The sequence below is a fragment of the Nelusetta ayraudi genome, unplaced genomic scaffold, assembly GCF_046127955.1.
Source record: "Nelusetta ayraudi isolate G7.1 ecotype Tasmania unplaced genomic scaffold, CSIRO-AGI_Nayr_v1 ptg000068l, whole genome shotgun sequence".
Classification (NCBI taxonomy): domain Eukaryota; kingdom Metazoa; phylum Chordata; class Actinopteri; order Tetraodontiformes; family Monacanthidae; genus Nelusetta; species Nelusetta ayraudi.
This window is the reverse complement of record NW_027466118.1, coordinates 1,174,926-1,303,045: the sequence shown is the minus strand read 5'-3', so window position 1 is coordinate 1,303,045 and position 128,120 is coordinate 1,174,926. Positions and strand designations below refer to the sequence as shown.

Sequence of the window (128,120 nt, the reverse complement as noted above, 5' to 3'; positions counted from 1 at the left end):
GACGCTACAATATGAAGTGGATCTTTGTGCCTTGTGGTACACATGTATACTTTCCGTGCTTTGATGCAACAATTGCACAACATTTGTAATACGTAATCATATTCAAATTATTCTTAGTAATCATGAAGATTGCCGCAAATACGTATGATTCTGAGATAGGCACTTCCTTACGCAATCCATCTTATTTATTATTCCTTTTTATATTCATGGAATAAACCAAGTTGGCCAAGGGATACATTTTTGGTTGTGTAACCCCTCCCTCTCCCCTATGTTTCCCTGTGTTATTTAAATAAATACTTTGTACTGGCATCAATCCGAAACCTTTATTTACCCTGAAACATCGGCAGCATGACCACCATTTACCCTAAACAAAGAGTGAAAGAGACAAAAAAGAGAGGCAAGACGGAGAGGAAGAAATAACTAACTCTTAGTGAGTTGGTTAGTTGAAGGCTAGAGGGTCACATTTGCATGACTGATTTGAGGTCAAGTGATGAACTTAATCTGAAACATCATTATTAGCCCTTGCTCTTAAGCAAATTATGATTTATCTAAAACTCAGTGTAAATTCGTAATTGATGACTTTCCCCGAACCCAAACATGCCTTTTCCTGCAGAACTAAGGAAACAAAGAACATCGACTGTGAGTGGAACCGAAGAAAAGCAAAGTCAGTGTGATCAGCATTACTGTCTTAACAAGAAATACTTCAATCTCAAATTGCCATGCCCCTTTGAATTGTCTGTTTTTATTGTTGAGACTTTAAGCCAGCAGGTGAGAGACGCACCGTCAGGAGCGATGGTGGTCCCTTGGCCTGCCAACCCTGTCTGAGTTCAACTGCCAATGAAAACACTTGTGGCCCTTTGTCTCGGAGACTCCGTCGACAGGAGACATCACTGCTGACATCTTATTCAGACAGTTTCACATTGATGCAAATTCGCAGCTGTTAATCACGCCAGTGGACGGCCGTGTCAAGATCAGTGGGGAAAGTGGGTCGTCCCAGATGGAGCGCCCCAGATAAAAAACGGTAAAACCTGAGGGATTTACCTTAAGATGATGTGTTTTTATTATAACTCCAAACACTGTGCGACTCGATATTTTGGAACTCCCCCTTGTCTGTTTCTTGGAACACTTAAGGTTGGAGTCACCTCCCTCACACCCACACCCACACACACCCACACACACACAAGCACAACACACGCACATACGCTCATTTTGTCATGACAATTGATGTTAGCCCCCCCCCACCCCCCCACCCTTGACCCCCACATTCATTTTTTCACGCTGTCCTTATTCCGTTAATTTGAAAAGTGGAGCCAGAAAACCTTGAGCTGTTAAACACTGCGTGAGTTCCGAGTACACCGGTTTATCTATGATTCAGAGATAACCAGTGCAGGTCTCATCAATAACATGTTACTGTCGCCACGGACCTTCCTCGCCTCGGGCGGCAGAATTATTGCTCAACAGAGTGAAACGATTAAAATCTATAAATCCTCAGCTCCACCTGCCGCCTGGCTCGTGGCTGTCTGCACACACCTGTCGGTGAAACGGAACGCAACCCCCTCGCCCCCGCCCCCCAACACACACACACACACACACACACACACACACACACACACACACACACACACACAGGCCTCGTTTGTGTGTGCAGGCATCTGCGCAGCAAAGGGCAACACATATTTTTGGTGTTTATAATATAAACTCAGACAAAGGACGATTCCATCAGAGCTGCTATGCATGACAGATTTGTGTTGGCTGGAGCTGTACTGATTATGGAGCCACGGGGGGCAGTGGGGAAAGATTTTTCACCTCAACTGCTCAGTTGATAAAGAGTTTGTCTCATCTGATACGAGCATTCAAATCCCTCCGAATTCCGTCTGGGGTGAGGATCGCGGCCTCGTGAGCGGAAAGCTTACGGTACCAGTACTGTACCAGGTCAACCCAAAACAGACGCACGCGCGCGCACACATGCACCCTCTATTTTTACTAAAACAGTCGGGTCCTGTCGAGGCTGTTTAGTAAACGGTAGCCGAGAACTTCAAGCCTGAAGACACGGCGTCACGCTCGCTGCTACAGCGCCCCATTACCAGCTTGCTGTTATGTGTAAACATCACACACACTTCAGACACACGCACACAGTTGATGACAAGAAGAAGTGCTTTGCCCTTAGTCTCAAAGTTATTGAACAGCTTTTTTTTTATTAGCATTATTTTGCCTCAGAGGTCAATGGAAAATTACAAGGCATTGTAAGAGCTCTGAGTTCTCCGTTCTTCACTTCTGATGAGTGATATTTTCTTGCTGTGGCATTTTTTTGCATCTCAATTTTGCTATTAAATGCAGTCACCCACAAAATGTAATCTTCATTGTCCGACTGCTAACTCTGCCTAAAAACCCAGAGAGCCCTCAGGCTGCAAACACCAAAGTCCACCAAGCCTTAATCCACAGAGGAAAGTCCACGTTTTCCCAAAATCACATCCAGATTTTCTGTTAAAAAAAAGGCAAAAATCACAAAGCTCCATGAGGCTCCATCGCCAGTGTGTGAGAGTCCAGAGAAAAGCACAGTGAGCGACGTCTCCTTCCTTAACAAGGTTTATATACACGATTTGGGGGAAAGTGTAGTTTAAAGACAAACAGTGAGTGCAGTGTGTGTGTATATATGAATCATTGCTATTTCACCCTAAAATATTTTCCGTGTCAACATACAGTAAACAAGGTGATATCAACAGGGCTTTGCCGCACGGGAGGGAGAAGAGGGAGGCAGGGGGAATTTATCTTCCCGGACATCTGATTTAAAAAAAAAAAAGATGAGGTAACTGGTCAAAGCTGACATATTTTGAAATGGTTCTCGCAGACTTATTAACGTATTGTTTACCTGAAAGGCTCAAACTGGGAATATTTGTTTTTCTACTTTGTGAAAACCTTGTGTTCGCCTGTTTTTGTACAATTTTGTATGTTTTCATTTCCCCTTTTGGTCACCCTCTGCTTGACAGTGACTAGTAACAAACACAGTTCTGCAACGACCTGGCACCTAAAAGTAACCAGTCAGCGTTGGGCTTAGCCTTTCAGTGTATTGTTGATTTTTGGCTTTTTGGTTTTCTTGTGAAGAAACAGACAACGGACGATGGACGATTAAAAATGTACAATCCAGGCAGGAAGGAATAGAAGAATATAGTATTCTTAACAGCCACAAGCAACCTGAAACGTAGAGAGGAAATCTTCAAAAACTTTCAATATTCCAACAGAAACATATAAATATTTTTTTTAAAAAATGTAAGAGATGTTATTAGGTTTTTTTGTGAAGCGTGGTAATAAAAGTCTCAGTGGAATAAGCAATAAAATGATCTTTATGGAGAGTTGTTCAGAGTCTCCCAGGCAGCAGGCAGTGTTAGATCCTCTTGATCCATTTAGAAGATGAATCGGTCAATAGAAATAAAACCCGAAAAGGAAAGTTAATAAAAAGGAATATTTCAGTGTTGCATCCACAGAAGAGCCCATTAACCCTCAGACGTGGACGCACTTGAACAGAGTTTGCCTCAAGCTGCAGCAGTGAAAGGAACTGCCATGATGTCGCACAGTTATTTCATTATCTATCTATCAGGATTGTCACTTTTCCTCACTGCAGTATAACTGCACACAATTATTGTTTAATTGAGTTCAATAATGAATAGGTGAATGAATGAATCATTCAACAATATGATGATATGAAAGTTCAATAAAAGTTTTAGCCTACTATCACCCAGCTTTTGTTGGTAAATGGTGAAACAGAAGCGAAGGCTACACCCAACAGCCAAACAGGCAGGGGCTTCTGCAGGAGTCATGCCAAGCATATTGTGTAATAACAGATACAAGCAACGGTGCTCCAACTGCAGCAGATGTAAAAGCCCTATAAAAGCAGGAGGGGAGGGGTGGGCGCTGTTCACTGGCTGCACTCTGAGGCCGATTTGGCTCTGTGTTTTCAAAAGCATGCTCATTTGCAAATACAAGAGATTGTATTCCCTGTGAATATCAGAGGGATTGAAGCAAATACTGTCAGGCTTGTACACATATTTCAGTAAGGGATAATATCTTCCTATGGAATACATTTCCCATAAACCCCCAAACCGACAGAACCTGTCTGCTATGACACACTGCCCCTGACTGACTCACTGCTATGACCTACACGACAAAAACAAATTAACCAGCTACAGTACATAAGGCTAGCTGGGAAATTCAAGCCAAGTCTCCATTGAAAAAACAAACAGACTTCTACATTTATTCTTCTCCCAAATTTCGTTTTTCTCAGTATTTGGTCGAGTTTTTACTGAATTTGAGGAACAGCTGCAGAAAATCTTCTAAAAACCGCAAAGTTCGATTTCTCATTGTGCCTCATGTAAGGAAATGCTGGAGCTTCAAGATGATTCAGCTGGAGAATAGATTTTAATATATGAGCGAAGATGTCAGTCTTTGTTCTAATGAATGCATTCTATGTAGTTTCTGATAATACAGTGCGATTTCTGTGAGGGTTTTTTATTTTTTTATTTTTTACTAACTCAGGAAGTGATTTTCAAAAAGAAAAAAAATCTACACCCACCTCGTTGCCCCGAATAACAGCAAAACAATGTTGTTTTAGCGCATTTACATGGAGGCGACAAGACACGTACATGCATAATTTTGCATGACTACGGTAGTGGTTCTATATATATGTTGGCCTCTGGCACAAGGGCCGTAAATATCCCTCCACATTAAAACAATACTATTTTACTGCATCACGGACCTGTTAATGAAGATACAAAAGCTGACAAGCGCTTTTTCTTTTTCATTAGTTGGCTGATCTTTGGGGGTCAAAGCGGAAATCAATGGCAAATTAATTCCTTGCTTTGTGCTGGAGAATTGGGCCCTTCACACATGGCTGGTCGAAATAGATTCGTAGTCATTTGAAAGACTCGCATGCACAGGAGTAGCTGCCCCGGCGGTTCTCCAAACACATCAGAATGTGCGTTGTTAAAGCCATCCATGAATCTTCCATGTTGTTCTCGGCGTCATGGGGGAATTAATGTTTCTGCTGCGGTTGTACGCGACTGTGCGGCTCTTGTCGAGTAATTGATCCCAACTTTGGCAACTGCACGTGTAGACTTTGCGGTTGAGCTGTGAGGCTGTTAATTAGTGGCGGAGGAGGGGGCGGGGGGGGGACTGGAAGATGCAGAGAGCTTTACAACTCCAGTAATTTGTATTGAAGAAAGCCGCTCAAGAGTGGCCGCGCTCAGAAATCACTAGGGACACATGAAGCTCGTTCAGCACGAATAAATGAATTTCAATCCCATCGCGGCAATCATTAGGGCTGAATATATTTTCCAAAGTCACAGGTCTTGACTTCACTGCACACCTAAGACATAACCATTCAGCATGGTGTTGAAGCAGCAAAAAAAAAAGATTGTTAACACAGACTTCACACAAATCACTTTTCAAGAACCTAAGAGTAAAACTTTCTGAACTGAGATTAAAATCAGTGGTTATTACAGTACAATGTAAGGTTTTTGTTTGTTTGTTCAGGTTATGGGCGATACAGTGGCGCAGTGGTTAGCGCTGCCGGCTCACAGCAAGAAGGTTGTGGGTTCGATTCCGGTTTCCAAGTTTGAATGTTCTCCCTGTGTCTGCGTTGGTTCTCTCCGGGTTCTCCGGCACACTCCGTAGGTGTGTATGTGAGTGCAAATGGTTGTTTGTCTCTGTGTGGCCCTGTGATGAACTGGCGACTCGTCCAGACTTGTCACCCTGCCTTCACCCTGGATAGGCTCCGTGACCCTGGGCTCGGGAATAACCGGGTATTGAAAATGGATGGATGGATGTTCAGGTTATTCCCACATTAACTCAACTGCCTCCAGATAGATGGACTGTTTTTCAAATCACAGTTTCAGTTGGAAGAAAGAATCACAATTCAAGGTAACCAGACATGCAATCAGAATTTTAAAAGGTCGAAATGGAATTAGCATGCAGCCGCGATGGCCTTTGAAAACGTGGCTAGTAAGAAGAAAAAAAAACAACATAGCTGCTCACAATCTTCATACATAGCAATACCTGCAGGAATTTACTTAGCGACCATTACGCAGACTTTAATTTGCTCGTATTTTCATTACTCTCCATTCACAAGACCTCTGGGAGTCCAAATGCACAGTCCTCTGTAATTAGCCATGTAGCTCCTCATCTGACATCCAGCAACGTCCCTAATTATCCCTCAGACTTGGTTTTCCCAACCTGCGTATTACCTCGCGGCGTTACTCCATTTGCTGAGCAAATCAACTGGTGCATGCTAATTGGTGTGACATTATCCCTGCAGTGAAAGTGGCAGCGGGGCTACATGTGTGCATTGATGAATATTTGTCTAAGTGCGCGCATGTGGGTGTGTGTGTAAAATAAGTCTAGCAGAAGAACGTGACTACTCCAATCAGCGCAGCGGACAGGCTGAGACACTTTGTCATCGTGCAAGCACACCAACCAACTCATTAAATATTCATATATGTTTTACTTTTTACTACTATAAGTAACATTTTCACGTCTGGTTTTGCGTTTTAAGTTCGCTTATCTGAGTCTCCCACATGCTGTGTTGTTTATGCGTTATTATAAACTGCCCGCCGTTTGCTTTTAATTCATAAATTCTGTGAAATACTTCATAATAAATCAATAACAATGCTAATGTTGAATACGCAATGCATGTTATATATATAGAGAAGGGGCAATTATGCAATCTTGGTTACAAATGGTCGTGGGCAATACAACATCTCGGCTTACTGATATTGATAACAGGATCAAATTATTGAATTGAAAAAAAATCTTTATGCATTCTGTTTACCCCCCCCCCCCCCCGCCCTGTCATTGGTCTTTTAAAATTGCCTGTCCACCCTGGCATTAATGGGATGCTGCACGAATCCAGATGATAACCATTCCTGACACGCCACTCATCTGAATTGCAACAAGGCAAAAGGGACAGGACTTGCTCCGGGGGGAGGGAGTAATCCAGGGACAACATGGTTCAGTGCGCTGATCTGGCAAAGGTAGCAAGTGCCATTTAAAAACACACAATCCTGTCAATACATTTTATATATGCATGAAGGTCAATATTTTGTCAGTGATTTTATCTATATTTTTTATCAGTGACTGTGTCCTAAAGCAGAGGGAATAATATTGCAATCTGATTAACCAGGGTTCTCCACTGTGTGTGTGTCCACAGCCAGCACCTGCCAGGGTTGACAATCCACAACCCACATCCCCTCTCCTCCTGCTGTTGCTCTCGCTCCCGTCACCTGCAGTTAATGGTTCCCAGTGGTGCCTTAACAGGTGAGTTTAGAAGCATTTTCCTGAAGCTAAAGACCTCGTTTTTTTTTTTCACTGTGAGCAGTCACGTCCCCAGTGGATTTCCTCCACATGGCCCATAAAATGAAAGATTTCGATATCTAATTAGTGTGCTAATGCCTCGGGTTCTGTCTTAGTATAAATATATAGTATAAGCATATTGATGTACCTCAAAACATGCAATGGGAATTTAGAGCTAGGAATTCTAACACGGCAAAAACTGGCTAAGATGGGCTAAGAGGAAGGAGTCGTTTTGATTACTGAGTCTGACAACCTCTACGCATTCTACCAGAAAATGTTACCATGATGTAGTTACACTTCCATTAAGTGAGCCCTGGCTCCATGAGTCTCGATCAACATTACCAATACTACCTCTGACTTTAATGAGTCAGTCAAACTTTGTGCTTTCATCTCCATTATTAGCATGTGTGTATTTTCCACATTTCTTTAAATAAATGTGTCAATAGACCATGTCAAATAAAATATAGAAAAAAAAACAAAACATATGAATTAGGGCTGTAAGCATTAACGCATTAATTGCGATGTGAATAAATTAAAGGCATAACACACATTTTTAAACTAAATTTCAATCACATGTCCCTTCCATTTAGCCATAATCAGATCCTCAAGCAGTGGCACTGAGTTTCAACATTGCATCCTGCCAGTTGGCAAGGCACCGCTTCACCAAAAGCACCATTTCGGAGTGTGGGAGTCACCGCAGACCTGTGGGTGGAAGTACATGAAATGAGCTAATTCAAGCAATGCTAAATAGGAGGCAGCTGAATGAATTAACTGTATGAATGTGCGAAAGGTCCCAAATTGGACCTCCTGTAAAATGCATATGCATATAGGAAAGAGATAATAATAGAGAAGATCAAAAAGGAAACCCTTTCTTTGTGTTCATTTGGGTCCCATTTGCTTTACATTACATTAATATGGGCATGAAAGCTGTCTTGAAATACAAAATAACAGAATATATATATATACATATATATGTGTGTGTGTGTGTGTGTGTGTGTGTGTGTGTGTGTGTGTGTGTGTGTGCGCATGTGTCAGCCTTTGGAACTAACTCTTAACTTACATCTTGCACAGATTGGAAAACACATCTCCTTCATAGCGGCAGCTCTGTTTCAAAGGTTTAATCGTGCAGTAAACATTTGAAACAACATTAACAATAGAGGTCCTTTATCATTTCCTCCTTTGTCTGTCCTGCTGTGTGTTTGCTGTGTGTTCCTGTGGACTATCAGTGCAGTTGCACCCCGCACCTAGTTGATATTATAATTTGTGTCCTATTGATCGGTTAGCCTAGTGCAACAATGATTTTTCACTTGTGGCACCGTGAAGATTATCTCATTACTTTTCTCCTATACCAATTTAATAGACACACACACACACACACACACACACACACACACACACACACACACACACACACACACACACACACACACACCACTCAGGTCAAGACCTGCTACTGTCGCTCATTTTAAAGATTTAAAGAGACAACTGCTTCATTGACTGACACGTACAGTCTGGTGACGAGAACACAAGGCCACTGCAAGCCTGTAAACTACGACACTGATCTGCACGTTTGCCACATTGGTGGCCATTTTTATTTCAATTGACGAAATTATGCAAATGTCTTTTTCACAGTAATATTGGAAAAACATGGGCAGATATTCTCTCGCAACTAATGTCTGAATTTAGAAAAAGCTAATTTAAACTTTGCATCTCTGCCAATTGGCGTTTATTTAATGAAAAACATAAATATTGTCCTGTCAAAATTCCCAAATAACATTTGAGGTTGCATAAAAATTGAAGTGTGATTTTTATTATTATTATTATTATTATTATTATTTTTTCCACTAGATCCCATTTAAAAGATAAGTAATTCTACCTAGCTTCTATGGATCATAGTTTGATCAAAGAGATGATTCCACAACTGGGAACAGGCACCAAAGGTTGGTTGCCGAAATTTCTTGTTGGCTCACTCAAGATGTCACAAGATGTGAAGAAGCAGCTCTTTTTAAGACTGAAGGACAGGAATGATTTCAAGGCTCGACAGGCTTTCAAACCAGCACTGTGCCACCACAGCAGATCTCTCTCTTCAGAGGCTCCCAGCACAACCTTCTCCTGTCACTTGTTTCACCTTTGGCTAGTTAACGTTCATGCAAATTTCAGCTGTTATGAGACAGTGAGTGCAGGAGATTAGTTCTCCCGCAGTCCAGTGTACAGACAGCAGAGACTGTTGGATACAGCCAAGGAGCGAAGAAAGAGGAGAAAGTGGAATGGGAATTTCAATGAGATATGAAAGTCGGAAACAATAATACTTGAGAAGGGTACAAAGCCTTTAATACTTTTGAGTGCAGTTCTTGAGTAGGTGTATTGAGCCGGAGTATGTCTTTCTCTTTTTATTTTTTTGACAACAGCCTGACGGGACCTAAGGGCAGATCAGCGGCATGGCCAGCAGAGGAGGAGGGATCACTCTGTCTTTCTCCTGCTAAGTACGCACTTGCCCAGAACAAACGCTGCAGGAGTCGGTGTCATAAACCGTCAAATAAATATCACTTTGATTAGGTGATCCTGTTATAACAACACAACATTTGCATTTATGAGAATGTGCAAGTTCATCCTTGAAAACAAAGGCATCATTGCTAGTTTTGTGCGCCATGAACAACAGCCCAACATTCCTAGTTAAAATTATGCAAATTCTCTCGGCTCCGTCAGCTATATTTCATTCATAGTGGTGGTTTTGTTCTGCAGTGAAAAGTGTCTAAATTACATATTGTTCTTTGTTTTATTGTTGCTGTTGTTTTGTTTAAACAGATAAACTGTGGAAAGTGTTGAAATAAATGAATCAGACTAAATCAAATTAATATATATATATATATATATATTTAAACATTTTGATATGGATGGTTTGATGCTTTAATAACCTCCCAGCCACTTCCAGCGATCCAAGAGACTGCAGACAGAACACAAGATGTTTAAATGGTGGGGGAGTAAGCTGCTTATTCCTCACTGGATTATTCTATTTTTCACCCCCTCTGGGCCGAGGCTTGAATCCAAAGTCCTTTGGGGAGAGTACAGCGACAGCTGCTTCTCCAAGGAACCGCTAAAAGACTTCAAAACAGGGCATTTACATGTTTTCCCTTCAGACGTAGGACAGGACTCAGGACTTCAGTCTGCATCCTGTGGGAGACAAGACTGCAGTAGGGACAAAGTATGTAGTTTGGTATCAAATTGACATTTAGATTTTTGTCTTCAAGAGCAAAATTTACTTTCTTTTAAACCAGAACATATTCTTTTCGTTGATGTGCCCAAACCCAAAACTAAACTACTGCCGGCAAATGTGTTAATAGATTGCTGGCACAAACCTATCCATTAAAGTTATATTGCAATTATCAAAGAGTCTTTCAAAAACAAGACATTGGTCACAAAACCATACAAGTCTTCCAAAGTGAATTTTGATAATCTGCAGCAGAAGACTGAAATAAAACTTTACCACTTTGTTTAATATTTTTGTATAGGGAGAGTGACAATTTGTTATCCCTCATGATTTTTAACCTTCACTAACTGAATCATGTTGAAAACTTTACCTTTACTCAAAGCTAAAGTTGCTCCTATATTTTGCTGCGTTGATTGGAATCCTCCGAGAGTTTCACAAGCGCCACGGACTGCAGTTGTGGTTCGTGGCCCTGGAGGCTGGTTCCCGCTCCCAGTCCCAAACAGATTGCTGTAGCATGCTCTATGAGCTTGCCTTTAAAATAATGATACTTATGTGACTATGCGGCTCTCCAGGGACCAGGCGGCAAATGTCATTTGTGGTGAGAAAAAAAAAAACAATGAAACTTTGAGGAAAACAAAATGAAAACAGAAGTGTTAGTTCATTTCTTTGTCTGAGAATTTATGATGCGAACTGTGTGAAGCGACATAAACAGTTGTGTTTGGTAGAAATGCAAGACCGCGGACAGAGAGAATAATCATTATGAATTATACAAAAATCAAAAAACTAGTTAAACACAGATGAAGTTTTTACGGCAACAAAAACGGAACAAGGAGCCTTTCCAGCGAACGAAGAGTTGAGCTCTATGTCTTATTTCAATTTCATGCCCGTTTCTGAGGGAAGTGTCCCACATCCAACACACGACCCGTCGGCTGTAGGCCCGCCACCCGCCGCTTCAGGTCCATGCCACATTAAATCCCACGTCATCCTCCAGGACATGGAAGCCGTCATTTCGAGGAGATTTATCTCCTTCGCTCACAGCCGGCACCCCGTGACATTTCCATTTGTCACCCAATCGCGCGAATCACCGGGGCCAATGTATCCCGTCAGCCGTCCGCCCATACTCCGGAGCCTTTGTGGATGCGAGAAGATTAACATTAGCTCAAACAACTTGTTATCCAATTCTGCTCGTGCACCGATGGGAGGCGTCGAGAGAGAAATACAAGCTGACTGGCTAATGGAAAGTGAGCATCAGGGCAGGGGCGCGGGGATTCAGAGAGAATGGTGTTACAACAGAGACTGATTGGAAAAGGAGCCAACGCGCTGCATTATGATTTAGAGGGTGGAGAGGAGTTGATATCATAGGATGCGAACAGCACATCTGTACGGAGCAAGTCTGTATAATGAATCAATTTTAGAGTAAATGAGTAAAATATGGAGAAAGTGACGGAGGAAAAGTAGAAGTGGGCTTGTGGAGGTTTTCTGGACGTTATTGGCTGCTGCCAGCCAGAATAGACAGAATGATTAAAATACAGTCAAGCAGAGGGAGGATCAGTTGCCTGTGTGAGGTGGCCCTAATTGAGAGGGAATTAGGGCTGTTGCTCCTTATTTGGTCGCGTTTGAGAGACATCGACCGCGCCGCAACATATGCACTCATCAAAATGCAGAATTGCCCGAACTAATGAGAATTTGGCTCGCAAAGTGTGTTGTGTGTTTTTTTGTTCTTGGTTTGTTAACTACCTCGTGTATAACCAACGATCTACTCTTGCACTGTAAAAAGTGAAGTATGACTTTAAAAAAAAAAAAGATCACAACACAGTCAATCAACGGTTTTAAAGGGGAAGCATTGTTTTATTTAAAAAAATATTTATTTAAAAGGGAGGGTGTAGTGAGGGAAATACTTTTGTGGTTCGTTAATCAAGGAGTGTAATTAGAGTATATTTATGGGCTCCTTTTAAATTAATGAGTTGCTGGTGTAACCAGCAGAGGAGCCATCGGCAGCCATGTGTTTTGTGGTTTGTTGTCTTTCCTTTTCAATTGCATATTATACTGCACATATTTCATAACTCCATCAATCATCAATAACTTGCTAGATACTGTCACCAACTCAATGCCAATGTCACCAAACCAGATGACATTTTGATTTACACAATGAGAAACACAGCAGTTTATGCTTTCCCCTCATTCGGTCACATGACGTGACTTACAATGCAGTATGTATAAAGCATGGTAAACATGGGTTGAAAACACAAAGCACGAATACAAAGCAGGAAACATCCACGAGTAGCCGTAAATATATATGTACACTGTATGTTCCCAACGTGACCACGAGTAACAACCAAGAGGTGCAGAATAGGCAGATAAGTTATCACAAGATTGCAGGGTGACAGACGCAGGGAAAAAAAGTGTAAAAATGTAGGTGGTCAATTACAAAGATAAGTGTAAGAAATATAACCAGTGCAACCCAGTGGAGAGATAAACTGGAAGGAAAAGGGATTCAATCCGGTGGACATGGCAGCCAGGTGGAGGCTGATCAGCACTGACTGGTCTGCCACTCCGACGTAGCACCTCAGCGACTCTCATTATTCATTATCCCCTCCAGCTCGCAGATCGAACATTTACATTCCGCCCCTCAGGTGCCTCATAGACATCTCCATTTGTCTCTTCCACTGTCGGTATAGTGCTTGACTGGTGCAATTCACGTGATCCCCGGCTATGTATGCAAATACCGTTGTCTCATGTTTATTTCACGCCGCTCGGGCGTCCTTAATTGAAAGAAGAGTGCTCATCCCCAAGAATGCCTGGAGTGAATAATGCTGCAGCTTCCCAGGTGGCACCAGAGTTGATTTAGTCACCTGTTAGTGACATACTTACGCATTAGTGGCCATTTACTTCAGTCGCCAAAGCGGGGAAAATGGAGGCTTTAGAGGAGCAATTGGCTGCAGCAGGCCAATTGCAACGGCTGGAATCTCATAAGGTGTTATTGGGTGGCTCGCCCCAGAGGACGTCTCGCTCCAGGTCTCTGGGAGCAGCCGCTGTAATTGAACTTGAAGCTGCGCTGTGAAGCAAACGGCTAATGGGGATTAATCCCAGTGTCGCCAGTGCAACAAAGATTGACCTTTTGGTGGCCCCTAGCACCCTCAAAAATGGCTTCAGTCTCTCGCTTGTGGTTGACAGCTGTCCATGATTTTGTGTATGAATAAATGGATTGCACAAAGAAGAACGGCGCTTTGCTGGCAAAAAATGTTTTTACCTTTTCATTTCAGTGCTGAGCAACGGGGACGGAGCTGGAGGGGCATCCTGACAGCGATGCTGATACAAGGAAGCACGGTCCAAGATGTTGGGGTGGGGCGAGGAAATGAGACAGAGCCCAGGAGGTGGTGTGATGTCAGGAAGCTGTGGGAGAGGAGGACGGAGATAAAGGGAGGCAGGAGAGATGGGGGGGAGGTAAAGAATAACTAGTGTGGAAGAACAAGAATGAGTAATAAACTGCTGTAATGGCAGAGTGGGTGCTTCGCCTCCGAGCGCACATGATGTGTGTGTGCGCGGGGTCCGTCGGGGGGAAGACGGCGGGAGGGAGGGTTGCAGGGTAAATGAGAGATTCAGTGGTGTAAACAGGGGGGGGAGAGAGAGAGAGAGAGTGGAGGGAAGGAGTGGGGGGTTGTTGGTGGTGGTGGTGGTGGTGGTGGTGGGGGTCGGGGGGGCACCGCAGCAGTGTGGGGGAGACAGATACAGCCGTGCGAGGAGAGACGGAGCGACAGTCACAAGCGGCAGCAGAAAAAAGGGAGGGAAAGAAAAAAAGAACCCAGAGAGCCATCAGGACGGAGACGGCGGAATATCGAGGACGGAGCCGCCGCTCAAACTCCCTGCGCCAGTGAGAGGAAGAGGCAAGAGGTGGGGTGGGAGGAGGGGGGGAGGCGTCGAGGAAAACAAAGGGGGAAAGTGGAGAGTGGAAGAGGAGAAGTGACCTGCGAGGAGGAAAAAAAACCTGTAAGAGGTAGGAGGCACTGCTGATGGAGGGGGTTGCATGGGGAAGGGGTCAGAGGAGGGAAACTGATATTTCTGCTGTTGAGAGATTTAAAAACAGAAGATAAAGTGTAAAGTCTTTTTTTTTTGTTTTGTTAGTGAAGAAATGCATCACTACCTGTGGCACCGCCAGCGTAAACATCACAGTGGCGCAAATTGCTTTGCAGTGGCGGCAGCAGCAGCAGCAGCAGCAGCAGCAGCAGCAGCAAACCACCCAGCCGGGAACAGCAGCTGACTGGCTGCAAACTAACACGGAGCGGCTGCTCTCTCTGCAGGGCTGCTGCTGGCCGCAATTAAGAGGCAGAGGCGCCGGTGTCCGGTAGTGATGGCAAGAAAATTTGTCTGTGTGATGGGGTTGTTTTGGGGGGTAAAAGTGATAACCGGGTGAAAACTGCTGGCGGACGGCGTGAAGGAGGTGCAGTGAATAAACCACGAGGCGTCGGCGGCTCCCAATAAATCAGCGGGTGACAGGGCAGCACACCTGCATATCAGCAACACAGAGGCTGGAGCAGCAGGGGAGAAGGCAATCAAGCCTTATCGTGGGGCGCAATCTCAATGGGTCCCTGTGCTCCTGAACGTGCGTGTTTGTGTGCGTGCATGTGCGCGTGCATGTGCCTTTGTGTAAGAGGGGGACAAATGGATGGCCGGTGATACATTCATGGCACTGGGAGGTTTGGGATCAATGCGAGCCGAGAGAAAAGCTCCACTTCTGAAACACCGATGGCTTTGAGAGGCTGCCGGTCTGCAGGTGCCCCCCCGCGCCCTCCAGCCCCTGGAGGAGAGGTTCCTGATCCCTCCTCCCAAGTCTCAATTAGATGCCAAGGTGTTGAGGTGTGTCGGTTGGTCGGTTGGTTGTCAATTAGAATTCATGCCATGTCTCAATTTCTCTCAGCCGCCCTTCTGATCCACGATGCCCGTCCAGCCAGGAACACTACTGCTGCTGCTGCTGCTGGGCTTCACGCCGGGGTGAGAACCTCCCCATCAACCGCCCCCCCCCCCCCATGGCCCCACCCCCTCCCGCCTGTCGCCAGCTGATATACATCGCTCCCTATTGATTGAAAAATATTTTCTCGCCACCAAAGCAACTTTTTACGGTCCTCATTGACGTCGTTAATCTGTATTCAGAGGCTGCATGCATCCCGGCCACCACTGGGGCGACTGGAACGACTCCCAGCTGCTGCCCACCATCCAGAAGCTGATGAAAGGATACAACCGCTACCTCAGACCCAATTTCAATGGTAGGGATGCGCTTGAGGTATACAGAGTCGGCTAAAAAAAAAAAATGTATACACACATCAGGAAAAGGAAAATTGTAATAAATTTGTCAGTACCAAATTTATTCACACATCAGGAGATTAATACAAGTTACCTTTGGCCTCCACAATTACAAGAGGTGCTAAGTACTGGCCATTGGCGCCCAGACATTTATGTGTACGGCGAACAGTGTTGTTGGGATTACTCCATAAAAGTAACCCAACCACTGATTACTCCTTTGAAAGTAATCTAATTACTTCTTTACTACTACTTGTTTCATAAGTAATCAATTACTAATAACTTTAGCTAAAAAAAAAAAAGATAAAGTAACAGCTGAGAACATCTTGTTTCCTGCACATAGCGTACAATGAACCACAATGATCTTTCATTTAGATGAGAAGATCTCAAAATAACGTTTGTATTTCCAGCTATCAAACGCAATTGCATGCACGGCTGCATCGTCAATCTGCAGCATCATTGTTTTCGGGTGTTTTTCTAAATTTCAGACATGTTGTGGATAATAAGACATTTTTAGCTTGTAAAACATCTCAGAAAAGTAATGGAATTGTTACTTGATAAAGTAATTATGATATAATTACCAGTTTTATCAGAGTAATCCCGTTACATTTATTGTGTTACTAAAAAAAGTAGTTTAATTACAGTAGTGGATTACTTAGTAATAGATGACTTGCCAACTACTGACGGCGAACTACTGCTTCGGTAGTGTTGGCCAAAGTGTCCAATGGGATTGCTGCAAATGTGTTTTCAATTTCAGGGTCACCAACGCAGTCGGTTTCACAGTGTTGTCGTAATTTGATCAAACTTCAAAAGAGACATCTTTATGTGTACAAATGAAATACTTAAGTTTTCCTTTTCTTGATGTGTGTATACATTACTTTTGGCTGACTCTGTAGATAAGCAGTGGTTTCTCCTTCCCCTTGGCCAATTGTGGTGTTTTCCAAATCCCTTTGTGTCCTTATTTTCCTAGAGGGCCCGGTGGAGATTGGAATGAGCCTCGACATCGCCAGCATCGACGCCATCTCTGAGATCAACATGGTATTAACCTTCTGTTCTCAATGTGTGCTTGGAACTGACCTCCTACTCCTACCGACTGGATGACTTCTAGCCTTCTTCACTTCCACACTTCAGGACTACACTGCCACCATCTTCCTCCGCCAGCGGTGGCGCGACTCCAGGCTGGTCTTCCCGGGGAACGAGAGCATCAGCGTGGACGGGCGCCTGGTGTCGCTGCTCTGGATCCCCGACACGTTCATCCCCGACTCCAAGCGCTCCTTCCTGCACGACGTGACGGTGGAGAACCGCCTGATACGCATCTTCAGCAACGGCACCGTTCTGTACGCCCTCCGGTAAGACCGCGGGCCGACCCGCACTGGTTCACCTATTGCAAGAGGTCACATCATCCTGAGGTTGATTTCAGGGAATTTAGCCCTTGGATAGGAGTTGAAGAAATAAAAAAGCACAAAAAACAAAACAAATTCCTCTTTTTAATGACTTGTGGTTATTAACAAAGAAATGGCCTCAGGGCAAAAAAGGAAGACTTTCTTAGTCTTACAACTGAAGGTAATGCCACTGCATTTCCCGATTCCTCGCACTCCACCAGGAGTTAGTTAAAGGCTGTTACGGATGAAGGCAGACAAAGATCCCCGCAGGCACTGAGAACATCTTCCCTGACCTTACATATATGTCATCACACTCATGCTGGCCTCTATTGTGACTGCTGTGCTCTATTTAAGACAGAAAGTCAGTGTAGTGAAGATAATTCTGGGAATTCCTTCAGGGAGACATGTTGACTCATGGCTGGTACTGCCGGCTGGTTCTTATAAAAGCTGGTGGAACATTAATATAACTAGCATTAACGTAGCTGATTGCACTCATCGTCTGTATGGTGCCTTGCTTCTCTGATGCAGAGAATTTTTGCTAAAGCCACATAAGTGATGTTACGGATGTTAATATTGGAAGTACTTCTAGCTTTGCTAATTATTCAGTCAAGAATTTCAGCATATATTATAGAGGAGGAGATTAACAACACCTTAAACAAAGTTCTACCTGTTTTGGATTTATCTTACTTATCCATCTGGTGAAGAGCCCATAGGAAGCATGTTAATAATAATTGGCATATTAGCTTATTACCTTGCTCTGTGGCTAGCTGATATTAAACTAAATGCAAACTAGGGTTTTGCCAAATCTCATCAGAATAAAAATGAAATATGTTGCCCATCCAGGAAAGTTTTTTTATTGTTCTTCTCATACTGTGACGGTGCCACCTAGTTCAAACCATACAGCCAGTGTTGCAGCATGACAAATCTCTCTTTAGCAATAGCTAAGCTAACAGCCACACCCTGCATTTCGTTCTGCTGCAGCAGTTAAATTCATGTTTGCTCAAAACCAAAATGTTACCTGATGCCAATTTACACTCTCGGTTCTTACGACTGCTGGTCAGGGGCTGCAGACTTTATTTCCACTTTCAGCATCAGTGCGGGTGTTTGCCTAATGTTCTCGCTGTAACCACGCTGCAGCATTACAGCAACAATCGCCTGCAACATGGACCTGACCAAATACCCCATGGACCGGCAGGTGTGCACGTTGCAGCTGGAGAGCTGTGAGTAGTACCAGTGAGCGCCAAAAACCATCCATCACCTGTGTTGACGGATATAAATCACCATTACCTCATCATCAACACAATCACTTTCCCATCTGTGCAGTGAGTGTTATCCTGGAGAACTGGCAGTGTGTTCCACAGATTAGACCTCTTAGAACTAAGTGTGTGTGTTCGTGTGTGTGTGTTTTCAGGGGGCTACAACCTGCAGGACGTGGTGTTCTACTGGACCAGGGGCAATGATTCAGTGAAGGGTCTGGACACACTGCGGCTTGCTCAGTACAGTGTGGAGAGCTACCACACCACAGTGTCCGAGGCTGTGTATGAGACAGGTGGGACAAATACCACCACAACCCTTACACAATAAAGTGCAGAAATGTCATTTTGTGGTTGCTGCACAAACCTGACCAGTCCGTGGCGTCTCCTTCCAGGCCAGTACCCCAAGCTGGTGCTGCACTTCGCCCTGCGCAGGAACGTGCTCTTCTTCATCTTGGAGACCTACGTTCCCTCCATTCTCCTCGTGGTCCTCTCGTGGGTCTCCTTTTGGATCAGCCAGTCCTCCGTCCCGGCGAGAACATGCATTGGTCAGAGCTGAAATCTCTTGGCGCTCTCACGGGGTGTTAGAGGATTAAGGCGGCTGCACGAAATCGGATAGAATCAGAATAAGGAGAACATGCGATAAACATTCATTCAACAGAGCGAGACAGTGTAGTGAATACTGTTCAACAAATTACCCATGACATTGTTCACATTATGAAAAAAAAAAAACTTAAAGTTTAACCTCAACTCATTCCAATGCAGAAGAATCCAAAGAACCTGATTGGTCAGAAGTGCAAAGATCTGCCATATACCGTCTACGTAGAATCCTAGAATTAGTAGAAACTTTTAATCGGCATTTCAACATTTAATAACTGTTGAAATAGTCGAAACAGAAAATTGCTATGTGTAAGAGTTGCCTGTTTTTTTCTTTAAAAAAATAAATATATATACATGTGTGAGTAATGCAGGGGTCACCACAGTCCTGACCATGACCACGCTGATGATGGGGGCTCGCACGTCCCTGCCGAACGCCAACTGCTTCATCAAGGCCATCGACGTCTACCTGGGGATCTGCTTCACCTTCATCTTCGGCGCGCTGCTGGAATACGCCTGCGCCCACTTCTACACCATGCAGCACCAGACGGCCGAGGACGTGCACAGGGTGAGCGAGGCCACAAGGTGCGCGCGTTTGACCGGTGAGCGCAGTCGATGAGGCCGTTTTTTTTTTTTTCTTGTTACCCGCCAGGAGCTGCTGAAGGAGCTCAACGGAGCCAACGGGAACGGCTCCCTGCCCGTGGTCTCCTCCAGCCAAGCCACCGAACGGGCGGTGGAGGTGGAGTCCAGCGCCGAGGAGCCGGCGAAGCAGCAGGCGGCCGAGAGCGACGCTGGGAACGGCGCCGGGCCGCAGGAGAAGGTGCCCAAGCCGGGCTGCGGACTGTCCTCGGTGAGGAGAGCCTCACGCAGGGCCGCGTCGTTATTCACCGTGGAGAACCCGCACAACATCGACTGCCACTCTCGCACCGCGTTCCCCATGGCCTTCCTGGTGGTCAATATCTTCTACTGGCTCTACTATCTGTTCCTCTGAGTGCTTCCCCTTGCTCACCCACTCTGATGCATCTCTACCTCCTCATTCAAGATCCAGCACCAGTTGCCACAGTCTGGACTCCAAAGGGGATCACATGAGCCTTTTGCTACCAGATTGACGGGAACCAGAAAAAGTTCTTCCTTTTACAGCTTTGTTTTTCTTTTTTTTTATGTTTGCCCCCTTCCACCAAAAAATAAAATAAAAGCGGTTGTGGGTTATAGCTCAACAGATTACTACGGGGATTTAATGTTACAAAGCTGTGCTTCAATAGTCTGCCTAACCTGTGCTACACTCGACTGAATTCATCATGATTAACTGGTGTACATGTGTTCTTATCGGTATTTTCTACATACGCTGCCTGTACGGAAACCACAACCATTGCCTCATTTTCATCTGAAAAGCGGAATAGAATAAATCTAACATGTCAAATCTCACTGGTGCTTTTTGAATTTGTAACGTTCAGTTAGTTTGACGGCAACAAATAACTGAATAGCAAGAGCTTCCGATGGTTTGGCACACATTTATTATTCCCATGTCCAGGTAGGAAAAGCAGTAAAGTGCAAAAGATAATCACTGGCTCTGCAGTTAAAGTGGGACGTTGCACAAGGCGGGGGGGAATCTTTCTTCTGGGTTTGCACTGTTAGTCACTCACATATCTCTAGCAATAGATTGTTTAACAGTCGTTTTTAATGAGATCCACAGATGGTCCGGGGAGGATTTGCTCCAAACTAATTATTCAGCAGGTGTTCGTGCTTCATAAGTGCAATGAAAACATGATGAGCAGCCAGCCAATCCCACGCAGTTTAGGCTCTGATAGGCAATTCTCAAGGTGAAAAAAAGTGGAATGATTTCTTGAACAGTAGGAAGTTTACAACATACAAAACAGTAGTCGTGGCTCACTGTACAGATAGAAAAAAAAAATATATAAGAACAGAAAAGTCACAATAAAAGGCCCCATCGTAGTTTAAACTGGCCCAGATCTTTCACGTCGAGTATACCGACTCTTTACTTTACTAAAAGTTTCACTTTCCACAAACTGTTACTGTTTTTTTTCTCTTTAAAACACTGCAGCCTCTGCACTCGCTGCACTTTAGTCCACTTTCACTGTGTCTTTTTGTTTTTTAATCCCACTCGGCTTTCAGTTCATCAAGTCCAGTCGACAAATTAGAATTAACAAGACACAGTAAAAAACAACAACAACAAAAAAAACTCAATAGTGACAGTAAGCAGTTCGTCTTAAAGGTTCCTCGGAGCGATCATTGTACGACGACGGAGAAGTAACAGTAATTGTGAGATGTACCTCCACCTAGTGGCCAGTTCCTTTAATCGCAGTCGTTTTCGTCCATGCTGAAGTCGGTGCTTTGGGACGCAGATCGGACACTCGGCGTCAAACAGATCCACCTTCTCATCTTTCCATAATTTTTTTCCTCTCCAACACCTCCTCAGTCCATGCTTAGGGCCCCTTCTTTGACTCCCATTCCTAGAAAATTAAATATGAGAGGAATTTCTGCACATTATTTCAGGTGATGAACGTGGGATTGAAAAGATATCAAGACAGAAAAGAAAAATATAGTTATTATTATCATTATGGTAATTTTGGTTTTCTACGCTGTATAAAAAAAATAGTGTGCAGATATTTTACATCACCCATGTTACAAAAGGCGTCTTGAGAATAATAGTGTCGATGCAAGGGAACATCAAGCTTTGCTGGCTCTACTCTCAGTCACTTGGAATGACTCTTTAATCAAGAATGTCTGCAGCAGACCGATGTGCAGCATACACGTGCAGCAGTCAGTGGCAATTTAAACAGAAAACCAGGAAGCCAACCGTGCAAACAGTTTATATAAACCCAGAATGAGACAATGAAGAGGAAGAAGAAGAGAAGAAACAATGTTGGATGCTGCAGTAGCTGCAGCGTTTTTTATCAGGATACCACTGACGGTTTTCCTCTCTGCAAAAACCTTTTCACGCAACTTCTGATACCTAACTTCTGATGATTTGTCAAAACGTTTGCTGAATAATATCTTAAGTACACAAGTCAGTAAGTACATATCACCCCATTAAAAGACATTAAACGTATTGCTTTATTGAGAGAAAGATTTCAAATATTTCCACCCAAATTGCAACAATACACACCGACAGCAAGTTAAAATTATAATGTGGAACTCAGTTGAACCAGGTGAAATTACCTTTGCCTTCTGCATGACGGTGCCCGTGCAGGCGTACACAGACGGGGGTCTCCTCCGCATCTCCGAGGCACAGTTCACCGGCAACGACTCGCTGTAAATATTCTTCTTCTTTCTGCTGGAAGCCTACACAGGAACCAAAAGAAAAATGGTGCAACAATTCAAACAAATGTGCATGAAAAAAGGGATCAATCTGTACTTTGGCGATCGACGTGCCTTGATGGGTGGCTTGGTCTCAACGGGAGCCCCGAGCGCACCGCCGGCCAGACTCTTCTTCAGGTTCTCCTGGACCTGAGTCAGCCGGAGCTCCAGGTCCACCCTCTCGGCCTCTTTGGCCCGGCAGGCCTCATCCAGCTGGTTCACACGCTTGTTCAGAGAGGACTTCCTGCTCTCTACGTCACAGAAACACACATACACACGCAAGTTACACTAACTATTATTTCAAGTGTCAAATTTAATAGCAACTTTCAAAAGAATGCTCGCAGCCTTATTAGATGGTCCCGCAGGAAATATACTTTGCATTCCGCGATTTTAGCATAATAAGAAGAAAACAAAGACTAATTTATTTCCATTAAAATGGAGTTCACACAGCCCTTCAATAATTGAGGTCAGAAAGCCAGGGACGCAGAATGTGCGCTTATTAAGCATTTTTCCTTTCGCACAGTCAATGGCAGCACGCGTGCAGCTTATTGCCACACTTCCTTTTCACAGAAGTGAAAGCGCCGCCGGCTGCGAGCTAACTAGGCGGTGTCATTGTCTCCTTCTCTGCGTCAGGTCCTACCTGGGGCCGCCTTCAGCTTCTCCCTCAGCTCCTTCTTCTCCTGCCGCACGGCCACCAGTGTCGTCCGTATCCCGTCCCTCTCTTTCTCCAGGTCCTGTTTGTCTTTCAGGTATCGCTTGGCGTCCTCTTCGGCCCGCGTTTTTCCATACCTCCCGTACTGGTTGTCGTCTGAGAGAGGGTGCCAGAAAGGAGATCAGAGGTCAAGGGTCAAATGTGCAGAGGTTGTGGGAAGGCCGCGACGGAGCGACGCGCTGCAATATTTCTGCCTGCCGCTCTGTCACGCGACCGGCGCAGAAACCAGAACCAACGCAAATCTTTTTTTCTCATTGAAAGAGAAACTGAGCAGAAATATCAATGATGGGAAACTGATGCTTTCTCTCTCACACACACACACACACACACACACACACACACACACACACACACACACACACACACACACACACACACACACACACACACACACACACACACACACACACACACACACACACCATAGCCATACTGCAGATCGGGAGGTCAGACGGTGCATCTAAAGAGGTATGACCAATAAATCTCTCAGCCCTGCGGAGCTCTCGCTCTTTGATGTGTCAGGATCCTGCTGTGAATAAGCGGTGTGCAGAGGGCGCGGCAGCCAGATCGCTTCCCTCCACTCCGTATGACATAATCGCAGAGGGGTGTGAAGAGGCAATAGCGCAACTGATGGATGGTGAGAAAGCAGGGCGGCCAATCGGTGAGTCACGGTTTTTGACTCACCGATTACATACATTTGACACATTTGACAATATGTCAAATGTATGTTCATTTGGTTTCCTAATATATTTAGTAATGTGTGTATGTGTCTTCCTTACAGAAGGTGTATTTCCTGCAAAAAAAGTGGTTGATTTTAAACTACCGGTACTTCAAACATTATTTTTATGTACCTGACACTTTGTTCTACATTCCTAAACAGGTCATTTATTTATTACGATTGATGAACATTACAACCGCAAAACACGTCTTACGCTTACTTGAGCCGCTGCGTCTCAGGCTGACTAAAGGCTTTGTTCTGTCCGAGTCGCTGCTGGAGAAACTTGAGCGCCGCTTGGCCTGAGTCCCGGACTGCTGCCTGCGGCTCTCCTCCGGCTGGCCGAAGGGAAGGATGCAAAAAAAAAAAAAAAAGAGAAAAAAGGATGTAGACAAAAAAGACAAAAAAAGAAGGGCAAAGCCGTTACGGAGGGTTAAAACTAAGACAGAGATTTATTGGCTGGAGACCACTGGGGCGTGTGTTTGTGGGAGGAAGTGGCGAAAGGTATGTGTTTAAGTGCGTGTCGGCCGGGTTAAGAACGAGGTTTACAGGCTGTGAAAAAAATGCCGCGACCTCCAGCCTTCCTGTCACCAGTTCTAGCGGCTTTTTTGCTCTTTTATTTATTTCCAGCGGCTCACAAACTACTACAACACGCAACGACGACGACCAGCCTTCTTAACAGCTGGATCACAGGATGCCGTCTGGGTGGATGACTGATAGAGGGGAGTCATGTTCAGAGCAGGACGGTGCAGCAACAGCTGCTCAAGCGCTCGAGTCTCGTCACATCAAAGTGAAGCGTTGCACAGTTTCTCGTTACCAAATTTGAACCGTCTGTCCGCTTCTGAGCCTCTAACCTGCGTGTCCTCGTTGGAGACCTCGTCGTACGTCCTGGGGTCCGCCGAGGTGTTGCCGGAGGAAGTGGCCCACCTGAGGTCAAAGGGAAACGAAAAAGGGACATGAAAGCAGCATGAGCTCGCAAGATCAGCAGCTTTGGTCTTCGGCTTCCGCACTAAATATTCCAACTCACAGGAAGGAATGGCGCACTGCGTCGCGGATGTTGCCGATGGTTTCCACGTCCACGTAGTCGTAGTACAGGGACTCGGGGTCGGCCGTGGAGCCCGTCTCGGCCAGCAGGACACCGAGCCACCGGCCGAGCTCCTCGGAGCTCCCAGCCTGTGTTGAGAAAAGCACATCAACACATTACAATGTATCTGAAAAATGATGATTATTTCATCAATATTGCTCTTTCCTCCAGAGTAAGTACATCTTCCAGACAGATACATCTTTAAGAATTTCTCTAAATTACAGAAGACGCAGAGCCATTTTGACATTAAATTTGGGCATCTCTGTCGGGACACAAAAGCCGCGTTCAGACTGACAGCCAAAATCTGATTTCTAGCCCATCCAGATTGAAACCAGATGCCTCTTTTGTAGTCTGAACAGTCACAAATCACATGAAATCTGATTTTTGCAAAACGGATTGAAACCACCTTCTGGAGGTGGTTTCACATCGCATTTGGACAGATGCGTCACAGTCTGAACAGCTCCAAAGACACTGATCGGTTTTGACTGTCTGACATCGTTGCTACAGCAAGCTGTCAGATGGGTCAATAATGTGGTACAGTCTGAACAGAGTCAGATCCCATTTGGAGACTTGCTAAAAACAGAGTGGACAGTCAGCCCCAAAAATCGGTTTTGGGAAGGAATCGGATTTTAGTCAGATTCACCTGCATTGAATGCAGCCAAATAAAAACTTTTTTTTATTGTATGTGTCCCAACTGTATACAAGCCAGTGAAAAATAAATTAAAGCATAACGCTAATAGACCCTAAATCGACAACATTTGTAAATCTCAGACCTTTTTATGCACTTTATTTCTATTATTTTTATTCTTGGTACTTTTGTGTATTGAAAAAGTCTATCTATCTATCTATCTATCTACCTACCTATCTATTTAATTGCCTCTCACCTCTAGAGCAGCCACCGCCGTGCTGTTTCGCAGTATTCTGAAGGCAAAGGGGTGTTTGGGCCCCAAGCCGGGCACCACCTCACAGCCGTGCAGGGGCAGTGAGGGCGAGGAGGTCCGAGCGTCTCCCTTCTCCTGATAGAAGTGCAGCGAGCCCTTGAACACACAGCACCACTGCTGCCGCCACACCTGGTTCACCAGCAGCGACAGGTAGCCTGCACGGTGAGACCAGGACTCCTCAGCAACACTTTTATTTTTTAAACAATGATCAAAATGTGATATGGTAAACATGTCTATTTGCATGAAGAGAAGAAAAGTGAGGAAAAATGTATTTTGTGTGAAAATAATAATAACGCTGACGTCGATGTGCCAAAGACCTGCTTTTGTAAAAACAGTGACATCTAGTGGCAAAACCGTGCAAGCCCCAACCGAACTGGTTTGGAAAGGAGGTCTGACCTTGGCGAGGATCGCTGCCAGTCATCCGCGGGTCTCCGGCCCGGGCGGACTTCTTTTTGGAGAAGCTGATGATGCGTGTGATTTTACGGCCTGCAGCGAAAGCCCCGCGTTTGACCTTCCCTGTGTCAGCAGAGACATAGCGGAGGAGTAACGCAGGAGGATGGATTTTAAAAACACAAAGATGTTTTTGTGCAAGCTAAATTGAAACAAAGAATCCAAAGAGGGCAAACATTTTAAAACAATTTTCCGCCTCATGCAGGGCACGTCAGCTGTAAAGCTCTGTCACTGCGACATTACTCTCAAATGAAAAAAAAAACAACAAAAAAAACATAAAGTTCATGGGGTATGGAATCATACAAATATGCTTGAGGGCAAAACAAATATTAATAGAAATATTCCAGAGCCAACCATCATATACAGTTAACCCATCGAGCGTACAGCTGAAATGGGCACTTATAAATAATAAAGAACAAACTAGAACTGCACAAACTGGAGCTATTTTGATTGACTTTTAAAAGTGCAGGGGAAATAAAAATAAGGAAAAACATAAAACAAACAGCTGACAATGACATGAGTGTAAAATGACTCAAACAACAGGTTGACCATATTTTGATGACTAAATACTCAAAGATTCCAATAAATATAACAATTCAATGCAACTATGCCTCCTCTGTATGGATAGAAAATAGCTATCATTTTCATTATTTTATCATTTTATGAAAAAAATATCCAGGACGTCTGCTCATCCTGTGAAATCAGGATTAAAAACATGTTATTGTAAAAAGCTGTCCGGACTGTGAACTCGAACTTTCTCACCGTTCTCGCGGCCGTTCTCGCCAGTGGGCACGCCCACGCTGTCTGAATCTGATGTGTTCCTCTCTGCAGACAATCTCTGAGTGGGGGGAAAAGAAAACACATCACATATAGAGGCTTCCAGCAACTGAGCTGGAGTCCAACCCCGACTAGACTAAACTAAACCAGTGAAAAGTATTTTAAGTCACACTCGAGTTACTCACATCTAAACTTCTGGATTAATTCACTGTCTGACCTGGAAGCTCATAATCACGAGTTAGATAATAACAGAAACAGACTCTGCCTTGTTCTCCTGCCAACTCCACCTCATCTTCAATGACAGGCTGTGTGTGTTTTTCCTTTTTTTTTTAATTCAAGTCAGGGAGGTTGTTAACCTCTGAGGTGGACGTGCCAGTTCAAACACAGACTCACCGCCAACCTCATCATTGCTGCCTTAACACCTGATTACACTACACCTCTCTCTTCTCTTTGCTCTCGGACTAAAACACAGTCATCCGGCTCACGTGGCTCGGCTGAGCAACTGTTCAGGGTGACATGGATGGTGACAGTTCGATTGGCGCTTGCCAGCGGTCGTTTTCACACCTCAGCCGTAAATTAACTACGTCTTTCGGGGGGGCGAGGGGGGGGGGGGGGGTGAGGGGTGGGGGAGGCAGCCGCGCTCACCTTGTCCAGCTCGGCTTTTCTCGGGATGACGGGCGACGCCGATTCCTCAGCAGCAACATTCTGACCGCTCACCTCTCTGACCACCTGTGGTGAGATTTGGAATGTGATTTCTGAACACCCTGTTTTCAGTAATTTCACCAAGAAGAACCCCTTTCAAGGCCTTACTCTGAGCCAGCGGTGTGCCTGCTCCTTGCTCTGCACGGCCAGCACCAGTGCGTCCCCGTTGGGCAGCGTGAAGCGGAGCTCGTGGTGCTTCCTCTTGCTGTCTTTGGGCGCGTACACCACCGTGCACTGGGGCAGCAGCAGGTCCACATAGGGGCACGAGTCCTTGGAACTCTTATAGCACTAAAAAAAAAAAAAGAAGCCAGTTAAAGGGATAATTTAACATTTTAGCAATTTCTTCTAACACGATGTGAGTAGGTACGATCAGTTTAATTATGAGCGCCTGTTATCATTAAGTCAAATATGTAATCCAATAAAGACCCTGAACCTCACTAATGAAGGCCAAAAACTGCGCTGCCTGAGGCGGCGCTCCGTCTCTCCGCCCTGTGATTTACTCCAGTAGTTTTGAGCAATCGCTTCATGCGTCGTAATGTTACATAATTATTATACATAATGATTTCTTGCCGTAGTGAATGTGCGGATCACAACTTGTCTGCTAGAAGTTGTTTGCATTGTGTATTTGATGAGTTTTAAAGGGCAGGACAGGGGCTGGTACCGTTCACCTCCATCTCATTGGCTGAGCAGGAGGCATCTCGGCCCCCCTCTGATCTCCAAACAACAGGCACTCTTAATTAAAGGGAATGCACCCACTAATGTGACTGTAGGGGATTATGGCAGTGCATTTAACTGTCCGCTTAAAGACCCAGAGAGGAACAGCCGAGGCCGCAGAATTCATTCCCTGATGCGCACTTGCCTGTAGTCGGTTCTCACGAATGACAGTGAGCTGCTTGGCCCACTGGCCGAAGCGTTTCTTGCGCAGCAGGAAGGCGCAGATGCGACAGTCCCTGGCCGGAGGCATGGAGCTCTCGTCCGACGGCCACTGGTGAGTGAGCTGGACGCCGGGACTCCGCTCTTCTTCGTCCTCTTCGTAGGACTCGTAGGAACTGCTCAGAGCATCTGAATCGTTGTCTGCCAGAGGTTAGGGGGCGACAATTATTGATGTTTTTTTTCCTTTCATCGCTGTTGTGCGACAAAGCAGTGTTTTATTTATTTATTTATTTATTTATTTTTATTGTGCAACGTTTGTGAGAAACACCTGCAGGGGGACACGACTCACATGAGTTCTTGCGGTGTGAGGCAATGCAGGTGGTTGGATAGTTGCTCTCAGCATCTTCATAGCCGTCCTCGATGGAGTTGGGAGGACTTGGCCTGGCTGATAAGAGAAATCCTGATTATACCTGGCGCCCCGGCTGGGACTTCACTTGGAAAGAAGCTCCTAACCTGAATACTAAGCAGCGAGTGAAGAAAAGCACATTTCTACCCGTAACAGTTGCAAAAAAAAATATATATTTTTTTTTTATTATTTGTTGATTTTATTTGGTTTTGTGGCCACTAGAGATGCAAATGATTGATTAATTCAATAATCGTTAGTTGATTGACCTTATCGATCGATTAATTGAGAAGCGGCTATTTTTTATGAGAACTTAAATTTCACAATGGAAAATGTGTAAGGAACACATTTTTTAACCCTTAAATAATGTTGAGGGTCCAATGTTTACAAAACAACCTAAACATTCATCCTCTGACTTTAAGTTGACTTCTAATGGGTGACATTTCAACTTTTCTTTTTTTTTTTTTAAAAGAGTTCTTTAAAGGTGACTTGTTCTAGGTATATTATGAGCATCACAGTATCTACAGGTGAATTGCTGTTTCCTTCCACTACAGTGTTCTAATGATATTAACTATCCGTGTAAAAAATGTTCAATTAATTGCGACTAATTTAATTTAATCGATTAAATTCTTAATCGACAATTAATCGATAATCGACTAATTGTTCACATCCCTAGTGGCCACGACTCTAAATCACGTTGCAAGAAGCCCAGGTGTCGCTGACCTCGTGTGATGATGTACTCGGGCAGCTTGCCAGGACTCAGGGGCACTGCCTCCTCGTAGTACTCCTCCGGAGGAGGAGTGGTGGGCAGCGGAGGAGGCGGGTCAGCCGAGTGTGGGGCTGATGAGTCAGCACAGTTCTGCTGAAGGAGGCAGACGACAAAAACAACTTTTTAATTTCCTCCGCAGTCAGGACTTTCCCCTTGAAAAAACACAACATCGACAAAGATAAAGAGTGTAACCTGCACACTTATCCATGAATCTGGGCCTCTGGAGCAAAGGGGTGAGGTGTGCACACAGTTTCAGTCTCTTTCTCCACTAGACATTTTATACTATACTACATACTGGGAGGGTAAGTGGAACATTAAATGCTTTGCTAAGCACTTTGGATTTATCTCACATATTCAATTTGATAAAGAACCCACAGAGGGCACTTAGGGCAAACCCTTTAAGACGATTGGAAGAGCCTCCTGTCCATCATCACGATCAAACAGACAGACAATATGACTGGTAGTTACGCAACAACAATGGACGCGTGTCAAACACCATGCTGGCTGATGGAACCGCTGCCAAAGTCAATCTGACGGACCTTATTTTTTTCATCTTCCTGTGTCTCTATAGCAGCAGCTTTTTGTTTATGACATGGAACAACTTTTGCTTCCTGGCTTTCTTCCTGGGTTTTTTTCCAGTTACCACTCAACCTTGTGCATCCTGCCTCTCTGTACGTCAAGGAAGCTGACCGGAAATCAGATCCAGTGGAATTTTTCAAGGCAGTTGACAGTGCTGTCTATCAGAGCTTGAACGGATGAATGGAGGCGAGTGAGGTGTCAATGCTGACTGGTACTGAATGACTCGTACCGCCCACTTGCCTGTTTTAAGTCGTCCTCTGGGTTTTTAGGGTCTTCTTTCAGATCGTCCGCCATGTCCTTTAGGCCTCCAAGCTCACAGTCTTATAGAAAATACAATAGCAATCAAAATATGCACAGAACTCACATGTTTACATTGATACCTAGATTTTAGGTCAAGCACTTGAGCCAATCTTTAAAATGCTAAGTAAGTGTTAGTATAGGGACTTGGAGGCACTTTGATGTTTCGCTTCGTATAGCACATTACATGTCTGATGTGATACTTTGATGGTATATCTTGTCTGATGTTTGAGTTATGGTTTTGTTTTATATGGTGTCATTTTGTGGCAATTTGCTTTGTGGGGATTTCCTGTAAGTTTAAGAAACGGGTGTCTCGGATGCAAGACAAGCTTCAGGAGGAATCAATCAATCAATACATACAAACTAAAGGCATCATCACCATTTCTTTTGGACACATATCTAACAGTATTGTGCTGTAAATAACACTCACCAAACTTCTCAAAGAGGGACTCCACGAAGCTGGTGCCATTTCTACACACTGAAGAGTTCATGTAAATGTAGTCTTTTCCTGGCGTAAGAAGTGAAGGAAGAAAAAGTGAACATAAAAGTTAATATAGCAGAGCTGCATGGTTTAGAATTGTGGTTTATTATTGAAAATAAGCCTTTCCAAGTTTATTAAATGCTGAGAAAATAAATGAATGGCTTATTTTCGAGCCAAAAAATAAAATAAAATATAATAGAAAATTTAGGAAATCTTACATGAAAACGCAAGAATTAAAGTAGTACAGCCTGATAATAGCTGCTGGACCCAATAGGTTAAAATAAAAGAACCTTGGAGAACCTACTGGTCCTGTCTTCAGTCACCCAGACATCCTCACCTGGTGGCTGTATCTGCTGCACGAGGCTCCACACGGACGTCTTCTTCTCCTCTGTGGAGGAGCTGAGGCTCTCCTGGTCCAGCATCTTCAGCAGGACGCTCACTTCACTCACCAGCTGCTCCATCGCTGCAAAGGCGGAAGGGAGAGGGCGAAGGTCAGGAGGGCAGCGGTTAGTCATATCAGCAGAGGGGCCAAAGGTCCTGCTGAGGAGTTTAAACAAGCCCTGAGGTAGAAGTGACGGAGCCTCGCTCCGTGTTTAGCTTTCCCCACGTCTTTCTTTCGTTTTCCGTCATCGCGTGTCTCAGTTTGTCGATAACAACCCATCGCCTCATCACACGGCCTCCTGGAGGCCCTTCTTCCTCCCCCCTCCAGCCAGACTAAACAAGGACAAGAGACTAAATAGACAGGAAGCAAGCTAATTGCTCATTAAAGCAGAACCAGAAGAGTGTAACCAAAGCTACCAAAATAAAAGCTAATCTCAACACAAAAAAAACTCAAAAGAGAGACAAAGAAAACCAGCAATGTTGGGAAGGGAAATTGACATAAAACAGCCCAGTTGTTGGCAGAAACTTGAGATTCTGACAACAGTAACCGAGGTACCACTTCCCAGAGTCCAGAGCTGACCAGCACCCTGGAACCTGATCTTCATCTACACACCAAGGACGGCTTGTTCAGCCGCTGGGAATCTCTGCTGGGCTGATGATCGGAGAGATGGAACGGTTCCACTGCCTGTTTTCAGAACATTAGCTGAATAAACCATCTCGCTTTCCCACGGACGAGAACAGGTCCACAACCTGCCGCACCGTTAGGATTCTTCCACCCCGTTGTATCATCCTTGCTTCTTTGTGTCTGCGTTGACTAACAGCGGTGGACATTTTTTGCTTCTACCCCTGTAATCCCTAAATCTTCGTCTGAAGCTGACAGCTGGCTGAGTTACCGCTGGCACACTCGTCTGCCTTCCCCGCACACTGCAAACACTCCCTGCGCTCTCCCACCCTCTCCCAGTCATCCCCCCCTTCTCTTTTTTTTTTCACAGTCCGGTAACATCAGATCTGCTGAACTTTGCATCCAGTTCGGGGGTCAACCACGGGACAGCCGCTGAGCCAGAAAAGTCTTTGTTTGGTGCTCGGTCAAACCTGTTACACGAAACTAACGCACACATGTGAGAAAACGATGTTAAAACACACAGGAAGTCCTCTGAGATGTGTGCTTAGTGGGCTGCGGGGGAAAAAATGAAGCACTTTGGGGTGTATTATAAGGCTCTCTTCTCTGTCATGGGTGTGTGCGGGGTGGTGTGAGACAACATGAGACACTATGATGCATCACTGTCGTGGCAATCTTGCACACGCCCTCTCCACTGACAGGCAGAAAGCCTTGAGAAACTAGAAGATGCAGCATCTGCTTTCCGATGGCGTGCATGTTTTATGGTTCAAAACGATCCCGGTTGAGACATACTTTCCTGAGGTGGGTCTTCCTATGGGCTTAACAATGCACCGCCGAGGTTACGCTCAAGCGAGAGCCGCGCAAGGTGTGTGTGTTAATGCGTGCGTGTGTGTTTGCCTGCGTCTGTTTAAGCGCTGTCATCTTTTACTAGTGCGGTTTCCTTCCATTGTAATAAAAGCGCAGGACAGCGCTCCGAGAACAGCGCCCGAGGAACGGAATCACGCAGGCACCTGGAATGTCTCCTCATTAGGGCTTGATGCACTCAGAGGAGTAACGAGGACACAAAGAGGAAAAGAAAGTCATGGTGGTGGTGGTGTGTGTGTGGGGGGGATGCATGTCTCCACTTTGCAAGCGCTGCCAGAGGTTCCAGCTGTTCAGATGTTCCAGCGCACCACTGGGATCCCCTTTCAATGCAACCGTGACTCATTCAGGCCGTAAAAGAGATACAAGAAATCTTTTTGAATCAGTCGGCGATAAATCCAACTCAAGGACTTTAAACGGCGTAAGCAGTCAGCAGGTTGCAACACCCGTGAAATTCTTACACTGTTTGATTTGGACCGGGGAGTGAAGGCTAAAGAGCTGAGCATCCAGCAAGACCTGTTAGCTCACTGGTGCCAAAACAAATAAAGAGGACCTACAGTGTAGTAAGGGGCACGTGAAGCATGCAGGCAAGACCACCTTTAAGAAGCCAGACGTCACACGGCACACATAGAATAGCCGAGCAGGTTATGATTCCTTAAATCTACAGGCATCGGCCACTTTATTAGGGACGGCCTTCGATTCCTTGCTCATGCCAATAGCTTGTCAGTCAATCACCTCAGTGCATTTAGATACATCAGGAAGACTAAAGTGACTTTGAACCTGGCAAACATAGTTCAGACTGCAGGTCTGAGTTCTGTTATGTTCATTATGTCTTCATTTTTCATGGTTTTGTTTTTTTTCTGTCAAGACAAGGGTGTTTTTGTTTGTCTTACCTTGTTGACATGTTGCAGTCGAAACATGTCAAGAGGGTAAGACAAACAGAAAAACCCTTGTCTTGACAGAAGAACCAAACTATGCAGGTCTGAGTGTTTCGCCAACTTGCTCTACTGAGAATTTCACAACATCTCAACCACCTCAAGGTTTTACTGAGAACGGTCCGAAGAAGAGAAAATACCAAGTGAGCGACACAGCGGTGTGGAGGGGGAAAAAATGCCTTGTTGTTGATGCCAGGGGTCAGAGGTCAGAGTAGGCAGACTGGTTGGAGACCATAGAATGGCAACAGTAAGTCAAATAAACACACGTTACAACTGAGGTCTTGCAGGATTGCGTCTTTGAACGCACAATGCCAAGCAGGTAACTAGCAAGGCGTGCCTAATAAAGTTGAGTGCAAGTCGTAAACGTTGACCTGTGTAAGTGTCGTGCGTGTCTGTTTTTTTTTTTTCTTTTTTAAAGGTGTTTGGGCTTGAGAGCGACGAAACATACAGTGAAAGACTTTTCAATTGAACCCTGTCACAAGTCTTGCGGAGGTGCGACTGTTCAAGACGCACTGTAAAACATTTGCATCCTCGCACTCGTCTGACAATTGCAGTCGGTAAACGCAAAACGCGCTGAGGGTCGTGTGCCAAACGGTGCAGGCTCAGACTTTGCAGGTTAGGAGCAGAGGATGCAGGAGAGGGAGAGAAGACTGCGAGCTCGCTGAGCACCTGTGCCAACATGTCAAACAAAAGCCCGATATGAAGAAAGATCTAATCAGTGCTACTTCCTTTTCATGCCTGCTTGCGCTGCCGTCGGGCATCAGAAACCTCAAAACGACAGCAGCCTGGTTTCAATGGAATGGATGTATGGTCGAAGACACTAGAAACAGCAACTGCTCAGAGTCCGAAGTGAAGTGCCACTTTTTCAAACAATCCACTTGCCATTTAAGGCCTGATAATGAAACAACCATCAGCTTCTCTACTCGTCGCCAATCCTTGTGTTTACGGTTTCCATGAGCACGCGCTCCCTTACCTTCAACAGTCGTGGATGAGAGTCCCACCATTGTCCACCAAGCGACTGAGCTCAGATGAGATTGGGATATTCCGGGAAAAAAAAAAAAATATCAAAGCCTCCCTCCGTGTGCCATCCTGTGAAGTCCCAACAGAGGAATGGAGCCGAAAAATCTCCCAACTGCTGAATTCACACTTCCCTTACCGCTCCCTTCCTCCCTCTGATCTGTTATCTCTCCATACCCCACTCCCACCGGTCTCCCTCCCTCCCTCTTGACTTCTGAGAGAGGTGGAGGGGTGGTTAGGGAGGTGTTTGTGTGTGTGTGCGGCCCTATTCAATCCCCCCGCCGCTGTAATCCCAGGGATCGTATAGCACCTGGGAAAGGCTTGCTGTGTAAACACACACACGCATGCCTGCTAATAGCTAACCCACATTCCTTATTCTTCCACATTCTTTGCCTGTGAGCATTATTAACCTTTACCAAGCAGCACACAAAAAGGCTGCCAGCCAGGAGATGCCAGCGAACCCCCCCACAGTCACATACACCCCACACGCACACTCTGGTACAGTAAAGTGTTTCAATTGAGTACGTTCACCTCACCAAGAAAATAAAGATTTTGCTAGCTTAGCACTGACAGCATTTCTGAACAACAACTTTGATAGGAGCTGTAAATCAAGGAGAGACGTTCACGTCCCACACATTCGACGGAAGGCTTGAGGAGGCCGAGGCAAGTTGAGACTCTTCAGGAGTTACACGTGGATGACTTGTTGCCTCGAGGCAGAATCATGTGCCCCGACACGATGTGACACGTTGCCTTCCATCAGCACAAAACCCAAGAGTCTGCTGAGACAAATGCTCCGCTGGATGCGCAACAACTCAGGGATTCATACACAGACAAAACACACACACACGCACGCACGCACGCACGCACGCACGCACGCACGCACACACGCACACACACCTCCTGAGAGCTGGCTTTCCGTCGTATCAGACAGAGGATTCCACAGTAAGCTTGGTAAATATGTATCTAAATGAATGGATGATAACTTGCTCTGAATCCTGAGGCTTAATCTGGGTTTTAATTCATGGAACTATATGCTTGCAGTATTTTCTTGCAAAGAATTAGGTGAGCAATGCAGCCAGTCTATGAATCTTACTTCCACCATCTTTAGTGTCTATTACACAGAGCTGATTTGACCAGCATTCTCTAAAGTCAATGAGAAATTAGAAAAGCCCATCCTTCACTCGGTGCTCCACCTTTCAGAAATGATGTCCAACAATAAACATTTTGGAAATCAGCCTTTTGTGATGTTGCAGAAGGCAGTGATACCCACTGAAGGTTGTTGTCTTTTAAACAGAGACTGCCTCTCTGCCTCATATTAACATGTGGCACAACACAGCATCCTAGTTTTCCAGGTAACAGAAACCAAGCATTTTTGCAGGGACTTGGTGTTTCTCGGACATCCTGGAGTTTATTGTTTTTTCTAAGAAATGTCTGTATCAGCTTGCAGCAAAGGAGTCCTGACCGATGAATAGAGCAAAGGCCTGTCGATGCTGTTACAGTGTTTGATTACTGGATCCACTGACACAATAGTGACACAGAACAAGAGGAGATATCCTCGAAGACTTGGATTCCTCATGTTTCACAACTTTTCCCAGAAGCCTTGCTTGCGACACCCTCACATACTTGCGGTTATGGTCTGACAAATCTCTCGAGCCGTGGAGGTGACCTGTGCCCTTTGCGGTAGAGCCGTGAACTCGCACAGGCCCACGGATGAACAACGAGAGGGCGAGAAAGCGCACCGTGCTGTAAAACCCACACGCGACTTCGCGATCCAGCATGACTTAATGTAAAGCATCTCTCAGGTATGAGGTGATATTAGCACTGAAAAATTGACTCTAATGTAATCATATCTAGGTCAGAGACGTGATTCCCAGACAAGAACTAAGAGATTATCCTGCACCCTTGACGGCTGTAAGAAGCTCAAATGACAGTACCATCTGTGACTCCACAAGAGATCAGAATCTAAAAGAAACGTTCCTGGAAGTTCCCACTGCTTTATTGTGCTTGGATCCGATGGGTATGAGACCATTTCCAAAACTCATCTCGCCTGAAAGATTGCTGCAGGTTAAAGACTTTGAGGTGTCCAGGGACAACAGGAAGGAAAATAAAAAGCTTACCCTCGCGCACAAAGCAACGTCTTATCTCATCTCGGGGTAGGCACTCGTGAGGCGTCTCAGTTTGGAGATGGGTGACTGATTGGTTTCATCGAGCCACGTGAGGGTCATCCAAATACCAGCATCTTACTCTGTCGTCAAAGGTCGGGAATCCACGAGGAATGAAAACCAAATGAGAAGACAGAAGACCATCACTGGGGTTTGTGTAGCTGATGTGCACAAACAATCAGTGCATTTGCATGTGTTTTATTGCCTTTAAAGCACACGCAAACATCTTAATGCACGTAGAAACAGTGTTCTTAAAATCAAAGAAAGAGATCCATATTATTCTCTCATACTCTGATTTCTCCTGCCTTGTAAAGTGAGATGTCCAATGGGAATCGCAAAGCAGTGTTGTCCTGCCAATCAACATTGTGGTTTCAAGAACTGGCGGAACACAATTTTGGACCAACAAAGAAATATGTCAATGAAATGCTCCAACAGCTCCAGAGGTTTAGTAATGTGAAGTCCATTGATGGTAGAAGGACGAGGAATGGTGGCTTCTTGAAAAGAGCGGCGAAAAAGTGTTGTTATGCCCACTAGTTGAAATCTACACAGCGCCACCTAATGTCGAGGAGGAAGAAATACTTTAGCCGAAAACCAGAATATCTCTTTGGCATGAAAACTAGGGGTAAGGACAGTTGTCCGACCCGATCCAACATCAGAGAAATGCAGCTATCTGAATAAGCTGTGCAAGCATGGGCAGTCAGTGTTGAGGTAAACCAGACGACATGGAACTTTTGTATGGGGAGCAGCGCAAACATCACCTCTCACCACCTGCTGACCCCATCGTGATAAAATCCCCACCCAGGTTTCCCTGCCTCCGAGCAATGCCAAAGCCTGACAGCTCGCATCTCCCTGGCACGCAAACGTGTTTGGGCATAAACGAAACTGATCCTGTGGCAGGTAAACAGCCGGAGGCAGGGTTTGCTCACTGCCATAATGATACAAATCGAAACAGTGACTGCAACTCTGACCTCAGCGAGAGCCGTGTGTGATAATCGCTTGGTGGTTGGATTTGAGTTATGACAACCCACTTAATACGTTTGAGTACATACTTAAGATAGAGGTAAGTGATAGTGTGTGAACCTGTACTTCACGTAGTCGTCTGCTTTTCCTTTGCAGGCCGTTTATTCATCTTTCAGCCCGTCATGACACATCGACATTTGACATCTCATCATGTAGTAATGACGGTCAGGTCGAAGTCGATATGCAGTGATGACGCCACCCCCTCTACACCAGGATTAGACAAAGCTCAATGGACAATTATGTACTTTGTCTGGATTTGCTGCGTGAAATAACACCAAAACAGTGATACTGAAGAGAGGCTTACAGGAAAACAAACACTTGACCGTGCAGTCTCTGAAGAAGACTCCTTGAGTTTTAGATATGTCTCACCTAATCGTATCTTCCAAAGGAGCAGATATGATAAGATCTATATATTTTTTTCCATGAAGTACACCCACAGCATGTTCCTCTTTATCAAGATTAACTCAAGATTCTCAGCTCATTGCTGACTTGTTCACAGCCCCAGGGAATTTGTGAAAAGGAAACACAGAAGTGCCCCTGAATATCTGGCTTCTTTCAGTTATCAAGGTGACAAAAACACAGCTCCAATCAATCTTGAATCATTTTTATAGTTTTCTAAGCAAATGTTGCAACTGGTATTCATTTCTCCTATTAATATGAAAGTCACTGATAATAGAAATGCTCTGTATGGAAGCCCGCAGACGGCATTATGGCTTGAACACAAGATGAGAAATAAGTCTAACCCCTGTTTTACACCAGAAGCGTCTGCAGAGCGTGAGCAGAGCGACCGTGTTGACGCTCTGCTCACGCTCCAGCACCCTCGCACACAGGACGCGTTTTACGAGCAGAGCGTCTCGCGCAGCGGCTCGATCGGTTCACGCGAGGATTGCAAGATTGCGTAACATCGATACTTCGAGACACTGTCTCAACAGTGTCTCGAAGTATCGATGTGTGTAAAAAAGAAAAATAATAATAAACCGAACTGCTGGCATCATACAAAATGCAGGTATTTAAAGTATAGATGCATTTTGTTCATCATAGTTTGAGATTCAAAGTGAAATCTGTTGAAAAAATGTTTTTCTTTGACGGCCGACCTGAACAGCGTTGAAGCCGATGCGTCACGTTGATGTTTCACAGTAAAGTACAGCACATATAAATACAAAATCCAGCGCATTGTGTGTTATGATGAAAATCAACCGGATCCACCGTGTTTTTACACCATTGACTTCCTGTCTGAACGATCCCACCTGCTACGATTGACGCAGGAGGGACGCGGCAAGCGTCAAAGAATAAATTCTGCCGTTCTTTTCCACGTGGTCGCGTTTTACTGCTTCTGGGACGCTTCTGTGACGCGGACGCTCTGCGCCTGGTGTGAACCTGCTCATTGACTTTAGTGGCCGCGTTTCACTGCGTCGACGCGGACGCTCTGCTGACGCTCTGCAAACGCTGCTGGTGTAAAACAGGGGTAAGAAACATCAGGGCAGATGTTTATAGATCATCTTTGCAGTACTAAGAAAAAAAACCCTTGTGAGTGATTTTCAACTTGTTCCACGCACACAACTCTTTTCCTGTCCGGCATTAGTTAGCTGGCCAACCAAAACTGTATGGGGACACCCCCCGCACTCCCTTTGGAGATGGACTTCCTCCTTCTGCTTGATGACATCACGTATCACCTCCGGCCTTCTGTTTCCTCGTCCTGTCAGCTGACCCACTCCCAGCTCTGCTCCACTGTCTCTGGTGACCCCATTTTCATTATGATGTGTAGATCCGGCGCTTGATAGAATTGAATAGGCTGTGAGCGTATTTCAGATGAATGGCAGCATAATGGTGCTCTAAAACATGCCCTCATTCTAATCTTTTTTTAGCCGACACAGGTAGCTCCCCCTGGGGTGGAGACATTCTTTATAATGGCCTTGGCATGTGCATCTGGCCAGTGTAGGTAAACTTTTGAAACATGCACACCGGTGAAAGAAAGATGTACTGTACGTCAGACGGAGAGCAGGAAACATGCCGGGCAGCAGGAGAAGGCAACATTTGATTTGGAGGGATTGTATGAACTCAGGAAGGCTAGGAAATAAGGCCAGCTCCTCTGTTCCCATATCAACAACAAATCACATGAGCAATATATGAAACTGTCAACAGCTATTACAAAGATACTTTTGAAAAGATGCAATAAACCATAAAAGATGGAAGTAGGACATTGAAAAGTAAATATGTTTGCAAGTAAATTACCAGTAGGTACATTCCCAACATCTGGAGAACACATTTTACAGCAAACATTGTTTCTAGCCAAACAGCAGAGATTACATCTGATCTAAGCAGTGCAGATTTCAGGCCGGTTCCCTCGATTAATGAAAATAATATAGGGTAAAATCAAAATTAGGTTTGTGTCTCTTTTTGCTATTGTCTTTCGTTTTATAAACATCTCCTTTGAGGGACAGTTCAAAGGTCAACTCAAGAGAGAACCTCTTAAATCAGCCAACAGACCTGCACATGCACTGAGAGAAACACAAGCCTTAACATCTATGTTTGCTCAATGTGAAGCACAGCCTCCAGGCCAGCCTCAACCCTTTGCTCTCTGGCCTTGTTTGCCATTCTTGTTAACTTCCCTCTTTGAGAACCTGATTCTGTTCAAACAGACCAATTAGAAGTCAACTCCTGACACACATAAAAACCACAAGAAAGGAGAATTATGGCTAAAAGGAAAGACAAGCAGCACGGCAGCACGGATTACTTATTAAGGATGGCCCTTGATACACAAGGGGATTGTGTAACATTTGAAGGGTGTCCGAGAACTTTTTCCATGACTGTACCTTAAGTGTAAGCGTGTTCAATTTGTGTAAGGACACAAATTGAAAACAGAAAGCACAGAAAGCTCGAACATGCAAACGTAAGCTGACAGGCAATACAAATGCGTGTGCTCTAAAGTACTGATAAATAGGATGAGGATATTTGATTTAGCCTGCAAGTCATCAGCACTTGAGATCTGAAAACTAGGACTAACGGAGCCCAACAACTGCTGACACTGGAAGTTCTTGTAGGTTGCAACTCTCCCCCTTTCCTACACCCACCAACGTGCACTTCTTTACGAAACGTATGCAATCAGCCCATGATTATGATGAGGATGATGATATTGCTTTCACGTAAAGATAGAGTCATTTAAACCAAAAGAGGCATTCATTTTAGGATGCCTCCTGAACACACACGCCCACACGCAGACACACACACACACACTGCAGCCACTGCAGCCACTGCCACACATTGGAGGTTTCAAACGCAAAGAAAAATGCAGCAGAAGAAAAATCCAAATGAGCAGGCAGGGCTAAAACAAATAAAAGATTGTGAAAAAGTGACCATTTTTAATGTTTATATTCATTTTCACATGAGGGTCTTCTGACGGTGATGACAGATCAAATCTTCAGTGTGTTGCTGTCTAATAAAACTGGAAACTATGGGATCCTCCCAGTTTTCCCAAAGGCATCATGGGATAGGTTTACCTACCCAGAGACAAAGAATGGAAAGAAGAATAGAATAGAAAAGGCTTTAGGAGGTGGACAGATGTCTAGAATGATCCCATTCTGGAAAACTGGAACCATCAACATCCTGTTTTGACTGTTTTTCTTCTGATGATCAATGTGTAAAAAGGAGGAGGAGTCGATCAGTTTGCCTGATTCATCATTCATGCTTTTTTTCCAGACATGGAAAATAATTCATTGGAATTCTGCAAATGTGACAATAGACGCACAAATGAAGAACCACGTCTACATCTGGGCTTCGCTGCCATGTGGATTTAGGTCAAACATCAAAAGGTCACAGCAGTGGACAACGGTGTCTGTCTGTCAAACCCTCAGCCCTTCCGTCTCATTTTTCATCCGCCGCTCGCTGCAGATCTATTCAGGTCTGGGGCGGCGGAGAGGGCTTGACTCAGCCTGCTGCCAGACAAAGGCTCTACAGTGCCGTCAGTATTATTCAGATCCAGTATCTGCCCCGCAGTCCTATGAGATCACCGCAATGCAATGTCTCCCTCACATAAAAAGTATTCACGGTCTGAGGAAGATGCTGTTCTGCGAGTGGAAGGGGCTGCTCGGCTGATGTTGCACAGACAGGGGTAACATACACAGATTAGCAGGCACACATACTCAGCGGATGGGATAAGGAGGCTTCTTTGTCTCCTTTTGGGATTTTTTTTTCCCACCGTTCTTAATGGAGCCTTTGACTGGAGCAGAGCACCATCTTCATTTTTTTCTTTTTCAATAATAGACTAAAGGGCACATTGTAGGTGTCTCCACTCTGCTTACTGCAGCTCATCGGAAATCATGCACGAGTTTATAATTCATAAATGATAGTCTGCTTCTTTTTTGCTTCTGATTAAAGAGGTGCAACCTGGTTACAATTCCTAGAATTCCTTCATCAGTCCCTCTAGTGAAAAATAAATGGTGCAACCAGTTTATTCATGGATAAGAATGGTCAATCAAGAGCACAGGTGCAACTTTAAGACCCAGTGGGTAAGAATTAGCAGCATCTACAGGAGGGCAAGGTGCTAATAATTTTGGGATTTTCTGGGATTAACATTTTTCGTGATAGCATCAACTGTCTTCTACCCGTGCATGTTGCGGGCAAATGTAATTACAGTAAATGGGGTTTCAACATTGTGGAGAGTTAACCTTTAAAACGGGGGGGGGGGGGGCGGAACGGCGGACTAGAAACAACGGCTTGTTGACGCACGCCTGTTCTGGAGTTTCTATGAGGGAGGGGGAAAAAAATGAACACGGCTCACATTTGATATTTTTCCCAGGAATTCTTTTCAACTCTTGCGCCTGCAAACCAGAAGCACCACCTGTCAGCACCATCTGTAGCGCTACGCAGTTTCAAATGCAAACCCCATGGCAAAAAAATTAAATAAATAAATACAACCATGGACTTTTGTATGGCCATTGACCTTTTTTCAGAGCTGAATTACTGAATACTACATGTTACCTCTTTTTGACGGAGGTTCTAATAAAAGTCCTTAATCAATCTGCAAAAAGCAAGCTTTGTTACATGCATGCACAAGCCCGCAGGCTAAGTATTTCTCCCCCTCGGTGGAAAAAAAAGAAAGAAGTCATATTAAACACTGTCGTCTCCATCTGCAGCAGAGCTCCATGGAAACCCTATATAAACAGCTGCGTCGAGAGTCACCGTTGACTGGACACAATGGACGTGTGCCCGCCCACACATGAACACCCTCCACACATCTCTGTCATATAGAATCACTCTGAGCTCCTCCACTTGCCTGGGTTAAAGAGGGGGAATTCCGCTTCACACAGGGCCGGTCCACCGTCGACTGGGATTTATAGCATCACGCACAATGGGGTGTATATACTGTATGGGTATAACATACAGTATGAAACGTATGGCACTGTATCTGTGACAATGAGCGTGTCGTGCTGGTTTCAAAAGTCACCGCAAGGTCACAAAGAGCAAGAAAAAAAAAGGAAAAAAAAACATTGTTTTCAAGATGCGTCAACACACGCTGCTTTCTTTCCAAATAACAATGCAAGCTACATCATGCATAATATGCACACTTACAGTCCGCCGGCTTGATGACGGCAGCGAGCTGCATTTTAATTGTGCACTCTTGCCCCACTAACCCCTTCACGCTGCACTGTGTCTGAACTTAATTCCTCACAATTTGAGTCCTTGTTCTCGTTTTTGAATGTACCAGGCAGGTCAGGAACGTCCTTGTCAGCAAACACACAGGGCCTTTTTAGACATTTTTCAGTAGAATTGTGACATGTGTGCTGCTACATCCATCTTATTGGCTAAGAGGAATGCACGCCTAAACCAATTCATGCTTTTGGAGCAGATTCTGCTTGCAGGAGCAGGATGTCAGACTGACGCAGCGGGCCTCCACAGCGGCTCATTGTTTTTGGACCACGTATGTTTCAAAAACATCCCAACAATAGCCAGAATTGATGATATCTGCTGGGCTGCATCAGCGACAATCCCACCAGTGCGATGCATCTCCGAGGGGACTGCCTCTCCCCTCTCACGCCCACCTCATTGCTCTCTGCCTCAAAGTCGCGCTCGGGGAAATGAAACCTTTGTTGCAATAGCGCTCCAGCTGGCTTGGATAATAGTGCAAAAATAAAACAAATGTTCCAACCAATCAAAATCGTACCTGCCTGTTTGCAGCCTCATGAAAACATGAATGTCCACAAAGCTAACTTTGCTAGGTAGAAAAAAAAAAAAAAGCGAGACGTGAACTGATCATGGTGCATCAAATTAACAACTTATATCCTTTGGTTGCAGTTATAAAAAGTTCTGCAACTGCCCGGTAGGTCAGCTGTCCAGCTGCAACTAGTGGTTGGCAAAATGAGCAAGTGGCTAAAGTAAAGTGCAGCTTTAGTCAGCAAAATCCCACAAGTGGGTGGAGAGACAAACAATCTAAACCTAACCTAAAGAAATTTGACATGTATCGTATAAAAAGAGAACTAGTCTTGAAAAAAAAAAAAAAAAAACTTATTTGAAATTCAATGTGTGACTGATGTAATGTTTCATACTCATTGATGGAGTAATCATAAAAGGTTAAAGGGATACTGTAATATTATATAATGAAAGGAGTTGAAAATTGAAAATGAAGTTCACCTGTAAAGGCTTTGGTGCGTTTTAGGTGAATTTTTAATTTCATCCAAAAGCCTAACTTCCCCTCCTTACTGTGAGCGGTGCATCTTTAAACATTATCACTCAGTCCATGTGACACAAATATCCCTCTTGTATTCTGAATATGACAGTATTCCTCAATTAATACTGTTCATGTAAACAACATGTCCCGATTGGATATTCCAAATTCTGTATTTTTCCAGAAATTTGCATTTTCTGCTCGAGCTATAAAGAGGTTATGGGAGCACTCTTGAAGCATGTGAATGGTGCATTCAGGAAACTGTGGTTCTCTGGCACTCACTGAACTCTTTCAGAAGCAGCTCTCTCCCACCCGTCCCACCCGCACATCCGCACCCATAATCTCAATGTGGTTCGTGACGGCAACAGCGGGGGCTTTGCTTCTAATGTGACACCGCAGAACGAACAGCTTGAGGAAGATGATTGTGCGACTGTTGGAGGAGGCTGAACAATGGGAGCAGCCTGACAAGCGAGTTTTGCAGAGGGCCAAGAGGGGTGGAGGCAACGCATATTAATTTACATCAGCATCGAAGTGACACCCTCGGAATACTGTGTGCATGTAAATATGGGAAGGGTGTGTTTCTGTCATCATTCCATGGCATTAATATACAAAAAAACTGCATCTGTTTACAGGGGGAGTAATTATCAGCAGCTAATCAGGGGACTCTGCCGGGTCTGTGTAAACAGTGTGGGCAGTGAAGGATGTCCAGCTGTCAGTGTGACTTCCCCTGTGGTGCTGTTTACACAAACACAAAGCTCAGATACTGTGGATAGAGGAGCACTTTAGCTAATGTTCCCTGCGCTTCTGTGGGCCTGGGTACTGTAAATGATAAAAGTGAAAATCAAGGGTTTGTTTACAGGGGGAAAGAGACACTTCCTCCTCAAGTATCCAACCCTTAAACACGCAATGGAACATCACTCATGTCTGTCACTGAAAAAGTGGTGTTCCCATTTCAAATGAGAAAATACCACCTACTTTTATGAAGCATCTCAACATATGTAGTGTATGTAGCCAACTGCTGCAACCAAGGGGACTCCTATGGTTACACAACACGAAGACTGACTCAAAGACTCTCTAGATTGGAGCCTGCTGGGATGGTATGTGGTGTGTAGTCTCTCAACTATTCCATTCATTCTGAAGCAAATGAAAAAATGCAAACTTTTCCACAAACGATTTTTTTGTCTACAAGAGTAAAATGAAAATACTTTTTTCAGTACAGCAGGTGATACTCTCAGTGAGGTCAAGTGGGTTTGGACAGCAACAGTGTGACCTCTAAGATCTGAGACGGCTCCTGGCTCGACAGTCTTACGCAGCAGCATCGGCTGTCGGAGATCAAACAGCCTTGAATCCCTGCTTTCCCTGGAAACGCTGCTCCTCACGGTCAAACTCCACATGGGATTCAGTCGGCTTTGTTTTCTATTACAAAGTGAGCGAATGTTTGGCCATGCAGGGGGGCTGACTGTCCGCGCCCCTCCCAGTGAAAACATGTGGGGTTAGAAAACACGTACGTTTCATATTTTCAGCAGATTTCAACACAACACAGAGGAAAGGAATTCACTGCTGGACAGGGCCACCTCCGAAACAAGGTTGGGTCTTATCTCTGATAGCTCATCTCCACGTCCCGCCATTTGGCTCGAGACGGGATGAGTCAGATTCACTTTCTACGACAATAAGCAGTCACACTCACGACAGCGAGTCTGTCTGCCACTAAAGAGGGAGGCCAGTGTGATATCAGATGTGCTTTTGTTGCATCTTTGTCTCCAATACAACAGAAGAACGAGGAGACAATCCAAGATAAAATAAGAGGAAACGGAACTCTACTGACAGTTATTAAGAGGCAAACACAAGTGCGCTCACAAATCAAATTGAAGTGACACTTTTTTGTGTTAAAACAGTGGAACTAGTGTGATACAAGGCAATTATGCAGTGGGTGAGGCTGACAAACGTTTGACAGTTGATAACAACTAAAACCAGTCAACATGCCACCAATCAATGCCCACCCTCTCACACCCCCACACATCATCATCAACATTATGAGGTCGCCAGAATACACTTACATTTGGTGCCTCTCGTGTCCATCCCGCCGGTGACGCTGTGCAACTCTAGCGCGAGCCCATGAATGACTGAGGGTGTGAAGGTGTGTGTGAGATAGAGAGAGAGAGGGGGGAAAGAAGGAACGTGCGTGTATGTGTGTGCACTGTGCAGCAGCCACAACGCCGCTGACAGATCGAGCGCAACCTTACAGATCTGCTGGCCGGGAGCCGGGGTAAACTGCTGTTTGCTGGGTCCTAGCGCCTTCCGCTACAAAATTGTCATGTTTGGCTGATAAAAGTAGTTCCCATAGACTGGATGGATGGCGCGCATATCGACCGATTACATTTGAGTCATTTAACAATAAACTAAACTTGAAAAGCTTTTAACAGTTCGTTTGATTTGTTTCTTATTGAAACAACACTGATTAGATCAGTTAAATGAGATGAGATTGCATTGGCGGTCGCGTTAGGTTTTTTGTTTACCTTTAGTTCCGGGTTGACTTCCGGTCAAACTAAACCATTCACAGGTGAAGGACATTGATGTATAATTAAACAAAACTGAGTTAAAGATTGTGGAAAGTCCACCAGTGAAACTTTACTTTTAGGCAGAGGAATTTAGTTGCTTTTATGAACTTTCACCTAGATTTGTCAAACTATAATTAGGTCATCAAAGACTGCCTTGTGAAGTGATGTTATCCAAATGAAACCTGCCTGGTATTTTAATTAACTGGGAGCTGGCAACTTATAAAGTTACTAAATACAACTGCTCCGCCATTCATTTGAGAAGAAATGAGACCGTAAATTCAAAAAGCACAAGTGTAAAAAAAGAAAAAAAGAAAAAGAAAAAGAAAAGAAAAGAAAAGAAAAGAAAAGAAAAGAAAGAAGGACAAGAATGAATTTTCTTCAAGTTTATTTTTTTGTGACAAAACCAAAAAATAATCCTGGATCTCTGTCAATGTGTTAAATACCTTGTAGAGCATTTCATCGTGAGACAATATAATCTCTGTAGCTACAAAATTACTGGATTATCATCCTAAAATAATATAAATAAGAAGTGAATGTAAATATGCCGACAGTCCAAGTTCCAAAACATTTAGTCACGGTTCTATTGCAATGAGCTGAAAACCACGGACCATAAGGACTGAACTGGTGCTTCTTCTTCTTCTTTTACTTTTTAATCTACTAAATTTAACATTGGTGGATTGCACATTTGTTAAGATTGCCGCACAGATGCACTGTGACTCTGTATCTACTGGGTGGCCTTTGGCACACACTATTAAAAACCCAAACATGAAACGGAAGCCAAACTCCTAATTTGTCTATTTTCACCCTCACTTTGGTTTTGATCTGCAGCACGATCTCAGTGGAACTTGCCCAAACATCGAGTCCGCCGCGGACTCTTATTCTTCTTTTCATTAATGAATTGGTGTAAACAAGAAGAACGCAGTATCTTGTGTGAGGGAGCAGAAACAGGTAAATTAAAGAAGCAAACAAAGCAAAGTGACACTCGCTCGCTCACCATCTGCCCGTGTATCTAGTCATTCACCCTGATAAAGTGTCGGAAACAATATACTGTATCTACATTCTAATCATTCAGATTGCTGGTGCTGCACACTCATAACTAAGAGAGCATAACAAATAAGGCAAAGCCAAAATTCCCGTCTTAATGTTTTCTTCCTCTTTTTTTTTTTTAGTACAGTGGCCGGTCACAGACATCCCCCACACACGAGGTCTTACAGTGGGGAGTGGGGGTGGCGGGGGGTGCACAGTCCTGCCTTCCTCCGTCCGTCAGGCTTCAGAAAAGCACAACACAACTGCACTACAGTTTCTATTGCTTACACACCACTCCAGCACGCAGCCACAGTTGCACCAGCAACCATCCTAACAGTTTATTTCAGCCTATCTGTGCATAAAGTCTCAGCGGCCTCTGCCCCTCGCCGTCATCGCCGTGCTCGCCACGGGTCCACGCTGGTGTGACCGCGATTTGGTTTTGTCATTCTCCAGGAGCTCTGGAACAGGGTCTCAGCCATGGCAGTGAAACTGAGTAGAAGTCGTCCTCTCTCTCTCTCTCTCTCTCTCTCTCTTTCTCCAGTTAGTCGGTCAGTCAAGTCTTTCCACGCTCGTTATGGCAGGTTTTTTTTTCTTCTATTTTTCTTTCTTTCCTCCTCAGACGTGTAGTTTGTTATTAAAACAGCCGGGCCTGTTTCTTCAGCTCGTTTCTTTTCCACAGAGCCAGCCGGTCAAAGTCCTCCACCGTCATGCCGAAGACTTGGACAAATTCCTCTGGGGACAGGTGGCGCTGTGAACCCAAGGGGGCAGGGAAAAGACATAGGGAATACATTTGCTAGTCAGGAAAATCTATCGATGACTAATATTGATAAAGATGGTTAAAAACCTGACAGACTGAAAAAAATGCACGCTTCTTCTGGTAATATAAAACAAATTGAATTGCTTTTACAAAAATGTGACTTGATGAAAAATATTTGAAAAGGTGAAAACAGTTTCACAAAATCAGGTTACTTCATTTAACATTTATCAGGCTGTGACGTCCTGTGCACTAACAATTTAAAGCTGGAACAGAAAAAAAAACTAACTAACCTAACTTTTTGATGGCACTTATCTCAACTTACCTCCAGCCTGGCTCTGTCTACATCTTTGGGGAGCCTGTTGCGACCTCTAGTGGTCACAATAAGTGCTTCGTAGGGGTACACCTGCAGAGCGTCAGACAGCACGCTGCATTAACCACCCTAATTTACGTCATATCACATTGGGGTCTTTCACAGGATAAACTGTTACAGTGATTGTATCGAAAGCTTACCTTGTATTCGGCTGAGTGAGAGGAAGAGAGAATAGAGTCAGTCTATAGAAACAAGGCATTTTATGTGTCGATCAGATCAGGGAGGCGTTCTATTTGTGTAACAGTACCTTTGCTTCCCCAGTTGACTTCACTGCCACTGTCATACTGGTACTGGTAGCAATCTGCACTCTGAGGCTGCAAACGACCAAAGAACAGCGCAGTGCAATTATCAGCGATGGAATGTCGACATTACAGACATTGACACTGTTGAGTCTCTGGCACAAATGTGAAATTAGTCCATTCATTTCAGCCATTTTTACATGGATCTCTGGAAAACAACATATTTAGCCCTCTGTTTATAGTCTCCAGGAATGACAATTTAACTTGACAAAACCCATGCTTCGTTGGACCTTCCATGTGTTTGAAGACATTAAAAAGCCAAGGATGAAGGCAAAAGTCACTTCATTGCGTAATGCATGTTGTGTAATTTCACAAGTACATCATTTAATCTTTTAGAATCAAGTTTAATGTCAGGTGTGCCCTGTAAAACGTATATAAATTATATAAATGAATACTTGTTCGCATTGTTTTTTATGGATAGTGTTATTACTTAAAATCAAACCCTGCCTACAGTCAGTGGAAAACATTCTACTGTGCTGTTATGTTGCCTCACCCTTTGGATGCCGTTGCGTCCATATCCAGGAAGTGAGGCAGACTTGTTGACAAAATCTGAAATGTAAAGATTTGAGCGGTAACGTGCATCAGTAACAGAAATGCAGAGAAGGGGACAACACGATCAATAGCAGGTCGCTGCCAGAAGAGGGCACTCTTGACTAACCCAAGCATCCCCGTGTTCCAGATGTGCACACACAATTACAGCGCACTGTGATTGATAATCACCAAGAACTGCATCGTGCGTGAACTCTGATCAGTCGTCTTTAAACAATATTAATTTTCATAATCATTCAAACATTATTGTTATTTAAATAATTAACTTACCATTATTGGCACTGTACTGTGACCTGGGTGCTGTAGGAAAGAGACAAAGAGGATGGTGTCAGCTGACACTGTCATCAGTCCAGAAAAAAACAAAAACTTTTTTTTGCATTTGCTTGCTTCTAAAGAATTTTTAATTGTTGTCACTTCATACATTTTATCTATTTCTCCCTGTGGGCATTTTTCTTCAGAGAGTCAAGCTTTTTACAAAGAAAAGCTGAAAAAGAGCCAGTCCAAAATCTGCTAATCATTGTAGTGCATGTGGTTGTACAACACAGCTCAGCTGGTTGAAAGCCTCTGCTGCCTGTGAAACCATCGGCAACAGATAACCACTGAGTTGTGTGCCCTCCCATTAGAGAAACAGCTTTAATGAGAGATCTTACGGCTCATAAATAAACCAGGACATGGGACGGCAGCTGTGAGAGTGAGCGAGCGAGCGAGCGAGCACGAGATGTCAGCATAGGCAGTGGAACGGATAGACGCAGGGTTGAATATAGACGGTGACACCGAGAGACCACGAGAAGGAGGAGTGGGAGAAATAAAGAAAAACGCGCACGCGATCCTCGCAGCGAGACGGCGGAGCAGATGGAAGGAGGAAGACGCTGCGTGTCTGGGAGTCGGGCAGGCGCTAAAAAAAGGAACCGGCGGTCCCAGCGCGCTGCGTTCCTGGTCCTCACGACCACAAGCGGCCCTGCTAGCATCAGGTGCAGCTCCATCACATCTGCCCCCCCCCTCCCACACACACACACACACACACACACACACACACACACACAGCCATCGGATCGCTTCCACGGCAGCGACAGGCCGCAGGTTCGGAGCCAGATGCATGAAAGCATCTCGCCGTGACCTCTGCTGACCTGCAGCCACGCCCTCGCCAGGGCATCAACACGCAAGCACGGCTTATGAACCTGATGCGATCAGAGACTGAACAAGGAAACAAAGAGGCAGGAGGTGTCAGGGCGGGGCGGGGTCCTTACATCCGTTGAGGGTGTTGTTGTACGCTGGGGTGCCGTAGCCCGTGGTGTTGAGAGTCTCCTTGCTCCCGCTGCGAGAATTCCTGGCGCTGCCCCAGGGGTCGTTGTCATAGGAACCCGACCTAGCTTTCATCTCCTCCTTCAGGATCATCCTCCCGATGCCACTCCCGATCTGCGAGGGAGCGTCGGGAGACGCGGAGGGGAGAGAAAGGAAGGAAGGGAGGAAAAAAACATGAAACAAAAGAGGCATGTGAGGAGAAGCTGCTAACATGTATGAGCGCGAGCAAATTAGAGGGGGGGAAAAAGGCATAGTTAAGGCACCAACGCTACAGAGGGTGTGTTATTAATAGCTGGAGGTGGCTTTCCTACATCAGATGACGATCGTGATGATGACGATGATGCCAGTAAGAGATATAACGAAGCCGCTTACTCTTTGAAGGCTGTTGCTCCAACTCTCTTCGTCTCCCCCCGTCGAGTAGCGTCTCCTCGGCATCCGATAGGCTGAGAGAGCGAGAGCAGATGAAAGAGATTCTTTGGCACAAACACCGGGAGGCGAGAGCGAGCGCGGCCGAACCGAAAGTGACAACTGCAGAGTTACAAAAAAAAAACTGCGCCGTTCTCTGTTACACGGAGCGGGAACAACGCAGCTCGTGATGCGACTGAGGCGACGGAGCAGTTCGTACCCCTCGGAGAGCTGGTGTAGGGGCAGTAGTCGGACTCGGACTGGGAGCACGTCTCGGGGGAGTAGGCCGACAGCCTGGAGGATCTGAGGATGTCCTCGCTGGTCCTGCTCTTGGTGGCTGCATCCATACGATTGTCTGCGGGACGAGGGATCAGGTTAGAAAGGGCAGGGAACTCGGAGGGAACTGGATGTTCTAGAGAGGTAACATGGATTCTGATTTTATTTTTCAGTCAATGCTTCGCTGTGGAACAAATGCTAATAGCTTCGACCGTAGGGTACTAGCTTTCCTTCCTCTAATAGCCCTTATGGTCATTCAGCGTTTGGCCATACTGAGGGGCAGGCTAATGATGCTGCGTTCAATTTCAGCACAATTGCACTAAAATAATTGTGTACAGTAACAAGGCTTTTGAAAAAAAAAAAAAAAAAATACAGACGTGACTTTGCAGCTGCAGCACCTCACCAGTAGGGGCGCAGCAGCCTCACTGCCATACCACAATGAAATGGAAATTTCTTCTTCTTGGTACACAAACATGGAGCGGAATGAGAAGAACATATTAGAAAATACTCCAAATGATGTGACTTTGGAACAACTGTGCTTGATGCCCGTTTGCACCAACAGCCAACTGGCTACAGGAACCTTCTCTGACACACTGGGCTCACACTGCTGTCGAACAAAAGTTCATTGACTCCCAATCAATTCCTCAAATCGACTCGCTGAAAAAGCAGCTCCTAGTCGTCTCCACGGATTAAACAATGCGTACAGGCCATTATCTGTCATTTGTTTTGCAAAGCACAGATAATTGCACTCCTGAAGCGCTTCACATTAATAGGCAGACGCGACGGCAGCATCAATCTTGTGATCTCGCTGCGGGCGCGGAGATTATTAAGTGTCATTTCCAGGCGGCGGTAAGACGACAGCGAACCGCTGGAGGAAAATTGTGCCACTGAACATCACAAAGATTTAGCAGAGTTCACATCCAGAATTCCTTCTGCATCCAGAATTCTTTTTTTCTTTTTAGGGTCCCCCGGGCAGGTTTTCGCCCTCCACGAGAGGCAGTCAATAAATAAAACAAACTGAATCTTGAATTAAAATTTCATCTAGGCTTCACTTTAGACGGACAACCATTGCGTTCTGCTGCCAGCAGCGACTCCTCATGCAGCGACACGTGACTAAAAGGCCGTGCTCGGCCAAGAAAATAAATAAATAAGTAAAAAAAAAAAAAAATCAACCGATATCTGCTCCATATCTGCAGTAACCGTATCCAGCATCCCTGCCCCTGAGATCAATACCTCAGCCGACGCAATGAAATTAAAGCGGCACCATCATGAACTCGGATACCGGCCCGGCCCGGCCCGGCCCGGCCCGAGACTGGCAGTCTTCTGGATGCGAGCGGTGCGAGGCGATCGCGACCGATGCCGCTCAGCGCTGGAGAAAGGCAGTCGATGGGTGTCGGTGTGTCAGCGGCGCAGCGTCACGCAGATCGCTCTTCATTTTCCTCGCCATTACCCAGGACTCCCGGCGATCCATGAGCCATTGAATTCCTATATACACGACGCTCGACACCTATGGCGGGCATTCGCGTCACACGTGCTCACACATACACGGAGGATTTTTTTGTTGGAGTGTGTATTGACACAGGGAGATGGAGGAACAGGAAGAGGAAAGTACACGGCGCCGGCACGCGCAGGGAGACACACTGTATGAAATATCTGTCTGTGAGCGACGGAGACGAGGGAGGTACTTACAGTCGGCAAGGTCACCGGAAAAGTGGAGCAGAAGGTGGAGGAAGTGGGTGAGGGAGAAAGTGATTGGATGCAATAAAGGGGAGGCACGGGGGAAAAAAAGGAAGAAGAGGGAAAAAGAAAAAGGGAAGCGTTATTGAGGCGTCCCCAGGGGAGGCGTGACAATATGAGCGCTTTGCTAGCCAGATGGGCTGCCGCTGCTGCCGGGGGTCTCGCTGCTACACAGGTAGCAAACTTCTGAAAGGTCCCATATTATGGCAGTTTTTAAAAAGTCATCTCTTTCATCGCAGACTGCAGCAGGAGCAGCCGCTGTGATTCAGTGATTCTGAGCTGATCTCCAGATAAATGATAAATCCGGCATTAGCGTCCTGCTAAAGCTAAAGCTATGTTGGGCCTCCGACATGAATGGAAGGGGACAAAGCGAAGGCGGAACAAACACTTGGGGATGGTAGCAGGCCAGGGAGAGGTAGCATTGCCCTTTGTGACATCACACAGGGCTGATCCCCCAAGCCTTATCTTACAGCAAGCAGACTGTGGAGAGTAGACTTAGCAAAAGAGGTCTCCGACTCTCCCATTGACATTTAAGAGACAAATTATTATGGTTAGTAAATGCAATAATTTGTTGCATAATAAGGGACCTTTGATGTCCAGTACATAACAGGCCTTTGAAGCACAAAACGACCTGATTATATCTGCTGTGCTTCTTGCACTGGTCAGCATCTTTTCATTTTTTTGCAGTCAATGACTTTGTTCTTTCTAAGCAAATATGGCCTGTGATGTACCAGTTATAGCCGGGGGTGGGGGTGGGGGGGGGCAAACAAAAAAAACCAACAACATGTGAGGGGTCTGTCTATATATAGATCGCCATCATGGTTAGCAAACTACCCCACAGATATCAACACGTACGGAACAGAAAGACACATGCAGGACAACAACAAAGACGCACTATCCTCCTGCTGGAGATGTTTGGATCTTGTGACTGAGGAGGGTTTTTTTTTTGTGGCAAGAGGATAGTGGATCTTTTCATCGCTTTATGAATGTTCACACTGAGGCACGCCATCCAGAAGGCGGAACGTTCATTTAAGTTTAATGACTTAGAGTCATAAAAGAGCTAAAACTTTTTTTTTTAAACTATTTTTATTATTAACTGTGCCTTTTGACTGCACGTAAACTTCGACCCGGACTGCTATGAAATTTCTGAGAAACACAATTTTTCTTTAAAAACAAACTAGTAAAAAGAAACCCAGCTGTGTCTCACTACCAAACATTAACATTTATGGTAGCATCTCTTTGAATTACAGCGTTGCAGATCTGGGCTGCGTCTGCAGCAGTCCCGAAAATTCACTTTCTTGTGTTCTTGGGTGTGTTTGACTCTGGTTTGGCTCAGCTTTATTCATGGCCTGTCCCTGCCCTGCTTGCTAACTAGAAACTGCCCGGCTGAGGGAAGCTCTACAACCACTGGGCAGGAAAACAGAGAAAACAAAAGTTTAATGATCTGCTTCTGAGAGCTCGACGCTTGACGAGGTGCAGTCAGTGCTTTCTGTTTCTGCGGTTTTGGGCTATTGACAGCTTCAAATGATATGATAACCAGAACATCAATACCATTAAATCACGGCGGGCTGCTGAGGAAAAACATCAATAGGTCACTCAAAACATCTAAATTGTGTACTCAAGCACAGCACAACTAAACTGACAACGGAGGACAGGCAGGCTAGAGGCGCGGCTAACTGCACTGTACCCGCTCTCTTATAGATGGGCGGCTTCCGGTAGATGTTGGGGTCCCCTGTGGCTGAGGAGAGAAAGAGGAGATGGAGGGTTGAAACGGTGCAGGGAGTCACGGAGGGGGAGGAGGATGTTAGTTCACGTCGGGAGGATCGGAGGAGTGAAGGGGAGAGCAGAGATGCAGCAGGAAGGGGAGGGAGAACAAGTCAGACAAGGCAAGTGCATGCAGCCCAGAAGAGAAAAGATTATTCCTGCGACCCCTTTTTTTAAAGTTCAACACGAAGCTCTCTGAGCCATTTACGCCAGAGAAAAGACTGTTGGGTTTTTCTCTGCAGCAGAGCAAAAAAAAACAAACAAAAAACAGCTATATGGGCTCACGAGTGGTGTCATGAGAAGGGGAGGCCTCGTCCTACCTGGTACGTGAAAGTGTTTTGGGGGCTGGATGATGGTGGGTGTGTTTGAGCGCCCCTCTTGGCCATAATAAGGTGAACTTCTCCCGCTTTCAGTGCCTGCGGGGAGCCAAAGCAAACCTTGAGATGCGTTTTCTACCGTATTATGCATGTATTTTAATTTATTGACTTTTCATTCTGGGTCCCAGTGCAGTAGCCTCGCATGACGTATTATCCAAAACTTCAGTAGCTCCACAAAACAGCATATTTAACCCTGTGTTTGCAGCCTCTTGCAAAAATGCTGCCGATTTATGAATTTTTTTCACCTTTTGGTTTAACAGATAAAAACGAGAAACATGCAGCTGCCTAACTGGGAATGTTGTCTGAGTAGGAAATTATCAACTACACATCACAGCCTTTTGTGACATCACAAAGGGTTGATTTGCAGAAAAGCAGAGCAAGCAAAGCAAAGGACTTTCTGCCATTGATGGCCAATTCACTAAAAGCTCAAGTTTCAAATTGAAATTGCACCTTATTGGACCTTCAAATGTACTTATTGTCAAAATATCAAACGTAAGGCTTGAATAAGGAGCACTAATAATGACATAACAACGACGTAGACATGACGAAAGCCAATTTTCTTTACACAAGGGGACCCTTATTCTCCTGCATGGACTGAAACTAGAAGATAAATCCTGTATAAGGTAATGACCCTGCTATTAATCAGTCATTCCACCAAGTCACCTCCCCATGTTCTCCATCAAAGGACGGAGCGAATGCTTTCTCGGAATGTTGAACTCTTCCTTTAACAGCTGAACAGCCCAAAAAAATTCAAAAGAATTAAATGAACGCCCCCCCAAAAAGCTGCATAAGTGCGTCACTCCTGTTGCACTTTAAAGTGCAACCGTGAAGGACTGCCACCCCACCTCCTCCCCTTTTCTTTTAGTCAAATATAAAATTCGGATGTCTGCTGGGGTGACAGCCAGCTGACTCACCAAGGTAACCGTAGTGCTGCGGAGAGCGCGGCATGATGGGAGACATGCCCTGGCGGCTGTACGTGGGCGAGTCGATGTAACCTGGACTGGAGCAGCGCCTCTGCTTCATGTCCAGGCTGTCAAAGTCCTGAGGAGACAAACCAGGGGAAGTGAGCGCGGAGGCTCGTGTCTCAGCGGCGGGAGGAAATGACAGAAGTTAACGACAGGTCTCAACCGGCTCCCTGAGAACAGGGGCAGCGCTCACCTGAGAATAGGGGGAGAGCGTCCCGAGTGACTGAAAACAACAGCAGAGAGAAGGAGAAGAGTTGATATTTGCACTGCAGAGGACGAAAAACACATCACCTCCGACGTGTTTTTAAGACCTGGCGGCTGCTTTGTTTTTTCAGGATTGACTGAGGTATGTTGCGCATGAGGCGACCTGAATGGCAGCAGCAGCAGCAGCAGCATTGTTTTACCTGCGAGTCAGCTCGAGGGGATTTGGAGCTGTCAGTGTGAGCATGTTAAGAGGATCATAGGAGGATCAGTGGCACTCCTATGCGGAAGCTCCCAGGGAGACACATTGCCCTTGTTTTATCCATGCAACAAAAAAAACACATTTCCAAAAGCCTGGATTGTGGCTTCTATAGACAATTATGTCAGCGGTTGAGCCCGATAAGTGGGCGGTAAAGTTTGTGAGGATGCCAATTGGATATAGATAGATAGATAGATAGATAGATAGATAGATAGATAGATAGAAAGATAGATAGATAGATAGATAGATAGATAGATAGATAGATAGATAGAGTGTTTCCAGATACCTCCGCCCCCCAATCTCCCACCGCCCCCCCAGAAAACAGAGACAAAGCAAGTTTGAATGGATGTTGTGCAGCAGTCGTAGTACCTCCCCATAGCTGTAAGTGTCTAGCCTGTCATCAGAGGTGTATCTGTGGTAGGGCTGGTATGAGGAGGATATGAGGTCCGGCTGCTGGACCTCATATATGGCTTTGACCTTTGGCAGGGCAGCTAGGTCCTTATAATCTAGGATCTCATTCTTCACTCTGGCCTGGAGAGAGGACAGACACACACACACACACATACACAAAACACAGACAGACACATCACGTATACACTATGAGACGACGAGAAACGGGAGCGGCGACGTCAAACACCACACGGGCGAAGCGCGGTGAAGTGAAGTGACCGTCATGTGACACGGGGTGAGTCATGCGGCGAGCGAGAGGAGTTGAAGAAAGCAGCGAAAAGAAAAGAGAGGAAGTTGTGTGACCTTCAGGGGTGAGCGTGTGTGTGTGTGTGTGTGTGTGTGTGTGTGTGTGTGTGTGTGTGTGAGGGGCCAGACAACGTGCACGACCAACATGCTTACGCTGGCATTCCTCCCTCATCCATCACCCCTGAACAGAAAGGTCATTGATTACAGGACGAGAGCAGCAGCAGCAGCAGCAGCAGCAGCAGCAGCAGCAGCTGGGGTCGGAGACGGAGCAGCGCCGTGACTCCCGCCTGCATGCAAGACGACTGCTGCTGACATGATCACGCTGGCGGCATGCAGCAATGGCGGGAGCCCGGCGCTGCCAGGCAGCACAGCTGGCCGCCGTGCTTTCTGATGAGGACGACGGCAACAAGGACGCAACATGCACCTTCAAATATCCAGCACTGTGTGGCTTCCAAGAAGCTTCAATACACAGAGTCAATACGTGTGGATGGTAACTTTAACTCACCCCAAAATAAGATTCAACACTCAGGAGCTGAGTTTTTTTTTTTTTTTTTTATCTATGTTGTGATAAACTGTTTGATAAAATGGGAAACTCTGGTATGAAGTGACGTCATCTAGTACAGATTGAGTTCTTTCACTCTAATTTCTTCTTATTTCTAGGGAGAGTGAATGTGTCATCCATCTCAATGCACGTATTGACTGATACATAGAATTCAAAACTGATTTGGGGATTTTATACAGGAGCCTTCAGACAGAAACTGAGATTATGTAGAATCAAACATGATTCAGGGACAATTTTTAGACATTTCACAGAGGCAAATTTGAACTGAACAATATGGAGGATGAGAAAAATATCACCCTGGATAGTGTCCTCATCTTCTTTCATTCAATGATTCAGTGGAAAGTATTTATTTTGCTTGGTTGTTGATGAAAAGTTGTAGTTCATAGGTAAAATTGACCAAATTGTTCATGATACAATAATAGTCAGGGCGTCTTTGGTCATCAATGTCATGTTGCAGGCTAAATATATCAAATTGCTATCAATGTAAGACCAGACCAGAGCGAGCCTCCATTCTGGCGTGTGAATAAATCCCAGTTTTAGCCTCCGGGCCTGCACGATAATAGTAAAAATCCAGCACATCAGTCAATTTCCAGAAAGTGTCACCACAGATATAACACCTCCACTCAGCGCAATGCTGTAACCGCCCTCGGCGACGTTACAGCAGTTGCTCTGGGAAGGCGAACAGGCCAAGGGGAGTGAGCAGCCTCTCAGGTTGGGTGGCTGAGCTATCAGAGCCTAACAGGAAGTGCTTGTGTTTCTTCAGTGTAGCCGATGTGCCGCTAGCAGAACGTTTAACTGGTGGTGGCAAAAAAGTGTCTTCAGGAAACAACAAAAAAAGCTCCGAAGACTCTTACTACTCACACATATAACCCTGCTGGGAGAGCCTATGGACGAGCCCGGCGGAGAGATGGAGGCCTCGGACAGCCGTCGGTGCTGCAGAGTTGCAAAGACATGAAGAGGGTCAGGAGGAAGGTGGAGTCTGCAGCGGTTCTCAGTCATTCAGGTCATCTTGAAGTCGAAGGGTTAAGTTGGGGCAACTGGACTCAGATCAGTTCAGAAGAGGCAAAACGTCTTCAAGATGTGTATATGTATGTATATATATATATATATATATATATATATATATATATATATATATATATATATATATATATATATATATATATATATTTACATACATATATTCAAATGAAAGCGTAGCGTACCCTGAGTCTCCTCTCTGCCCGGGCCGCCTGCTTGCATAACGGATGCCACACCTCACATCCTGGGGAAAAGAGGACAGACTCAGGCTGATTCCCACCGCCGCCTCACGCCTCTCATATGTGACCGTGAGCCATCGAGTGTCACCTGTCAGGTACATTTCCTCCCCCTCTTTGAACATCATGTTGCAGCGGGAGCACCGCGCGCAGGTCGGATGGTAGTGTTTCCCTCCGGCCTGCGAGGACGGAGGAGAGAGGGAGGGGAGGGAGGGAGGAGAGGAGCGACCCAACATAAATTACCATGGTTAAACAGTCCAGCGCGGTTACAACAGGGCGTCATATGTTTTTCGGCTGCGCATAAACCTGAGACAATGTGGGTCAGGACGCATTCTGGAAAAGCACCAGGCTGCGGGCAGCCTGCGGTCGTTTTAATCTGGCAGATGCAAACTGGCAGAGAAAAGCCAGTTGGGGCGGCGTATTTTCCGAGCGGAGACCCCCTGCGGGTCGGTCACATGAAACGCGCACGGAGTGCTTCATGTGACTGTTTTTTTTTTTTTTTTTTTTTTTTTGGTAAATGTGTGTGTCTGCTAGAGAGAGCTGGAGACTAGTGAGACAGAAGGATGGAAATGAAGGACAGCAGAGAGCAAAACACGTCAAACAGACACTCGGAAAAGTTGTGTGTTGATGTGTGTGTTTCTCACATATGTCCAACAGCAGTGGCTCGCTGCCTCGGGTTACAGCGACCCCATCAGAGCAGTTCTATTCATAGAATCAGCCCTGTGTCAGACAAGGTGACGTGCTGTGTCATGTGACCACCGATGTTTTATGAACTTTTGAGGAGATTCCGCAGGAGATTCTGCAGCATCCGGAGACAAACGTTCTCGCCTCAAGAGCCAGAGATGAAATCCAACCAATCACCGTTGGGGTCACAGATGATACTGATTTCCTCATGATTTTTGTTATCATTCAGAAAACATCGTTACACTTTCATAGCACAGCACAGCATGTTTACTCCACTGTTTTCCAGCTGTATGTAAGAGGCTCTTGAATCTAAAATGCAGTTTGAATTTCATTTTGTTGTTAGCAACCAAAGGCAACCACGAACCACTCAAACACCTAGCTGGGAGGTTTGTTGACCTCAGGGAGGTACCAGTGCATTTAAAGTGCCCTTTGTGACATCACAAACAGCTGATTTCCACAACTGTTTTTGTGCGTGTGCGTGTCTATGGCAACACACTTTCTGAAAAGCGAAAAGAAAAAGCCAAATAATCCGAGTTCACTGACAGGCTGCAGGAACACATTGCTGTCAGAAAACAGCAGCGTTGCCTCGAGAGGACAAGCAGCAGGGCAGATGAGGAAGCAGCTCTCTCAGAATCAACACATTCTGTCTGTAGTTGTTCCGTATCAGTACAACTATAATGAGGCCGCTGTTCTCTCCGGTGTTTAGCAGGCTGCTGTATTTACTGGCAAACTGAGATTCTGCGGAAGAAAGGGGCGAGGGAGAAACCGAAGCGAAGAAAGCAGCTTTTATGTGCCTCTATTTTTTTTTTTTTTTTTTTGATTCCCTTCTGTTGTACAGCTACTAAAATCACTAATTATAACAGAAAGCCGTGGCTGTAGTTTGACAGAGGAGGGGATTATGAGGCAGGGCAGAAACAGACACAGACGGATCTATGACCAGACTCACATTCACACAGCAATACTGCAATGTAAATTTGAATACGACAGTTTTCATAATTCGATCCGGGCAATGTGAACAGACCACTGATCTTCTGAATTCAGCCGTTATTCAAACAGCTTTTTCAGATTAGGCCAACGAAGGACATGCAGATAGTAATAATCAGGTTTTGCGAGCATCCGGAGGAAACACAGGCAACACATTCACAAAACAGAGTTTACAACAAAAATCACTGAGAGCTCCGACCTCCCTGTTGGCACCGGAGCGTGCACCGTCTCTATTCTCAACATAAAAAAACAACAAAAAAAAACAACCTTGTTGTGAAGTTTTTCAGTGTCTGCACGGTGCAGGTGATCGGTAACGCAGGTTTGCCTCTCAGGCCTCAACCTCCTCCTCATGCATTATTTCAGAAGCGTGGCTCGGAGAACATTATCTCGAGGCTACACAACAGGAGCGACACAACGGCGGTTTCACAGGGCTGCGAGGGAGGAAGAGGAGGAGGAGGAGAAGGTGGTGGTGGGGGAGAGGGATGAGAGGCATTCATGCAGCATAGAGCGGGAATAAATGGGAATGAAAGCGGCAACATTCTGCTGGGCGGAGGAACTTATTACAGCATCCACATTTAAATGGACTCAGCACAAGTTTTTTCTCCGTCTCTGCACTTTGCATGAGTAAAATCTACGGTGGCCAACGAGGGCCAAACACAACACAACTGCCTAATGCGTCTTAGTTGGCAAAAATAGTTGCAGGTATGGAAATGATGCAAATTCACAAACTCAGATCTAAACAAGGTACAATAAGAGGAATGTGGTGCAAATGAAAAAAAAAAAAAAAAAAACGCACTGCAAGACATAAAAACATATATATAATCATTAAATTTCCTGCAAACAGAGAAGCGACGCAAAAAACACAACGGATGCAAACGAAAAAAAGAAAAGCTGCATAAACCAGGCAGTCACTACAACGGAAGTGCTCCAAACCTGCAGGCGGCACTCTTAGCGGAACAGCTCAAAGTAGAGACACACAGGTAGACCGAGGACGGCTGACTGACGGTGTTTCAAACAACAGCGGGAAGGTGCGGCTTAGCTCGCTATATCGTGACTTTTATTTGAGTACTTTTTACGACAGTTTCTACTGGAAACATTCAAGTCGTGTTGATTGAATTTGCATCGTTTACGTACCTGCAGCTGTGGCACATTTGGCAGTTGCGCTGTATTTGGCACCGTAAAAGTCGAATGATGATGATGACGTCACAATGTGACAGGAGAGACACAAACAAACAAACAAACAAACAAACAAAAGGAGCGTTGTGCGTGCGTGTTAGCATGATAAGCGTATGAAATGTTGGGAGAGAAGAGGAAGAAAAAAGTGACACGCGGAGACGCAGTAGACACACAGACCGACGCTGACACGGCCCCCGTGTCTATAAATAGTCCAGAGGGGCTGAAAGTCTGAAACAAAGCACTTTGCACCAGCCATCCTGACAAGCAGAGGAGCACGAGGGACAACCAGGCACTGGTTCAGTGTGTGTGTGTGTGTGTGTGTCCCAGAGAATAGCAGAAAGGTCCACCGAGACCTCTTCCACCAAAACGTTTCCTTAGCGTCTGCACTTCAGCATTAGCATCACATTCATTATTTTCACCCTCACACCCGTACTCGTCCTTGTCCTCCTCCTCCTCCTCCTCCTCCGCTTCCTTCCTTCCATCCCAGCTGGCCTCTCCTCGTGCTGCTTCAAACAAACCTTCCCAAACACAAACACAAACAAGCGCCACACGACAAAAGTGCCTTTCAGCTCCTCGTCATCTCTCCCCGTCTCCTCCTCTCTGACTCCCTCTCTGGCCCTCAGATCTTTTTATAAACCTGCCCGTTTCCTCTCCCAGCTGCCGGCTCGCTCTAAGTGACACCTCAGCCACGCCTCGGGAAGACAGCGTCGAAAACGAGCGGAACGATGTTTTAGCGGCGGCCTTCGCCAACAGCAGCAGCGGATCTGTTTAGGTTCGGCCTCAGCGAGAGAACAAAAGTCCTATCGCCGCTCCGATCTCAAGTCCTTCGGTTCGCCCGAAGCACAGCGGAGCTTAAATGGAGTAAAAAATAATAATAATAATAATAAAAGAAATGCAATACTGCTCAATTGTGATAAGGCTGATTACACTAAGCCGCCGCAGTCAACAGCCAGTTTGCTCTGTTGTGGAATTCTGTCTGTTTGGTTCTCACCTCCAGAACTCTTCCACTGATGTATCTGCTGCAGGTCTCACATTTCACCCCATACTGGGCGTGGTAATCCGCCTCGCAGTAGGGCACTCCATCCCTGCAACACACACAATAAAAACCGTGACGTGTGCGAAAAAACCCGAGCTGAGGCGTCGGGACGACGGAGTGGATTTTGTTTCTTGTCTCTGTGAATCAAGCCAATCGTGTACTTTCGAAAATCTCATCTTTTTTGTCTCTTCGATGGTGCACACTCACTTGCTGATGTACTCTCCCGTCAGGACCATGTTGCACGTCCGACACCTGAAGCAGCTGACGTGCCACTGTTTCTCCAGCGCCAGGAGGGACTGACCCTGCTTGATCTCGTCTCCGCAGCCTGCGCAGTCTGGAGAAGACAGGAAGGAACGAAGAAGAAGGGAAATATTGCAAGGTGTAATTGTAGCGCCTTTAAAGATTTTTTTTTTTTGCTTTCTGTAAACCCCTGAAGCGTCTTTGGTGATCGATAGGGGCGCTAACGCTCCAGAGCATCGAGCCTCGAAGTGCTGTTAACTGCATGCATTGTTAAACATGATTGAATGCAGGTAAGACACAAGTGTCAGTGAAGTAGCCTCAGATCAAAGGCAGCAGAAAAACATCCTCCTGCTCCAGGAACTGACTTCTGTCACACACACATGCAATGTGGTGCAATTGAAATATTTAAATAAAAATAAATAAATAAGTAAGGGCGTCATGTGATCAATCCTTTCATCTTTCAACACATGAACAGTTTGATTTCTCCAGCGGTCCAGCATCGCTCTGATTATCTCAACCTAATTTGCTTTTAAGTGAGCACTAATGAAAAACTGAAGTCAAAGACCAGTTCCGATGGTGAGGGCGGTGAGAAACATTCAGTCTCAATTTAATTTAGTCTCAAATTAATCTTTCTTCCCCTCAAGTCTCCTGATGAAACATTTGGCCAATCGCTGCTGGAGCTTCTCCAGGGTAACAGAGCTGGAGGCCTGTGACCTCATGTGACCTCCAGAGTGAAAAAATGTCTGCTGTGCATTTTTGTTTTTTTTCTTTCTTACAAAAAAATCTAAAACATAAGCTAAATAAATGTGATTATTTCTATATTCCCATCAGCAGTTGTGTAATTGACATCATCTTTCCAACTGGCTTTAATCTGAGACACGTCCGTTGGTCTTTTGCCTTTTTCTGATCCGCTCTTCCTTCCCCCAAAAGAAAGACTTTCAGTCACAGCGCGCTGCTCCGCTCCAAGCTGTCAGCGAAGACAAACTGTTTTACAGTAAATAAAACTGCTGTATATTGAGTCGGGCTCCCTCAGCTCTCATAAATCCCCACTGTTGTTTGCTTGCGGCGGCGCCGGTGACACCGGTGCTTTCAGCCAGATTACTGATGTGCACAGCTGAGCGTCTTTGACTTCACGCTTTTCTCCACAGACCAGCATCGCTTTTGCATTATCAGAGGACAAAAGAGAAGATGTATATATTTGTCCAGTTCGAGACTCTTCACTCCAGCTCTGAGCTCTGGGAGCTACACAACCAAACACGTCTCATTACTCTTTGGTCGGCCGGTCGGCTCTTGTGCATACAATTTATTCTTGGCAGTAAATTTATATCCTACCTCCACACTAAGACAGCTGCGATCAATGCTGGAAATGTATATTAGATTTTATTGTCCAGCATTTCACCTTGTCACTCAGAATTACTGTTCTGAAATAAGAGAGGAATGGAAAGAGGAGAGAGGCTTTTTTTCCCTGGAAATACTTTCACGTTTTTGAGACAGGATTTTTGAGCACAATAGAGTAAAACCTCAGACAAATACGAATGTCTGATATTAATTAGTCATATTTTTTAGGAAATCCAAACCGCCACCAAAAATTACAAACAGACGGGCTTGCAGAATTGTCTTTGCAGTGTAATGAGGGTATTGCAGACTGAACAGCTAATACAGTGGTAGTTTTCACTGACTGATTGTGTTTTATTATCACATAAGACAAGTCACTCCCACAGGCACTTTGCTTGCTTTGATTGTTTTGAGCTGCAACTAGTTCATATGATCAGTTCCTGCCAATCAAGCAATAACATTTTATTGTGATATCTTGAAATTCAGAACTTTATATACATATATATATATATATAATTTATAATGATAATGTCGGAGATAGAGTGAATAAAGCACTGCGTGGCCTGAAACAGAAGCTCAGTGTGAAAGGACTGGTGCATCATGTGTTCTGTGCTCATTAGGAAAAAGAAACCAGAAAAAGGAGCGCCATTCATAACAGTTATTAGGGCTGAGTTCCATTTAGTGTGGCGGCCGGAGCCTTTCCCTGAGAGACAGCAGCGTCTGGAAATATCCCACCTGAATGGAACGCGGCCTCTAATTAGTCTCGTTAGAAACACCTGTGTCAAGCCAGCTTTCACGAGGCAAATTGTTTTCTGGGGGCTTTAAAAATAAATAAATGATGTGCCAATTTGTCCTGGGTGAATATATTCCCACGCCTAAGACAACTACACTTCCGCAGCCAGGCCGTATTTTTTTTATTTTTTTTTGCCTCAGCAAATATCAGATTTACTTTTATGGAGCGCCAGAGGCGGCGCGCAGCATTTAGCGGCGTCTCCGCCCCTGTGAGACCATAAGGGCAGAGTGATGAACGTGCAGCTGGGGAGCTGTATGGATTTTATTCTCCCTGGATAAGGCTGGCAAGGGGAGGACAGTTATTTACTGCCAGTCAGCCAGTCAGCCGGCCAGGCAGCCAGCCAGCGGCAGCCTCAAGTCGCAAGCGGCGATCAATTCGCCGTCAATCACCATCACCCCCTTTTTATGGAATTCCAGGTTGTCATCCTAGTGGTTGTGCACGGAGAAAAGCTCAGTGTGGAACTAAGTCTGTTTGTTTGCATACGATTGAGAATGACGATCACACGCAGCCTCGTGTGGGATTAAAAAGAAATGCAGCGATTAGCGCCGATCAAGCTTTTTGTGACGAGACAAAGGAGCATTCAGTGAGTAGGACGAGGAGCACCGGGGCTTTTCACTTCGCGTATCACTCCGCCCCACAGGTGATGTAATCACGGCAACCTGACAGCTGCAAACGTGCACTGCCGCGGCAGTGTGGAAGTAATTCTATCACTGGGAGACGTAGCAGCCACAGCCACAACCGACACAATGTGTTGGATGTGATTCAGCGTGTTGATGGATTGGGGATCCCACCAGTGACGATATTCTACAACCCCACACTCCCTGCTGTCACATTGCTTAATTATATCCCTCAACTATGAAATGTTTTCTTCATTCCACCGTTTTCATGCTGCTTGACTCTCAGCTGGCAGATCTGTATGACGGCCAAGCGCTGGAGGCGGCGCCCTGGAGTGGACAGAGCGCAGTAGGAGGCGGGACTTACGGCTCGGCCCGTGGATCTTGATGGGCTCGTTGGGCTTGACGAGGGTGTGAGAGCACTGCTGGCACACGCAGTCCTTCCCGCTGAACGTCACTCTGTCTCCGATGGGGAAGGGTTTGCTGAGGAGAGGAGCACACACACATAAATAAAAGAGAGGATTTAAGAGGGAAGAAAAGAGAAGAGAGAATCCAGCGACAAAAGGATAAAAACGTGCCTGAAGTTATTCTAGACCGAGGTCCAAAAAACAAAAACAAGTAGCTGTTGGAGTGACTTTTGTAATCCTGTCTGATCTCAGGATAGAATTTGAAATGGGAAGGGAGTTAAAAAGACGTCTATTGTTGTTGGATCATGTGGGCCCTTGATGCTGCCATGCCAAAGGTTTCTAAAACTATCTCTGAGAATGAAAGTTTGTAGCCGAGACCTTGGCATTCATGGTCGATATCAACCACTTTCTTTTTTTTCCTCTCTCTCCCCAGCCTGCACATCTGGTGCCCTGGGCTCACCTCCGCCTTCAAGCACCAACTCCGTCCGAGGAAGCCAAAACACGATGCAGAGAACAGGACATCAACAGCGCAGTAAATCACATTGAACCGCAGCAGCGACGCTCTTCTCGTTTCGAACCAAGCCAGCCTCCTCTGCCGCGGCCCTTTTTTTTCTTTTTTTTTTCCTGGAGTCTGATTGATTTCTTTAGGATGAGGGAATGAATAGGGAGCTAAAAGGCTTAGGGAAGGCTGTTTAAAAGACATAGACGACAGTAATCCCTTTACTCCCTCCTCCATCCCCCCCGGCCGCCCCCGCTCGGAGCCGGAGCCAACACCCGGAGGGAGGCTCCAGACTCCAGCAGAGCTGCGAGACATCAACACAGGAGCGGGGGGCAGTGAAAGGTGTGCACACACTTGAAAAAGCGCCAGCAAAGGGCTCGTGCAATGTACACAAGCGCACCTTGACCCCCTAAAGTGCTCCTGCATTATTGAAGGAGTGGAGTCTCGCATGTACATGAAACAGAAAGGACAGACAAGGAAGAGACGTTTCAACCGGGCAAATTATTCAACAAAGGCCCCAGTGAACACAGACAGGGACTGAAGAGCATTCCAACCAATGACTTCATTCAGTCGGCCCATTGGAGGCACTAAATGTTCTCTAACATTGTTCCTCCAGCCTGTCAGGAATCATGAAAATCCATCCTTTACTTGTATGCGCTCGCTCTCCCTTTCAGGAAGGAGGATAGAAAATCTGCCCCTTGCGATGTCACACAGGGCATCAACACATTGCATCGATACCTCCAACCTATGGATCAAACTTGCAAACACCGTCTCTCCTCCCCTTTCAAAAACACGCGGCAGGAACGACAAACAACCTGTTTCAGCAGGATACTGAAACTGAGGGTTTTGTTGACGGCTGTAAACAGAGGGCCAATTTTGTCAACTTTGCTTGTGGACACACAATTGTATGAGGCTGCTCCACTGCAGTCAGGGGTGACATGAAAAAATAAATATCTGAGAAATGGAAAATAATGAGTAACTTTAAAACCAACTGCAGACAGATAATGACAACACCAGTAGGAAAGTGAGTCTCTATGGTCTCCGGCCAGTCTACCTATTCTGACCTCTGACCCCTGACATTGTGGCATTTTCCTCATGCTGCTCACTAGATCTTTTCTCCTTTTGGGATCACTGTAAGCCCTGGAAATGGTATTAATGTTCAACACGGACACCACATCACCACAGCTCTGAAAGCTTTTGGACATTTTACCGGATGAAGTGGCTGACTGGTGAACATCTCAACTTCTGTTTTGCCTCAAACTCCACCGTGTTGCCCCGCGGTTATCCGAGATTTGAGCAAATTTTTCATATTTAGCGTGACTCCGTACACACATGTGACAGCCGGTCGCCTCCGGTGCAGAACCCACATGAGCCCGGCGAAGCGCTGGGATGGCGAGGAACTCGTTCAACCTTGTCTTCACCTGTGCGCTGCTCTGCATCCCTCAAGACACTCCTGCCTTGTCAGCCCTTTCTCGGCATGTGAAAAATTCATTCTGTTTACATATTTAATGCATGTTTTTTTTTTTAAACCAAAAAAAAAAAAAAATCCGAGGTGAAGCTATTTCTGGCTTGGGTAATATGAGCTCCGGCTTTGATCACCCGCACGCCGAAAGCGAAACCTCCAGTCTGCCTTCGTTAGAAGCGTGAGCCTTGATGACAGGCGCAAAGCGAGAGGAGGAAGACGCAGAGGAGGAATATGCGAGACGCACGGTGGTGATTAAGAGCAGGGGTGGGGTGGGGGGGAGGATGAAAATAATGATAGCGGAGGTGAGGAGGAAGAGGGAGAGTGGAGGAGAAGACCGAGTGTGGAGAGACAGAGGGCAGACGGACGAGGAAAATAGAGGTTCACCCTCTGACTTGCGCTGTCTCTTCCAGTTGACTCCACAAACAGGAAAACACACACACACACACACACACACACACACACACACACACACACACACACACACACACACATTAGCTCTGCCTGTCGCTGGCTGGACAGACTGAATTTTTAATGGCCAATTTTAAGGAAAAGCAAAAACGACAACAAATGCAATTTTCCTTGAGGCCGTCACGAGGACTGATGGCTTCTTGTTTGCACACTGACACACAATTTCAGACAAGACAGGAAGGTCGGAGACGAGCAGGAGAGATTTTTGGGGCTCCAACCTAAGAGGAAAGACTGCAGATTCAGGGGGATTCCAAGCTGGTTCACCCAGGAGCTCGACGTGGACGCCGACGGAGGTCAGAGGAGAGGTGGCCTAGTTTCCCTAAATCTGACGGCGTGCAACGCTGGGACGGCTCGCTTAGCGGAATCGTGACTTGGCAAACGGAAGCAGCCATCTGCCGGAGCTTTTCAATCGGACCGAATGGAGGCGGGAGGAGCCGCACCGGTGACTCAGCTTTGCAATTTTGAGGAGGGGGTTAAAAGGATCCGACTGGTGACGCATTCAAAATTGACTTCACTTCCTTTTTCTCTTTCTTTTCGAACAAGTTCTTCACAGGCTTCAGTTCGTCATTGAAACGTGTGCAAGCAAGAATAGCAGTTATAGTTTTAGAACAAGTAGAAAAATATCATCTGAATGTCATTTCAGTTGTCCTTACACTGCTCCAATGTGGTGAACAATTTATTAAATTCTTAATATCTTTTCAATTAATTTATGCCACATTAACTGACTTTACACGGCCCCAAAAACGAGAAAAACAGAGAAAACATTGTAAATGTAAACTGTAACATTTACATTTTACAATTATATAACAAATATATATCATATTTGTCTTGAATGATTTAATGTCATTTCAATTATCTTTATGTTGCCCCCCAAGTATCCAGAAACTTAAATCAGCCCCAACTTAATATTGTCTATTTATTGTTTATTTATTCTTTTAGAGTCTTAAAATGACACTGTTTAAATACATACTTGTGTTTAAACAGAGAAATCAATGTATCTCTGGTTTTATGTGGGCCACGTCAAAGACAAGCTTCTGTTACGACAGATAATAATTTTTTTCTGATTCTGGTCTTCTGTCTGAACTTTTAAGAATAAAGATCGTACGCGTCCAAGAAAATTAAGCGGCTTCAAGTATTTCTAGAACAAGGAAAGCAAAAGTACAAAGGTATAAAAATCACAAGCTTCACAAAAGTAGCAGCGTCCCTCCTTGACTTGTAGCTTCATCTGTTGCTAATAAATATTAGCGAAACACAGCAGCTAGCATCAGCTGTGTGCGCGTGCGCGTGAGTGTGCGTGTGTGTATGTGCGCGTGTGAGGTACCTGCAGAGGCTGCAGACGAAGCACTTGGGGTGGTAGGTGCGTCCCAGAGCCGAGACCACCTCCCCCGTGATGAAGCTGTCGCAGCGGTCGCACCGCGTGCCGTACAGACGCTGGTAGTCGGCCGTGCAGATGTACTCGCCCTTCTTCTGGAAGAAGCCCGACCGAGCCAGGTCACAGTTGCACACTGCGGGGAGAGACGACAGCAGAGGTCAGGAGGGTGAACTTGGGAGTTACGAGAGACCACCGGCAGCGAATGTGGCGTCAAATCAACGTGTTGTGTTGTTCAGCTCTTGTGCTTTATTTTCGTTTTCACTCACTGCACTCCTTGTTTCTGTGCTGTGCGTGTGTGTATTTGCCTTCAACGGAGCCATCTTGACAGCGGTGGGCCAATTCCCTCTGATGAGAATGTAATCACTTTATCAGCCAGAAAGTCATTTCTCGCTAAACAACGTGAAGGCAACGACACAACAACAGTTTCCCAGGAATGAGCAGCGGCGGTGAAGTTACCGACAGTCGTTTGCTGCGTAAATACGCGGAGGGTGCTGCGTTTGGGGAGTGGGGGGGGGGGGTCTCGCTTTACTGCGCGGTTCCCGCAGAAGGAACCACTTTGCCAAGACGTCGCAGCGAGGGAATTCCAGCGGGCGGAACAACGCTTTCACACGCCAGCGGCTGCTGCTGCGGTCGGTCGGACGGCCGCTCGGTCGCCCTTCTCCGGTTTCTTCCAGTCTAGATGGCTTCCAAACAGGAAAAGCTGACAGTTGTCGTAACCTCTGGATGGGAAGCTACATTACTGCATCATCTTGGTATTTCTTTGCATTTTAATGCTTAATAATATTATTTATTAACATTATTATATTTGTCTAAATATTCTGTATATTGTGTCTATATCCACCCACCTAACGCATACATTATATCTAACTGTATAGAATATTCATAGCACCAAATCTGTGTATAGATCAACTGTAAATGATTGTACTGCACCTCTAGTTGGATGCTAAATGGCATTTTGTCACCTTGTGCTTGTGTATGGCAGTGACAATAAAGTTGAACTGAACTGAACTGAATAAGTTGAAGGCACAATGAAGTAAGTGACAATCAACTTTGACTGAGAGTCTAAGCCTCTGCAGCCCCACAATGCTCATGAATTATAAATATACATAAAAAGAAAACTACTTCAGAATAAGGGTGAGTGGCCAGATGATGGTTTAACAAAATGTTTTCTTTTTTTTCTTTTCTTCAAAAGTACCAACAGCCTGAGCGAAGCATATTTCATGTATAATTCAGGCCACTTGATTTGTTAGAGCGCTCTGATTCAACTCCACATTATTGACTGAAATGCACACAAAGGAGCGACCACCCAGAAGCTGCTGCTGGAGACACTTCGAATTTGAAAAAAGAAAAAAGAAAAAGTAAACTCTGCCAATCTGGTTAAAAACGCCAGAATCCATTTCATGGAGAACTTTTCCACTGAATGGGGTTTTTTTTTTTTAGCAAAGTGGACGCCATCAACAGTTTGGACCAGAGAAGGTAATAATGAGGTCTGAGCACCAACAACTGGCTCCGCCGGCCTTTGGTGAAGGCCGCTCGCCGGCTCCCTGACACCCACACGTGCACATAAAACCCTTCAAAGGGCCCTCATTTAATCTCAAGCTGTTTGTCAGTGCGGCGCATTGACTTAACAGCCTAATAAAAGATCAATGGGCTCCCACTTAAAAACAAAACAATCTCGCCTCCCGCTGGAGGACGGGAACGCATGAATCCATCGCGGGCGGGACGGCGGCGCCTCCACACGCGCTCAGAGGCGCGGCGACGATGATGATGATGATGAAATGGGACGCCGCGTCTTCGGCGAGATAACGCGATGGATCTTAATCGCGGGGACGGGTCAGTGGCACCGGGCGGCGGGCCGCAAGGAGACAGAGGGGATGTGGGGAGTGAGGGAAGGGGCTGAGCGGAGAGGACACTGAAAATAGGCCGTCATTTCTTGGAATTCCATCCTATGTGTGCTGGACCCGACCACATTTCCAGAACCGCCGAGCAATACGGCAGAGCCGCTGGCTGCCCGAGGTTACTGCCAGGAACCCCAAATCACAGGCTATCTGACGCCCCGCAGAAGAAAAAAGAGCAGATATTTCCACATCCCCCGAACTCGGCAGAATGATACGACCAGACGGGAATCCGTCTTCTGAAACGGCCCTTTACATTAATTTGTTTGAAACATTTTCAGTCCCCTCAAAAGTGCGGTAAAAGTGACCACCGCCATCTCCTCCTCCCTCCCTCCCTCCCTCCCTCCCTCCATCCATCCCTCCATCCTTCCGTCCCTCTTTCCACATCGAAAAACGAGCCGCCTTTTCAAAACCAGACTGATTTTCCAATTGCAGGAATCTGTTCAATTAGCCTAATGCACTCGATTAGCATAAATTACCAAATTACCGCCACGCCGCCAGGATGTGCTCGGCTGGGATTGGGTGGGCCGGCCGGCCGGCCGGCTGGCTGGCTGGATGGATGGACGGACGCTTCATATATTTTGGCTAATCACTTTTTTTTTTCCCCGTTCTTTCTCGCTGGATGATTGGCTGGCTGCTTGGTGGAGGACGCCCCCACCCTCCCTCCCCCGCCTCATCAGTTGCCATAGGAGATGTAAACCTTCCTCAGTTGCCCTAGAGACAGTCTGGGTGCTGCTGGTGGCACACTGAGTTTGGTTACAGGGTTGAATTTGGGGCCAGTACCGACAAAGAGACACACGCAAGGAACTTTACAACGAGTCGCGCATGTTTTTTTTTTTGTTTGTTTTTTTCAGTGCGACTAAAATACAGTTGCCAGTTTATTGTGGCTTTCTGACGTCAACATAAATCTGCAGTTCAGACGGAGCGAGAGTGAGCCTTTCCTTAAATACAAAATTTGTCTTTGGTTTTTCCTTTTGGAGGGCAAACATGTGCCGCAACCACATTAAAAAAGAAAAACATACTTTACTGGCTTAAGTGAAAGCCATATTTATAGACTTCAACGCGCCGTATGTTTCATTTTCGGGCAGCGATCCCGAGAGAACCACAACCTGCCACAACTGCGTCTCTGAAGTGATGCTTTATGATTGGAAAACAATGCTTTACTTCCAGTTAAATTCAAACAACAACAACAACAGCAGCAGCAGCAGCAGCAGCAGCAGCAGCAAGTTGACCTCCAGCTGTAACTACTGCAACTGCTTCTGCTGCAAACTACAAGTGACAAACTTATAACCTTGCAAGAGGGCTGAGTTACTTTGATACAATGCCTGAATTCGGGCCCATTAGCCTCGAAGGCTATGATCCGTCGGCGTGCTTGGAGCTGGTGGCTTAGCCGTGACACAAACAGGAAGATACTGCAGGCTTGTAAAGGACAGGCTGCCGCAGTTTAGACGCTGCAGCGACAGTTTCATCAGACCTGGACTCACTTTCTCATGAAATTAAGAGCAAGCAAAGAAAAACACAAAGGGCCTTTTCCCTGCTTCCACTGTTGATAGTTAAGTGCCGCAGAGTAGCTCATCGCTGGCCAACGGCGCACGTCCTGATCTCCAAACTCATTCTAAAATCTTCTGGATCTCTCACTAAACACATCCAGATGACGGGAGCCCTCGAGTCGCACGGATCAGTGCGAACCTTGGCGCGGAAAACCAGTCGATTGCAGACTTGGAAAATGAGAGGCTGACCCAGTAGGCTAACTCATCTCCGTTAAATTAGTAAGCGCGGGTCTGGATCTCTGCTGTCCTGCAGTGCGGGAAGTTTTGGACCCAAACGATTCGCCATGCCGGCTCTTGGATCGACTCTCAACTGTGTCGCGTTGTGTGGGAGGTTGTCATCGAATCGCACGGTTCAGCCCTGTAACTGCCTTGGCTTGAGGGAACACTGTGTTGTGGCGGGTGCTTCTCTGAGAGAGTATCTTCGGCAGGTAGATCGCTGGGCAGGTACAACTGTGGGATGGAGGCTTACGTTGACTGCCTGCTGCACTCATACGGAATGTTTATCTAATCGTCTACTATTCCAGAAGGGATCCGTCCCCTTCCCAAATGTTTTCTATCAGATCCTTTCCACATGGACATGTAGGCTAAATCTGATGGACATGTGAGATTTGCTCGATCAGAATCAAGTACGATAACAGGAAGTGCTGTTTCACAATCAATATCAAATAAAATCTGATTGTTGTAAAGATTAACCTTCATATATTCAAATATGTGTATATATCGTTAGCGTAGTAGCATAAAAAGTCATTTTTGGGCCAAATTGTTATGTCTGTCTATAGATAGATGGATAGATAGATAGATACATAGAAATTTTCAGACTCTTCCAGCGTTACTTGTGGTAGTTCAAGCAGTGGGTGGGGTAAAAAAAAAAAGAAAAAAAAGTGCAGCGCTGCTGTGTCGGTTGCAGCGGGGACGTGGTTTAGTCTGGCTCTGAGAAGACAGATTTTGGTCAGAGCCGCAGAGCTGACGACCACATGGCGTAGACACCCACCCATAAAAACAACAATCCACAGAAACCAGCGTGGAGTCGCGCTGGTTTCTTTCACTGTCCAATGAAAAGGCCGGCGCAGGATTTTATTCTGTAACCTCTCCTGGGAAAGCTTGGGGGAAATTCTCGGCCCGGCATGTTTCTAAGAATTTATTTCTCCGAAGTCGCAGTGAGATTTATTGCCGGTTCCACTGGCGAGCTAACAATAATCATCTCCGCAGGCGCGTATCAAAGACTCCAGTTCATCTATTTGTTCATTTGATCTCTCGCTAATGAGGGAAACTAAAGATGCTGCTTAACTCCATCATCATAGCTCTTTCTTTCCCCCCCTTTTTTTGGGGGGAAAAGTAGGAAGTTAGCATCCAGAGATCATGAGTCCTATGATTAGTGGTTAGTTTGTAGGCTGGTGTCAGCAGCTGTGGTCATTAGAATCACACTGATTAGGCATCCACAGGGGGTCTGTGTGATTGGGTATTTATCTCCGGCCAACAGACGCAATTAAAATTCTCTCCTCAAAGTCGGCCCATGCAGGCCGGGACCCAAAAATAGTGCTCACCCCCCCCCCACTGCCGCCTTCCCTTTTCTTTCTCCGTCTTTCCGTCTCAAGTCGGCTTCCAAATCTTTCCCCCTCACTTTGTTTCACGTCTTCTTCTCCAACTGCGAGGCTGCATCTCCTTGTAACCTTTCCGTCCTTTCACCGCCGCGTCCCTCTCTTCCTACCTCTGCAGGCTCTTTCACCACGACTTTACCCAGAGCTCATTAAGCTATTGTTGGGCCTTGGTTCCCGATGTGATATGCAGCTAATGGATGCACTTTGTACGTTTTTACACTGGAGCAGCCCATACTGTACATTCTAATTGTTTAAGTGCTGCTGTCAACACGGTACTTTTTTTTTTTTTCCAACCTCTACTTTCGAAGGCTTGAGAGCTCCTACAGTTTAGCAGAGTGACACTTTTCAAGCAGGGAGGGCTTGGACAGACCAGCTCCCTGCATCTGTGCTACCAACGTGGGGTCTTGGCTTCTCTGCCTTCTCTCTCTCTCTCTCTCGCTCTCTGTCCCCTAGACCGGAGCCCCCTTTGACAGGAGGAAACACTTCAAGAGTAAATAATGTGCTTTCAAAGCGGCGCCAAATCACATGGTGGGAGAAAAGGCCATCAAACAGTCAGGAAGAGGAGGGAAAGAAAAGTCTAAAAAGCACACTGGCGGCTTGGTAAGACTCGAGAAGGGGCCCCTGACTAACACAGCCAATTAGCACCGCAGACAGCTGATGCTAATGAGAGTGTAAAAACCTTTTGGGCACAATGCATTTAACCTTTCGGAGCTCACAGTCCAAAACAGTCGCTGGGTTTCAGTGACAGACTTGAACAAAATTAGAGCAGAACTTCAACTGCAACAACCGCAGATTTTACCAGCTGATGTTATGTGACAAATAAATGTGTCGCATTAAGAATCATGGTAGACACTCTAGATTTTGGAGGATAACAGCTGCACCTGCCGTCACCATTGCAAATGTGAGGCTTGTGGCTACCCTGCTGCTGTGCCATGTATGGTAGGTTTTTTCACGGAACTGTACATTCAAAACTTTAGAGCTCTAATTATCTTTCTAATTATGGATTATCATCATTCTTATTATAAATAGTTGTAGATCAGTTAAATTGATCTATCCTAACACTATCAACTAATTAGAGAGTAGCCTATGATGAGAGAGATAACCTAAAGGTCCAAACATACTACGCAATGGTTTTTTAAATAAAATAAAAAAAATACTACCAGGAAATATATAAAAAAAGGTGTTTCTACCACAGCTTTGCAAAACATACTGAAAACACCAATACTCATGTGGGTGGATTTAAAAAAAAAATGAAATGTATATTTAAAAAGAAAACCCTGGCGTGTTTCCATTAGACTAATGTTTGATACGCAATTTCAGTCCAAGGTTAATGGGGGCGCATCTGCAACCATCGCTGCAGCCTTGCAGCACTGACTGGTGCTGTCATGCCAAAGAAAAAACTTGGATTTTTTTTTGGTTTAATTGTTTTAATGAAAGGGCACGGGATGGGAGGAGAAGGCAAAGAAGGTGCTTGACGCACACACACACAAAAAAAAAAAGCCGGGAAAGAGATGGGCGGGCGAGTGAGCGAGTGGTCGGATTCCTCAAGCGTTTGGCTGCGGTGGCTGATGGAGACAGATGGCCGCCCGCCGGAGCGCTCTCAGACCAGCGGAGCGGCCCTGCTGCCCAGGCCTTTGGCTTTTAACCCTCTGAGGGTGTGCATGCGAGATGCCCAGATCAGCTGAGGGCTTCCAGAGGAGGTGAAAAAAACTGCCTCACGACACACAACGTGGAGCAGCAGGGGGGGTTAATGAGCCTGAGTTATATTCAACCTCTTCTTATCGTTCTGAAATCTATGGAAGCGCATTGCAGCCTCCCTAGAAAAAATAAATAAAATAAAATAAAATAAAACAGGGCTCAGTATCACGTCACATAATGTGATACCTTCACGTTTTTATGAGATAATTTTCACATTATTTCGTGAAACCATCACATTATTACGTAAAATGTGAAAGTATCACGTTATAACGTGAAACTCTGACAAAATAACGTGATACTTTCACGTTATAATATGATACCTTCACGTTTTTGCGTGATCATTTTCACGTTATTTAGTGAAACTATCACGTTATAACGTGAAAAATGATTACGTAAAAAGGTGAAAGTATCACGTTATTTCGTGAAACTATTACAAAACAACGGGACACTTTCACCTTTTTATGTGATAGTTTCACATTATAACGTGATGCCTTCACGTTTTTCGGTGATAATTTTCACGTTATAACGTCAAACTGTGATACCGAACCCTATTTTTTTGGTTTTTTAGTTTTTTTCTAGGGTGGCAACAATGTTCTCCTGTAAAAATCACCACCTTACACACGTAAAGACGCTCCCGGGCAACCGCCGCCAAAAGGGACACGCGCGTGCCGGCGGACAATAGGTGGAGGAAGTGGCGGGAAGAAGTGTGTGAGATTCCGTCTGGAGGGTGACGCTCCAGGGAGACGAGCTCAGGGATAATCCCTGTCATCCAACCCGGGTCCTGGAGAGTTGTTTTGAGGGGGGGGGGGGGGGGGGGGGGGGTTGGGGTGTGGATGTGGAGGGGGCGGGTAGGATGGGGGGGGGGGGATTGTCGCCGCTGCCTGCTGCGCTCCCTTCCCTCGACGCCCAGAATCTCTCCCTAGCAACCAGGCGCCGGCGTGCTGATTGGACCAGTGTGCCAGTGGTTGCTATAGCTACAGGAAGCTCCCCTTCCTAGTAACACCCCACTTTTTTATTTTTTTCTTCTCCTCTGTGTTCCGAATCTCTTTTTTTTTCATGTTTCTCCTCGTAACCTCTCGTAGTTTGTCCTCTTGTTCACCGGTTGGATTTTTTTTTTATGTATAAATCTCTGTATTTTCTCTCGCTGCGTCGTCCTTCTCTCCCTTTTGTCAGGAACCACCGGGCTGGCGGCACGGCTCTGTAGGTGAATTTAATTAACCTATAAATTTTGTTGAGAAGAGGTGGCGGGATGTTGGGGGGGGGGGGGGGGGGTTTAATGACATCCAGACAAAAGGTAATCGAGCGGTCTGCGGTGGAAAACAAAAGAAAAATTCAAACAAGCCGTTTGTCAGGAGCTCCTGAAGTCAACGCATGAACACCAGCGGATAAAGTCGAGTATTTCTCTGACTAGTTTGCGTTCAAAACTGCTGCAGCTCAGGAAGAACAATCAGGAACAACTCCAGGGAGCCGCCTCTCTGACCAGGCGCTAATGCGCCGGCATCCATCTCAGCCTGCGCTTGTATATTCCTCTTCTATTTCTCCTGCCTAACTGTTCAAGTGCGAGTAGGCTGCGAGAGGAAACGTGGCCATCGCAGCCGCTGCTGCGCGCGATTTATCCGCCGCTGACTCTGTGCCAGCGACAGGCCACCGTCTCCCTCCCCTGAAATCCGAGGGTGCCAATTATGCCTCGGAGGCCGGTTTAAAACGCGGTCACTCTGTCATTAGAGCAGTCAGCCAGCCCGGGCTCTGCTGGTAACACAACACCCCAGCCTCCATATTGTGCAGCTCGGAGCAATGCCACATAACGCACAGACACATACACACACACACACACACACACACACACACACACGCTGCCGCTTCTCTTCCTCTGGAGTCGATGCATCCCTCCTTCTCTTCCCCCTAATGCAGCGGATGATTATATGCAGCGGCTTCCAATCCGCTCGATGCGAGATTCTGGCGAGCGGCTAAATGCCGATAATGAGCCCCGACTTATTTTCACTGACGTGTGTGTGTGTGTGTGACTGATTAAATAAGTTCATTTGCGGTATCTAGATTTGATAAAGTGTGCGCTGAGACGGAGAGGATTAAATGAGGGAGTGACGTCGTTAGCGAGAGGAGTAAGCGAGTTTTTTTGGGTTTTTTTTGCTCACTGGGTCGGATTGAAGTTTGCATGTCTGTTAGCCTGTTGTGATGATGATGATGATGATGATGATGATGATGATGATGATGATGATGATGATGATGTGCATTTTAAAAAGACAATTAAAGTTTTCCCTGTGTCTGCCTGGGTTCCTACCACACTCGAGAAACACGCATATGAGGCAATTTGGCGTGAATGGTTGCTGCTCTCTGTGTGGCCCTGTGATTAACAGGCGACTGAGTGCAGGAGGAGCCGAGTGAGAAAACGAATAAATGAATGAATAAATAAATAAATTCATGAGAAAATACAGCGAGGAACGGAAGAGGTAATTTTTCAAGGCTTTTCCCCTCCAGTTACTGCTTGCATTGCAAAGATTGACCATCTTAATTTTCTTACTTTTCAAATGATTTTTCACTTTTAAAGTCAATATTTTGCATTGCAATGCTATATGAATTCTGAAAGCCTCTTCAGCCGTAAGCGGGGGCAAGTGGGTTACAAATTAGCAAGAGACCCGCACGCACTGCATCTGCTTGTACTTGCGTGTGTGTTTTCTATAAGGTAACAATCACGCATTTGTCCCTGTTAGTTGCACAGGTAAATAAACAGTTCCTCGAGGGACGCGGAGGCAGGGACCAGGGTAAACACAAGGTCACCTGTCGAGGTAAACAAAGCCCGAGTGCGTACGGTTGGTATTTTGGCAAAAGAGTGAAATTAGATTCGGATGCATGCGCCTGCCACAAAGTTCATAAACACACTGGAGAGTGAAAGACAATTGGCCCCTGACAGCGGATTGTCACTCTGCTGCAATGGGATCATACAGTTTAGCCATTAGCCACCACGTCGCATGCCACGAATGCCAATGTCATCCTGTCCCAAGATGGGAAATTGATTTCATGCTTGGGTGCCCGTCATCAGGAGGGACGGCGGGGAGTGGAAGCGAGGGAAGACAGGGAGAAAGTGTGTTTGGGGGGGGGGGGGGGGGGGGGTGAAGAGAAGAATCAACAGAGCGATGAGGGGTAATATGAAAATTCAATCTACAAAAACCCCGCTTCTGCATTCACAGCCGTTTATGAAGGGAAGCAGAGGATGAGGACACAATGGAGAACAGGTGGAGTTGATGAAGTAAAACAACAAAACAAAACAAAAAAACACCAAACACAAAACACAAAACACGCAACATGTTTGCGAGTGCGCGGGAGGCGTGTAGGGTTGGGTTGGGGGGGGGGGGGGGGGTGAGGAGCGGGGAGGTACGTGGGCTTCAACGGCAAACAATGCAGGCTTTGCAAAACTGCTGGCTGTGCAGAGGTCCATACAAGAGAGCATATTATGGGCAGGGGGTGGGGGGGGGGCACTGGCTGGCTGGCTGGCCGCACAATAGCACCCCGTTGCCTCATGGGATGCGGGGAGAACTCTCTGGAACACGAGAGGGAGGAGAGGGCTGATATTTAACGTGACTCTGGTGGATGACGGCTTCCCATTACCGCGCCGCCGCCGCCGTGAATGTCAGAGTGAGAGAGGAGCATCCGGGAGTCGGCACTCAAGTTATGATGTAATGTTTAGGCCCCCCCCCCCCACACACACACACACACACACACACACACACACACACACACACACCCTCTTCTCTCCACCGCTTGCTTCCTGTTTTCACCATCACCACCCCCTTTTTTTTCCCTCTGGGGGTTAGAACAGCACCTTCCCATTGGCTAATAGCACCATAGAGATACTGAGAATATCCACCAACCAGGGCCCGGTGGGGGGCCCCCCAGCAATCCCCTCCCATCTCCCACCGTTACCACGGCAACCGTTCACAGCCATGGTAAACGACCACGTGCGTACGCGTGTTCGTGTGTGCGGGAGCGGCGTACAGGGGGGAACACGCAGCGACCCTCCGCAGAGTCGCCCTCAGCCAGTCTTTGTGAGTGTTTGCCTGGAACAGCAACCCAGAAGATTGACGAGCAAAACTGCCCCGTTGTTGCGACTCTAACTGCCGAGGTCGGAGTTCCACGGCCACAGGCAACACCTGTTTTGGGCGGTTTTGTCTCTTTTTAAAAGATGAAAATGAAAACTGTCAAAACAAACGGATGGTGACGCTGTCCATGCGAACTCAACAATCTTGAATATCAGAGGTGTCTGGTTGTGCAAAATTCTCTGCACCAATATTTAGTAACAGCAATAGGTCTAAGGTCTTAATCCGCACAACTGTTCCCTTTGCGACATCACAACGGGTACACCACCGCCTGCAGATTAGTCGTAACGATTCCCAATCAGGTGTTTGCTCCGCCCTCTGTGACGCATTTTTTTGTGGGAGAGTGTAAACAAAGTGTCGGACTTTGAATGCATTGCATAGTGCTGAGAAAGCCTGCCAGGACAACTTTATACGAAACAAGCCACTCATTTGAAATGTCATGTGCACAGACGGGAAAACCCGCCGCGCTGCTCCTGCATGACGTGCGATTATGTGCAACTTGTAGGTCGCCCATGCTCACCTGAAGCAGCGCGTCTCATTAGGCCGCCGAGTCACAACTGAGGGAAGAGCTGAGTTGGCAGCGGCGCAACAACGGGCCACCTCAGCAGGAACCTAAGTCCCCCTGCAAGGCAACTCTGATCCTTCCAAATCCCCACCGAGGGCTAATAGTAGCGCACAGCGTGCTCACAAGGAAAGGGATGAGAGATTGGAGGGTGTGTACATCTGTCGGTCCACGGCTGTACGCGTGGAAGGCTGCGACCCGGACCGGGAAGTTTTAGGGGCCGTTTACACGGAGACTGACTTCTTTTGAAAACGCACATTTTCGAAAGCAGACTCGTAAAAAATGAAACGGTAACGCAAAGCCGTATTCCAAAAAATTCCAGTTTACACGGAGGCGCTGGAATCAACTGAAAGGATGTAGTACCTATGACCGGCCTGGTGTGGCGCTGCAAGTTTACTCCCTGAAGAAGGTAGAAGAAGAAGAACACCTGAAGCACGCCGTGTTTAAAGAAGCAGGAGCTCGCTAAAAACATTAGCACCTCAGATCACAGATCTGTGACATCAGCGATCCGAAAAAAGATCGGTTTCGGCGTTCACACGAATCTGGGCAAGGCGGCGTTTTCAAAAAAATCCACCCTGAGGAGAGTTTTCGGAAAAAGAGCAGTTTCGGTCTATGCGGTCCATAAATGCAAGGCTGAAACCACATAAATATTTGTGCGTATAAACGACATTAGTGGTGATTTCACTTTAGCTCCTGTCTCTTACCTGCACAGGTGAAACACTTGACGTGGAAGTGGGTCTCCTGCACTCGGACCACCTCCCCCTTGCACACTTCGCGACATCTCTGGCAGCGGATTGGGCCGGAAGTCCGGTCGGCGCCCGCCAGGCCCTGGTGATGAGCTGCTGGAGAGAGAAAAAGAGACACGGTGGATGTGTTGGATCTGCGCCCTCAGCCGTAACGAGTCGCTGCTACGCTGACGTCGAGCTGAACGAGACGATGCATTATGAAACAACTGCTTCCCTTCTTAAGGCGGAAAATCTCCGATTTTTTTTGCCGTTCATGTGACAAACTGTGAGCAGCACACTTCATGGGATGCTAATGGATGTATCTTAACTATAAAATAATAGCCATGCTAATGAACGTCTGCTTAAACAAGCAAATGACATTTGACAAAATTCCCCAACAGGCAATTCATTCAAATTAAAGAAACAAGTAATTTAGTGACCAGCACAGCTTATTTGTTGTTTGGAAAAAAAATGTCTTAACTTGCAAAAACAAAATTGTATCCATTTAAGTTTCAGGTCTTAAAATATGTTGTATCAAAATTGTTGACTTTTTCCAAAGTATTCTCGGGACGTATGCAGGAGCCGGCCCCAAAAGCTTGCATCGTAAGAACAGTCAGCCAGCACTGTGTGCACTTCGCACAATCATATGAGTGCATTGATCTGTCAACACTTTGTTCTCGAGCTGTAAGGTCTGACACCTAGCGGAGCTCGGTAAGCTCCAGGCTTTCCTCTCCCGCTGTCTTTTTCGCACGCACAAACACATGTGCACACACGCGCGCACACACAGTGTATGCACGCTCACGCTCGTACAGTGCATGCACAAAAGCAGAGAGTGGATGGATGGAGCCTCTTATCACATAATACATTAGTTTAGGTGTCAGACTCCTGCAGGCACCAGAAGCTATTTCACACTGCCAGGGAAGCCTGGTTCTCACACACAGCCTTCGCTAACAGCGTCACAAATGCTTTAATCTGCAAGAATTGAAGGTGATAGAACTGATAGATCATTTCAGAAATTTTTACGAAGATCTCTTGCGCTGATCGAGCCGAAAATTCCAATTTCTTGCGCAGCCGAGCAGCGATAACTCGCATCGAACAAGCAAGACTGCTGAGCTCACGGTCTCTCGTTTGCCTCCATCGTCCTCAAGGAGCATCCGAGTGGCCCCTACACTGTGTTGAAGGCGTGTAATAGCCAAGACTGCCACCTAAATAGCTACCTGAAGTGCTGCTTCAGCGAGAGCGGCACTAGCGCAGGCGCTAGCGTGACAGAGCTACTTATTCCGGCGCACCGGATGAATCCTGAAGGACTCGCAAGCACTTAAAAAAAAAAGTCCAGCGGCTTTGCACGCCTTGTGGCCTGAGCTCCCTCCGCCCGCCTGCCAGCCTGCTGCCAAACCTTCGGGGAAAATGCATGCGTGCGTGTAGCGCGAGGTACATTACGAGCGCGTGCGTGTCCGCTCTTGCACGGCAACTTCGGCTTCAGCTGTTTATTTTCCTGCTGGGGACGGCGCTGGAAAAACACGCAGGCGTGATTGATTCCTGCTTCGGATCTCCCACACTCAAGTCACTGTGAGTTCATTGTCTCGCTCACAATGCTGGCAGCACTGCCAGGAGCCACTGCCCCGCCTGTCTTCGCCTTGTGTGCGTGCGTGTGGGTTCGGGCCGACTGGAATCGCCCGGGACTGTAAGTTAGACACTGACCTTCTGCATTCGGCCGTAAACAAATCTCCAGCGCGCTGAAACCATCTGGAAAAGCTGATTAAATTAGCAGTGCAAAAGGGAAACTGAACGAAAAAGCTAGCCAATGGACCTAAATCAAAATGATTTGAAAAAGAAAAGAAGTTGCGATAAATATCCACGTTTGCCAAGATCAGTTTGTAATAAGATGAAGAAAACCTGACAGAATGGACGCAGCTAGAATTCCTCACCAGTTTGGAGATGAGATGGAAAACAGTTGACCAAACTGGGCGTGAAGTGTGAAATTATGAGGCAGGGAGCTTTACTTAATGTGTGTAAATCTGTGCAGTGTGGAAAAACACTGTGCCTCCAATGCTGTCCCCGCTCTCTGTAATGCATTCACAAAGACCAGACTTTGTTCTAAGAAGAAAAAGGTAACATTAAGAAGACGGACTGTCAGCCTTCAGTAACAGCTGGTTGGCTTTTCACTCGGCTGAATCACTCTCCTAAAATATTACCTGCAGGCAATTTGAAGTTTACCTGATTTGCTTTTTACACTTCGGATTTCCCCACCACAAAATTGTAATTAAATTATAATAAAATTCTAAATAATTAAACAATATTAATTTAATTATTGTGGATACATTTCTATACTTCATAAATACAATCACATCATTACGTATATCTATATAATTTTATGCCTGATTGGGCATCGCTAGCCATTGCATGGCAATTGCATCCTCCATATTTTCAAATGAAAAGGGGTATTTTATGAATAATCATCTTATTATTGATGCATTCATGCTTGTTAAACTTGCATGAGCAAAATAAAAACCAGACCAAAAAAAAAAAGAAGCAGAGCCTTGCCAGAGATTCCAGGTTCACAATCAGCTGACGGCCCTGAAGCATTACGCAACTGCATCAAACTGTGTCAGAGCGCTGATTCTCAGTGAACGCAGCCAAGCTCTCCCTGTCTAAGCCTTTTAACTGAGCTCCCGTTCCTCTCCCACGCTGAGGTGTTGAGTCATTCCCCTAATGATAGCAGCCAGACTACAGGTGTAATCCATTGACTCCCAATCAGTGGCCAGGGCCCCGGCGAGAACACGGCCCCGGGGCAGAGAGCTGCTGAGAACAGAGGGCAGGTCAGGGAGGCGGACAGCGTCCCCAGGGACCAGGGAGGCTGCTGCTATTTCTGCCCCTGACCTGACGGCCTCCAGGGAGGAACACGCTAGAAACTCAGCGACAAGGGGCGTGGGGTGATCAGGGATGAAGGGTGAGTGAGGAAGAATCAAAAGGAAGAGAAACAACGACGATGGAAACAACTTGAAGCAACTTGGTAATTATGTCAGCTGAGGTGGTTTTAGTCTTGCTCAAATCAGAGCTGATGCGCAATTATGTTTGATGGATCAGGTGATCTGCTGGCTGGTTCTTCGTGGTTTGCTTCCATAACAAGCAGGGAGACATGAAACTTGAAGAGGTCTTTGTACTGAAAAAGTGACTTTTTCAATCTTTTTGCTTTACTGGCATTCCAACTAACACACCAAGTCCGAAAAATGACAACTTACTTTCTAGACATGCTGGCTTTTCCCATGTTGCTGTGCTAAAACAAGCTGTTCAGATTCCGGACGGCTTCCTACACCACAAGTCAAAGCCTCTGCATTTTTATTTATTTTTTATGTGATCCAGGCTTCACCACATAAGTGCGAGTCGCCATCTCTCCTGCTAGCTAGCACAAGCAGAAAGCAACTGGCCAATCACTAGGGAGTGAACAGTGTTCCAAGGCGGAGCCACAAATAGAACAGGGAGGAGGGGGAGGCAGAGAGACGAAACATCCTCTTCTTGTTTTAAGGAGCCAATATTAATTTAGTAAACCAGAAGAGGCCACAATGGGGTTGAACAGATCTCACGTTCTGTTTCTTTTTAAATAAAAGCTCTCCACTTTTGAAAACTGAAATACATGCAGGCAAAACTGAGCCAGTCAACCTCTGCTCCCGACATTTCCCTTCAGACATGTTTTAGATATTAAATACCCAGCGTGCTGCTCATGGAATAGAGAAATATGGAAAATCATCACCGCAGAGGAAACCCACAGGCCTTAATCACTGCCGTCGGCCAATCAGGGTCCTCCCCTGCCTCCTCGTGGCCCTTCGGTCTCTGTCAGGACCTTGACCGCAGGCATCCATCAGGGCGGCGATACAGTCCAGTGGTATCGCAAACACGCTGTCACGCCACAGCAGGAGAGGGAGGGAGGGAGAGGTCAGGCCGCCTCTGACAGTCTGAATGATCACTCAATCCTCCCAGAAGCCAAGGTCACGGCGGTGGAGGCGGCGGCGGCCTCGAGGACGCAGCGCACAGAGCCGGAGCTCCACCCTTTTTCTTCTATTCGCTCGATAAAAAAATAACGCATTTAGCTAAAGAGGCGAAAGGATCAAGTCGTGACTGAGTGCCATGCGGCCTTGGTAATTCCGTCTTCCGCGAGGGCTTTAAATGTTTTACAAAACCCACACGGAGGAGCCGCGTGGAAAAACCACAATAACTGCGGCTGCGAATGCACAAGGAGGAAAAAATGGCTCGAATTACATGCCGAAGCCGAGCTGCATGTCCGACTGGTTGTACATGAGGAGCATGCTGTGTCAATATGCGAGCCAACAACTGTGTGTGTGTGTGTGTGTGCGTGCGCGTGTGTGTGTGTGTATGTATCTCCCACCTTTGTTCTCTGTGTTACTGGGCTAAGGTGTCTGGGCCGGCAGCAGCGGCAGCGGTGTGATAAATGGTGTTTGGCTCTGGCTCGGCCTGCTAATCAGGGAATTAGAGGAGGCCGAGATCCAAGCGAAAAATAAATAAATAAATAATGCAAAAATAACAATCTTTTAATCACGCGCAGTCCTTGGAGAACACTGTCTTATGGGTAATTGAATCAATCTGTTCCCTGTTTAGACAATCAGTCCGGCTCAGGCTCAGCATCTTCTTCAGTTCGGAATCTTTAGACACACACACACACACACACACACACACACACACACACACACACACTGATGCTGAAAACACACAGAAATACTAAAAAAAAAAAAAAAAGCCTCACCAGTGACAATGTATTTTCCGTGGCTTATTAACTGTATAATTATTTCTATCACATGTTTAAAAAAATAAAAAGTTGACGTCTCAGCATCATATAATGTGTTTTGCAGAACGAAGCCTCACCCCCTTACTCCCTAACTCCCTACCTCCCCTGCTGCCAAAAGAGCACTGACAGATGAGCGGAGCGGCTGCGACACATGTCAGCACAATCAAATTAGCGTGACGTACTTTCCGTGACTGGTGTTTGTGCGATTAATGAATTCGTTTTACAGGCTGTGGCAGTTGCAGCGGGACGTTCGGAGCCGAAGGCCTCAGAATGCGGAGACGGGGGGGGGAGGGATGTGATCGTGCGAGAAGACGTCCACAGAGTGGTTGGGGGGGTCAAGGTAATAATAATAATAATGATAATAATGATAATAATAATAATAATAATAATAATAATAATAATAATAATAATAATTAAAAAGTGCAATCCAGGATGCAATGATTATTTGTGAAAATAAAAGCCTATTATACTAATAACATACTTATTGTAGCAGCTTGGTTGCATCCAAAACCAATAAAAACTCTGACGTGGGATTATTTATTTATCTTATGATTATTTGCATTCTTTTTTCACGCTTGCGTGGCTGCAGCCTGCTTGCTTTTCTCCTGGCCCCTATAGGTGGCGCTCACGGCCGCTCCGGGATGCCTCAGCTGCTCTACCGGGCCTCCTGCCGCTGTGCCGGGAACTCTCTCTAGTAGTGACAGTGATCGCGTTCATCCCCTTCCTGCACTCGAGTAAACTCTGAGCTGATTGGCCCCTTCCAAGCTCTCTCCAGCCCCCACCCCCAGCAGGTAAATCTCACTTAAAGCACCCCTGTCTGTCTGTCTGTCTGTCTGTCTGTCTGTCTCCTCTGGGCTCCTTCTCTTAAAGCCAAACTGAGCCGACGGTGCTATTAAAAATTCATCGAATGCGCCTCCCCCGCCGTCCGTCCCCCGAGCTCTCTGATAAAAACCTCATTGAGGATGTTGTGATTTGTCTATGTGACCCAGTGAGGGTGCCACTGCCATTTAAAATCAGAGAGGTCAGCCTGGATTTAAAGGGCTCGCTGGGTCACACAGTCATCCAGAGTTAGACTGATACCTCTTCCAGGTTGGCAACGACAACCCCCACCCCGGTCCAAGGCCACCTTGTTTTTATCCACTGGAAGGTCCAACAAATCATCCGTTTCAGCAGTAGGCTGTAAACACGGGGCTAAATATGCTCTACGGGAGGTTTTCAGGTGATAAATCATGCAGGGCTGCAAGAATTCCTCGATCCAAATATAATCAAGGAATTTTATCTGCCTCGAGGCGTCTTTTATTTAAATTTAAAGCTCACTTTTCGCACAGACTCTTTTTAGTGTGACACAACATAGCTAATCGATTGCCAAAATATTCAACAGCTGCAGCCCTGAAATCATCCGATCCTGTTGCGCTGTGATGAAAAATAAACATGCGAAAATGACCGTTTGTTGTAAAGAACGAAACACAGAGGAGGACTCAGCCGGCGCTTGTCTGTGATGCATGGCTGTGAAGATCCAGTAATCCAGTCTATTGATCAACTTGGGTTTTTATCGCTGCCCTCAACAGCCCTGATCTATCAACTGGGGGGGGGGGGGGGGGGGGGGGGGGGGGGGGATGTGTTACTGTATCTGGACCCCTAAATAAAGAAAGAAAAACAACACATTTCAAGTATTTGCTCAACTGGCCATTGTGAGCCAGTCCGGGCGGAAAAATGGGGGTGGGTGGAGGTGTGACCAGCACACACACACACACACACACACACACACACACACACAGGCATAAAAGCCAGTGACCATGAGAGACAGAGGGCCCCGGAGATGAAGACAGACAGCCAGAGCGTGGTGTAATTACTCGGCGTGTGTCGATGGCCTCCAGGCCATCACACCCAATGCAGCGGAAAACGCAGCCTACGCGCTCAGCCTCAACAGGCCACTTGGTGTCCCGGGCCCTGGGAGTGTTGAGAGAGAGAGTGGAGGGCAACATATGTCTGAGTGACTGGAAGGGATGGATGGATGGATGGATGGATGGATGGATGGAGGAGAGGAGACACAGGAGGAGGAGATGCTCTTTCCTCAGCTCCCGTGCCTGCTGCGCGTCTGTCTGTTTGTGTGTCTGTGTGTGTGTGTGTGTGTGCGTGTGTGTGTGTGTTTTTGTCATTTTGTTTTTTCCTTAACGCCAGACTGCAGACACGCGTCGCGCCGCCATCTGCCTCCCACGACACACAACAAACAGAAGAAGGCACGAGTCGGACGGGGTTTTGCGTTTCGCAAAAAAAAGAAAAAAAAGAAGAAGATTTGCAAAGCGCTACAAAAAAAACCCAGGTTGACAAGCTGCTGACATATGTGCGGCCGCGTGTGTGTGTGTTTGTGTGTGTGTGTGTGTGTGTGTGTGTGTGTGTGTGTGTGTGTGTGTGTGTGAGTGCGTGCAGCGCAGAGCAGTCCTGGAGTGTTTAAATCACAAGAGCTAGTGACAGCTCTCCACATGCACCTCGTCATCAGCTGAGGGAAGGTTGTCGAGGCTCCACAAAAGAATTTTTTCACCCCCCTCCTCGACACACACGCATGCACGCAGCACACACGCATGCACAGCAACACAACCGGCAGGCAGGCAGGCAGGCAGTCAGTCAGGCAAGGCTCGGTACCAGTGGGTTAAGAGCAGCGTCTGAATAATGCAGTGCCACACAATGACAGGCGGGATATAATGAATGTTGCAGGAATACTCGCTCCCTCCCCTCCCCTCCCCTCCCCTCACTCCCTCCTGTTGGAGCGGCAACGTGGGGAAGGTTCGGCCGAGGAGCACGTGGCGGCTCGCAGAGGGGCGACGCGACACGCCAACTTTAAAGTATTCCCCCGCCCGCGCGGTTCAAAAGGTGAGCCTGGCGACGAGTCGTAAAACACAACAAAGCGTCCAGTCGCAGACACGCAGCTACAGGGGCAGCGGAGGGAAAGCCCTGATTCAGCCCGCGGAGGATCAGGGTCACAGCCGACAGGCCGACACTACGCAAGGTCAGCTTTAGCATCATAGCAGCGCCCCGGGGGCTGCTGCGGTTCCGGCCGCGCGTGTGACCAGAAGCCCTTCAGGGGCCGTCACACACTTGTTTTTTTTTTTTTTTACATCATGTGCTTTGCATCATCTGGCCAGCTAAAAAAAAAAAAAAAAAGCATCCTCAGAGAGCAAACTGATGGCTCCTTGGTCTCAAAACTGCAACTCCTCACCTCAGGGCAGGTGGGAGAGTCCTGCTCAGATGTGCTGGGAGACAGGTGGGGATCTTTTTTTTTTTTTTTTTCTTTTTTTTTTTTTTACAAGGAGGCGACAGCTGGGTGTCTGGGTGGGCCCACCAGTGAGGTCAAGCACACCGGTGGAAGATGGGAGAGCAGACGGGGTGAAAGGGGTCCGAGCAACAGCTGTTAGGTGGATGAAGAATCACAAAAATGCGCCTGTAAGGATGAACTCGGGGCAAACGGCGTTTTGACCTCCAGGTATAAATAGACTTCCTATTTTATGGAGACGTGGGAATAAAAGCATGTCGACCCCCTCCCTCCCCTCCTTTCCAAACAGTTTGTGTGCATAGAAATTGACAATCAAGCTGCTTGTACGCGAGGCTAATTAAGGTAATTGTAGAATGAATTGGGTTAAACCTTGATTCTTCATATTAGCGTCATTTACACAACATTTTTCCCCCACCCAGCACTGACGTTGAGGGTTTTCGTCCTTGCACCTCCAGGTGAGTGATGAAGCGCGCGCACAGACGGACTTACCGCTGGAACTCATGATGCCCAACGAGCTCTTATCTTAAAAACAAAGCGCCTTCGTCGACAATAATCCCATAGAGCGATGTGGGGTCTTCGCGGAGCACTTTACTCCTTCCGAGGTGTGTCATTAAAAACAACAATAAAACGAACATCGATGGGGGGATGAAAAAAATCGGGGAAAGCGATGCTCTCCCGCTCCACTCCCTTTCAAACTGGGTTTCAGTCAATTCCTCGACAAGGTGAGCCAGGAAGAAATGTATGGCAACATATGACTGGGAGGAATATTATTTAAAGAGGAAAATTATTTTCCAGGAAAAATATTAAGAAAAAACATCCAAGCAACAAAGCTCCAGTTCTTGCTTCGTGGGAACGGCGGCAGCGCGTGGATTTGATTTTTTTTTTTTTTTTTTTTTATCCCAGAGAAGGAGACGGCAGTTCGGCCACAAAGCAATCCAGCTCGGTCGGATTCCAGCTTCACATTGTCGCTCCTGGCTGACTGACTGACTCCAGCTCAGCTCAGCTCAGCCACGCTCCTCCGGCTGACGGCTCTGCTGCTGCTGCTGCCGCTGCTGTCAAAGGCGCGCAGCCCCGACTGTCCATGAACGCCACAGCGAAGCTCATCCGCTTCTTCCCTTCAAAATAAAACTAATGTTTGTCACAACGCCTCACCCATTCGATTAGGAACACGCTTATTTGATTTGACAAAAAGACAAAAAATCTTTTAAAATTGAACTTTTCAATTGAATTTGACAAACAAACTATTTAGTTGGCGGTACTCTCGATTTCACTAGAACAGAAGAGCATTGTGTAATGTGCATTTAGTTAGACTACATCAGTTTAGCTGTATTCAACAAATAACACAACCAGTGGCCTCTAGTCACATTTGCTCTATTAGATTTATTTTTTTTTAATGAATGTGTATGTTTTGGACACATACGACAACAGTCGTTGAAGAAATAACAGATCTGTACAACATCAAAACGAAAGCCTGCCCTGATGGTAGGAAATACAATACAGTACAATACAAATTCAATGTATTTTGTGAAGATATTTGTGGAATACATTACTTTTTAACTGCCCCTTTTGACATGACTTTCACACCATTAAGCAAAAGCTGCCATATTAACATAAATTCAGTTAAAAACAAACAAACATAAAGATAAAACAACTGTCAAAACCTAACAAAAATTCTGTTTTCACTGTGTTAAAATACAGAGTGATCATAGTTGTCTAACAATAATTATTCGCATAATATTCTGATCCTGTGACATTGTACGAACTTCTCTGTTGTTTTGTTGTGAAAATAAAATGTTCGTTTTTCCGGTTTAGGTCATCCTCCCTGTGGATGGCTTGACTGCCCCCTGGAGTCGTCCTGTGCTCGGCGACGTCATCCTGAGCTCAGCTGTGGACTCACCGGGGACACGGACCAACACACACACACGCTGCCTCAGAACAAAAAAGAGGGGGGGAAAGTGCCAATTGACCTGAAGGTACCGGTCTCCCTCCACCAAGAGAAGAGTGTTGACGCTGGACGTGAGGCAAGTTTTGTTTAAACGACAAAGCAATGAGTGAGATCAATTAAGTCAAAGTTAAAAATAGAGCCACGCCAGACAATAATAGTAAAGGCGAGCTGATTTCGACCGCCAGGAGATCCTCCAGTGGGCGGGCTTGGCCACAGGACCGGGGATTGTTGCTAAAAGTGTCGTGACACCGCCCCCTTCTGGAAAGTCGACGTCAGCAAATTAGTTAATCGGATTATTGAGGGGGGAAAGAAGGGAGATCACACACACGCACGCACGCACGCACGCACACGCTGACACAAACGTTTAAACCGTCAACAGGTTGTTTTTTTTTGGGGCATTCCATCGCGTATTGTGTGCGTGCGTGCGTGTTTACAGTGAACAACTTCAGCGGTCAGCCTTCATTGGTCTGCCTCTGTCAGCCTTGAAAACTACAGAGGATCATTTGGACAGATAACTAATACAAAATTATAATAAGTCAGACAATGAAATGCATCGGTTCCAGTTCACCTTTTTCCTCCAGATTTGTGTGCGTGCGTGCATGTGTGCTGTTATTGTTCCGTGTCCTGAGGAAGCCCTCGTCCCCAAGCCTGTTAGGAAGCCGGACAATAGCGGGATGTGAGAAGTGCCCCCTCTTTCGCTTTCTGCTGACCTGCTCGGTCTTTCATTTCTTTTCAGTTCTGAAGGAGCTCGTAGGTTGGTGAAAGGTGATCTGTCTTTGCTCCTTCACTTTGCTTTGCTCTATCATGTGTCACCTTCACACTGGCCCAGTGTCTTTTGCTGCTCCATCTCATCAGCAGCCTACACATTTTAATCTTAATGATACAGTGTGACTGACAGGTAATGGTTCACTGAAACGCCGCCGAGGCCCGTGTGTTTGTGTTTGACAGAGTGCTAGGTGACTAGCGTGTCACTCCCAGGTTAAGTTTTTTTTTGTTCCGCGACGCTGATGGAGTGGAAAAAACAGGAAGTTGGCCTTCCTGCACACTGAGGGCAGCGGGGAGGCAGAGTGGGGGCGTCGGGGGAGGGGGGGAAGGGTTGCCATGGGGTCAACGCAGTGTTGTCAGTGTCACGTGAGGGCGACCAACGGTGAAAGCAGACACACTGCCTGCTGACACGGCTCAGCGCCGTCCGCATGGAGACTGTCTCCTGGAAGCGACAGAAAACCTCCGACGACTGAACACATCTTCCCCCAAACCTGCTACTGCTAACACGTGTGTTTTCGACAAGCTCCTAATGAACCGCCACCGCCACCGCGGCTCAGTCGTTTGCTGTTGTGTTCTCCCGCCGGTGTTAATGTGTCTTTTGTTGGTGTCACACTTCTTGCTAGCAGCAGCAGCTGCAGCAGTAGCGGTAGCGCTGATCAGCAGTGTGCTCCGGTCTTCGCTAAACCCTTTACTGTCCGCGCTCTTTGTCAAAGCACATGTCCAGGGCAAAGTGCTCACACACACACACACACACACACACCCTCACACACCTGTGTCACTATCGCACTTCAGCGCTACCTCCACCCATTCCTGCTCATTTGAATGTGACGCCTCATCTGCATTTTCTTCATTTTCACCGCCTCGTGTGTGCGTGTCAACATGCACACGTGCACGCCCCCTTGCACAAAACACACACAGACGCACATACACACACACATGCAAGCAGAGAATGTGAAAATTCTGCTAACAGGGCAGAATAAATGACCTTTGTGTCCTGCACAGCCAAACGTATAATAACACGCTTCTATGAGCCTCGCCTGCCTGATATTGTGCGTTCAGGGTGACTTTGTCATGTTGCTCTTCGGCGGGGAGGGGGTGAAGCGCACAATGGCAGTTTGTATTTAAGCCAGGACAGTGAAAAACGAACGGCCCTGAAGACGAACCAGGGGGAGGAGAACAAGGTGCGCGTGATAACGAGGGAGGTCACTCTGCATTGTCACCAGAGTGATAACTTTGTCATTCCTGGAATTCCTGCGAGCACGGCGGCTAGGCGTGGATTAATGGAATGGAGACGAGTGACTCATCAGGTCTCGGACTGTAGACTTTCTGCAGCAGCCAGCTGACTGGCTGCTCGCGCCTCTAATCTGCTGGCATCTTCTGACGGAGGCGCAGGCACGCGTCACTGTAAAACTGGTGCGACTGGTGGCGGAGGAATGAGGAACTGGACGGAGATGGTTGTGTGTGCGTGTGTGTGTGTGTGAGAGAGAGAGAGAGAGAGAGAGAGAAAAAAGTGTGTGTGTGTGTGTGAGAGAGCGAGAGAGAAAGAGTGTGTATATGTGTGTGTGTGTGAGAGAAAGAGCGAAAGAGTGTGTGTGTGTGTATATGTGTGTGAGAGAGAGAGAGAGAAAGAGTGTGAGTGTGTGTGTGTGTGTGAGCATGTGTGAATGGGAAGTGGTGCCATCAGACCTTGATATAGCTCTTAAAAATAGATCAGAATGCAGCTCAACCTCGTTTCGCCGGTTCGCTTTTCTGCTGTCAGGATTGTGTAAGAGAGTGTGTGTGTGTGTGTGTGTCGGTGAGTGTGTGAGAGAGAGAGAGAGAGGGAGAGAGAGATGTGCCCGTGTCCAGAGGAATGATGGGAGGAGTTAACAGCAAAACAAAAAAAGTACTTCCTCAGTCAGTGGCATGCCGTCCAGGGTAGCCTGTGTAGCACTCCGAGGCTACCACACACTCCCTCACTCTCTCTCTCTCTCTCTCTCTCTCTCTCACACACACACACACTCACACAGAGAGAGAGACACTGCTGCTGACTTAACAAAGTCCTACTTTTCTTTTTCTTTTTTTCTCATTCCCCCTCCTCCTCCTCCTCCTCCGCTCTCAGCCACGACAGAGGAGGGAAATGACAGCCCCGGCAGCTGTCATGGGATCCAGTTCACCGGTTAAATGGTGAAATAGCTTGGCGGGATTCGGGGACTCACATGGGCACGCAGACATTCCAGGCGCTCGGCACCAGGAATGAACTGAGAGGGGAGAGCTGGCAGCGACGCGGAGGTAAGAGGCATTTTCTTCCTCTATTACAACTCACAGCTGGTTTGCTTTTAGCTTTTAACCAGTCCACACTTGAGTGGCTTGGAGTGCAGCTGTACTTTGTACCAAGTTGCTGCACAGCCATAAAGTTGTTGTCAGTCCCCCCGCGCTGGAGGATGGACAGTCAAGACTCTGTAAATGAAAATAAAAGGGAAGGCCGGCCATGAGAGAGATTCATCCCCAAAGTAAAAGCGAAGACTTGCTTATTTATTTGTATGAGTCTTGCGATAAATCGCCGCTAGCTGCAGTGTGGGAACCTCCCTGCAGGGGGCTCTGCCACAGGCGCGCACACAGGCATGAGAGCCGAGCCAACAGGGGCGTTCAGTCTAAACTTGGAGAGTGTAACTGCTGTCTCACGTTACCGTCCGCTAACTCCCACACTGCATTTTCCACTGTGGAGAAAACCCCAAAATCTGACACACACACACACACACACACACACACACACACACACACACACACACACACACACTCACAAAAGCACACAGATCCCACACATACAGTACGTAGCCTCTGAACAGCCCCTCCGCTTGTCATGCGCTCCAGCACACACTCACACACTCGCACATAAACACACACACACACACACACACACACACACGGCTGACACAGCCACATGTTTCTTATTAGGTTGAACGCTATTGTCACGCACCGCAGAGTGTCACACTGGTCCCAGACTGCGTCCGGACTCGTTCTCAGGCCATTGGGCCTCGTCAGGAACACAAACACAGTGTGATTGTGTGTTTGTGGCGGACACTTTTCTTTTTTTTCTCTTTTCTTTTTCATGTATCGCCGTTCACGCAGACTTAAGTTCTTGCTATTCACAGTGCGCAGTCACGCATGCGAGGAGGAGCTTTGACGCTGCCGGCTGTCTGGAGACGGTGGCTTGAGGGCGTCAAGTGTTTTTCAGGACAAATCAGATAACAGTGTTTGCTTTTAATATTCGCACTGTTTGTGCGTGCGTGTTTGTTTCAAAGTGTTGTTGAAGTGGGTGTCATGGGGCACGACCGGCGCTCGCACAGTTCTGACATGTGACTGAGCAAAAAGTGTTTATTAGATCAGACAGAAATTTCACATGATGCTCAGCCAAGATGTGAAAGCAGACAAGAGGGGGAGGTTTGGTGCAGGGCCGATCAGTGCAGCAACACGTGTCAAGAGGACAGTTTGTTTATGTGAACACACAAACACACACACACACACACACACACACACACACACACACATACACATAAACTGGCAGCAGATCAGTCAGCTTTTACAGTTTTAAGTTATGTCATTAATTTGGAGTTGCTTGTATTGTCCAAGAAGAGCTGAAGTGTTTGCACGCCCTTTGTTTGCTTTTATTTTTATTTTCCAACACAGAGAATATTGCAGCGTGATAGATTTAGTTTATTTGACTCCTCCTTTTTGGTTTCTTTTCTTCCTCATGATAGAAAACTCGGAAAGTGTGAACCCATATTTCATCTTTGTTAATCTTTCTTTTAACTAAATCAAAAATACCTCAATTTTGCATTGACATTGCAGCAGTGGCGTTCACTGTGCTTACTCAGTTTAAGTCTTCATTCATAATACTACTGCTTCTGGTAGGTTCTTGCTCTTCTCAGTACTATTGCGCTATTGTACGAAGCTGCTGACCGAGGTTCTGCTTCATCTGGGCCTCGTGCTGAGACCCTGCTGAGCTCCAGCTGTGTCGAAGGTATTTAAGATATTTCTGGAACCCATTGCCACATAGCACCACACCTTGTGAGTGCTCCCTCCTCACTCAGATAAGTTTTACAATTACCTTAGTCACTAATTGATGGCAAAGCCTAATTGGCCTTTTGTCCTAGTTTTGCTCTGTAATAACATTGAATGTCCCACATTATGCAGGGCTGATTTCTCATGTGTTTTATTGTGCCTCTGGCCAATCAGTGAGTCACTGATTCTGAGAAAGTGTGTGTGGGGAAAAAAAACACCCTCATTTCTGTAAACCAGCTGTTTGTGATGTCACAAAGGGCAGTGAAACCAGTACACCTTGTGTACAATGTTTTCTAACGATGTCAATGAACCTCAGAGGTGAGATAAATTTGATCCGAAACAGTGTTCGCTTGAGAGACAAGCAGCTCTTGGAATCTTGAAATCACTCCTTTGTGATGTCACAAAGGGCACTGAGGCCGCTCCCACGCTGGTAAAGATGCCACCAGCCAGGTTACTGTTCTACCTGACCAGTCTTCCTCACAGCAGCTTTGTTTAAGTCCCCTCTGACTACAAAAAAGTTGAGCTGAGCTGTAAACAGAGGGCTAAATGTGCCTTTTTCATGCAGGCCCACTTGCTCTTGAATAACCAATCATGTACGTCATTTCCACTGGAATATAGACTGAAAATAGGTCAAATATTACAAGTTTTTCAAATTAAATACTGAAGCATGTACGCCAGGAGTGGGCAAACTCTTTGACTGGTGGGGCCACAACGGGCTCTAAAATGTGACAGAGGGGCCGGAGCAGCAGCAGATGGATGGAGTGTTCCAGTGAGCAACCTCATAGGAGAAAAAAATTATTATGGGATATATAGAAAACATGAGCTTTAATGTCAATTGAAAAATGAACAAAAGCAAAGTTACAACAAAACATCTGTCTATGAAGCCCCACAGGATTTATCTCTATTGAAATGACTCTTAAAACACTGAAGGAATTGATGAACTACGGCTATTTTATTACTTACTTTTGGAGGGCCGGATTAAAAAGCTTAACGGGCCGCACATGGCCCAACCCGATGTACGTACACACACTTCCTGGTAAATGTCCCACAAGTCCAGCGACTCTGACGTCCCTCCTGCCTCCGGCCTGTCGTAAAACAAGCCTCGGACAGACCCAGTTCCTCTTGCCATCCTGTCATGGTGGTGACCTCACCCGATGATGGGGTGACGTCGTCTGTCTGTCTCTCAGCCATGTGATGAGCGTCGCTGTGCAGTAGCCAGTGCAGTAGTTAGTGCAGCAGTAGTGATCCTCGATCCACTGAGCACAACTCACCTCCAGCCGAGTCCTCGCTGTGACCTTGCAGCCCGTCCCCGGGTGGCGTTGCCTTACAGTGGATCAGCAGTGCGTTCTCCCACTGGCACACACACACACACACACACACACACACACACACACACACACACACATTGTCTTTGTGACACACATTCTGTGCATTTTTTTTTCCACACACACACACGCACACACACACGCACATAATAATGTAGGGAGAACCCGCCAAGGCCTGCCCTCCTCCCACCCCGTCTCCCTACGCACACTCAACCACACACACTCACTCACACACGCTCATACCAGTCGCAGAGGGCGCTTTGTGCATTCACCGGCTGATTGGGCAGCCAGAGAGTGGAGAGGCAGCCGGAGACAGAGGGATTAAAAGGACAGAGAGACAGAGGAGGAGGAGATAAGAGGAGGAGGACGGAGGAGACGGGACTTGTGAGGCAGCACCTGGAGGAAAGGCACGAGCGAGCGCAGCCGGAAGAAAAAGGGGAGGGGATACAACCATAGAGGAGGAGGAGGAGAGGGAGGGGGTGCTCGTGCGTCCGGCCGGCCGAGAGGCAGGAAGAGAGTGAGCGAGTGCGCGAGTTGTCAGAGCGGCTGGTGGGATGTCGGCGCTGATCTCCCGGAGCTGCCGCTGCCTCCTGGGCCGGATGGCGTCCTGCGGCTGCTGCTGCTGCTGCAGACCGCTGCTCGACTGCTGCTGCTGCTGTGGAGCCTTCATCAAAGTCTGCCTCTCCTCCTTCACAGGTCGGTCCACGGTGCTGCTGCTGCAGCTGCTGCTGCTGCTGCCGCTGCACCCCCCCAACCCCACCCCATCCACCCTGCTCTCTCCCAGCTCCGTCATGAGACGGCGCGCCGCTCTCCGATAGTAGGCAGCGGGAGCGGCGGCGCGTAGGGCCACGCACGCACACACACACTCGCTCACTATGGGTAACGCGCTTAGCCAAGAAGGTAAACAGAGAGCATGGATGTGACTTCCATGACTGCGCTGGCTGGGACCGGGCCGGTCCTGCTTGGCCGCTAACAGAGCTCTGTAATGTCTCCTGAGGGGGGGAAATAATGAGCTTTTGTCCCCTCACCCTCCTAATGTCACGTCGCCCAGTCGTTGTGTCATTGTGCCCAATGCCTTGACTTTTAGATAGCGTCGCTCTGTTGTCGTCGTCGTACTGATAACGCATGCTGAAGACTGATGTTTGCTGTCTGTTGTTTGTTTTTTATATTATTATTAATCCCTGCAAGTGTATTTGACAATATGTGAGTGTGTATGTGTGTGGGGGGGAAAATGTGAGAGCCCTGACAATAAGTGCATTGCATTCCGGAGCGTGTGTGTGTGTGTGTGTGTGTGTGTGTGTGCGGGGGGGCAACTGTCTGACCCCGTAGGCTTTGGTTGGTCGGATGGCGCAGCTGCAGAGTGCATCCAACAGGCTTGTGTGTGTGCGTTTGATGTCACTGGATGTCTCCCAGACCTCAGATACCCCCCTCCACTAACCTGGCACCCCTGATGTACCCTGCCGGACCAACCCGCCCACCCTCCCCTACTGAGAAAATAATATTCTCTTCCCTTCCTGGAAATGTGTGTTTTTTTTATGAGTCCGTTGAGAAATGCATCTGCTTGCCTGGATCCTCAATGCTAACACGTGTCCCCAACAACAGCACCGGCTCACATGTTTTATCGTCTGTGTTGAATCTGATAAAAATGAATGTTAAGTAGTGTTATTAAGTAGTAATAATATTAGTTTAGTATCAACAGTTTTTCAAGTTTTAATTCTAAGTCAAGTGTGTCCATAGCTGGCTCATATTTACTGTTTCTAGCTTTGTACGACTCAACATTACATCTCTTCCCTTTAGCTGTATGCAGCACATTGAGAAGAGAAAAAGACCATCTGTGCAATTCAATAGAATGGATGTAGCAAAGTTTGATGTTTTTCGTTCGCCATCTTCATTGTAGACGTGACAGATTTTCCTTCTTGCAGACATCTCTCCGGCTGAGCTGGACGCTCTTTGGAGGGAGCCATCGTACACTTTCGGAGGGACAAATGAACACTTCTCAGGAAATGACATTATGACACAAGGTGAGGTGAGGGGGCGCCGTGAACCCACTGCGATGAAAGCTCACAATGAGTTTGGAGCTCGGGGGCGGCGGCATGACCCGTCTGTGTGGCCGAACCCGAGGAAGTGTCGGGGACATCCTCTCCGCAAACTGGAACAAACAAGGGGAAACTCGTCACCGCCACGGCAAAGCCCTGCTATTATGCCTTGATATTTATAGGCTCAGATGCAGCTACCCAAAAAGTGGAGGGAGGTTCCTGAGGAGCAAGGGATTAAATATGCATCTGCGGTTTATGCTGAAAATTTTTAAGTAGTAAACGTTCATGAAACGAACATAGAAAACAAAAATAACGACACTAAGTAGAAATTATATCACAACATTGGTTGCTTGCCAACTATTAGAAAGTGACCTCAAGTCCAAGGGATTATCTAATGCATTTGTGTAGTAAACAGCTCATGGAAAGCAATTTAGAATCAGCTCAGTTGCAGTTTTTCTTCTGTTTAACATTGCAAATTCCAAAGACAGACAGCAACATTTGGTAGAAGCTAAACTTGCCATAGCAGTTACTGGCAGTTGCCTTTTTTCAGTGACCTTGATGATAGAATTGTTTCCCCATAGCAATAGACCCGGATTCAGATTCATAACATGGTGTTTTGGAAATATTGGCTTACCTCAAGCCTCAATAATCTTCGTGTGATTTAAAACCTTGCGCTCGAATGCACCTTTTGACTGATACTAGTGCCCACAGATTTAGCTTGTAAGCTAAAAAGCAAGAGACCAGTGACAAAAAGCATATAACCAGGTTTAAAACTACTTTTCAGAGCTGTTTATTTATTTAATTAATTCATGATTGTTTGTTTGTTTGTTTTTAGGTTTATCTGAGGAAGGCGACGGTCCCGTGGTGGAATCATGCGAGGCCGAGACGGAGCCAGACAGCTACTGGAAGAAGAAGGAGGCCTTCCTTCGAGGAAGCACCGTGTCTCTGGGAGAGAAATTCTCCACAGGTACACATAATCCTACTTCCCCACAATCCATTTCCTGACTTGTGGCATTTTTTTTTCATACTTCATACTACATCTTTCTTTTTCTTTTTTTACTGAGAAGACCAGAGTTCGCTTGAACCCGCCTGAGTACGTTATCTTCTGTATGCAGAGGCATTTTTTCTGCGCCTTATATTCATGCATACTGATGAAGCACATTTCCCCCCATCTGCTAATGTTTTACTCAATCAGCAATTCGGCTCCCTCCACTCCTCCACCCTCCGAGTTCCGCCACTCAAATGGATTTAAATGGACACATTGTGAGTCCAATAAGGGGGCCCTAATGGCTTTGCTATTCTTGCGGGGTTGCTGGCTGTGCTCACAAAGCATCTTGTTCAAACACAGACTGGCTGAAAATCATTGTTCTATATTCTTACAGTTTTTGACTCTCTCAAAAGAAACAAGCCTCGAGCCTGTCCCAGCTTAATTGGCTGTTTCTGTTAAGAAAATAAAAGCTTTTGTTTTTAACTTCCTGTCTTCTGTTTCTCTCAATAGCTTTAGAATGTACAAATGTTTGATCGCGTTGTGTCTCCCACCCAGAAATCCGGCTGCAGTTCTCCGGACGGAGGCGCTCCAGCGCACATCCCGACCAGGCCCTACAGGAGGCGCTGCGCACGCGACTCCGCGTAGTAGAAAGCAACAGCCAGGATGTCATCCAGCTTTTCAAGGTAAGAGATTTTTTTTTTTTTTTTTTCAAACTCTGAAAGGCAATAACAGGACAGATTCCAAACAGAATAAATGGCAGGATACGGTGGGATTTGAGACGATGCTGTGGGATTTTTTTTATTTTTTTTTCTTGGAAATGAAGGAATGTCGGACTCTTCCTGCAGGACCTGTCTGCACGTTTGGTGTCCGTCCATGCCGAGAAGGATTGCTTCGTGCTCACATTCAAGACTGTGGAAGAAATGTGGAAGTTTTCCACGTATCTTGCCTTAGGTATAATAAGCCATTGCTTTTTTTTTTTTTTTTATCTATAAATATCAGTAAATATAAATAGCGTAACACACTTGAGTTAACTCTGTCCCTGTATTCCAAATGCAATTGCTCCAGGCTTTGTGGCTCGCTGCTTGGAGAACTTCCTCTGTGATCAGTCCTTCTGGTTGGACTCCGAGCTGCTCAGTGACCTCGAGATCAATGTAACTGTGGACGAGGAACATCTGGCCACCCTCTACCTGGGACTTCTTCTCCAGGAGGGTCAGTAATGTTGCTCTGCTGCTGCTTAAGCAAAAGATTGAATGGAGAAGATAACTCTAGATTGAAGGTGATCAGAAGTGTGCAAGATGATGCATGAATGACAACATACTGTGTGATAGCAGTGAGTGACTTTAGTTTTTACATTTCAGAGGTAATGTACTATGGAATTGTAAAATTGGCCTTTTTAATTTGTTAACAGAGTTTAATCCTCTTAGTGTTAATCCGATTTTACTGACCCCAATTAACCCATCCTGTAAAAGCCTAAGGAATATACAGCTTTACATGACTTTGTACAAATTATATCAGTGGGAACAGTGTCCACATATATGTGTGAAATTATGTGAGATAAATTATGTAAGAAATGTTCACAGCACATACAAACCACATGCCATATTTTGGACATTTGTGTTGCACACTTGTCTTCTTGTCTCGCCGCCCCTTGGAGGAGCTGACAGTGCTCAGTCTACCTGTAAACCTCTTCTACACAGAGATAATATACACACATTCCTGTCTTACATACCTTGAGGGACCCTGTCTTACATAACGCACTTCAAATCCAAACAATTAGTTTAGAGATAATGCTGTTTGGCTGCCCCCTCTGGCGCTCTGCTGACCTTGCAACCTTAACTGAATCAATGATTCGGCAGCACATCTCTCACCGCCGTGGTCTGCGGTTGATCGCGTCTCTGAGACTTTGAGGGAGTTTACAGACGTACGGAAGAGGATTAGGGCCACAAGAAGAGTAAAAAATTAAGATAGAATGTCTTTTTTCAAGTTTCCAGTTCGAGAATAAAGTTGAATTGTCGAGATTAAAGTTGAAATTTCGAGAATAAAGTTGACATAAAAAAAACAACATTTTGCCGAGAGTAAAGTCGAAAGGCTCTGCACACAATTCTAGTGAAGTACTTCCGTTTTCACCAATTTTGACTTTATTCACAAAATTTCAACTTAAAACTCGGAATGAAAATTCCAATTAAAATCTCCTTCCTGTAATAGTTTTTTTTTCTCTTGTGGCTCTAATCCTCTTTCAAGCAGACGAGATAAAGTTTCCTTTCACCTTCATCTCAAAATTATAGGTCAGAAGGATTTAACACCATGGTGAAAAAAATAAAAGCAGAATCTTGCTGCAATCAACTCTTATGATAAATGTCACTCATACAATAGATAAGACGAGAAAGTCAGAGACACATTGGTTTAAAATGTCTGGGAAAGAGAAACTGCAATCTGAGGGCTGAAAACTCTGTGGGGAAAAAACAACCTCAGTGGAGTCTTGTAAACACTTTTATTTGACTGGATTAGGGCATTTCAGGCAACCATCAAGTATTCTGATAAAAGCAATATGTCACCTGCGGTTTGTTATTCAAATAAATCTACTATTATAAAAGTTGAAAATACAGGACTGATTTTTTTTTTTTTTGATATTTTGTTTTATTTGTTGTTAAAATGAGGTTGCCTCCGAGGCAACTTGCCACTATTTGTCTTCTATATCAAAGCCGGTGTTGTGTTAAACTCCTTCTGTAAAACTGAAACCAAGTGAAGCGTCTCTGCTGGAATTTTCATTGATTTCCTCCTGTCTGACTCTGTCTTGACAAGTTCCCAGAGGCTAAAAAGCTTCACAGAAATGTCGACTGCAATGCTGGCAGAGAGTGATGGATGAGAATTGCATTAACTTAAAAGGGGAGGAAACAATGCATACATCATTTTCCTAATGACTAAATAATGGTGCACTAGCGAGCGTGCTGCAGGGCCTCCTCCTAAGTGCAGTGAGTTTTATAAATGCAGAAATGCTGACTCAAGGCACCGTTCCTGCCCTCCTCCCGTAGGTTCCTTCTTCGCCAAGGCACTGTTCACTAGGAGCGAGCAGGACGAGGACGACGAAGAGCAGCTGCCGTTCAAAAAGAACGACCTGCTGATGGTGAAGGACACGGGGCCGGGGGACACGTGGGAAGGCACCATGCTCACCTCAGGAAACCACGGCCTGGTGCCGGTCAACGCCATGCAGCCGCTGCCTTACCCCTTCTATCAGTGAGTCACACCGAGCGACTCACTTCCTCGATTTGATTTGCACTTACAGAATGATTGACGCAATTGCGTGCTCAAACATTTGACATAAAGATCAGGGGAAGAGATTGGCGGTTGGAAAGAAAAATGCTTGACATTAAAGCGCGTTAAACTGTAACTCCTGTTTGGTCAGATGGTTCCTGAGGAAGTACCCCGGCAACGCTGGATGCTCGCCAGCCGAGAAGGAAGCATTTGAACACCCAATCGGTAAAGAGACCAAGCGCATAGCACAAGAATGTAACAGCACAAGGAATGTGCTGTTCCAGAATGAAACATTTTGTCACTAAGGAGATAGAAGCAAATATTGGGCTGGAAATTGAGCGTCCTGAATTAGAAATGCTTACTACGGAGAACCACAATATGATTTGCTGGCACAAAGATGCAGAATACATTCACAAATAGGAAAAATATGTGTTTATCTCTGAGATTAGGAGGACCGAGAGCTGCATATCAGTGCTAAATTCAAGTGTGTAATTGAAACTGTAGACAACATTATGGTTATGTACAGAACCATTAACAGCGGTTTGTAAAGAGGACGAATAATGCACAGTGTTACTTTTATGCCGCAGTTGAACTCCGTTTAGGCCCAAATGACAATAAAACAAAGAAAGAAAAAGTCACACACACACACGCACGCACACACACACGCACACACACACACACATGCACACACACAAGTGGGTTCTGTGTTAAATACGTGAGGCCCCCCTGCTGCACAGTCCTGTCAGGTTTCAGTGCGGCTCCAGATTTGGGGTGAATAATTGATTAGTAACACCTGTGTGGCTGACTGATACACACAGCCACAAGTCCCACTGTACTCCATACCAGCACTCACTGAAGGCCTCTTGTCCTTCCAGGGTGTTTGGTGGGATAAGATGATAATGTATTCAAATTTATAATGACGCTATTACAGAAATGAGCGTATCCATAGTGGTAAAATCATGTTAGAAAGCACACTGCTGGCTATATACAAGGGTAAATGAGAAATCATGACTTTTTAGCCTCATATTTTTTCAGAGGCTGCTGTGCCAAAACAAATGAACAAATTATTGTAAACACATTTACCATGATGCTCATTTTTGACAGATGCTCCTATTAAAAACTCATGTGCTTTGCTGTGTCAGCATTGTACAATTGATCTGCTTCTGTTGTGGAAAAATCACATGGAACTCTCCAGAAAGCCGCTTACTCAAGATTGTTATTTGACAATCCACAATTTCAAGACAGTCTCGCCTCAGGTTTCTGCGTACTTCCTATCTGTCCACCTCAGTGACGGGTTCCTGTGTCGCAGTCACCGACTACAGCCCAGCCTCTCCTGACGAGCTTCAGCTCAGTCAAGGTGACACTGTGAAGATCGAGGGTCTGCTGGTGCGAGGTCTGGCCGTGTTCGTGGCGACGCACGCTTCCAGCGGCCTCACTGGCTTCGTGCACAAGGCTCACGTCAAGCCCCTGGACACGTCACCCCTGTAAGAAGTTCTATTTGTATTATTTCTCTTGGTATGAAACCTGATGGTCTTGTGACGTTTGTCTCTGTTTTTTTGTGTTTCTTGATCAACTTGTTTATACCGTGGCGGCGAACTACCATGGAATTCTATGTAGTGCATCCGCGGGGTGGACGGGCCGGCATAATGGTGCCTTTTGTTTCCCTCGCACAGCGGCGAACAATTGCTCTTTCTGACGGAGGAGGAGCGGGCCGGCCTGGCCCAGGTTAGCCCGGGCAGCTCCGAGCCCAGCGACAGCAGCCTGCTGGACCGACTCTTCTCCACAGACATCAGCGCCGTCTACAGACTAGGTAATGCGGTAAGCTGCCTGGTCAGGTGATGCTGTTGACTGCGTCATAGGGACGAGCTAAAGTTAAAATGTAGGTCAACTCTTAATGTTTTTTTCCCAAGAAGCGCCACAAACAATTCTTGGAGGAAAGGTTTCCGTGCATCCCCTCAAGAGGAAAGTCTCCTCTTTAATGCTTTTACCGTGTGTGTTTCCAGATAGGCTGAACGAGACGGACTTCACGTACATCAGGAATCGGCCAAAACACGGTAAAATGGAAGAAAAACATCTGTTGCAGGAATCGGGAATGAAATAAACATCAGCATCTTTCCTTCCTGCTCCAATACAAAGTGTTTGCGTGTCTCCGGGTTAGATCAGCGCATTCCAGCGAGTGCCCGGCAGAGCCTCATGTCCGAGAGGAGCGGCGGCACCCCTCCCCCGTACCAGTCCTCTCCTCGGGCCTCCCTGTCTCACTCCCACCCCCGCCTGTCTCTCTGTCAGTCCCACTCGACCCTGCCGCAGGAGGGAGAGAGACTTTCCTTCACCCTGGACGACACCTTCAGGGAGCTGGATGAGTTCCAGGAAGACCCGCCCCTCCTCTTGGAGGAGAACAGCTGGGAGGGGGAGGAAGCCGAGCACAGCGACCCCACGCTGACCCTGCTCAACTGTGAACACTTCCAGGTCAGGAGAGCAGAAGTTTCATCAAGTGGCCAAACCAAGACGCAGGAAAAACAGTGTCAAGACAGACAGACAGACAGACAGACAGATAGATAGATAGTCTTTCTATCAGAACAACTTAATATACAGATACAGTAGTTTGTAATTATATCGTCTTTTGACAGATGCTGGATGTTTAGTGTTTTAGGTGTTAGTTTTAACTCCATTAACTAATTTTAAAAGAATAAACATCTCCACATATTTTGTCATTTACGTGTCATTTATGTACGTTCTGGTTTTCTCCAGGAGAACTTCCTGCCCCTCTATGACCTTCAGTATTCATTCCTGTGGGTGACCTTCAGTGGCAGGACTGAGGGTGAGCTGTCGGCTCACCTGGAAACCATCAGGGAGAGCGCCAAGAGGTTGGGCATGCGCTGGGCTCACCGCAGGGCGTGTTTCCTGCTCGGGAGGCTGTGTGCCAAGAAGCTGAAACTCTCTCAGGTTTGTCCAGTCAAACGCTCTTTTGATTCGTGTTGGCAACAACTGTCACTGTTCCCAGCCACTGTTCAAAGATAAATGTTAGATTCATTTAGCAGAAAGTTCATATGGACCTTTAAGGACAACAGCCATCTGAACATCATTATCTTCACCCAGTTCTCTTTTACTGATGGCATCGCTTGTCATTCCCCCGCAGGCCCGTGTTTACTACGAGGAGGCTCTCAGCGTCAGTGTGGACGGTTTCTCTGACACGCCGCTCCTGGTGGCCCTGCTGACCAACCTCACGGCCGTCTACCTGAAGCAGCGCATGACCGACAAACTACCTCAGACCCTGGAGAAGGCCGGCGCCCTGCTCCTCTGCCTGCCCTGCCACAGCTTCACCTCCACCGACGAGGTAGAGATCCTGAATCTGCTCCTCAGGCGCTCGGTGGTGATGGTGGACAAGCACCTGGAGGGCCGCGTCTGCTACCTCATCTCCAGCCTCTTCCTGCACCTCCGCAAGACGGATGACGCGCTCCCCTTTGTCGAGCGGCTCCAGTTCCTCTCGGTGACCCTCAGCGGCTGCTCCGAATCCCGTCCCATCGCCCCCGTCGACCTCAACTGGCTCCTGAGCTGGCTCTACCACCGGAAGTACATGCCCTACCTGGCGCTGGCCTCCCTCAGCCTGGACTCAAGGCAGGACCACTCGCTCCACGACGCCTTCAAGAGGATCGAACTGTTCATCAGGAATTCGGTCCGCCTGAACCCCTGCTGGAGGGAGGGCACCTCGCTGCTCCCCGCTCAGATCGTGGTCTACATCCAGCAAGCACTGGCCATTGCCGAGCGAGGCGAAGACCTGAAGACCCAGAGGGACCTGTGCCAGGGCCTGGCCTCGCTCTACCAGCAGTACAACGCCCTGGACCAGGCGGTGTGCTGCGCCGAGCAGGCTGTGAAGACGGGAGGCCACATTAGCCAGGAAGAGGGCTTCGAGGCCTCTGTGCTGCTCGGCTGGCTGCTGGTGCTGACAGGCCAGGCTGAGAGAGGTCAGGCGGTCTTAGAGCCCCTGCTGACATCGCTCCAGGTACAGGCAAACTCCACCATCTGTGAGAAATCTGCTTTGGTAAAAAAAAAAAAAAAAGAATGATTGATTGATCTGTTTATTTAAGTGTCAAACACCCTGATTGATGCCCAGCCTTCATAAATACATAGGTCAATGAATAATATTCCCACAATTGCATCCACAATAGCCTTGTGACAATAAAAAAAAGTTAAACATGACACAACATATAAAAATACGATCACATACAAAAATAATGATTTGTCAGTTGGGATGCAAAAATACTCTGTCACTGAAACAAGGCCTTTTCTAGAAATTCAGCCATCATTTTCAAACAACCAGCACAGAATCTCCTCATATTTCCAAAATGCATCAGGATTTTTTAACTGAATTGATTAAAAAGAATCACAATATAAAATCACAAAATGAAATTCATCTTCCATCACCGGGAGAACACAAAATCCAAACAAACATAAATTTACAGGTGTACCTTACTTTATATTGACCCACTTGTACTGAATGCGGCCATTTCATTCACAAACATCTCCCTCCAGAGCACCGACAGCCCCACGCAACGAGGAGTCATCCACAACCTGCTGGCGTTGTGCCTGAGGCGGCAGGGACGCGTGCCTGAGGCGGGGCGCCACCTCCACTCTGCCCTGGTGATCTCCAGAGAGAGCGGGAACCAGAGGAACCAGGCCCTGGCACTTGCCAACCTCGGCTGCCTGGCACTGGACGTGGGCGCATCCTGTGTGGCGGAACGCTTCCTGGTCAGGTTAGATCATCGCGCTTGACCGATTGTGACAGGTTAACATTTGGACGGAGGTTTCTGTTGGATTGCTAATCGGCACTATTGTTCATGACTCAGATCCCTGCAACTTTTCCTGGAGCTGTGGGACAGCCCAACAGACGAGGAGCACGTTCAGACCTACCTGTGGCTGGGCTGCAGCTACAAACAGAGAGGGAAGACGCGAGACATCAGGGCCTGTTATGAGATGGGGCTGCTTATTGCACTGCATGCTAAAAACCTCCACAGTAAGTACAAGTCAGTAGAACACTTCAAATACTGTCTCTCCGCAAAATTGACCAGTGTAAGCGGCAGACAGATACAATTAGTGTTGGGAAGTGCAAGCACTGAAGTCTGTAATGTAGCATAGCTTCTGGATGGCTCAGAATTCAATTCTGAAATCTCCAGTTGGATGTTTAGCAGGCAGGTGAGCATGTTGGTTGTTCCTAGAAAAAAAATCATTTGGTTTCTATAGGCTGCTTTAAGTTTAAGAAACTCACTGCTGTTAGGTGCCCTTCAAAGGCCCAGAGGGAGACAAAGAAAAAAATCAGGGCAAAAGTTGTTGTTAGCACGGCTAGCATGAGTGCTGCTGTGTACCTTTCATTACTAGGAGAGCAAAGAGCAGCGGCACCTAAGGCTTTCTCTCTGGGGGAGAATATTCTTTGCTGTAGTACGAACTGGCCGTGCCAAGGGTTTAGCGTGGGAGGAGTGTGAGGGGGTTTTCCATCACACACACCGTGGCGCGGCACGTGAGGCTTATTTTGTTCCCTGAGTAACAGGAAGACTTGGATTGCAGCGACTTGCTGGCCTCATCTAAAAGCCAAAGTCCTGAAAATATACGTTTTCATGTGATAGAAACACTGTTCATCTAATCGTATTCCGAGTTTTGAATAAAAATTTGACTCTTTATCAGATGTAGATATGAGATAAATCTAAAGGCTACTGCAGATGTCTGTTTGGAAACATAAATATCCAGGTCATACAAAATTGGAAAACAGAAAAATAAATTTTAATAATTTAATTTGATTTTGCTCAATTATCCAAGACGCAGGTCATAAGTTCATAAAGTTATTTTTGTTTGAGCCATTATCAGTGCGTTATTTCATTATCCAATCATATTAATCCAGCCACTGGAAATCTAAGGTCAGGATCACATCAGTACGGCTACATTTGGTATTCAAAACATCCGCCCTGCTTTGTTTTCCCTGTAGGTCAGATGGTGGTGGCCAAGGCGCTGAGTCGGCTGTACGCTGACATGCTCCTGTACGGCCAGAGCATCGCCTACTACGAGCACTGCGTGTCAGTGTGCAGGGAGCTGAAGGACAAGAGGCTGGAGGGAGAATACCTGGAGATCCTCAGCAGCCTCTACCTCACACTCAACACTGAGAGGTGAAACTCCACTCTTACCCGTGAGCTCGGCGACACGCGTGTGCTTCCTTCCCGGGTTTAACCCTCTCGATGTGGATTGCAGATCCTCCCGCAAATCTCTGGATTACACCAAGCAGAGCCTCCGGATTTCTATCGATCTCGGCAAGAGGGAGGAGGAGTCGGAGACCTGGCTGCAGGTCGGACGCATCTATCACTTGATCCAGGAGGATGAGCTGGCTGACATGTACCTGCAGGTAAGGGAGGTCGTGCACAGGACGTCTAGCAGAAATTTCTGGACTCATAGCTGGATTTTAAATTGGCAGGCGGCGGTGAAGACGGCCTTGAGAATGAACGATTCCCACTTTGCCATGAGCATCTACGAAGAGGCGGGAGACGTCTATTTCAAGGGCCACAGGAACCAGATGGCCTCACTGCCCTTCTACAGGGTAATGTAAACAAGGCTCAAGGTTTCTTTGTTTGCGACTGATGGCGAAGTTTTTGTGCGGACAAGAAACTCGGCAATGCCAGTGTTAAATTTTACTTTGGTTGTGCTGGTGAAAACATAGGTTGGCTAGCAAAATGGGAGTGAGGTCAGACACCAAGAGCCTCAGGATGCAGTTGAAGTTGTTTTAATTCAGGAGAATGTGTGGCTCTTATTGTTTTTCTTAACTCAACATGGTTACATTCAATTCCAAACAATGTAAATATGACAAATTAAATTAACCAGAATGCCACAACATTAGCATGAACAAACGTATGAAGCAAGAACTCACAATAATACGGTGCCAAACAATGCTAGTTTGGCGGATGGCTGCAGGTGCAGTGAGAGGAAGACACGCCTGCAGCCACTCATATTTATGCCTTCCAGCAGGAGGGATCCTGCTCTTCTTCTTCCTCCTCCTCCTCTTCCTCCTCTTCCCTTGACTCTTCACTACACCCAGTTTAAAATAACTCTCACAGTCCAACACCATATGTCAATCTTATAATAAAAAGTACATCAGCACATATAAGAATGCATCAATTAAAAAATAATAATAATAATAATACGTTATATAATGCACTTTTTTTCTCCTTTGTACCTTAATGACGTTAAAAATAAAAGCATGTTTTACTTACTGCACATCAAACTGCCGCCATCTGGCTCCAGGACGGTAGTCTGCCATTTGCGCGGAGCATCAGCGACACCCAGTCAGAGTTCAGGCTGCTGAGCAAACTGACGGAGCTGCTGATGAAGCACGGAGACCAGGAGGAGGCGCTGCAGTACGCCACCCTGGCTGTCCAGGTCGCAGGGAAAACAGGTACCGGCTGCTCGTCTTTTGAGGAGGCCGATGAGCTGAGAGCGGCTTTATCAACCCGAGTGTGTTGCCGCTGTCGTTCAGGCGTCACTCCAAACGAGCGCACGGCGTACCACCGGCTCGCCACGGTCTACTACAACCTCCAGCAGTACGAGATGGCGGAGAACTACTACCTCACGAGCCTGTCCTTCTGTCCAGCCGTCCTGCAGCAGCCCGCCGAGGCTCGCTACTACACCAAGCTCTACTGCCGGCTGGGCGACTTCACTCTGCACAAGCTGAAGGTAGACGAGCGGACTCACAGCCAAGGCACAACTGCACAGTTAACACAGCGGGCCGCGCACACGTCATGAAGGTTTTAGGAAGAAGATTTTGAGTTTTTAGAACAATGATTGACAAACCCAGCCAACGACGTCGTCTTTGCAATCTTTTCTCAGTGTGTGAATGTGAAAGGGAAATTATGCAGAGAGAAAACAAGAGACGGTGATTTAATACCTGAATAATAAGAAAATGGAGAGAGAAGAACAAACTTGTGAAATTGTGTCTCCATGAATTATTAATCTAATCGTGTGTCTTTACCAGCTCCATGTGTAATATGGCCTATTGTATTTCATGTATACATGCATATTTTCCTGTTTTTTTCTTTCATTTTGAAACCCATGTCATGAAGTAGCCGTTCTCAATACTGAAACTTGGAACAGTTGGTGCATTCAGAGGTGATCTTATGGATCCAGTGCATTTTAGCTGCTTGTTTAATTTTCACCCAAAATCCCCAAATCCCAAACTTTTTGTCCAGAGTTTTTCTGTCGTTAAAGTTTATTTCCAAAAAAAAAATCAAATATAAAAATTTTGGACGCAGCAGCAAAAATAAAAAAAAAATACGGTCTTTCATTTAGCGTCCAGCAAACGGCAGAGATCAAAACGCCACCATCAAACACGGAGATAATGTGTGTAATTGATCCGACGTTCGTCGCCCTGACCTCCCCTTCTGTCCACCCGCTCCAGGATGCTTTTGATGCGGTGGGCTACTTCCAGCTGGCTCTGGCGGCGGCCCTGGAGGACCAGGCCAACCCGCAGGCCCTCTACGTGGTCTACATGAAGCTGGCCGAGATCCACGGCAGCCACATACCCGACGCTGGCCTGTGCCAGGTTTACAGAGACAGAGCCCAGAGTCTGAAGAGGGTTTTGGCAGGACAAGATGCTGCTGCTGCTGCTGCCGCCGCCTTTGGAGAAGACGAGGACGTGGAGCGCTTTGAATGTACTGAGAGTAACCTCACATCTGTGCCTGGCTCTATAAAAAGTCAAGCTGCCTCACTCCCAACAACCCGTGCGGCGCCGCACGGGGACTCGGACACCTTTAATGGAGACGCGGATGATAAAGACGAAAACCTCAAACCTCCTCACGCGCTGGCCACTTCGACCAGCCGCTCGCACAGCGACAGCACTTTCACCGAGTCCTTCGACACGGCCCGGGAGCACATCTCCGACTCCAGCAGCTCCACCGACACGCTGCAGACCGACCGCAGGCAGGCGCAGGAGGAGGACAGGGACTCGGACGCCGACAGCGTGCGAGCTCACGGCATGGGTGATTCTCGCATACAGGTGTCCACGAAGTTGTAGACACTCCAGCTGCGACTCACGGGATAACTGATGTCAGAAGGTGCTGCAGAAGTGTTGAAATGAATGGTTGTGGTCGACTCTGCGGACGCACTGTGCTTGTAATATACGTCTTGGACTTTTCTAAATGTGTTTTAGTATCTCTGGAAGATATGACTGTGATTGAGAAATAATGTTATTTTGTTCACCCTCTTTTTATTTGAACCTGTTCTTGTTCAATACAGAGATGCCATGTTTGTCATGTGACAGTTCTCTCGTTCTTCCGTCAATCTTTAATTAGCTTTAGCCAAATACTATTAATTATTTTTTTGTAAGAATTGTTATATTTATTGACTAGCTACAGCCACCATGTTTTTTATGCCATTTCCAGTTAGGTGAATATGTGGGTCATTTAACAGGGACAGGAGTTAGTGAGTGCAACAGTGAGAGGGGGTTCTACTTCCTTTCACAACACAAAGAAACAGGAGACAAAGTACACAACACAAAATCAAACACTTTTAACGTCAAAATAACTGTAGGAGGGCTCAGAAAGTGATTCACCAGTGGACACAGACTGAAATGATCAAATGAATATGAAGACTTCCACATGGGTATGTTGTCATACTTTTTTTTTTTTTTTTAAATATTACCTCCGTAGTGCCCAGTTGTCATGGAGTACGAACTACTTCCACGTCACGGGCGACTTTCAAGTTAGCCAGGCCGTGATGATCATATTTTCAAGATGTGCATTTGAGGTAAATGTTTTTTTTATCTTATTTTTCAAGAGAACATATGGAGACAACTCCAGTTAGGTTGTTTTATTTAGTCATCACAAATAATAATAATAAAAAAACAAGATCACCCTAGACTTTGTTTAAAAAAAAAAAAAAAAAAAAAAACAATAATAATAATAATAATAATAATAATAATAATAATAATAATAATAATAATAATGTTTTTTTTAATCAATTAATAACAGTCACAAAATAACAGTGAAAAAAAAACCATTTTAAACAGACATACACACCCTTCTCATGCCCTCAGAAGCGTGGAAATCTTATTGACTCCCCTCCAGTTTGTTCTGTGCTTCCTGACTTGTTTAGCAGTCGGCTATGTTGTTGATATCGCGCTATAAAATTACACTTCCAGGCGTTCAGGACCAGACGAGATGAACGGTGCTGCAAATGTGTTGGGGCAGTAATGCAATGTCCTAAGGCTGCCACATGAGTGAGCTGCTCACGTTGTAGATCGCTGCCGGAGCCATTATGACGGTGTGATGTCTTAATTTAGCCACGAGGTGGCAGTAAAGCACAGGACTTGCCAGCATGGCAGCGGGGACAAGAGGAGATTCTCCTTGATCTGGTTGGAATGCGCTAATCCCAGCGGTGCAACTGTTTCCTCTCAAAGCAGAAAGTGGCCGTTTATCGGCGGCATTAATAATATTGTCTAGTCGGAGGAGGATCTCCGTGAACAAGCTTTAATACTTGTGGTGCTGCTGTGAGGGTTTTCGTTGGCGTCAGGGAAGCTCATCGTGTCAGATGTGAACGAATAAAGTCGAGTTTTGATACAATACCAAACCTTAGCTTGTACTTTGTGCTGATAGCACGCTGTTATGACTGTGATTATTTTTTATTTTTTGATATTTTTTGATGAATGCTCTTTCGAACTGATTTGAAATGAACAGTCCGCGGCTAAGAATCAGCTGGTTGTTAGGCGGCGGCACTGGAAAGAACGTTTGCATGTGCGATCTGCATACGGTATAATGTTGCAGGACTTCCCTTCGCTGCCGCGGCCTTAAACCCGTGCCAAAACAAGCTCCGAATTGTTCGTCCACATTCAGTTTCCCCCTGAGCCATTTGGCCACTTTTTTTTTTTTCCAAGCAACTGTGCACTCTTCTCTTCACTTCACTCCCCTTAATATTGGCACCAAGCTGCAGAGGCTCATTACTGCTAACGGAGGAGAAGCAAGGGGTTGAAAAAAAAAAAAAAAAAAAATCAATTACAAAAACTAAATATTACTAAATTACGAACTAAATCCACTCTGAACATAACACAACTTTTATAGAAAGTGTGCCCAATGATCTCATGAAGTTACACAACTACACAACTATTATCTATTTGACTTAAGATGTTTTTGAACATTATTTCAAAGCTTTCATCTGGGTTCATTTTTGTCTTTACCTTTAGCCCGAGCGTTTATCCGCCTTGTAGAATCTGAATCAGCTCCTTATTAGGCATCAATGCACCCAGCTGGCCACAATCTTTGTCTCTCATTCAGTAAAACAGCGTGAGCTGTGCTGACGCTGTTGCTGATGGTGGCGGGAGACCACCACGGTGTCACTGGGGTCCGTGACGGTCGTGACACGGCCTGACGTGTGTGGCCACGATGGCAAAGAATTTCAAATTCCGACAACAGCAACGTGACTGATCGCTGCTTCCTGTGTTTGCTTTTCTTTGGGATGATTTAAAACCTGCCGGGGCTGTCGGCTATTTAGATAGCCGGGCAGAGGAGCAGCTTTTCAAATGGAACTGGTCCATTTGCTCTCGTCGGCCAGTGAGGGAAGTTGTTAAATCTTGAGAGTTGCGATAACAGAGAATGAATAATGCAGGCTTTTCCATTTTAGCCGCTTTGTGTGTGTGAGCGCACAAACAGGGTGACGCGCTGTGTGACTGATGTGCTCCACACACACACACACACACACACACACACACACACACACACACACACACGCACAGAGAGAGAGAGAGACTAGGGCGGACAGGATTTGTCTCGGTGTTTAAACAGAGCTTACAACAAAGCAATACAGACGTAAAAGTGTGATAAAAGCGAAGGCTGTGAAAACAAATGAAATTGCGCATAAGAAAGAAAACATTGAATGTGGTCATGTAAAATTAAGCGACCAAAGGGAAGAGTCGGGCCACTTTATGAAAATGCCGTTATGACTCTTCATGTTTTTAAACTATTCATTTACAAAGAGAGAAACTTCAGCGGGAGAAAAACCGATGCAAAAACGACCAGACAGAGAGTGTGAGGCTGGCACCAGAAATGAAGTGGTGCACCACTCCCCTCTGGCTCCTGGTGGAGGAGATTCAGTGTGAAGCCACCCATTCTCCCTGTCAGCAGAACCGTGTTATGTAAAACTAACCGTACTTCACCTTACTTACTCCCTCCTGCTCGACCTTTTTTTCCTTCTTTTTTCAGAAAACGTGTGCGCTGAACACACTTCTCCGGGAGTCGCTTAGTGATAATAAATAATAATGATGGATTGGATTTACGTAGTGCCTTTCAGCACTCAGAGTGCTTCACATTGGAGCCCTTGTTCATTTCACACAGTGCGCACACAGTGGTGGTAGTGGTAAGCTACACGTGTAGCCACAGCTGCCCTGGCTGTGATCAGATCGCTGCACCAGATGCAGCAATCTACACCAGATGCCCTCCACCCCGACTACAACCACACATTCACTCACATTCATAGTGATTCCACAAAGGGCACCAATACAACAAAAACAACAACATTAAAAGGGACAGAAGCCAGAAGCGCAAATTAATTAGTTAATTTAAACCTAAACCATAGTAATTTATTACATATTTGCATGAAACCATCCCTGTTTTGTTTTCAAACTGATCAACAGACTCCAGTGAAACAGCCACTAAACATCCTAGATAATTTAGAATGAACAGGCCAGTACACTGCCAGTCAAATGTTGTGCTTTCTTGAGTTATTTTGACACGCTGACTTTTAACAACATCCAAAATAGGCCTTATCTGGAAACGACGGAGAACTCACTGAAGGATGGACGACACGTAAAAAGATTTATGGGCTCCATACAAAACAGCTACAGAAAGGCCAAAAGTCCGTGAAGGTCAACATTTTTGATCACGCAAGTCCCAATTGTGCCCGTATTACAAATGAGGCTACATACTTGTATGTGCAGCTGTACTGTATAAGTAGCTATAAGCAGGCCATGTCAAAGCAGTCCCAGTCTGGTGCTCTGTCATGTTCTCAGGGATCTTTGACCCCAGTTCAACCGAGTCGTGCTGCCTGCTTTGACTCACTTTAATCTGAGTTTGTGATCTGGTCAGAGTGCAACAGGTTTTTACCACTAGCGCTGAGAGATGCCCTGCTATGTGCTTCAGTGTGAAAGATAAAAACAAAACAAAACTGCAGCTGCGCTCGGTAAAAACCCCAACAGTCCTGACAAGAACTTCAGGAAGTCAACGAAAGAGGCATCGTGAGAAAAGGGTACGGCCGGCTCGAGAGCATGAGAACGTTGGGCCGCTCTAACCACGGGAAGCTTGTGGTCACCTGCAAGATTGTCACAACAAGCAGAAAGGCAAACTAATTGGATTGTTGCCAGTTAGCTCAGTGTCTATCAGAATTATTCGCGAAATGCATCACACACACACACAAATTGACTGTAAAAAAAAAAAACTTTGTTGATTCCAGGTAAAACAAAAATCCCAGAACGAGGCCGACAGCTCTGGCCCATGTTGTGAAAGAGAAGATGTAGTCTCGACACTGTACTGCTGTCTGTTGTGCCTGTTGCTGCTTTGCGCTTACTGATAATTACTCTTATTTCATTTATGTTAGCTGGTCAAGAATCTTTTCGACTTCTGCTACTGAAGAACGATCTACGGCAAAGATAACAATTTATCACACTTCGAACCAAAGGCACTCTGTGCAAATGAGCATGGGCGCACTCAGAGGTATGAAGCTAAAATCACCAATGTATCATTTGGTGAGGGAGTGAAGGTCCCTCGGTTCCAAACTCTATTTGTGGATCACGTTGAGTGCCCAAAAACAAAAGTCCCCTGCTTCCCACCATGTTTCTCAGTTTGAATGTGACTTTGCACATTTACATATACGAGCTTAGTACAAAATGATGTCATTAGGAGCACTCCTCTACGAGACTTAGCATGCTAACATTGATGTGGTGTGTTTAAAATACTACTGCACCAAGTGGCAACTGTCGTGAAGCGTGGTCTTTACTGTGATTTGACCCCAAAATTCTACATCAGGATCACTTCACCAAGGTTCCATCTGCCATGACAACTTGGCGTCAGGCCAACGGATTTGACCTTTCTGTTGTGTTGGTTTGTTTAATTATGAAATTATGATTTGTGTCTCCATGTCAGGGAAGCAGCTGACAGAGCAGAATCCAGCGCTTCCACCGTCTTTCAGAGCGCCACATTAGTAAATATAATCTGACCCGCGACAAGAAGATTTTGATGCATTCGCGGATTGCAGTCGTCTCTGTTAAACACGTGCTACAGCGCAATCTTTTTTTTTGGGGGGGGGGGGGGGGGGGCTTAAAGCAGGACAACACATCTTTGGAGTTCATATTTGCTTTTTTAACCTCAGGTCGGACGGGGCTAGTTTTTCAGATCCACACAAATTTTAAACTTTTAAATACACACACTACTAAAACACACACACTTGCTTCTTGGCTTCTTGGGCCCTTGGGATCCAGGGGACTGCAGACATTGTGGTGCCTCAGCCAGTGCAGTCGCTGGGGACTTTTCGACTTCAGGGGAAGTCGAAAAGGGACTTATTGATCTATGGTGCCTTCGTCTCTGTATGCCACATGACACTGCCATGATTAACATATCTGAGAAAATAGCCGAGCCGTACCAAAACAGAACCAGAGAGTTCCCTTCCCCGTTCCCTATTGCTCTTTGGACGGTGACTCAGACAACCTGGTGGGTCCAGATGTGGGAAAGTGACCCTTTAATCTTCCTCCTTGTGATAGATATTGCCATGCAAGGATTCGTGGCTCCCTCAGTAAACTGTATGCAGTTGGATATGAGTGTTCGGTGATTTCTTTGTCAGTTTTGGCTGCCTGGTAGAGTACAAGTAGGAATTATTGGTGGGAGTTTCCCCGTTTGATGAAGTCACAGTTCCCACCTGGCCTTAAACTCTATTCTGAGTGATCCAATGATCAACCGAGCAGCTCCAAGTACAGGTTGGAGCGAACCCATGGCACAGTGAGGACCCAACTGAGATCGGATCACTGTCAGGGATGGTCAGAGCTGCATGTGGCCACATTCCTGCAGCAGTGGGAACAGAAACTCAGCCTGGGCAACACCGGCGGGCCCCCATGCAACCCTACAAAATGCAGTACTGCAACACAAGCAAACCCATCCTACCATTTTATTGGAATAACTCTCATGAGGCAGTCCGATAACACAAAGCTGCATTGTTTAACATCGTGATGGTGTGCAAAACAACCTCTCAGGGCATGGGAGGAAAAACTGTGCCTGTCTTTTTGCTACACTATTTTTGCAGTTGTGTCTCAAAGCTCGTGACTTGGGTTTATCAGCAGCATTCAGCGCAGCAGGAATTACCCACGATGCGATTGGACTTTTAGAGAAGACCTCCTCTGAGCTTTTTAAAATGCATTTCAAGGCATTTGGTTTTCACTATCTGGGTTGTTTTTATGGAGCAGGGGGAGAAGCACTTCGGCGATGCATATTATTGGCGGGAACACATGCACTTGAAGCTGCCTGCGTGTGATCAGATGTCTGAGAATGGATTATAAAACAAGGTGGGAACGGAGCCCACAGAACAGAGGAGAAAAGCTCTCAGACTCAGACCACAGAGTTTCTTAACCTTGGTGTTGAATAACATGGAGAGCGGCAGCCATCCTCGTTGCAACAGTCCATTCAATGTCTAGTTAGCTCGTGTATCGCTCGCTGCTAGCTAGCCTTCAGCACATCGCATTCTTCATTCCAGATACCCTGAAGCTATTCACTCTGCAGATGCTTGGTGTTGTATTCCATTTGATCCACCCCCCACCCCACAATTTTTCAACTGAAAATACAGCAGCAGTAGTTTAATTAAAATTTGGCAATCCGCCAGTGCCGCTAGCTAGCCCTCAGCATATTAGATTTTTCATTTCAGGTGTTCCTCATTTGACTGTTGCCCAGATGAATGCCAATGCTCGCCCATTCGTAACGGATAAACTCAGTGTTCCCATAATTGTAATAAAGCAGATTTTGTATCAGTTTTCTTTTTATTTAGTCATATTTAGAAGAATGAAACAGCTCAGCATGTGGGTTAAACAATTATATCCTTTTCCTTAAATAGTTATGATATTTGCTGAAAGATCTGCAATGTGCTCTCTTGAATCAAATGGGTTTATTTATAGGCTGCTTTTGCATTGTTTTGGCTTATATTTTGGTCTAATCTTCAGACCTATGTTTGCTTAATAAGTTTAATAGAACAGATTTTCAGCCTGTTGTTTCGTTTGACTTATCTGGATTGAAAAAAACTGTGAGACAAGAATGGATGTTGCCCGTGAGGAACTGCCCAGGTCCAAGTCTGCAAACATCCGTTGGACTGCCTTCAAGGCACTTTTAAACCTCTGAGAGATATATGGCAGTAGATTTGACTTTGACCGATGCTGCGGGACGTGAGTGGGGGATCTTGTTTGCATTAGTGGCAAAACTGAAACGGAGAAACTGGAGGTGAAAAATGAGTCGATAACTGCTTATACAATCAAAAGTGGTGCTGCGGTTTAAACTTAGACAACCTTGAGACGTCATAGATCACAGTGCTTCTCTCCAGGCTTACAATGATCCTATAGCATGTTGCAGAGTCTTTTAAGTGTCCCTTAAATGTCACATTTTTATACCTTTTGTTTTCATCCTGGACTCCAGTAATGTGGGCCTGCGTGAGAACTTATGTCAGAACTTCACAGGGAACCAGTCACATTTTAAAAGGCTCATTTTCAGACCAGCAATGGAGTTTCACTACCTTATTTCTTGTGCCAGCATCTTGCTGTCTGACTAGTTGGTTTTTTTTTAACCTGTTTTTGTTCTGCTGGAGTTTTTTTTTTTTTTTTTTTTTTTTTTAGCTTTTAGCTTTTTTTCTGTCCAAATGAAGAGGCCAAAACAAAAAGATCTTAGATTGGTTTCAAGTTAGTTGTTAGTTGTTTTTAAATGTTTCAAGAGCCTTGTGACTTTAGACTGGATACAGGAATTTTATAATAATGGGAAGTTCTTGTGAGACTCGATGGTCTCGTCACTATTTTGGCCAAATACTGACCTATTGATTGATAGTGAGATTATTATTATTTATTTATTTATTTATTTATTTATTTTTTTTTTGGGGGGGGGGGGTTGTCACATGGTTGGCATGTTTTTTTTTCTTGCTTTTTTTTTTTTAACTGAGGGATGCTTTCACACCTGCAGTGATACAAATACATTTTATAGACAAACGATGACCAACTTTATGCAAGGCAACTGACGTTTTCCCAACATTGTTCTGATTATAAGGGCAATCATGGCTTGTTGAAAAATGTTGAGCTAAATCTAGTGTCCCTTTGAAGAAGCCTACAATGCTACCCTACACTATTCTAATCCCTATGCAAGAAATACTAATAAAAAAAAAAACATCCTTCAAAGAAACCTAAACAATCCTCCCTCTTTGAAAAATATTAAACCATATTTAGAGCGCTCTATATCTTCACAGGGCTCTTCCTAGTGGGTTTCTGGAGCAGAATAAGGTGCTTTGTGTGATGGTTGCTTTGAAATTTGGAGCGTGCAAAAGGACGAGTGGAAAATTTCTCCCACCCTCCCACGATCTATAAGTCACCCGATGATGACAGTGAAACAGCCCTAAGTGCTCTCAGCAGACAGGCACCTGTAATGCTCCTCATGGAGTGGCACCTTTTTCTAAGAGGAGTTTAGATCCACCGGTCAGTGTTGTAAAATTCGGTGAGTGTGAAGGAGGCAGCCCAAATGTTGCAACATAGACATAATTTATTTCCATAAAAATTTTTACAACATATACACTTGCTTTTTTTTCCATAAATACCAGGCTACCATATGTTGTAACAGACTTCATTACTTCAACAGTGGCAAAAAAAAAAAAAAAAAGTGCGAAAATAGCTTGCTAACATTTAGTAAACATTGAGACGAGTGACGACTGTTTCACTCTGTGCATTGGAAAAAAAATTTAAAGTTAAAGTTAAAAAAAAAAAAAGCTTCATATATGTGAGGCTTTTCTTGTCATGTCAACGGCTAAAGCACATAAAAAACATCAATTTATCAGAGTAGCATCATCACCTCGGACCAGACTTGTGCAAGGGGTCCTGCTGCAATCCTTCATCTTCCCAGAATCCTTCACAGTTGGGTTTCAGTCTTTGCTTCCAAACAGGAAATCACACTCTGACAGGGAGATTAACCCAAAGTGCCCATGGTTCCTAAGATTGAACATTGATCCTGCTGTTTAAAAGACATACAAACGTCGAAGAAAAAGTGCGATACAGTTTGTGCTCCAAGCTGGTCTTTAGCAAATGGAACCAGTGACGGACAGGTGAGGAGAGAATGAGGCTCGGGCTCACTGGAGCTTTGATAGGAAAAAATGTGCAAAATCACGAATGTGTACCAGACTTAAAAAAAAAGAAAAAAAGAAAAGAAAACAGCGCTTGCAGTGGAGTCTGTGGAAAATTCCCAGAATGTACAACATCTGAGATCAAGGGCCAAACTCAAAATCTGGACGTACACGGCGTGTGTCTTGGTTGACACGTTTTCCTGGGTCCAAACCTTCAGCCGCGTCTGGAATGTTTTACGTCAACGTCAATCATTGGAGACTCGTCACCCTCCACTGCCCTCCCGGGTGAAGAAGCGACGACAAAGTGAATGACGACGGAGAGGAATATCACTGAAACAGTCTTGACTAATGAGACTACTGCTGAGACGGCTGAGGTGCAGGTGGAGGCCACAGCCAGGAGGGAGCAGTGTGGATGTTTACATCATGAGCCACCTCACAGATGAGTGGGAGAGGGAAAGCCACCACGGTTCACAACCACATCACCACAAGTACACCGACGAGCAGGCGAGCAACAAAATCACATGACTTCATCTCCGACAGACGCGATACATCTGGACCTTTTTGGCAACAGAATCTACAGATGTGACTCTCGGTTTGAGCTGAGAAATGTCGATCTGGTGGGAATGAGCGCAAAGTCTTGGGTCCTGGATCCTCTTTAGCTGCATGTGTGTTGAAAAAAAATAAAGAAAAGAAAAGAAAACCGAGGGGGAGGTGGTGGAGGGGAGGGCAAAGAAAAGTCCCTGGAAACATTCGCTGCGACATTTAACCCTCGCGTTTGCTTTGCTGCGGAGCTGAAGCCCACGAGGAGGAAAAACACACAAGATCAACATGCCGCTGGAGAGCTTGTTTTTCACGTGGCAAACTCCTCTGACGTACGATGACACCACCGTTACGTCCGTTCCTAAGGTCGGCCGCGACTACGCTAGTCGGCCGGACCTATCAGTACAGTACATTGAAGATTCCTCTCAGGGAACAAGGTTCACAGTTTGGACGGCGTCAGCTGACTGAAGGTGACGCTGCATGCGGCAGCACGGTCACTGACACTGATTTAGGCCCCCCGCCCCCGACAGAAAACCCCCGCACCCCCCCGGTGGCCACTCTTGGCAGGCTTGTCATTTTGATCGCAAACATACCGACGTCTCGCCGGAGGGGAAAGAGGGCTGCATTTGCACCAGCACCTCTGTGACTTGGTTACCGGCTAAGCAGCGTCTAAAATCTTTGTGATTCATCAGTGGCCAACGGTCCCTGTTGGACTTTTGGCAACAAGTCGAGCCCTCTCCAAATCGGAAATGCGAGATCTTCCGATTTAAATGGAGACGACATTCTTTTATCCGCAGCTCTACTTAGCTGTCCTTCCCAATTTGATTCCTTCCGACTAAACAGCCATGGATTTATTTGTGTTTATTGGGCTGGGCTCCTCCGGATGATTTGGGCACTTCCTGGAGACTGACTGAGACGAGTGGCATAGCTGAGACGCAGTCTGCCGTCGGAGGCTCTTATCCAAATATTTGACCGATTTCATAAAGATCAAGACATGATGTTTATAGCGAGGGGATTCTGGGGAACGTTATCAGCCTCAGAGGCCACCACCACCATCACCAACCACGGTGGGAGGCCGGGGACCTTTGTCTCCCCATCGCCTCCCCGGTTTGCGCCGTCTGTGTTCTCTCAGCCTTGTGCCATGACTAAAGCAGTTGCCTCTCTGGACTCAGTAAACACCTCAAATGCTGGAACACAGTGACCACATAATGTAATAAACAAACCAAGCTGTGCAACAACAACAAAAAAGAAAGAACAACTGTGGCTACTGGCACATGGAGGAGGTTGTGGAGAGGAATGAGTGGGTTGGGGGGGATCGGGGGTTCGAGGGGGGCAGGTGCCAAATAATTTGCCTTGCGCTTGCGTAACGGCAACATTGGAACCAGACACTGGCTTCATCAGGAAGTCTCAGAGGCAGCGCAAGAGCAAACATTTTTGCTCTTTAATTTAGACGCATAAAAACAAACTAACAACAACAACAACAACAAAAAACAGCTCTGCTCAGAATAAGCGGTGTTAGCCACGTGACAACTTTCAGGGCTCGTTACGGAATGAGCCAGAACACCAACCTGAAGGGAACAGAAAGCCGCCACAGGCGTTTCTCAGCTTGCTCCAGTGAATGCAGATAACTTCGTATCTCCGCCGTTATCTGCCGGCAACAGAAACTCCTCTGCAACAGGCTGTAAAAGACACGAGGGGCCTCACAGCATAGCTGAGCGGTTAGCGCAGTGACAGAGTGCGACGCCGGCTCCGTCGCACACATGGTCGGCGTCACAAAAAAAAAAAGTAATTCTGCTTCATTGCTTCAAGAAAGCACATCGGTTCGATCCTTCTGATGTCCCTAATCTGATGGAGATTCTCACTTTCTTCACTTACAGCCTTCAAGATATTCTATTATACTGTATAATATTAGTTTATTTTATTGCGTGCCCTTACGTCATGAGCTATTTTGCCCACTTTGTGATTAAAAAAAGGGGGGGGAGGGGTGGGGGGGGGGGGCGGAAGAAAGGGCAGCAAAATAGTTAGCAGGGCACACGTCATTTAGTGGCATAAATAAACAAGTTGGATCCCACCCTCAGCAGCCCTCCGGTGGACAAGTGGGTTCATGTGAATCAGGCTTGATAGTCGGTCGGTAAACAAACATTTTACGCAAATGCAATGAGGTAGATGCGACTGGAAATGAGACCTACAGTGGATACAGTAATCACTCACTGTGCACAGTTCTTCAGCTGAAAATGCTTCCTATATATATATATATATATATATATACATATATATATATATATGTATATATATATATATATACATATATATTTAAATCAGAGCTTATTATCAGTCTCTGTTTGAATGTCCTCACCTTGACTGAATTGAAATAAAAAAAAACTTTGACTTTGATATTTATGATGTTGGTGTAAACATGCCTGGGCCGTCCTGCCTATAGGACAGTGGTTACAGTCGATAAGCCCTTGTTGCAGTTCCCGTTGGGGTCCACGACGCTGCACATCTCCACCGGCCTCCCCCCGCAGCCCTCTTGGGCATCGCTCTCCTCCAAGCTGCCTTTACTCCTCCCCGCCTGCTGCTCGCTCTGCCAGCTGTGCCGGCTGTACACGTATCCGTTCACCGGCCCGGCGCTGCTCAGCCGGTTCTTCTTCATGCACAGGATCTCCTTGAAGGCGTACCTGAACTCGGGGCTCCGGCAGTAGATGAGCGGGTTGAAGGCCGAGTTGGCGTAACCAATCCAGTTGAGTATCCGGAAGGCCAGGTCGTTGTGCTGCTCCTTCCATATGGCCACCACCACGTTGAGCAGGAAGAAGGGCAGCCAGCACAGCGTGAAGATCCCCATGATGATCCCTAAGGTCTTTAGGGCTTTGTGCTCCCGCAGGCAGAACTTGGCCTTCTTCTGGCCACGCCCGTTGCTGGCCTCCAACGTCTGGCCGCCGCCGCCGCCGCCGCCGTCACTGTTGTGGAAGCGTCCGACGCTCTGGTCGATTTTCTTCAGTTGCCGCTTGGCCTCCTGGAAGACGCGGCTGTAGACGAACACCATGATGACCAGCGGGATGTAGAAGGAGACGATGGAGGAGGTGATGGCGTAGGCCATGTTGGTGTAGAACTCGCAGCAGCCGCTGTCGGCGATGCAGCGCTGGGCCTCCTCGTCGTCCGAGATCCACCACTTCATGTGGATGGGTAGGAAGGATATGAGGGCGGCGATCACCCACACCAGCACCACAACCACGCGCGCCCGGCACTTGGTCAGCATGGACTGGTAGCGGAAGGGCGAGGTGATGGCCAGGTAGCGGTCGATGGCGATGACGCACAGGGTCTCGATGCTGGCCGTCACGCACAGCACGTCGGTGGCCGTCCAGAACTCGCACCAGAAGCTGCCGAAGTGCCA

At 46.2% G+C, this 128,120-nt stretch overlaps 5 protein-coding genes across 11 annotated transcripts in view; 2 read left to right on the top strand and 3 right to left on the bottom strand.

Moving 5' to 3' along the window:
• Nucleotides 1-15,452: 15,452 nt before the first annotated feature.
• Nucleotides 15,453-20,487, top strand: gabrp (gamma-aminobutyric acid type A receptor subunit pi). Its single transcript, XM_076041524.1, has 9 exons — nt 15,453-15,538; nt 15,698-15,810; nt 16,815-16,882; nt 16,976-17,193; nt 18,364-18,446; nt 18,638-18,775; nt 18,875-19,027; nt 19,451-19,644; nt 19,729-20,487. The coding sequence occupies exons 1-9, from the start codon at nt 15,483-15,485 to the stop codon at nt 20,065-20,067; spliced, it is 1,362 nt and encodes a 453-aa protein (XP_075897639.1). The 5' UTR covers nt 15,453-15,482; the 3' UTR covers nt 20,068-20,487.
• Nucleotides 20,488-20,567: 80 nt separating this feature from the next.
• afap1l1a (actin filament associated protein 1-like 1a) lies at nt 20,568-35,142 on the bottom strand. Its single transcript, XM_076041521.1, has 19 exons — nt 34,947-35,142; nt 31,515-31,640; nt 31,127-31,204; nt 30,640-30,719; nt 29,775-29,913; nt 28,998-29,093; nt 28,635-28,849; nt 27,884-28,063; nt 27,719-27,802; nt 27,059-27,134; nt 26,243-26,362; nt 25,790-26,001; nt 24,849-24,994; nt 24,676-24,748; nt 24,045-24,159; nt 23,035-23,202; nt 22,470-22,645; nt 22,257-22,379; nt 20,568-21,547 (listed from the first exon to the last, which is right to left on the bottom strand). Exons 1-19 carry the CDS (start codon nt 34,975-34,977, stop codon nt 21,521-21,523), a joined length of 2,265 nt encoding a protein of 754 aa, XP_075897636.1. The 5' UTR covers nt 34,978-35,142; the 3' UTR covers nt 20,568-21,520.
• Nucleotides 35,143-47,759: 12,617 nt separating this feature from the next.
• Nucleotides 47,760-92,487, bottom strand: ablim3 (actin binding LIM protein family, member 3). Of its 5 annotated transcripts, none has more exons than XM_076041544.1 (23): nt 91,967-92,487; nt 83,385-83,522; nt 71,215-71,398; nt 67,422-67,537; nt 64,280-64,406; nt 64,028-64,121; nt 60,284-60,371; nt 60,142-60,200; nt 59,798-59,869; nt 58,048-58,209; nt 57,412-57,441; nt 57,168-57,294; nt 56,197-56,292; nt 55,800-55,850; nt 52,320-52,436; nt 52,067-52,137; nt 51,640-51,808; nt 50,663-50,692; nt 50,337-50,392; nt 49,792-49,858; nt 49,685-49,695; nt 49,497-49,577; nt 47,760-49,165 (listed from the first exon to the last, which is right to left on the bottom strand). In XM_076041544.1, exons 1-23 carry the CDS (start codon nt 91,977-91,979, stop codon nt 49,052-49,054), a joined length of 2,073 nt encoding a protein of 690 aa, XP_075897659.1. In that variant the 5' UTR covers nt 91,980-92,487; the 3' UTR covers nt 47,760-49,051. The 5 variants fall into 5 exon arrangements, with proteins under 5 accessions (XP_075897659.1, XP_075897660.1, XP_075897661.1 ...); XM_076041545.1 differs by having other exon boundaries at nt 83,385-83,519; XM_076041546.1 differs by lacking the exon at nt 55,800-55,850 and having other exon boundaries at nt 52,320-52,454.
• Nucleotides 92,488-96,089: 3,602 nt separating this feature from the next.
• sh3tc2 (SH3 domain and tetratricopeptide repeats 2) lies at nt 96,090-115,118 on the top strand. Of its 3 annotated transcripts, XM_076041506.1 has the most exons (23): nt 96,090-96,458; nt 100,253-100,456; nt 101,479-101,577; nt 102,428-102,559; nt 103,136-103,263; nt 103,426-103,531; nt 103,646-103,789; nt 105,613-105,814; nt 105,984-106,057; nt 107,121-107,316; nt 107,506-107,642; nt 107,836-107,886; nt 107,991-108,298; nt 108,581-108,775; nt 108,969-109,832; nt 110,363-110,583; nt 110,677-110,843; nt 111,807-111,984; nt 112,067-112,217; nt 112,287-112,409; nt 113,111-113,261; nt 113,343-113,539; nt 114,261-115,118. In XM_076041506.1, the coding sequence occupies exons 2-23, from the start codon at nt 100,432-100,434 to the stop codon at nt 114,873-114,875; spliced, it is 4,464 nt and encodes a 1,487-aa protein (XP_075897621.1). In that variant the 5' UTR covers nt 96,090-96,458; nt 100,253-100,431; the 3' UTR covers nt 114,876-115,118. The 3 variants fall into 3 exon arrangements, with proteins under 3 accessions (XP_075897621.1, XP_075897620.1, XP_075897619.1); XM_076041505.1 differs by lacking the exon at nt 100,253-100,456; XM_076041504.1 differs by lacking the exons at nt 96,090-96,458; nt 100,253-100,456 and adding an exon at nt 100,050-100,252.
• An 11,030-nt stretch (nt 115,119-126,148) lies between these two features.
• adrb2a (adrenoceptor beta 2, surface a) overlaps nt 126,149-128,120 on the bottom strand; it is a 2,776-nt gene continuing 804 nt past the window's right edge. The window contains exon 2 of the mRNA XM_076041513.1: nt 126,149-128,120. This exon is cut by the window's right edge and continues 318 nt beyond it. Coding sequence (XP_075897628.1) covers nt 127,164-128,120 — 957 coding nt within the window. The 3' untranslated portion in view covers nt 126,149-127,163.

What these genes read in the sequence shown, in the direction of transcription:
- gabrp (XM_076041524.1), top strand. Translation starts at nt 15,483, where the DNA reads ATGCCCGTCCAGCCAGGAACACTACTGCTGCTGCTGCTGCTGGGCTTC. An exon ending in ACCGTTCTGTACGCCCTCCG is followed by an intron (nt 17,194 to 18,363) that starts GTAAGACCGCGG and finishes ACCACGCTGCAG; the next exon opens with CATTACAGCAACAATCGCCT. An exon ending in CACGTTGCAGCTGGAGAGCT is followed by an intron (nt 18,447 to 18,637) that starts GTGAGTAGTACC and finishes GTGTGTTTTCAG; the next exon opens with GGGGCTACAACCTGCAGGAC.
- afap1l1a (XM_076041521.1), bottom strand. Translation starts at nt 34,977, where the DNA reads ATGGTGGGACTCTCATCCACGACTGTTGAAG. An exon ending in GCAGCAGATACAGCCACCAG is followed by an intron (nt 31,205 to 31,514) that starts GTGAGGATGTCT and finishes TTCTTACGCCAG; the next exon opens with GAAAAGACTACATTTACATG. An exon ending in CTCACACCGCAAGAACTCAT is followed by an intron (nt 28,850 to 28,997) that starts GTGAGTCGTGTC and finishes AACCTCTGGCAG; the next exon opens with ACAACGATTCAGATGCTCTG.
- ablim3 (XM_076041544.1), bottom strand. An exon ending in TTCGTCTGCAGCCTCTGCAG is followed by an intron (nt 67,538 to 71,214) that starts GTACCTCACACG and finishes TCCTCTCCTCAG; the next exon opens with CAAACCCTTCCCCATCGGAG. An exon ending in GGAGGAAATGTACCTGACAG is followed by an intron (nt 60,201 to 60,283) that starts GTGACACTCGAT and finishes TCTTTTCCCCAG; the next exon opens with GATGTGAGGTGTGGCATCCG.
- sh3tc2 (XM_076041504.1), top strand. Translation starts at nt 100,111, where the DNA reads ATGTCGGCGCTGATCTCCCGGAGCTGCCGCTGCCTCCTGGGCCGGATG. An exon ending in CTGCCTTACCCCTTCTATCA is followed by an intron (nt 105,815 to 105,983) that starts GTGAGTCACACC and finishes CTGTTTGGTCAG; the next exon opens with ATGGTTCCTGAGGAAGTACC. An exon ending in CAGCGCCGTCTACAGACTAG is followed by an intron (nt 107,643 to 107,835) that starts GTAATGCGGTAA and finishes GTGTGTTTCCAG; the next exon opens with ATAGGCTGAACGAGACGGAC.